The sequence below is a fragment of the Rissa tridactyla genome, chromosome 3 (assembly GCF_028500815.1).
Source record: "Rissa tridactyla isolate bRisTri1 chromosome 3, bRisTri1.patW.cur.20221130, whole genome shotgun sequence".
NCBI lineage: Eukaryota > Metazoa > Chordata > Aves > Charadriiformes > Laridae > Rissa > Rissa tridactyla.
In genome coordinates, this window is record NC_071468.1 from 17,820,551 (window position 1) to 17,964,729 (window position 144,179).

The 144,179-nt window shown below is 42.2% G+C and overlaps 4 protein-coding genes across 12 annotated transcripts; 1 reads left to right on the plus strand and 3 right to left on the minus strand.

The window, feature by feature from the left end:
* Nucleotides 1–18,801: 18,801 nt before the first annotated feature.
* LOC128907045 (mitochondrial amidoxime reducing component 2-like) lies at nt 18,802–30,440 on the minus strand. The gene is made up of 7 exons (XM_054195393.1): nt 30,151–30,440; nt 29,755–29,928; nt 26,133–26,295; nt 24,330–24,470; nt 23,250–23,311; nt 23,090–23,161; nt 18,802–22,570 (listed from the first exon to the last, which is right to left on the minus strand). Exons 1-7 carry the CDS (start codon nt 30,423–30,425, stop codon nt 22,435–22,437), a joined length of 1,023 nt encoding a protein of 340 aa, XP_054051368.1. The 5' UTR covers nt 30,426–30,440; the 3' UTR covers nt 18,802–22,434.
* On the plus strand, nt 30,382–31,647 carry LOC128907046 (profilin-3-like). Its single transcript, XM_054195394.1, has one exon. It carries the CDS (start codon nt 31,090–31,092, stop codon nt 31,582–31,584), a length of 495 nt encoding a protein of 164 aa, XP_054051369.1. The 5' UTR covers nt 30,382–31,089; the 3' UTR covers nt 31,585–31,647.
* A 7,689-nt stretch (nt 31,648–39,336) lies between these two features.
* C3H1orf115 (chromosome 3 C1orf115 homolog) lies at nt 39,337–43,743 on the minus strand. The gene is made up of 2 exons (XM_054195396.1): nt 43,381–43,743; nt 39,337–40,872 (listed from the first exon to the last, which is right to left on the minus strand). Exons 1-2 carry the CDS (start codon nt 43,654–43,656, stop codon nt 40,753–40,755), a joined length of 396 nt encoding a protein of 131 aa, XP_054051371.1. The 5' UTR covers nt 43,657–43,743; the 3' UTR covers nt 39,337–40,752.
* Nucleotides 43,744–48,061: 4,318 nt separating this feature from the next.
* MARK1 (microtubule affinity regulating kinase 1) lies at nt 48,062–108,341 on the minus strand. Of its 9 annotated transcripts, none has more exons than XM_054195824.1 (18): nt 107,930–108,337; nt 84,349–84,552; nt 83,593–83,646; nt 75,563–75,611; nt 74,340–74,405; nt 73,243–73,313; nt 72,213–72,269; nt 68,160–68,396; nt 67,948–68,067; nt 63,637–63,736; nt 62,924–63,036; nt 61,478–61,652; nt 60,236–60,429; nt 57,474–57,574; nt 55,096–55,254; nt 54,044–54,298; nt 51,136–51,180; nt 48,062–49,051 (listed from the first exon to the last, which is right to left on the minus strand). In XM_054195824.1, the coding sequence occupies exons 1-18, from the start codon at nt 107,978–107,980 to the stop codon at nt 48,697–48,699; spliced, it is 2,406 nt and encodes an 801-aa protein (XP_054051799.1). In that variant the 5' UTR covers nt 107,981–108,337; the 3' UTR covers nt 48,062–48,696. The 9 variants fall into 9 exon arrangements, 8 of the variants coding, with proteins under 8 accessions (XP_054051799.1, XP_054051800.1, XP_054051802.1 ...); XM_054195825.1 differs by having other exon boundaries at nt 54,044–54,295; nt 107,930–108,336; XM_054195827.1 differs by having other exon boundaries at nt 61,499–61,652; nt 107,930–108,335.
* Between the last annotated feature and the right edge of the window lie 35,838 nt (nt 108,342–144,179).

Here is a 144,179-nt window from a genome sequence, read left to right on the forward strand (position 1 = left end):
AACAAAACCGGTGTGGTGTTGCGCTGTCAGGACAGAGGCACCAGGTACGAGACGTGCACGCGTGGTCCCATGTGTCCCAGGCAGCCCCGCTGCGCTGGCACGGGGAGGGCAGGCACCAGGGAGCAGAGAGACGGCGGCACCAGCCGAGGCTGCGCCCACAGGCACCAGCAGCATCCCCGGCACAGCCGCAACCAGAGCCAGGAATGTATTTGTTTAAATTTGAGGTTTTGCGATAGGCAAAACCCAAGGCATTTCAGCATTGCAGCTCCTGCCTGGCCGCCCGAAAGTTCCTCTGCTGCCCAAGCACATCCAGATGCTCGCGAGCTGTGCTCTCACCAACCCTATAGGAAACACGGCAAAAACATCACTCTAATGAGAAAAAGCCCCTCAGCTGGGAGCACCTTCCTAATGAGATTTCCAACACCAGGTGGGAAGCAGCCAGCCGGGGCATTTGCAAGGCTGCTGTGGCAGGCGGCTCCATCCCTGTGCAGCTCCAGGGATGTGCTTTATGCTGCAGCCACTGCAAGGCGTGAAGCAGAAGAGCCCCCGGCTCTCTCCCCAGATGCAGCTCCATCTCACATTGCTTATGTTTTCAGCTGCGTTTTTAAGGCACATCCGATTTCCCCGTTGATACGCTGCCTGGTGACTGCGCAGTTCCTACTGGGAAGGTCTGGGGAGCCTGCAGAAGCTGGGTGAGATGACCCAGCACACACAGGAGCACTGGGACCAGACTGGGGACTGGCACAAGAAAGGTAATGACACTGGTCCCTGCTGGGCTTTTACAGTCCAAGGAGATGGATGAACAGCATCTGCTCAGCCTTGTCAGCAGACACTTGTCCCTGGTCGCCCAGCCCACCGTCCCACCTCATGACCAGCAGTGTGCCCATGAAATACTGAAACACTTGAAACAACAGCTACACCTTTAAGCAGTAAGCCAAGGGATGGAATTGACATTTTTTAAGTAGCCCTGATGTAAACAGGGCTGTTCACTTTTTGTTTCAGGCTGGCTGCAGACTCAGACTTGTGAAAACATGCTGATTTATACTGGGATCACCAGGTTCTTCCCCACCACAAGAGCCCGTCCACCTTTCCTCTTCTGTCTCCCTTTAAACAAGTGGAACAATAAAATCTCGAATTCTGCAATGCAGCTTCTGCAGCCATTTCACAAGGGACCCTTTCCAGCAATTCAGCCAGCTGCATCCTCCCCTCACGCAGAGGCTCTCAAATACCCGAGCAAGAAGATGACCTTGTGCCATGGGGGCTTGGCGTTCCCTGAGGAACAGCCCAGGCCTTCCCAGTTCTGGTGTTGGCCTCGGAGCACCAACCACCACCAGCTCTTGGCACCAGGTCTAGGGCTGCAGAGTCCCAGGGCAATGCCATAATCACAGCCCTTCTCCCAGTGAGCCAACAAGCGACTCCTGTCGAGGGATGCTGGGGCACAGAAGCCGCAGCTCCTCACCCATCCCTGGCTGCAGCAGAAGGAGCAGGGCTGGCCCTTCAGGGCTCACCGGGACACATCAGCTCACCCTTCCCCCTCCCTGGAACAAGAGGGGTCCAGCCTCGGCACCTCATCCAGGCTGACAACATTTACGCTTTCTAAAGGTCCTAAGCAGCCTTGAAGGGCTCAGAGCATAGCAGGCACCGAGCAAGTGTGGTGCAACCAGGCTGCTCAGGTACTTGTAAATGAGGAGAAAAAAAACCCCACAATTGTCTCAGGGCATTTGTCCCCTGAAGTGGAGACAAAGCTCCCTTTGCTGGAATGGGAGGCACGTGTCTTCTCTGAGAGAAGAGGATCTGCCTCCTTCCTCTGCTTCCAGCGACCCAGGTCCCACAGGGCAGGACGTGCCGCGGATGAGAAGAGCGCACATTCTGCTGGGCGCAGCACGCCGGGACCGTCCCCCACTGCAGCGGGGAAAACAATGCAAGGCAGCTCCATTTTACACTCAGGGAAGATACAAGTTTAAAGGAGGACAATTCTGCAACCGGTTGTTGCGTGTCCCTGCAGTTCCTGCTCCCAGTGCCAAGGAAAAGCGCCACGTACCATCAGCAATTTGCCCGACTCCAGAGGAATATCAGATTCTAGGTACAATGAGTCAATCTCCCTGTCTCTCCAATTAAGTGCAAGCTGATTTGGGGATGGGGGGGTGCTGTCTGCCCCCCATGCCCAGGGCAGGCAGGCCGGGGAAGCAGGCAGGAGGCTCAGCCCAGAGCAGGGCTCCCCGCACCGTCTGCTGTCTCCGACTGCCATCTACCCGGCAGTGCCGGACGTACAGCGTGCGGCTCCCAGAGACACCAGCCCCATCCCACCCCTCGGCAAAGCAATGCCGTCGATTAGGGGGAAAAAAAAAAAAACCAACAGAAAAACCCAAAGAAATGCACGCAGCCCATAGGCACATACCCTCTTCAGTTTCTCAAGACTCATGCCACAATGCCCCCAGCAAGGAAAATGTGCCACTGCAAATGTTTATAACATCTGATTTAATGTTACGCAGCTTCTCCCAGCCATAAACCAGAACAAATACTCCCAAGATTTATTACATCCTTTCCTCCAGGGCCTTAAGCAATTGTACTTGATTAATTCAGCAGTTAAACAGCACCAAGCAGAAGCATGATAATTTTGCATCCAGGATTCCTAAGACCCATACTGTTTTCCGCAAGGATTTAGGGTCTAAAACCAGAAAAATGAGTCTCTAAATATTCTCTTATCCATTTGCATGGGTGAACAACACGCACTGGAGGTTTTCTCCTTGCAGAGAGATGCTAAGCTAAGTTTCTTCTTGCTCCCTGACATTAAGAATTCCTCATCACTCTTTTGTAGCAGTAAATACCTTTTCCTCAGCTTACATTCTGGTTAGGACAAGTATTCTCACTGCAGCGTCATTTTAAGTGACAGAAATATTTTTTCAGTACCACTGTTAACAGGAGCGAGACCTTCTGGTGCATTTCTCCCGTAAACGTCTCTTTGGTCAGCTCAACACCTCCTGCCAGCAGAGTGAAGCAGCTTCTCTTTGCCCCAACCCCACGCACAAACACACAGATTTGCCTCGAATCTACCTCCTTGCAAATCCAGGAAAGAGTTTTGGAAGCTCGTTACTTCCTTTCTCTGCATGAACTCCTCACAGCAAAGCCTCCACAAGGAGAGACTCCATTGTGTTGTTAGCATGCTGGTGTTGGAGATGGGTACAGTGACAGGCAGTTCCCCCCCCGGAAGACACTGGAAAAAACAGAGACCAAAAGTTCCTTACACATTTCCTCAGGGCCTCTCAGAGCAGGTCCATCCACACGCCAAGGGCTCTGCAAACGCTAGCTAGAAAACACGAACGGGAGCTGGAAGAAAGCAGGTAGCCCTTTCCTTTCCATAGCTTCTTCCAGGGTGCCATGCTTCCCCCCGAGAGATCTGTGTGCCTGAGGAAGGGTGTAAGCCGAGGAAGAAAGCAAACCTGCCTTTTGCATATAGCTAATGAATTTATGGAAGCAGAAGCAGAAAGGAGCACTCGCGGACAGCTTATTGGCTTTGAAGAGCTAGAGCAAGCGAAAGCAGCGAGCCTCCTTTATATCATCACTGCAGTGAGCAGGGGGTACTGAATAGGGTGTACCTCACTTAACTACAATGCACATAATTTATTGCAAATTAAACTGTTTACTGTGCCAGGCAATTTGCAAGCACTGTCATGTTCACAAGGTTTTTTTTACTGTTGATTTTTCAAGTATTAAAAAAACCATTGAAATAATATTAATTGGATGCTCCCTGTGCCCTTCCACGTCCTCAAAGACATTTACACATCTTCAAGTAATTGAGAAAAACGACCTAGGTTGTTTGCATCCGACAGGTCATTACTGTTCTACAATACCCGCTGGAACACGCATGTTAACAGCGGTTTGACAATAATGTATTTGAAGCTACACAAAAAAATTGCGGACTGTATAGACTAGTGCTTCAATTGATTTGAAATATGGTGTAGCATTTGTCTTGGCTGCGTTAACAAGGTCTGCTTTACCAATACATTTGTATTTATGATGACTAAGGGCAGATTATAGTTGTTAAAATTTGTCCTCCTGACATGAAAACACTACTTTGTCATTAATACATTTTGTAGTATAAACTATGATGTCAGGTCAATGTAAAGGGTAAAAACTTTCCTAAAGTATGTACACATCATTTTTTTTTTTAAAGCTATTGAGCCTAATGGAATAACAAAGGTCATAATAACAAACCATTACAGCTTTGGTCTTGGCAACTATGTCCACAGAAGAATCCTCCAAGAAACAATCATCATTTCTCCAATGTTATGGCATTAGGACGACAGGAATGGTTCACAAATGAGTCATGTGAGCCCAGAAACGCAGTAGCTATGTGAAAGCTGAGCAATCAATTATTCATTTGTTTACTGAGAGCTTTCTCAGCTGACATTAACCAGAACTTTTTAAAAAGAAGAACTTTACAGCTGTCCTTGGCTGTCCCATGAGGCTGTGCTCAGAGGCTGAAAACGTTGCTTAATTTCTCAGTAAGTAATCTGGTATTTTTATTGAAATAAACAACAACATATGGACTAATTAACCGGATTCAACCGGCAGGTGTCAAAATATCAAAGACTCGGGGCTGGGGTGATGATGAGATGGGAGACTGGGGCAGAGAAAAGGTCGTTCAAGCAACTAAAAATCTAGCTCTTGCTCAAAATTCAGCCCGTGAAACCCCCAGTAAGCCTCCCTGTATATGGCGTATTGAGGATACAGATACACATTTTGGTCGCAATAATACACGTAAGTAATCTGCTCTGATTAAATTACATTTTTCTCATTTTGCAGTGGTCGTTTACCCTAGACCCTAACAAAGTTGTTACACTGAAAGCTTTTTCAACCACAAATGAGTAAAATTTAAAGCGGTTTAAATAGCACACCTCCAGCTCTCTTTAATCTATGCTCTTTTTGCCTTCTTTGGTTCGAAAGAAGCATCCAAACCACAGAAAACTGCCATACAAAAGGAACTGAGAAAATCTGGACATAAACCCAGTGTAATCAAGTGCAAAGCAAGCACATAAAAAGAGCTGCTCTGAGAAGAGTTAAGATTTTTTTATTATTATTATTTAAAGTGTTTCCTCTACATGATAAAGCTGATGAGGAACGCTAAAGCTTAGGATAAATGCAGACAGCAGAAAAATACTTTACTCGGGACTCCACCAAATTACATCTGAACTCAATTAATATTTCTAGATGAAATAAAACTGAGAAAAACCTGAAATAGTAAAGCCTTTTATGCTGACGTTCCTGTTGTGTTCAGGCTAGATTCTCATGATGCCATCTGCGATATCAAAAAGAAGTGATTATGGAGTTAGAGATTTTGATTTTTCAAAATTGCTAGCAAATCAAAAACCCCACCCTAACTTTTTGATATTTACTCGGATCAATCAGCCTCAGTTTATTTTTGTTTTCTTTTTCAGACTGAATGCAAAAAAAAAAAATGCCTGCATACTTTAGGAAATATTTCACCCTTTACACTGACTTGCATCTACTTCTAGAAATAAGGAGTAAAAATTACACTGTTTTAAGAGGGTAACTTTAAAAAGCTTGTTATATTTCTAGGTTTGTAGTAAGAATTCAGATTCTGACAAGAAGAGAGTCCAGCGGGATTGGAGCGGTGGTGTGGCACCGCTGTGAAATCCACTCACTGAAAAATGAAGAATCTCACTTTTTGTAGGCTTTTTAAGCACTTCTAAAGAGGCTTTACCTACCCACTCCGAGCATGTTTCTTGAACCCACTTGTGATTTCTCCATCGTTTATAAAAACAACCGAATAAAACCAGCAAACCTAGTTACTGGAAGAGCAGCTGGATTGCCGAAGTGCCTTGCAAACCAGGGAAAGGCTTGGAGGGAAAGATCCAGAGTCCTGCTTTTACTTCTTCCCCTGGGTATGCCTATCGATACTGGCACTTCGGACGGTTTATTACTAAGCACAGCTCCACCTCCCTACTTTGAAGAAAGCAAGTATCAATCCACCCATGTCAGAGATAAAATACAGGAGAGCTCAGAAAGGCTGCGCAGGGCCACTTTAGGCAGAGCTAGGAACAGAATCCCCGTCTAAACAAAAGCCTCATCCATTTCGCTCCACTGCTCTCCTCTAAATGACTACGCCAGTTCTATAAGCTATAGGCTGCCTATAGGTAAAATCCCACCTGTTTACTTTCACTAATAGAAAAACGAAGAGATAACCATTAAGAAAACAAAAAGTGAACAAGACTATCGGCTCTTCTGTGTAAGCCACTGCAAAGAGGAAATTCAGGAGAACAGGGAAATCCTGATTCCCATCATGAAGCTACAGCCAGGAAAGAGATGGATAAAATGTGCATCACCACCCTTCCAACACATTTATCTCCATTAGCATGAACTACTTCTCAAGATACTTAACCAGCTAATACAAAAGTCCGTGTAGAAGGAATCTAGTCAATGTTGCTTTGGATAGACATACCTCAAAAGGCAATCACCTCTTCTTTCAAGTGCGTGACTCACCTGAGAACTGTGGTTTGTTTTGGGCTGGGATTTTTTTTGTGGCTGCAGACTGAGTTTAGGGATGGAGGTGTGCAAAACATATACAACATAAAGGCCAGGAGCTGATCAAAATGAAAAACCATAACATGAAGTCATGTATATCTAGACTCCTTCGAAAAAAATAATATGTGAATTAAATGAACTTTTTAGCATTTCAATTGATTTGAGCGCTTATGCATGAAATGCACTGTAAATATACACACGGAAAATATCGCTCCTTTGCACAAGGACTGATCTGCTTATTCAAACCACAGAATGAAGCAGTCATGAGTAAAAAGTGAGAGCTATCACTCACAAAAGGTTGAGCCTTCTCCAGGTCACATATCCTCAAAAGAGTGTCCACCTTTTGAATATCTGAGTTACAGTCCCATCTGCAACAGAAAGTATACTATATTATGCAGATAGGTGGAAAAATTCATTCTATATATTCATTTTCAATAGTAATAATGACTGGACGATATTATTTCTAATATAATTCTAGTAAGTTAATGGAACCAAATAATCATATAATCATACAGTTGGAAGGGACCTCTGGAGATCATCTAGTCCAACCCCCCTGCCAGAGCAGGGTCACCCAGAGCAGGTTGCACAGGAACGCGTCCAGGCGGGTTTTGAATGTCTCCAGAGATGGTGACTCCACCACCTCTCTGGGCAGCCTGTGCCAGTGCTCTGCCACCCTCAAAGTAAAGAAGTTCCTCTTCATGTTTAGGTGGAACTTCCTATGCTCAAGTTTGTGCCCATTACCTCTTGTCCTGTCACTGGGCACCACTGAAAAGAGCCTGGCCCCATCCTCCTGACACCCACTACACTAACGCTACACTAATGTGGCTACACTAGCAAAAAGATTGAGGCCTTTGCTTTCTTTTCCTAAAAAGGCTGACTGGTACTGTCATGTACGTGACAGTAATGCACAGGAAATGTACATTATGTACATGGTAATGTACATGAAATCATCTTTTGATTTATTTCACCTTCCCATACCCCTTTTTGTCCCAGATGATTAAACCTCTCTGGTGCTCTGACCACGCTCTTTTCCAGCAGTCCGGTTTGAGAAAGGGCTGACTATACCCAGCACATCAGTGATACAGCAGTAGACAACTGCTGCCCCAACATATTCTTTATTGCTGGAAGCCGGCACTGATACCCACACCTGCTACCACGCTGTGTGCTCGTTCTCGCTTTGGGAGATCCTACGTCTCCAGCCTCAGCAGACTTTCTCTGAACAGTTTCCAGCCCCTCTTTTGATAAAAGCTGCTCCTGTAGCAGAATCACTAGATCTCAAAGGCTGATGTAGCATTTCTTGTTTAAATATCCTGTTGCCAGATCACGCTGCCTTTCCTCTCCTTTCTGCTGCACGCGGTTAGGCTCACAGACAGAGCCACGTTTGTTGCTTTAGGGTCTTACAAAGAGGCAGCGACGGGCCGGCTGCGGGAGGGCGCATCTCTGGTGGTTTTGTCAGCGTTAGGCTAATGGTTGTACTCAATGATCCTAAAGGTCCCTTCCAACCTAGACAACTCTATGATTGTACCTCCTCTCGGGGCTTGCACAGAGGCACTCCAAGCTCCAGCTCGCAAGGCCCTGCCCAAGTATCTGCTGGGCATCTCTGAGAGGGCAGCAGAGCCCGGTGCTGTGGCACTTGCTCTCTGCCACCGTAGCACCTGTGAGAGTATCTACTCCTTTAGGAAAAGCAGGTGAAAACAAGGTCTTGTGGAAGTCAGTGGGAATCCGAGCAAGAATTATCCACCACCAGGTACAGTAACTCGTGGGTGTTATTAGGAAAGAGAGCAAGGGCAAGGAACAACCATATGAGCACCAGTGGGTAAAGACGAAGTAAAACAACGACAGATTAGTGTAGGGAGAGCAGACAGGTGGTGAGGAAAGCAAATGAATAAATACAGATAGCGATGCTCATGACGAAATGACTCACCACAGCCTTCCTTCTGCTTGATGGTATTTTTTCAGGACATTGTCCAAGCTATAATGGCACAGAAAAGAAAGCAAAGCCATGTTCTAGTTGTGCTGATCTGCCAGAAAGGGTACAGTAAACAAGAACTGCCTTCCTTGTCATATTCCTTCCGCCTCATTACTCTGTTGATCACATAAAACATATGGTCTAAAATATTCTTGATATTCATTTCAGGACTGTTGTTCTACTAGGAGTAAGGTCATGTTGTAAAGAAAACCTGAAGATCGAACATCAATATATCACTTGGTGACACGACAGGAAAGAATAAATAAAGCATGGCAAGTCATAACACCTGTACAGGGATAATATTTTTCCAGAGGTCTATGCAAGGCAAAATCCAAACCAGAAGGGAACTGGGTAGTTATTTCAGGAAAAAGAATACTGTCAGATAGCTGAAAGTGTATTCCCTTGCTCAGTTTGTAAGTGGGAGCCTGAATTCCTCCCACCCAACACCACATACCAGACTACCTTTGCTTTCTTCGTAGTTAGGAGAAAGACAGAGGCATCTCTTGAGGGTGGTTTGGCCTCACTAACTCCCGACTCCTCTGCTGGACCCTGCAGCCAGGTGGGAAGTTTTCAAGAAGGCATCTCCAAGCAGCCGATGCTTTAAGATAAGACCAGTGAAACCGGCTTTTTAAGATGATTCAGAGAAAGATCATCTAAGTTGTGCCTCAAGTACCAGTAAAAGTCAAACTCACCACCAGAAAAGCAGAAACGCTGTTTCTAAAGCACAGTTTTTAGCTGGCACTTCTCTTCCCCCAGTCACAAAATAGAGCTAAATATATTGCAGTATAATGTGTTTGCAATGCCTGTTTGCGGACATGCAAAGCCCTGCTTTCTCTCCCAGCTCATCATTAGAAACCCCTCGTTCAGTACCAAAAGAGCTGGGCACTTTCTGGATTCGCAAGGAGCAGAGAGGTATATCCGGGAGAATTTGGAAGGCTACAGGTTGCCTAGTATGGCTGGCATCTTTCAGCAGTTTTATTATACATTTCTCCTAGGGTTCAGTGAGTGAACCGAAATGATGTAGAATAAGGAAAGCACATAAAAACTTCAACTGTTAAAGGCCTGATGCTCTTGCTGTTGAAAACAATGGCAAAACTTGCATTGATACCCAGGGCAGGCAATTCAACCTTAAAACAACCACAAGCAGCACATGGGAGAGGGAGATCTCTCCCAAGATCCCAGCCAAAAGAATTGCATTTCCAGTAATATCCAAACATCTAAATAATAAGGGGAGCAAAGCAAAGCTCCCTGAAACCTTCAGCCAAAGGTGATCTGAGCTCCAGTAACAGCAACAGAGCCCTGACAGGTGAGCAACAGCAACTCTATTCAAATGTGGCTTTAAAGTGTATTTATACTTTATCAGTGATTTAAGATCTTAACTTTTGTATTTATTTAAAAAGCAGCAGCACTGTCAAACAGCTGACAATAAGAGTAAAATGCAGCATTGCTTCTTGAACATCTGGAAAAGGATAGGGGTAGGAGAACAGTTTGCTGACAACCGTAGAGCTAGCACAGATTTAGGACCTAGGGCTGCCAAATGCAAAGCCTCTCCAGGCAAGAGTGAAGGATCCTCAGCTGGATCTGTCCTCCAGGATGCAGCAAAGGACATCAGTCCCTCAAATTAATGATTCCCTTTCCTGGAAACCTACGCTTTGTTATATTTATGGGAGCTTAAAGTTCACGCACAGTACTAAGACAGGCTAGAGAGCTCATGCTGAATTCTTTTATCTGCGAGAAGTTTATGAATTTTGTAAGATGGACGAAAGTGGCAGAGTTCAGTTTATTTGCACTGAAGTCCCTTATAGACAGAGCTCTCATTTACCCATGCAGATGTCCTGGTGAGCAGGTACACAGCAGCAGACAGCATAGGGATTTCTTGGATGGGGACTTCAGCTGGAACACGTCTCGCAGCAAAAGTGATACGTTTCCAGTGCTGCATTTTTTGTATATACATAACACGGTAACAAAACCAGGGGTGCTCCTGTGCGGAAAGTTTATCAGGGTAAACAGCTCACGCAAAAAAACCCAAAGCTCTGAAGAAGAAACAGCACAAATCCCTGCAATACTGTTCAACGAAAACATCTTGAAGAAAGGAGAAAAGCAAAGATCATCTATAGCACGCTGAGATCTCAAGTCATAGAATCATAGAATTGCCCAGGTTGGAAGGGACCTTCCAGATCATCTAATCCAACCAAACTCATACCCTACTCATCTTATGCAGGTGAAATGATTCTTCAGTTTCAGGTCTCGCTCTTGGAGATGGCGGATGTATGGCTTGTTAGGGCTTACAAACCCTTAACAGTTCAAAGAAGGTAACTAAAGGCTGCGTGTATTCAAATGAAGAGCTACTGAAATGTGGAACATGTCAGGAACCACAAAAAGAACACAAAGAAGGAATGAGTCACTCTAAAAGCAATTTCCAGTGGAAACTGAGGGTGAAAACGTCCCATATTGTGCTGTGAGTTTTGACAAGTATAAATGAAAACTGAAGTAAAACCACACAGGTTTGTTGTGCTCTCTGGACACGTGAAGCTAATTCAGCTTTTCATTGTATCCACAGATTACATATACCCGAGGTTGGGTTTTTGTTTATTTGTTTTGTTTTTTCCAGAAAGTGCAAGGAGAGTTCAATAACAAGCTAAATCACTTTTAGCCTGTTTATTCTTTGTACAGAGTTTTCTATCCAAAGTTATTTATTCCAGCATAGGCAGAAATTAGCATTTATTTTTAATGACTTAAAATTCCAGATCTATAATGTTAAGTGGCTGAACCCGTAAGCTATGACATTTTGAACAGCTTTCCAGGCCCTGCCCACTGTGCTATACCTACACATACCTTTTACTTACATCCCCTAAAGACCACTTCTATTTGGGAGAGCGCACCAGCACAGCCTCACATGTTTTTATTAGCAGGGAAAAGGGAGGTCATAACATGCCCATGCTGCCAACGCCCTTGAGAGAGGACATCACTACTGTAGGCACTGCACTTGCACACATAGAAAGAATTTACAGACTAAAGTAGCAATTCAAAAAAACAGAACAAGTGGGTGGAAAGGATTGTGGTAAATCATCCAGCTTAATCCCTGTCCTAAGGCAGAATCCACTACTGTGTTATTTCTGGTAAAGGTTTGTCAAACTTGCCGTAAAGATCTCCAATAGCAAAGCCTCTCCTGATGCCTGCACAATCCAGACCAGCTTCTCCCCCTCTTTGCCACTCAGAAAGGTTTTCCCAATGCCTAACCTGGACGAGCTCTGCCGCTCAGTTACCCACAAACTGAGGGCTGCTGTAGAAATGTGTCTGCTTAAATCCTGTCTCTTTATGAGGCCAGGCTGCTTGGGCTGCAATAAAGTTAGGAAGATAGGGTGCCTCGCAAAGAAGCCATTCCTATTCCTGTTCCAGCAGACAGCATTAAATCCTGGATGAGCCTTTTGCCCCCCTCCACGAAGGAACAAAATGCAATTTTCCCTCCATTGCAGAGAAGCTGTGGAACAGCCCTGGCTACCTGTGATGACAACACACCGTTATCGCCAACCTTTGCTTCAGAAAAGGCGACAACTACAACCCACACCTCAAAGGAAGTGGAGCTAAAGGCGTCTCTACCCCACAAAACCGAGCACAAGACAAAAATACTCCCTGGAGCACCAAAGAAGCTTCTACAGCTTGGTACCTAAGCGCAGCTAGGTACCAAGCAAAGATAGTCCTCAGCAGGATTCATGTGCTACCTCCATTCTGGACTCAACCTATCAAAGCCCTGGCCACCAGCCTTCACCCACTTCTGCCTTGGAGTCCCTTGGCCAGCACCACCACAGGGCTTCCAGACCCAGGAAACATGCAGTTTGCATGCTAGGGACTCCTGCCGCTCTCTGAGAAACCCCTGGCAGCTCTCCAGGAGCCACCGCTTTCTGGCTGCGAAATGCTGGCAGAAGCCAATCACCATTATCAGAGCATTTCACCTCTTGTGTTTCGATCCGCTCCTCTCCCAGGAAAAGAGGACGATTACCCATTCCTCTTGGGATCTGTAAGAAGCCCAAAGCCTGCCAGGTGCTGAATTAACATGCCCCAGGTGCTGCAAGCCCTTCACAGGGCGGCCACCGGAGTATTTTACAAGTGACTCCTGGCTCCAATTCAGAAGTGGTTTCCTGCTCTGCCAGTTGGCTGCAGACACAACACTCAACAAGGCTTTCACGAGCTTGTTTCCACTGAGATAAAAACCAAGAGAGACTGCAGATCCTCAGTGCCCTCCACCACCTCCATTGCAGGCAGCCAGCGCAGCACCGCCAGGCAGCAACATGAAGCAGGCTGGTGCCCGGCGCTGAGCCGCAGCATCCCAGTGCTCTTCCAAAATGTAGTGGAAGTGCACCTTTTTTCTTTCTGTAACACATGGAGAGTGCTTTTTTTCCATTTGTTCTCATCCATCAAAAGGATGTCAAAAGAATGATGTTAAAAATACTGAACCCCTGGCCAAAAGGAAGGCATATTGAGAAGGAAAACCATTTCCAAGAAGCTGTGTTCCGGAAAACAGTTGTCCCCTCTCCTCCCTCGCCAGTACTGCACACCCCAGGTACACCATCACCGCAGCACCCTCGCTCAGGGTGCGCTGCCCGTGTGTTCACAGATAGCTTCTTGGTTATTTCAATTATTCACGTGTCAATTCAGCAATTGCAAGTTATTACAGATAAATCTTGCCCTGGCTTTAGAAAAGACTCCCTGAAAGAACTGCTTTGTTGAACGAAGCACTGTTTCTGTGATGTCTCTTATGCCTGCCTTGAAAGAGGCTCCCAGAGATTTCCTTCCTAAGTGATTGTTTTCCCACTTACTCAGTCCCGGTTGCAGAATCTGCAAGGGTGTCACAAAACAGAGAAGCAGCCGCCAAGATTTTGCCTAACATAGTTATTCCTTCTCAGAGACTGACAGTGTGCACAGCATTCTCAAGAAGGTGACCTGTGCGACACCTTTGTGTGCTTATTGTAACTCTTGCGTTCCTGCCTGGCTTGGGCTCATCCCACCCAATTGATGGAAGGCTCCCTAAAGCACAGGCTGCTCTTCAGCCATGCCACCAGCAGGGACTGCTTCCAGTCACAGATGCAACCAAAACAAAAATAACCATGCACAAAACTTCACTTGGGACAGGTTAGAAGAGAGAATCCTGGTTACTTAGTTCTTGGCCCTGCTGATTGCCAAGACTTTAATTTCAATATGAGGTGAAGACTGAAAGCAGAGAAGCAGAACTCCCGACACCAGTGGGATTAGACATAAATACATTCACTCTAACCCAATAAGCCTGGGACATCCTATATACCAAATTGATTTTGCATCTTTCTTCCTCAGTATATCATCTTTAAGAGGTAGATATTTGGCACACATCTATGGAAAAGACGGGCAATACATTAATCAAAAGCTTCTGTGACAGTAGAGGCACAGTCAACACATAGGACAGCATATCACGCTGGGATTTAAAGTGCAGCAGGGAGCACTGAGGCTGGACATTTAGAGAAAGTTTCCTTTAAGGTCCCTTACACCAGGTTCATGTTCCAGTCACTAAAGATGGAGAAAGAAAGGAGAAAGACAGATAAACCAAGAAAAGCAAAGGCAAGAAGACAAGTTTTAAGGGTTCAAAAGCTAACCATCAAAACTTAATCCAGGGCTGGGACTCTACATACCATCTTGCTTTATTTCCCTGATGCCAGGAGCCTTTTAGTCCAGAGGGTGCACCAAAAAGTGATGCTTCCATTTTTTTGGTGGAAACCTGCCAGGGAAGAAAACAAAAAAATCCATGCAGAGATATATAATCTGTGGTGAGCACAACACAAGAACAGCAAGCCAGGGAATCTTCACATTTTGCAGGAACAGAGCTTCCATTCCCTTACACGAGTTAAATATGTCATTCAAAAGGATTTTCTCATGGGAAAAAGTAAGCAATCAGGAATGGAAATAAAGTGGTCAGAGCCGATTATCTTGCCAACTTGAGATGCCTTCAGACATTTGTTTGGGGCAGGGGAGCCTGACAAAAAGTATTTGATTATAAGTGCAAACCCTGCCATTTTGAAACAAAGGTTGATTTCTTGTACCTTCAAGGATAAATATGCATACATACATATATGTATACGTACACACACTCTATGAACAGCTGACTACAGTAAGGGTTTAAGAGGGAAGGAACCGCAATGTCTGTATTGCATTCCCCCCTAAAGAAAGCAAGAAAGGACAAGAACAACTCAGTTGCTTTTTCAAAACCACATTTGTGTTGTATGATTTTTGTGGAGAATGTCAGGATTTTGTAATTTTGGGGAGAACGTGCAGACTAAACATTGACACTCCACAAATAAGACCTAAACAAAATCAAAAGCATTATCTGAAGTCTGTTATAAGTAACGCACAATCAAATTTTATTGTTAAAAAAGAATAAGTGAGCTTGGTATGAGTGTGGTTGTACTCAGGCTCACCTGTGGGCGTGCTTTCCACCTCTTTTAAATTTACGGGTCTTGATGTCTTCAAATCCAGCTCCAAATCCACTTAGACAGCTCCATCGAGACGAATAGATAAAATACACCGACCTCTCCTACCTGAATTAAGAGAGGATATATTAAATAGCGTCTGTGGGAGTGCTCATCAGAACAGGCATGCCAGAGACACTCACTTTGTCCAAACCTACTTCATTTAAGAAGGGCAAACAATCCCAGGGGGACCAGGGAGGGCAGGAACTAGCTGCAATGCTAACTAACAGCTTTAAATATAGTCTATTCTCTTCAAATGTAGCTGGCATCAAATGTATTTATGTATGTAGAAAAGTCCTGTGGGGTAGGAACAGCTATTTTTGGGTTGCAGAAAGGTCAGAGGAACGCAAGGCAAGCATTGGCATTCCAAGGCTCTTGTAAGGATGCTAAACTTGATGGGGCTTTTTAGGAAAATGCATTTTTAGTAAAGAGATGCTGGTAGATGGCTCCATAATGATTACACGTATTAAATAAAGGACTGCACTTGTTGATCAGCAATACAGCTTTTCTGCTGCTTCGAGCCGAGGTGTTGGGAATCTTTTTCATAACAAACAAACAAAAAGCCAGGATATTTTTGTTTTAGTAGGTTTTTTTGTTTGTTTGGGCGTTTGTTTTTTTTTGGGGGGGGGGAGGTGTTTTGTGTGGTTTGTTTTTTGGTTTTTTTTTGGAAGTTAAATGAAATCCTATTTTAACACACCTACACAAATAAAGAAGTGATAATTATCTGTTGCCCTCTTGAAAAACAAATGAAAAAAAGCCTCCTGCCACTCTGGAGGAAACCTGCCGTACTCAAAGCATCCAAACCAAAGAAGCCGCAGCCAGGACTTGCCTTGCACCCACCCTGCCTGCAGCTCCCATAGCATTTGGATCTCGGATGCTCTCAGCCAGGGCCACGGGCACCGAGGCTCCAGAGCACTTCCAGCAGCACCCGAGCTGCAGGCACACTTCGGCAGCGCGGTGCTTCAGACGCGCTGCTACCTCTAACCTCACCAGGTGCAGGGGCACCTCCTCTGCTGCCCATGCAAGGAGAATATTTAGCCACACCATCCACGTTTGCAGTTTCTCTACAGCCGGTAAGCGCGGAATTAAGAGGGAGAAAGCACGCTAATCTTTTTATTTACTCTAGCGGCTTTCCCTTGTCCGCTGTACTGCCTGCCTTCCCTCAGGTCGTTGCACATTAAAAGAAATTGGATGGACTTTGGTTTTGTTGTTAAACGCAAGTACGTACGCTGCTTACCCCTTCATGATGCACAACGCTGACTCCAGCACTGCCACCACCGCTTCCAAAGACAGACTCTACAAGGCTGAGCTGAGTTCAGAAGATAAACCAAGACAAGTTCTCAGCAGCACCACAGAAGTCCTGGCAAGCTGCTCGAGTTGTATCTTCTCAGCATCCTCCAAGGGGCTGATAAGTCACAGTGGCTTCCTGCTGCTCCCAGACAGGTCCTCCCATAGGGCACAGCCAACACTGCCACCCTATTTACCAGATGAAGAGTCATGCAAAGAGATCCCAGCTGACTACTTATGTAGGCGTTTTGGTCACCCAACATGGTACAGTTCGCCCAGTTAGAGAGCAGTTACACATGGGGTTGGCACAGAAGTAAGGTTGAGCATGGACCTTCTGCTCCATCAGACATAGTGCCCAAGAGCTTTCAGCTTGGTGAATTGTTTGTTGAAGGATTCAAATTATGCCCTTGCATTTCAAGTAACCTCAGGCTACAACCACTTCTAGGGCTGAGCACTTTTTACGGAAGTCTAAAAGGATCAGGTATTTTTCCAGACTTCTTACAACTAAGTTCAGATTGATGGACCTATTTGGCTGCCTGGTGCCCTTCCAGGGTTAATTACATAGCAACCCTCACACCCCCAATTAGGATGTTTGTGACTCACACTTCTGAACACATGAATGTCAGCTGGAAGAGAGTTAGTTCTGCTAAAGGCCACACAGCCTGGGATGCAGTAAACTAGAAATCGTACAGCTTTAGCTCTGTTACACAGAAATTAAGGAATAAAGAAGAGGCGAGGGGAAAAAAAAAGGTCCCGTCATCTACCACTTGAGCTAATTGGAAAAAAGTTGATATTCCTTCATGTATCTTACATGAACCCAAGGAATGAAGAGTTAATATTGACCACTAAACCACGCAGCTGTAAATACAGTGGAAGATTTCCGTTTTGAGCAGCTCAGTCTTTACCTTTGGAAAGATCTAGGACATTGTTGGTACTCTAGAACTCTGCTGTGATCTTCTTGCAGTCCAACTATCACTGTGGCTTTTGATCTTTTACTAAAAATCTAAAGTTTCTGACGCATAACAGAAGTGCCCTGTGGCTCAGTTATGTGGAGACAGATGATGCAGGTATTCTACGAGTCTGAATTTAATGTGTATTGCTTTGTTTTCTGCAGTTAGACAAGACCGCACTCTGTGCCCCAGCTGGTTTCTTTCAGTCCTACACTTCTACAACTGAAATTTTGATAAAATGAAGAGACTTAGCCATCACCTTTTACTTACACAAAGGCAATATAGGTATGTTTGCCAAAAATAACTGCTCATGAGTCACTGCATATAATCACGCCTGCTATGACTGAAGAATCATCATCGTTCAGAATCTCTGGAAGACAAACCTCAATTAACAACGAATGCAGCTGTTTTTTGGAGTTCAATAGTGAAGAAGCTGTGAGGGTTAGCACATCAACGAAGCACAGTAATTGTTTCACTGTGCTTGTAATCTAGCCCCTAAAGAAAGCGAGAACAGTCCCCTGGTAAACAAGCAGTGATAAGCTCTCGGAGCAGTTTCGTGCAGTAGAGGAGATACAATTCTGCTCTGCAAGAGCCTGGAGGAAAGCAAGATTTCAGCCAGCTAGGTGCCTAGTGGATAATGGTCCAAGAGCAAAGGGGAGATGCTTTAGCCTTACAGAAAAATGAGAGAGGTTCCCACCCAAAATCTTCACAAAGACATACCACAGCCTACTCTGTGTCTGTGGTCTTTGCATGTAGAAGATAGTCCAGTTAGCTAAAGCCTCCACAGGCACTGCAGCCAGTCCATACTGACAGGGTGCAATATAAATTCCTCTCCAGTACTCAGCTTTCAGAGGGTATGAGGTCCTGTAGTCTCTGCCTGCTGTTTAGCTCAGGCTACGGTTACTCGTGTTTTGATTTCCTGAAGTCAACATGATGAGCTGTTGCCCACTGGGGAGTGCGGCATTCCTCAGGACAGGCTACAAGTGGCTGTGAAGAATATTAGAAGCTGACCTCACAACTAAGGCTCATTCTCACTCTGTCTGCACAGAAACACCTAGAGAATGTGCAACCACCCGGTTCCTTGCCTTGATTCACAGCCCCGTCTCTTGCAGCTCCAGCCCTGACACACACACCCTCTACATGCCTGAGCCTTGCTCACCTCCTTTCCTCTTCACACCATTCCTGATCCCTGGTCTGCCTAACCAAGCAAACTGACACTTGCCATGCTGACACCATCCTTCCCTTCGCTGCAGACAGACATCTCCTCAGGTCTCTTTGTTTCATGGCTTCACGCCAGTCTCAGCTGTGGCAGATGATATCCACCTTCACCACGAGTTCAGTCCAAGCTTCACTGCTAGGCTTGACTGCCCACACCCTGGTTGCAACAATCCCAAACAGGCATTTACCAGCTGAGGAACCAAGAGATATTAACCCCTGCTTCACCAGCACTGACCAGTACCACATGCTCCCATGCAACGCGATGCAGTTACATAGCAGCACCCAGCCCTCCCTGCTGGGGGCACCCTCTTCATCCCTGCCCAGAGAGCAGCCCAGCTGGTGGGCAGGCACGGCACTGTTTGACGATACTTGAAAAAAAACACCAATAAATAAAAGTGAAGAAAATTAGAAGTACATCTACAGGTGAAAGCCCTTATCCCACACCAGGAAAGTCAATACAAGTGAAGATTCTGGCTCCAGAACCCAAATACTGTCATGCTGAGTAAGCAGATTTGTTTCAGAAGAGGCCCAGTGTCTGAAACCCTTATTGACTTCACCAGTTTCTCCAGGTAAAATGCAAAAATAATTACTAGTGACATTCTCATTAAAGATTGTTAACATTAACACAAAGGCTATGTAGAATATGTAAAAATAGGAACCTTTAGAGGTATGAATGCTGCCTCTCTTCCAGCTGAAGACTGATACATGCTGTTTTGATGCCTGCATTATTTTTTAAGAACCTTCTGTCCAAAAGAAATAAAGACTTTGCAGGTGTAGTCCTCAGCCCTGCAGCACAGGGAATTTCTTACAGATCTCAGGTGAGAATAAGGCAATTCAAGATGCTAGAACAGACCATAAATGAACACCCTATGGCAGTCCTTTTTGAAACCTTTGCCATTTGTAGTGGCAAGGGCCAGGAACCTCTTTTCTTCTTATGGAGAAGCGGAGCAATGCCTTTGGAAGGCTTATTTTCTCTTTAAGATGCAGAAGCACAGATCCTTCTCTGTTGTTTTTTGGGGAGGGGGCAGGGGGGGCAGACTTGGCTGAAGATGTACCCACCTCAAATCTTAAGCAACCAGGAAATTTCTGCCTGCAAGGACTGTCCTCTCACAGAGTCTTCTGCAAGAATTATGTTGGTACAGTAAGCGCTGCAAAACAGATTTTGGCTTTATACTTAAAGACCTGAATAGGAAACATGCCCTTGCGCTGACTTGAGCGTACCAAACTTTCCTGCCCTCAAACCCATTTTCCCCTACTTTCATGCACCTGTGGAAAAAAGAAGATAGTCTGTAAACATCTTTTTTATCATCTAGATCATAAGGGTTGTAAAATTGAGTCTGAAGACTACTCAGATCTGACGGTTCTGCTCTCTTACACACATAGCTTCCTCTGGTTAACTGCATATTTTCCTGAACTTAGAGGTAAGATTAAAACAAAAAAATAATAATAATAAAAAAAAATCACTGCTAATTATATATGAGGTTCTAGAAAGAGCAACGGCAGTTAAATGACAAAACAACAAACAAAGAATAAAGAAGATTCACAAATTTTACACAAGAGTTTGGATTCAATAAAAGCTTATACTTTCGGTTTTTTCCTCTAGAGTTAAAAAAGCAATTAAAATTTTTAAGTACACAAATTAAAAAATAGTGCTTTACGATTAACAGATTAACATGTTCTCAGTCAATTCCCTGCATGACTTTAGCAAAATCAAATGCAATTCCTACAGGTACAGTAGTTCAACATTTATATGAAGATATTTATATTGTAATGTTCCTAAGTTACACTCTCCCCTTCCCAGAATGGCCCTCTTTCACAACATAATTGATTTAAGTGTCATTTGTGATATGTGCTGTACTCCGACGCACATCTATTTTAGGATTCTAGCCACATTCTTTTAAGGGGCTTTTACAGGGATCTGTCAGGGTTTTAGATCCATGGCGTTTTCTTAACAGGAACGCAGATGCAGTTTCTCCTTGGAAAAACAGCCTCATTTCGAAACTAGTTCAATTGATAACAGCCTAACGAGAGGCAAGATGATCTATACCACACAATCTGTGTTACACAAATCCTAATGTGGTGCTAAAACAACAGTGCTTCTTTCCTTCTGCTTCTTTGACTTAATAAAGTGACACACACTTAACTAACTGCTCTGGCAGGCCAGCAGGCTGTCTTTGCTTAATAATACCATTAGGAATATCACAAGGTTTCAGATTCTAATATTAATATTCAACATCCGCTTTTCAAAAGTGAACCTCAGGATTATCGTCCTTGTCAAAAGATGCTCTTTCTCTCACTTCCTCCCATTAGTTGCTGCATCAGGCAAAACAATACACAAATATGCAACGTGCAGTCTGAACTGGGCACTTGTATGTCACAGGAAAACTTAATACTTACAGAGCATTCTGCTAACGAAAGGATATACAGAGCAACCCTGAGCTTACAAATAACAGAAAACTACCTTCCACATATGTCTGCTTCAGGCTTGCCCCATACATCCGTCTGAATTTGCTCAAAGGCACGACGGCTCTTCATTTTACAGGTCTGAGTTATGAACATACAGCAGAATTCCATTTTCACATTTACAAAAGAAAACAAAAGAATCTAAACATCAAATTGAGTCATGATTTGTCCTTTTTCACAGTTAATTAGATTCCTCTTTTGGCTAGTTCAACACTCTTTCTAGATCTAGCAATCCGCAACAAAGCAACAGGCAGTCAAGCATTTGAAAGATGGCTTGGCGGGCTTTTGTCTTGGAGTCCACTTTTAAAAAAAAAAAAATTAAAAGATATTGTCATATTTAAAGAAAAGATACTATAGCTATTGTCCAACTACTTTTCCCCCCCCACCTGTTTTATGCAGTGTGAAATATAGCAGAAAATATAATTATACAAACAGATGACATTTGGTTTAGAGTAGAGGGGCAGCCAAAGATCTAAATGCTTAACCAGCAAGGATGTTAACATGTTCAGTCTAAAACCACAGCTTCCCAAACATCTGCTTAGCAGCCTAACTGTCTACAGTAACAGAGAGGAACTATGCATGAACACAGAGCTCTGCACATCAGCTTGAAAGGGGCAGGCTCGGAATCAGAAAGGGGCAGTTCCAACAGGTTTTCTTCCCCTCCAATGAGCTGTCTCTGATACAGTGAACACCTAATTCTTTTAGTCAAATTTAAAGTTCTACTGATACATTAGCAACTGCATCACTCCTGCTTCACAAGAGAAAAAAATTCATGGTTCGAACTCTATAAAGCAGAGGTCATAAACTAAATGAACCCCCGAGTCCTACACATCATTAGCCAGTGTTCCCACCTCTAGGATTAGAGTAGCATTTAGTCAACTCACAACCCTTCTCTTTTTGATATTGCTCCAGTCTCAAAAGACAGGAGCGATCTTCAGGAAATCACTGCAGGATAAGAAACACTGACAGACAGTACCTCCAGACATAGATAAGGTAACATGCTTAGGACCAAAGAAGGGTGGAATCCAAGACACAGCCGTGCCATCTGCACTCCCTCTTCACCTGTAAAGGCTGCTCCGTGACCAACATACTTACTTTACACTTGGCATGACTGTTTTTGTGGTTCTTTATAGGCACTCAATGTATCCAATACATGCTGCAAAGCCCTCGTACATAATTTTGGATCCTGTTATCAAGCTTGACTTAAGATTTTAGGAGGTGTGATACTCACAGTAGTGCTGTGAAGTCTGTCTTGGATTAGATTTTCTTCTATCACAGATCCCAGAAAAACTAAAGATGTGATTGCTACAGGCATGCTAGTAGATGACATAATCTGAAATGACTGGCACTTCATAGCCTGAAAGACAACGCCCCCTCACCTTACAAAGGAACATAGCACAAAAAATATTGCAAGAAATAAGAAAAAGTTATGCTGGTGACTGAGTTCGTGGGAAAACAATTTGCATATCAAAGTGAAAAGGCATCTTCTGATCAAAGTTCTCTCTCGTTACTGGACCACAGGGACCCACTTGTACACAGGGTCTCCAACTCGAATCGTTCCGGTTTTGTCAACGGCAAAGTATCTTCCAAAGAGAGGGCTGGATTTGTATATGTGTCGCTCAGATGGATCACATAAGCGGTAACTGCAGAGAGAGAGCACTTCTTTAGCAAATTTTAAACATCAAAATACCAGTGATAACAGAGAGGACATATGAATAGTGGTCTGGTCCCCACACTAGACTAAAAACTAAATAAATATTACAATTAAGAGAACCAAGCAGTTAAAATAGAGAAAAGGCACTTAATTGTATTCACACATCCTTGTATAATACACATACGAAAGACTTTATAAAAAGAAATACCAAAGTTGCAAAGCTAGACCTTTAAACGCTTTAAATACCTGTTACCCCAGGCATTCGCCCTAGCAGAGATGAAAGGGACAGGGAATGTAAAGTTTGCAAGAACCAAGAGAGAACTTCCTGAATTTTCTTACCATAAAGAATTGCAGAAAGTAGAATGGAAGCCAATACACACAGACCTTTACACTACATTATTATGTCCCGTGCATACTTCAAACCACTTTTAAAACACTAGTCTAACATCTATTGGGACCTAGCCTAAATCCATTCACACAGCCTAAGAAGCACTGGTATTTTTACAACCTTTTCAGTGTTTCCAGGGGCTCCTTCCTGTCCATGACTCCAGTGTCTGGGTTAACAGTTGTTAAAATACACCTGCAATGACAGACAGCGTCAAATCAATAACGGCTTCTTATTATAGATCTCTACACATCTATTTAAAATAACGCTCTCAAACGTTTACCTGGCACAACACACTGTCCCTTTCATCTTCACATTGCCAATAACAATCTCCTCCCAAGTGTCCTGAGGGAAGGTAAACATTATGCACAGATTAGGTGTATCCACAGACAACCATTTTTCCAGGAGCGGCACAGTCACTCCCAGAAGAAGCAGTACCATTTCTGATGATCACCTTTACTTCAACTTCAAAACAAGTAAATATTAGGGTACTTTTTTAGCGAAAACCCTACAGTCACTGCAGTCATCCAACTGAGGACCCACTAGTAGTTATATACGGAAAGAAAGATACATGAGTAATAAATCCTGTTCTGCTGCATGCACTTGTCTGAACCTAAAGTAAGCTTATTCTTACTGTATGTGTGTTAATCTGATCTGTGACCTCTGGCAAGCCACCGTTTTTGCAGAAAGGAAATTTTTAGTGGAAGTAAGTTCTCGCTTCTCGTCTACACAAGCTTCCTATTGCAATCCTTCTTGGAAGGCAAAAACCCAGTCTCATTTTAGGAACTTGTTACATTTGGGAAATTATCAGATGTATCCAGAGCAAATTCTTTGGAAAAATGGCAACATGACATAAACACACCTAAAAGCCACCATCGCCAGTTCACTTCATCACCAGGCACCTTCCCAGATAGTGTTTTTTGAACTACCAGAATATCGTGAGAGATGCAGTGATAGACTATAATATCGCAATGGTCAGTTTTACTCTTGTGCCAAAGGCTATAAAACACCACACTGTCAATTTACAAACTGTTCATTTGTATCAATTGATCGATTATAGCATGCACAGCTTTCCCTACTTTACACTTAAAGATGAACTTTCAGTGGCAGCCTGTCGTTTAAATACACTTATTTTATCCTTTGCTAAGCTAAATAGGCATTTGTAGACCTGTCTCCTCCCTCAAGGTTTCACATACATGGAGGTACGCAGAAACTGTATCTCTCTAGAATCCAGTTGTAAAAAAAATAAAAACCACAGAATAGCAGCTTTCCTCATCCTTGTAGGGACCATCACACAAGGAAATTGAGTTATAAAAGAAACATAACCAAGCCTTCAAAAAAACATTTAAGAAAGCTATTTTACCTCCTCAAAAGCACTACAATCTGTCACAAGAATATTTGGTCTGAAGTTCTCTATCTTAACTTTCTTCTCCAGCCTGGTATTTAGATCATCCAGTGAAGCTTCTGAGATGATCAAGACTGGGCTACAGTCAGGATAGGCAACCTACATAAAAAAAACAAAAACAACAAACACACAAACAAATCGTAAGGCTGCTGTAAGAGCATGGGAGCGAAGTTACTGAATGGCAGAAGGACCATATGTTGGATATGCTGGAACCAGTGGCCCGACTGTTAGGCTGCTGCATTCAGGTTTTAATTTTCCTGGAAGTAGGTTAACAAGTAAAACAACATGCCCCTTCCTATTTCAGTAACCACAGCAAGTTTCATTTGCTCATATTGCAAAATTAAACTTCTACTTATAGAATTAAACCAAAGTTATATAAGCTACCATAGCTTCTTACAAAGTAATATTGCATGAATGTCCCACACATTTATTCTAGGTGTTGCAGATGGAACTAAGTAAATCAGTAAAAAAATTAAGTTATGAAAGGTACTGAAGATGCTTATGAACCTGCTGAACTTCTCTTGTTGACTATAATCAACTAAGTGGATTTTTCTATATAATGAATCTACCTTATCACAACATCAGAGGCAGTTTCCCATACAGAATAGCAATACTAAATTGCAACTATCCACTTGTCAGTCTAGGTTTGCTTGGAAGTGGAAGGGCTGCCATTTCAGCAAAGAAGGACAATGAACAGTATTCAAAGAAGACTCATGTGTTTGTTAGTTCTACATAAAAAAAAAGAATTTTTGGCAAGAATTTCAATGTATAGCCCTCCCCCATCTTTCTCTTATATTAGCCTTTCCCCTCCCCCTTGTACGTGCCTTTACAAACACAAGATGAGTGCTGAAATAACTAAACAAACAATTCTGTCCTCTTCTCATGCTAGGATTCCCAAATGTCACCCCTCCTAATGTGACATGCCTTCTCCTGAATCCTAGTCTTCTGTATTGGTCTCAGTGCCCTTACATAATAAATGCGTTAAGAGTCCCTAATGGAATATACCTTCTTCTCTTTGTGCAAGAACAAGCAAAACACTGATGCCCTATAGATAATAACATCACATCAGTAAGGCAAGGTACTCACAATTTGCATTTACTTAAAAAGCTTACGCTCATCAGGTACAGTTCAAACCATCTTCATGCGAGAGAGTTGTTTAGACAAAGAGAAGGGCATCAGTGGCTCCAATGATGAGGATGTCTGAGCACAACATGTCCTTTCCCCACCTGCATTAACTTTCTCTAGTATCACACCTTCAAGCCTCTTCCCACAGCAAGAGATGAAACCTCCATAACATTCCTTGGATTTTAATTCCTAGGCCCACAGCTATAGAGCCCCGGGTTAAGCGTCATTCCTTTAAACAAAATACAAGGTAACGCAACTCATATCAGTACACTCCTAGACCTAACAAGGGATAGGGAACGGAGGTTTCCTGTGTAACAGATTACACATCAAAACATCTTTAAAAACATAACCTTTTTCTATTCACTGAGGCACAAAAGGAATGCTATTCTGCAATGTAACAGTTCGTCTTCAAATATCAGTATCAGATTTTTTAGCCTACAATGGCCAATAGCTTAGGACAGATCTAAAGCAAAATTTAAGCCAGTCATCTCATCATAGAAAAGGAGATACTCATGTGGTTTAAGTACATGACTACACACCTTGCTCAACAGGGCTCCACTGCCAAAATGGGCAGGTTTTAGTGGGTGGGTAGCAAATATTTAAAACAAAGTACTAAGAAAGAGAACATTCATTTACCTCATCTGTGGTTCGGAAAAGGTTTATTATGTCTTTTGACTTTCTTGGCACCATGGAGGGCTCAAAGTGCACCAGTCGATATGGCTCTGAATTCAGGAAAGTGGTGATCCACTGAGCCACTTCATCTCCACAGTCCCTGCCTTGGATATCCATTCCAAACACCCTGAAGGATCACAAGACACGTCAGCAAGTTAGTTGGAAAGCTGAAGGCTTAAGTATGCTTATTATTCAAAGGCAAACAACTTGTTTTAAAGTAGCAGCAAGACACAGTAAACAAAATGCCTGAATTATAATGAGGTGGCAGCTGGTTTCTGAATTTGGCAAAAGGATCATTCCCTGTGCAGTCTCTTTATGGTCACCTTGTTTTGGAAGCTAAGTAACATGGACATGGCCGGATGATAGCAGCTGGTGAAAGAATGAGCCATGAAACAGCTTTAGGTGCCCAGAGCTAACTGTCACATTAATGACCAGTAACAAACCTAACTGTTTGCCATACTTCCAAGCAAAAAAAGTGTCTACTCTTGCATTTGCACATGACTGCAACACCAAAAGAATTCTACTCGGAAATCAACTGAAAGTTAATTAATTTCAGAAAGCGAACGATAGTTTCAAAGGATGTGGTTAGTTACTGTAACTGACATTTACAAATGTTATTAATTGTAAGTGTCCCTAATTGTAAGGGAAGCTTTCAGATTTTAGTGCCAGAGCTGTTCTATATGCTAAAAGAGGTTAAAGATTTATAATGGAAACAAAGTCCATGGGGCATAAAAAGCCACTGGCAGCAGAATACAAACAAGTTTACGCAAGGAACACTTTGCTGGCACAGAAAAGTAAATCTCAACTCAACCTTCCAATAAACTTCAACACCAATCATGAATTGTTTTACTACTCTCTTCAAAGTAGCGATTTTGACCCAAATGCACTACACTTTCTTCTACCTCTGCAATCAAACATTGGACAGCTTAAAGCACAGAGATGCCCAGGTAGTTCATTTAGCCTAAGCCCAGCTCCTAGGAGCCCTCCTCTACTCACCTCAGGGAGAGATGGATCATTAGGTTGCTGGCAGCAATATCCCTGCTCTGTTTGCCGGGATCCCTGTTATCAACTCCATGGCACAGGTTGGGACTAAATGCTGTTGCCCCAGACAGCATTCACCTGCCTTTCTCTTCCCGCCATTCTCTCAGTCCCTGTGTGCCTTCTGACCACAAAGGTGAGGGTCTTACAACTTCCAACACTACTGTTATCCACCCACGAAGCAGATCTATTCTGAGCACTCAGTGGCATAGGTATCCATGGGCACCGATCATGCAATTTCAGTATTGCAACACATACTGACAAAGAGCACAAACGAAGAACACTAGGCTTCTTAACCAGAGGGCTATAAGAACCCCTCCAATATTTGCACAAATAGAAACTGTGCCTAGACAATGGCTTCAACCCTACATTTAACTCCCCCAAACACAGGGGTTTTAAATATCCACCTAAAATCTGCAACTTAGACTGAACAAGATGAGCATCCGCACAGGCTTTTGCGGCCAGACGCACTATTGCATTGCCTTAGCCCCAAACTACCGGGCGCAAGCCAGCACCAACCTGAAGGCACCATTCTCGCTCAGTGGCGGAATAAATATAAGTCTGTGCAGAGGGCCTTGCCGGCACAGGGTACCGTGCAGTAACACAGCTACTCCCTCGCACAAGCCAGAAGGGAAGAATCTCAGAGCAAAAGCCAAATCTTCATTTGCCTGAATACAGTACTATTCCCAAACTTCATTCTTAAGAATGGCTGAATGGATGAGAAAGAATCAGCCTTGAGCTGACAAATGGCAAGTTGTTTAAGCACAGGAGAGCCATATAAAACCTCAGGATTCCCCCTGAAACGTACCAGGCAATGTTGAACTATGGGTATGGCTAATTTCACATCCTATGACACCACCTACAATACCAGACAACTTGGTAGTCTTTAAAGTCCGTTTACAGGCATCTAATTTTTACTTAACTGCATTCCCAAATTCTAGCAATTTTAAAGCCATAGAGTGCAATCTTTTATTAAGGCAAAGAAAGAAGAAAATTAAGAGAAAAACAAGTCGCTGAGATCTAAAATTGGAAAATCCAAGGTAGTTTTTCATTACTGAAATGCATGTAGTCTATTTAAATATTTTTTTTTCTAATGGCACAACAAATTTTAGAAAAATAACATTTTGAAAACTGCATGTTTTTGTAGTGTATGTGTCATTGGCTAACATAGATGCATTATAGACAGATTTTTAAAAGACTGTCCTATTTCTCCATGAGAAATGCTATAATTTCTAACTTGCACCTGCCTTGTATAAACAGAGATACTGAGCTACGCTTATCAAGAGTTTCCACAGCAACAGATTTATGCCAACAGCTAGTGAATGCAGTTCCTTTCCGGCACTCTTTCAGTTTTAACCATAGCAGCTGGTACACTAACTTTCTCTGCTACCCAAAGGAAAAAACACCAGTATCTTTGTAGGGGCTAACACTGTTTATGGTTACTAAACAGTCTTATATATTAATTGACATCTTAACAGGGAAAAGATTTTCTCCTTCCCCTTTTCAGTTTTCCAGCATGGATTTCAATACGCGGATAAAATAACTAGGCCTGCACACAGGTAAATGACTACATTTGTAACCTGTTCACCTGAAACCCGTTTCGAGATAGCGTCTACTTGCTCTCTGGGGATGCCCGTCTTTCCCCTGCGATGACAGAGTGAGCCTCGGGCAACTAAATTACTAATTTAGGCAACTCAATTAAATGCCTACAGACAGGGGTGAGAGAATGTAAACCCCGACATCTCAACAATTCCAACTGGCCAGTGTGTATGCAAAAACACTGATGCATACAGTAGTGGTGACCCAGAAATACCAATATGCACGACTGAGGCTCTGAGATGCAACTCATCAAGCAAAAATGAAAACACTAGAAGTAAACACAAATGAGTAAACATGACATTCTATGAAGAAGATCACAGTTCATTTGGCAGATGTATAATGTTATGGTTTTTGAATATTGCGCCATCTACTCCTGAGATTTGTTTTCATTAGTGTTTAGCAGATTAAAACTAGACCTTTTGTTATGACAGTCAATCCTGGCCTCCTGCATAACACATAGCAGTAGAATTTCACAGAATCACAGAACAGTTTAAATTGGAAAGGACCTTTAAATATCATGTAGTTCCAGCCCCCCTGCCATGGGCAGGGACACCTCCCACCAGACCAGGCTGCTCAAAGCCCCATCCAGCCTGGCCTGGAACACCTCCAGGGATGGGGCAGCCACAGCTTCTCTGGGCAACCTGGGCCAGCGTCTCACCACCCTCACAGTACGGAATTTCTTCCTCATATCTAATCTAAATCTCCTCTCTTTCAGTTTGAAACCGTTGCTCCTTGCCCTGTCAGCGCAGGCCCTGGTCTGAAGTCTCTCTCCATTACACAGATGGGGAGATTGAAAGAGAAAAGAAGCAGAGATACCCAACTTTCACCCTCCAATTAGTGCATAAGAAAATGGAAACAGTCATGCAGTCTTAAAAAGCAAAGCACGTATGTAAGTGAGAGACAGTTTGACAGAAGGGAGGAGAGAGAAAAAACCCCTCTTCTTCAGTACCTGCAGTTCCGCAAGGGGTTTTTCCGGGGTAGCTTTACAGGCACGCACAGCCTCTTCATCTCCGGGGCCTCCAAGGCCAGCTGCCCGTCCTCACAGCTGACAGAGATGAGGACCAGCCGCGGCTCCTGGCGAGCTGTAACCATGTGCCCATCTTCCTTAGTCACAAGCCAAAACCTGTAGCGTGACAAAAGGCGGGGAGGGGGGGGAACAGAAACGCGTTTCCAACCACGGCTGGAGACCGACGCCGTTCGCGGGGGTCCCCCCCGCAGCCCTGCCGGGCACGGCCAGACCGCCACAACACCCAACAAACGCCCGGAGGCGCGAACCGGAGCGGAGGCCCGGCCGCAGGGCCTTGCCCCAGCCTCGGCCCGGCAGCACCGTCCCGCCTCGCCGTACCTGTCCCGCAGCTCCCCGCTCCGCAGCCCCATCGCCGTCACCTGTGCCAGCCCCACCGGCACCCCCCGGCACGACTTCACCGGATACACGAAGAGCCTCAACACCGTCCCTATCCGCTGCAGGCGGCGGCGGCGCCCGGCCGCCCGCCAGCCGGCCCACCGCCAGGCCCCCAGCACGGCGCCCAGCGCCAGCAGCGCCGCCGCCGCACCCCGCCACAGCCAGCCCGGCCGCGCCACCCGCAGCACCAGGCCCAGCCCGCCCCGCTCCCCGCTCATGGCGACTGGGCCCCAGCGGCGGCGGCGCGGCGCCTGAAGGGGCCGGGGGCGGGACGAGAGTCGACGGCCGCCCCCCTGCGGCCCCGCCGCCCCTGGCGCGGAAGGGGCCTGGTTGCCCGGCGTTCTGCCGGCACCTGCCCCGCTGTCCCAGGCCTCTGCGGGGGCGAGACCCTCGGTGGAAGACAAGCGCAGACAATAAACGTTTGAGCGCAGGCTGTCGGTGTCCAGCGTGACAAAATACAGGCAGCAAATGCGTTTCTTCTAATACGTGGGGTTTTGTGAAAAGCAACGTGGCAGGAAAAGTATGAACGTGAGCGCGTGCAATTCAGCCGTTTGGGTGAAAAAGGTGGGAAACCGGTGGCTGGAGGCCAACAGCTGGTGTGGTGAGGGCGGCAAATGGCGGCACCTGAGGCTGGGGCGGGGGGTCCCGTGGCGTTTGGCCGCCTTGGGGCATCTGCCTGGTACCAAGACCCCCGTCTGAGAGCATCCCTCGGGTCACGGGGAAGTCACTTTGTGGGACACCCGGCCACTGTGTCATTGTAGAACAGGACGGAGTGGCAACCGCCATTGTCCTCACAGGCGAAGCAAGAGCAAGTTGATTTTCCCCCCAGCTCACCCCTTCTTCAGGCTCGCAGGGATCTGAAGGTCAAACTCACAAATTTAAATGTTTAGGATCGGTGTGCCAGGACCAAAGTCCCAGCAGGCAGGAGACAGGGAAGCTCAGTCTTGGGCATTTCTGAGAGATTCAGAGAGCCCAGCCATGGTGGGTTACTGGAAGTACTACCTTAATGGCATCCTGGAGGACAGGAACATTGAAGATGTGGCTATCCCTGACAATGATTGCATGTGGGAGGCCAAGCCAGGAGGTCTCCTCACAGCCATCTCACCCCAAGAAGTGGTCTTGATCACGGGCCAGGATCAGACAATGTTCCTGCTAACGGGAATCACCATAGCTGGCAAAAAGTGCAGTGTGATTCATGACAACCTGCTGGTGGATGAAGACAACGTGATGGATGTCAGAAGCAAAGGCAGTGACAGCAGATCCATCTGTATTGGCAAGACCCCCGAAGCCCTGATCTTCCTCACGGTCAAGAAGGGAGTCCATGGAGGAGCCCTCAACCAAAAGGTCCACAATATGATTGTGGGCATGAATGCGTGAAGCAAATAGTGCCAAAGAGGCATCTTCTCATGAGCATAGGGGCATGGTTGCTGATGGAGAAGAGAAGGGAAATAAACCTGATTTTGTTGCAAATGTCATTGTCTGCTTCTTTCAGGTGAGGGGGTTAACAGCCTACCTGACCAGCTGTGGTGCAGAAGGGAGTTATATCTACATTCCTCATCAAGATGCTCAGTATCACTCGAGTGGTCTCCCAGCCACCTTGGGAAGTTGCTCCCTGTTATTCTCATTTTACAGACTGATTTTGGGGTGAAGGACTCTGATAACATTAGCTTTGGGAAAGGACGGGAGGGAGGGCATCCCTTGTTTATGCCTTTGCTATTGAAATCACGCTGTAATGCCATTCATGGTTTTTGAGACCTAAGCAGGACTTACTGTTTATTTTTAATTTGCCCCTGGAACAAGCCCAGTTCATTCTGGAGATTAATGATTGATCAGCAGAGCCTTGTGCTGCTGTTGGACTGTGTGGGAGGCACATACAGAGATGGTCTGCCACCTGCCCACCTTCTGTATCATTTGAAACCCCTTCTTAACGCTACTTTACTGAGCAAATTGGGTTTTTTACAAGAAAAGTGACCTGTTCTGCGTCTGTGGCAGAACCTTCTGAAGGTTGTTTCCTTTCCATCCTGCTCAGGCATACTGTCTGGCCTCAAGATCACAGGTCCACGTGAGCCCCCCAGGACACCTGGGAGGACATGGAGTTGTGCCGAGGGCTGCAGATTTCCTCCTCCATTCACCAGTACAGCCTCACCTCCTGCTCCTGCTTGTAACCCTAAATGGCCGGTCTGAAACGGAGCAGAACTGGTGCGCTTGAGATGGGACCGGTGCAGCGAAGACTTGAGAGGTATCTCCGGCAGAGCCGATCTCCTCACACACTGGCTTTCGTTCCTCCATTGCTCCTGGCAGCTGTGGCTGAATCCAATTCATACAAGGCTGAATCCACCCCACGCCATCGCGCTGCAGCACAGGCGGGCTGTGACCACTCACCCACGGCAAGACACCCCATCCTCCATACCCCTGAGACCCCCCCCCCCCATTGCAACAGGTAAGTCACAGCTGCTAAACTGCTTGGTCTGGTTTGACGAGACCTCCCACCGCCACCTTCAAATTGTTGACCCACTGAGTCAAAAATAATTACTCCTGATGACTTTTATGACTCTGCCACAGACACGAGAGGAGAGCCAGCCCTGCTGAGCAGACTGAGAGCCCCTTGCGCGCTCTTTGATAACCATCAATCTTCTCATTTAGTATGGAGTCAATATATTGTAATTCAACTGAATTCACACCGAGATCTTTAATCTGCAACTGCACCCACAGGAGCAGAAAAAACGCTACAAGGGGAACCAGGCATCTAATGTATTGGCAAACGTTCAACAAAACTGCAACAACTGTCTAATTAGTAAGCACTGTCTGATAAGCAGTGTTTACAAGCATGAATCAAACCAAATTAACGGAAGTACTAAAGGTAAAAACACAAAAACACAAAGTGGTTTTAGAATCTAAGAATAAAAGCAATGCATCAAACGCAATAAATAGAAAAAAATATTAATATTCATGCTGGCCACAAGTTTTTAAAAAAGCCTGGGCATTCCCACCAAACACTGATGCTTATTTTCACAATCTTAAGGCAAAAATGAGTAACTATCTCCTGTGATTTCTCAAGCACTGGTAGTATTCTCCACTGTGCAAATCACAAAGTGCAGAAAGCTTTTGCGCTCTGAATTTTGGTCTACAAGGCATCAAAATGACAGGGTTTGGAATAAGAGGAAAAAATTTGGTGTAATTTACTGCTTGATCCCTTCTTCTGGGTGCCAGAGAAAAGAGGTCTGGAGTGTGTTTATACTTTACCAGCATGAGAATCCGGAGATGTATGAACCTATATAGTGTGTGGTATAACTCCTTAGTTATACATTATGGGCAGCACAATGGTGTACAAAACCAGATTCTTTCAGTTTGAAGGATTTGTTAACTAAATTCAGAAATAACTCACCTTTGCTAACAATTGCGTATTAATTTAGAGAAAACATTATTTCTAAATCCAAGAAGGACCTTAAAATTTTATTCCCTAAATCTACCAGCCTGGAGCCTAAGGAGATTTTGTTCAGACCATCCCCGAAAAGCAGCTGTTGCATTCAGCCTGGACTCTTCTTGGGAGACTACGGTGTGAAGGAGCTTAAAGAGGAAAAACAGAAGGCGGCAGCATCTGCATAATCTCTCCTCTCCCGCTGTGATACAAGGAACATAAAATTAGAAATAGCTGCAGAGAGCATGGTTGTGGCTTAACGTTTCAGGTCTAAGACTGCAGCCTTTGAGAAAAGCCCTCCTCACCCACACACCAGGCACCTCTCAAAAAGCCTCCGGTAAATAGCTTGACCCGCAGGTTTGTTTAATCCTCCATCCCAGGCACACCCTTGCTTACCTAGAAGCCACCAACTCCTTCTGCTAAAGCAATGGGAATAGAGCCATTCAGACAAAACACAGGTACTGCTTTTCTTACAGCCTCTTGTGCAACAGGATTGTATTTGCCGTAGCCAGAGAGGGCGCGGTAAACCTGCACTTAAAAGGAAACGACCGTGTTTTCAATTGCTTGTAACTTCACCAAACTTCAGGGCAGTTGTGCTGAAATTCTCTGCGCCAGATCCTTGCTTCAGGCTCCTTAAAATGTGTCCGATCCCGCAGCGCCGATCCCACGGCAAACTGGGGCCAGGCTCACTCGGTCGTGGAAGCAGGCGATTGCTGGCGTATCTTGGAAGAGCATGTTGTCAGCTCAGAAGCATCTGCATGACAAATTTGCTGGTGGAACAAATTTTCTGGAAAAAGTAATGACACATCTGCCTTCAGATGCTGTGGGCAATTGGAGATAATTCTAAAGGCAATCCCAGACTGTTGTAGCAATGGCTCAATCAGAGGTCAAAGAAAGGTGAATGATGAAGAAAGATTTAAAGAATTTTACTTGTTTCCACTAAAAAAAAAAAAGGCAAGTGACTGGGGAACTTGTAGGTTTTCAGTTATGCGCACAGTGCTGTAATTTGGAATCTAACAATATTGCATCAAATGAAATAAATGGACAAAAAAATAATATTTATGCTGGCCACAAGTTTGTTAAAAAGCATGGGCATAAAATACTGCACTGAGGGGGTGATTTGGATGGACATTACAAAAAAAAAAAAATCCCTGTAAGAAAGACAGCAAAACGCTGCCTGGATTAGGTGACAGGGTGTCAGGATAGAGCTCAATGTAGACTGGGCTTGTCTCGGTGAAGGAAGAGGGGTTAAACACCCACCCCAGGGCCAGGTATTTTTCCAGTGATTCTCTGGTAATTCAGCAAAAGCTGGGGATGAGGGGATGACACGGCCGAGCGTGCAGTCATCCTATGCTGATTTCAGCAAGCTATGATAAAAATTATATCCTTCTTCCAAGCTTAGAACAAACAATAAATTAAAAAAATTCCTTTATAGAGAGGCGGGGGGGATAAAAGCATTGCTGTTTCCTCTTATAATCTTCAAGGAAATCAGAGTTCAGTGAGTCATGCACTAGAAATGAGCTCAGAGAAATTCATGTAGGGAAAAATCTCAGGCGAATAATTTGCGATGATAGAATTAAAAATAGAGTCATTAATGATAAATGCCTTTTAATGGACTTGGAGCAATGAGATAAAGGGATCTTTTTTTGGGGAAGCTTTTCCTTCACAGAGAATCATAAATCCGGGGGAGGATGGGATTCACCAAGGACAGGAAAGTCCCCACCCTCATTCAGGCACAGCTGGAAAAGCAATCTGATGTTAGTTTAGTGTCCCAGGAAAGGAAGGAGTAAGGATTGCTTCACGGGCAGCAGGCATAGGGGAAAACAGAAAGCACCAGGAGGCAAATACAGATGGCGTGCAGGCGCTGGGGTCCAAGGCAGCTCCTGGGAGGGTCATTCCAGTCTGCCGTCCTCCGTTCCCCCCATGTTTGAAATTACACATGCTGTCCTGAGCAGCTGAGATCTCTCCAGCTGAGGATGAGATTCAGAAACAAGAAGTGGCTGCGGCTCATCCCCTTTCCTCCAGTGAAGCATCCTTAATGAACATTTTTAAGGCACGGCAAGAACCTCAGGGCAGTGTAATGAATTTTACGGTGCTGAAGGAAAAAAAACCAACACGAGAACAATATTCCTATGGCTTTACATCGGAAACCCTTGCAAACAGGAGGCTCGGGATTCAGCTGGGTCGAAAACACCGGTATGTAGAGACACACCTTACACTGCTGGTGCCCAACATCCTGAAGATGGGTCTGGACAAAGCACGGAGGCCAGCCTAGGGCAGGGCAGGGAAATCCCTGCAGGAGATGAGACAGAACATTGAGGCAGGCTGACAAGGCTGGAAATCTGATTTTTTCCCAGGAGATGGCACCAAAGGACAATTGCCTTTCAGCCGGCATCGTGCAATGCAGCGTAAACTTCGCTGGGGGACTCAGGCAGTTGCGCTGCGATCTTCACCAGCCGCTCCTTGTTATCAGAAGCAAAGCGTTATTCTTAGCATCTGTGCTTTTAGCAAGGGTGAGGATACCTGGCTTTTACATCTCCATACAGTAGGTAAATAGAAGCTTTCTGCTTATCATGGCAGGATCCCACTCATGGCCTCAGGGGGTCACCCAGGCTGGAAGAACCCCAGGAGGTCTCTCCTCCAGCCTCCTGCTCACAGAGCAGGGTCAACACTGAACCCACATCAAGTTGCTCTGCACTTTGTATGGTCATGCCTTGGAAGCCTCCAGAGACAGAGACCCCCCAGCCTCCTCAGGCAACCTCTTCTCATGCTTAATTATGATATTACTGATTTTTTCCCCCTTATATATGGCTGGAAACTCCCCAGTTTCAATTTATGACCATCACCCCTTGCCGCCCGGCTGTGGACCTCAGTAAAGAGCCTGACTCCATCTTGTTGGCAACCCCTTCTTAAGTATTGAAAAGCTGAAGAAGACCTCCTAGGTCGTCTTCCCTCCTCCAGCTAAACGAGTCCAGAGCCCTGAGCCTCTCCTCATAGATGACAGAGGATTCAGGAAGGAGCACCACCCTCTCTGAGCTCAGGATAGACTTCACCCCGAAACAGGCTTGGCAGCCTGACAGCTCTTTCCTACAAGGAGAAGGAAGGGGAGAATTTGCTTCCATTACTTTCTTTTAATTTAATTATCTCCATTAATCTACAAACTCTTTAGGCTCTCTACTGCTCCTTGAAGAAAACAAGATTTCCAAAGAAGACTGCGTCCAGGCAACTGCAGCAGCTTGGTACAGATTTTAGGACCAGTTTTGTCTCAGAAGAGGCCAATGCCTAGCCAACAAAGGACTCAGGATACAGGAAAAAAAAAAAAAAAAAAAAAAAGATACAACTGGTTTTATAGCACCCCACCACAAAGCCTGTCCCCTTGCCAGTCTTACAGACAGGCAGAGGGCAGAAAGGTCATTCATCCCTGAAACAGACCTTGGCCTGGGACTGGCAAAGCCCCGGAAGCGCCGAAGTGCGGTGGTGTGGCGTGGTATGGCTCTCCTCGGTAACAGCACTTCAAAAACAAACTGTGCAAGAATGCTTCCTTGCTGCTAACGCTGCAGGACAAAGGACAATAGCTGTGAGTCCTCTGCCATTTCCTCAGAGCCTACGGTGAGCCAGAGTAGTAATTAAATGTTCTGGGAAAAACAGCAGAAATAAGTTTTATTCTGCTCCGTGACTCATTGAGCAGGCACTAGCAATAGCCAGGGATTTAATTTAAAAGTGACTTGCCAAGCTGTCAGGTTAGTGGAGTTCATTCCCGAGAGAAGCCTGGACAAGTTGACTACTTCTTGCCACTCCTGCATGCATTCAACTTCCCAAACTTCTTTATCCTGCCGTTTGTTATAAAACATGGTGAAAGGCAGGGAGAAACCTGAAGGGAACCAGATAGCACAGCAGCACACCATGGAAAACAAACCTGTGAGGTGGAACGATGGGTAAAGGTGCCAAGCAAGCGCCTGAAGACAGGAATGCATTTCAGCCATCCTACCTGTGTTAACAAGAGGGTCAAATGTCCACTGTATTCCTAAAAGGAACCTGGAAACAAGCCGCGGACAAGCCTTGTCTGCACCCGTGGGTTGAAAGCGCTCCCCGCTGAGGTGAATCCTCCAAGGCCAGCCTCGCCAAGAGCACATCAAGACCATGCAGAAGCCGAGAGTTCATCCTCGACTGCTCTCCTGGCTTGTCACGCCATCAGGGTCAGGGCTGTCCCGGAGAGCCCAGCCTCCTCACCATCACCAACGTCTGGCTCTCCTCCGAGCCACTTGCAGGCTTCCAGCACAACGCCTCGGCTTCGGATGGAGGTTGCCATTTCTTGTCGGACGAGCAGGATGACTTGCCACCCAATGCCGAGCGAGTCGGGGAATGTTTCCTCTTGTCTCTCAGGTCACCAAGACAACATTTAGCGACAAGGCTGCAGGATCTGCCCTGTCCCACCTCTTTGCATCCTAGACCTGGCACAGCAGGGATGCTGCCACGATTGACAGGAACTACAGTCCTCTGCCATCCACCTTGCTGAAAAATGAACCTCACACCCTTCCCCCCCCCGGCCCCGGATTCACATTTTCTAGACGCTGCTGTGCCAGATGGGCTGCTGAAGAGAGTAGCAAACCCTCAGGCCAAGGCCCAGCCTCACCAATTCGCTCCACCAGCCGAGGAATGAATTACTGCTCAAGGAGCACTGATAAGCAGCACTAATTGGTAGCCTCCCTGAGAACCATCAGTTCATCCTGAGGAAGGAAAACAGGCTGCCATGAATCACCGTCTGTTCTATAGCAACAGCATAGGTTACTTGCTTGCTTCTTCTTTCTCTTTCTTCCTTTGTTTTTGGTCTATTTTAGAAACACCGTCCAGCAGAAGCTGACTTGCCAATACGCATCGAGCTTTTCTTTTCTCAGGCTCACACGGAAGCAGCATTAACGCATCAGTCAGGTTCTGTATGAGTGGAAGCCAGGTTATTCCCTTAATGTCGCACCAGGTGAGCAGAGACCATAGGTCAGCAGGCAAAAGTCAGTGGCAACTGTCGTGCCGAAGGGTTCACAAACTGAAGTTCATGTTTACCTTCGTGGAAAGTCCCTGCACTGAATGGGTTGAACCCTGGGTGTTGCAATGAGGAAGCAGCCTCGCTATTCAGAGGACACACGGACAAACAGGTGGACTCTCATTTCACATAGAAAAATGAAGACACAAATCCCCCCTGCATTGCTTTAGTCATTTACCAAAAAAAAAAATCTCTAATGACTCACATTGTAAAACATCGAGTGGTGGAACAAAATTTGAAGTTAATCCCCAAATGTACAAGCTGGTGTGGTATGCGGGTGTTAGGACAGCCCCGTGCCTACTGCAGAAGACACAGCAGTTATCGATACCCTCTGGCATGCTGGTGGGGGCAGATCAGAGGGACAGGTCTGTCCCCACAAGAAAGCTCACGAGAAACAACTAAAGGCATGAAAACAATGAGCGAAATTCCTTTTTTGGCTATTCCTACCCCAGCTCCTACAGCCTTAGGTCCTCTGCAACCTCATCTCCACAACTTGCCTTTCCCAAGCACTGCCATGGAGTCTGGGCTACAACCACATCCTTCCAGAAGGGCGCCGAGGCCACGGGCGGAACGCCACGGGGAAGTTTACATCGCAGCTTCCCCTCGCTGTTTGGGCACCGCTGAGAAATGCCTCCTTTGCGCGTTACTTATGCGCGTAGGTAATCACAAGACATAGATCACAGTATTTTTATTTACAGTCCCGTTAGAAAAGAGCATTAAAAAAAAAAAAAATCCACCTTTGTTTCAGTTGCTACGTTTAAAAGAAATACAGCATGGTTTGCTAAGACACGCAAACCTCTTCACTCAAACAAGGCAAAGAAAACAAATGAACAGCATTTCTTTCCAGATAAGTCAACTCCTTGATTACAAAACCACTATCAAAACTAGAAAGATCTATAATACAGAGAAAGCACTAGCAGGGAAAACCTTTACTGCTACCGTGAAAGACTGATATAAAAAAAAAATTAAAATAAAAACATCAAAACCCACTGAATTTTGAAGGCCTGTAACCCTCCTTGTTCCTGTGTCATCCACACAAGATTTATATCCCTGGAGGTGTGACACGGAAGCTGCTCCATCCGCCCCATTGAGCTCAGCCATCTGATGTTGACATTCTCTAGCTACAACTTCCACCTACGGAAATGAAGATGGAGCTGGCAGGTTATTTGGCCCTTCTTATACGAAACAGTTGTACATTCTTATACCAAACGCTGAATGTAGTTTGGGTTTTTTTTCAGATGCAGCTGGTAATCCATTTTCTTTTCCGGTGACCACCACACAAGCTGTGTTCTTACAGCCCCAGCTTCCAGAATCAGGTATGTCAGATGTAAACTCTGTTCTCGGTAAGAGAAGTCTATGCAGGTTTCACAGCAGCAGAGGAAAAGTTTAAAATACTAATCACAGTGAACCTTTAATGCCCCAAAATCGGAAGACAAACACACCTCATTTTCCTTCTGGATTTTTACATCAGTCTTAAGATTTAAAGGCCTGTGATTTCCAGTGCTGGAGATGAACACCACCGATGCAGCAAAGTTCACCATGTCTCAGACCACAGCCCATTTATATCTGAGTATATTTTTAAGTACACTCGTAATCTTAACCCTCTCGGGGAGGGGGAAGGACATCAGAAAACCAAAGAGTACCTTCTCCTGATCCCTCATTATCTGTTTCCTCCACTGCTTTGACAATTCCTCCCACCAGCCAGACCCGCACCTCCACCTCCCCAGCTGCCCCCCCGTCCTCTACTTCCCTTTATATCTCTCTCCATCACCGACTTGCTTTTCCATCCATCCTTGGCTCCCTTCCACGCATAGCCCAAAGCTTCAGAAAACCACGTCTGAGAACAAACTTCAGCTCAATTAGTAAAAGATTACTTCCTCATCCTTGCATTTCTTCAACCCCATCCAATTTTATAAAGCCCTGGAAGTTTTCGCAGAGAAGAGCACTTGGTCCGGGGGAAGGGGCTTGGTCGAGGGGGTGGGGGCAGAGACAGATTGTCCAAGAGGTTTCTCAGGTGCGGGTCTCAGATTTAATCCTAGGAGAGCAGCAATGGCCTCGCGTCCTCCCCGGTGAGGCGTGTGGAGCTGCGCTAGCGGACGAAGGACGCCACCTGAGCTGCCACCCCAAAGGGCGCGGAATAAGCCGTTGCTAATCCTTGGAGGCCGACCACCAAGTAGCGGCATCCCTTCTGCAGGGCTTTGCCGACGTTCTGCAGAGAGAGAGGGGAGAAAGGGATAAAAAGGAAAAAAAAAAAAAAAGGAGAGGTGACAGAAAATAGCTTCACATAAAATCCTTCCGACAGCCAATGTCACCGACCCAGAAAATTAACTTCTCCCACAGCTAATGAGGGCTTGAGCATGGAACAACCATTTTTATCTAGAAACACACACCCACAGGGGAGAGTTAAACCCAACGGATGCAGCCTCCACAGGAAGCCAGGCTTTTATGCGGGCTTTTAGTCAAGAATAAAATTAGTTTAAATTCACACCTAATCTGTAGAGGTGTTTCCCACACATGCACGTTCAAAGTACGTTAGTAACTCTTAAAAGCACATAAGCTGTTTAAAACTGGAGCTGAGCAAGAGGGCAATAAATCACTGAGAATACTTTTATAGAAATTTCATTGCTTTTTGTCGAAACAATTTTTTTTTTTAGTCAAAATAAGTCTGTTTTGACCCACTTTCACATCTGTACACATTTAAGAACTTATCTATGTACTGCATTAGAGGTAAATTGCTACAGGTAATTCAAACTAAGAATCTTAATCAAAGTTTAATTTCACTCTTGCTAGTTTTTGCTGATATGGCTGGTCACGACTGGGGAGTTAATACAATGTGCTCAGTTTGGGAGGAATATCAGAATTAACTGCTAGTAACACTTCACGGTTGCTTTGGGACTAGATCAAAATTTCCCCTTGTAATATGGAAAACGCCGAAACAGAGGATATATATTTAAATATAATGAATTTGGTGAAATCCAGTCGATATCTATTATATTCCAAGGATTTCTTAAAGCTGGATTACAGCAGTACTGGCACATGAAAACCTTCAGCTGTCGTGATGCCACTGCATAGCTCAATTTTGCTGTATTTACTCCTATGGAAACTACGGAAGGGAGTTCAGATGGTAAAATAAAAAGGCAGCTTGATCCCGGCGGGTTGAGCCTGGGGACGGAGCAGGAGACACGGTGCATTCCCTTCCCTTATCTGCCCCTGTCCTACTATGTCGCCACTTCTTTCCTCCTTCCTACACCGTATACAACGTACCTGCCTGCACCTCACCAGCTTTCAGGACACGGTCTTTTACTGCTACAGCTAAACTGTCAAACCTGCCCCGCGGGGATGTCGTCTGGCCAATCCAGAAGGGAATATGCAGCGTTTTAAGAATCACCCTGTGCTGTTAAACGCTGTTCCAATCGCCCTTATACCAACAGCACATACAGCAATGGCGCATCAGCGGATCCACTGACTGCTGCGACATAACCACGCTCACGAAGCCGCTCTGTATAAATCAAGCCTACATGGGAAGCTCTTCGGACTTGAGACCGCTTCTTCCAGCGTGCGTTTACTGCGACTCGGAAATCACAGCCTTGGAAACTCAAAAGTATCAAACCCGGCATGAAAAGAATGAAATATTCATCTCTTTATGAGACCGTAGTATTTGTGAGACAGCTCATGACTACGCTGTCACCTGTAAACTCTGTGAATTTCAAAAGTAAGTAACTTCGCCAAGCTAGCTGGCATTTTCTGCATGTCAGACATAGCAAGCATATCTTTACCAAAATCATCGGGTTTTAAAGAATGCAGTAGAAAGTCCGGTCTCATACGGACATCTGTAATCTCTCTGGCAGGAAAAGATTCCAGGCTCCAGAAAGGTTTTTCCTGCCAAGACAGAACCTATTTTATTATTTTTTTTTGCAACCAAACATCCCTGAACTGTATTTAAGTGACATAAACAAGAAAAAAAATTATCAAATTCTTCCAAATAGCAATTTTGTAAGCAAAAGCACCACCCACCCTCTGGGGGGAAAAGAAATAAACCACCAGACTCCGGGACTTGTGACTTTCCACGCAGGAAAGCAAAAGAACGATTTTGAGCCAAAATAGCAGTTACACAATGAAGAACATGTTGCTTTTTTTTTTTTTTTTTCTTCTTCTTTTTCCTTTAACTAATACCAGTGATTTCCAGGGGGCACCTAGAAGGTGAACTGGCAAATGGGTGTACTGGGTGGTGGTGGTGGTGTTTATTACCCTTTCTTTCGATCACTTAAGTAGAATAATAATAAAATAATATAAAAAAAGCAGGCCAATTAACTGGAAGTTTTAAGGAACGGTGTCAAAACAATGACGCCGAGGGAAACGCCGAACAAAGAAAGGCAAAGTGCCCGTCACATGGATCAGCTTAGTGTCGTTTTCACTCCGAAACGGGCAGATTTTCTCCTCTTTGATCCAGGCGAGGGTGGGCGCCGAGCCTTCCTCCCGCCCCCCCCCATCCCAACCCCGCCGCACCGGCTCCTCCCCGGCCAGGGCAAGAGCAAGCCCGCGGGCTACCAGCCGCCCCGGAGCTGAGCCTGAAGGATCGTGGGGGGTGTGTGTGTGTGGGATTCCGAGAGCCCCTCGGAAAAGCCGGTGCCGAGCCCCCGGCGCCGCCGCCCGCCCCGCGGTCCCCGCTCGGGCTGCCCCGGGGCGGCCGGCGCCGGGCTGGCTCTGCCGTCCTCACCTTGCCGTACTTCTTCAGCCTCTTCCCGTAGGGCCGCTTAGCGGCGGCCCGCGGCGGCCGCAGCGGCTCGTAGGAGTCGGGCAGGAGGGCGAAGCGCACCTTCTTGCAGCCAGCGCCTTCCTCCCCCTCCTTCTCCTCCTCCTCCTCCTTCACCGCGCTGCCCCCGGCCGCCGCCTCCTCCTCGTCTCCGGGCAGGATGGAGACCTGGTCGTCGCCGGGCCGGCGGCGGGAGAACCTGCCCCTCGCCTTGGCGCCCAACCGCGCACCCACCGTCATGGTACCGCCGGGCGCCGACCCGTCTGGGCGGGCGGACGGGACCTCCCTGCGGCCGCTTCCTCCTCCCTCTCCTCCTCCTCCTCCTCCACCGCCGCCGCCGCACAGGTGTGGCCGGAGGCGGCCGCTGCCCCCTCCCCGGGGCGGGACGGCTGCGGGAAGCGGCTTCCCCGATCCCCGCTGCCGCGCGGGCCCTGCCCGCCGAAAGCGGCCCCGGGGCAGCGGCGCTCCCGGCCCCGCGGCGTCAGTTGGCGGGGGGAGCCCGGGAGAGAGGAAGCCCGGCCTGTGGCTGGCGGCGGGACGGGTGGTCGCGGCCCCAGCGCTGCTTCGGCCTCCGCGCTGCCAGCGCGGGTGAAAGGCTGAAACGGCACCTTCCCCGGCATCGCAGCGGATCACGCTCTTTTCCCCCCCGAAAGAAAAAGCCCTGGTAATCCCTCCACTATAGGTGTTCCCGCTACAGCCTCGGATGAAAAGCATCTCCGGCGTACAGGGCTCCCTTCTGCTACCCGGGGCCGAGGGGAAAGTCCCAAAGCCGTCACTAAAAGGCAAAGTTTCTGAGTGGTTTTGTGCCAGATGCAGGGGGAGGCCGACAGCCGCACGCCCCGGCAGCTGGCTGGACTGCGGGTTAACCACGGCACCTCCTGAGCACCCTTTGAGTAGCTGGGGTAGATCGAGAAAAGCAAAATTATACCGGGAGGATCATTTATTAAAACATTTGATACATATAGAAATACTTCGGGCAAGCAGATGCGGTAAGGGGACAGGCTGATCCCTTACTGTCGATTCTTCTCAGAGAGAAACTAAGCCTTGAAGTCGTGTTTCCCTGAGATGTGCCCTTAACGCTCAGCAAATCAGTCCTGCAGCTGGCGTAGCTCTCTGCCCCACGGATGGTGTTTCACCATCGCCCCAGCTCCAGCCAGAAAGCTGTGCATGGGCAGCATGGCCAGCCCTGAAGGGTGCAAGATGTGAGCCAAGTCTCCAGTCTGTCACTACGGCAAAAGCGCTCTGTCCCTTCCCCTGTTTTATATTAAAGGCATCACCACCTCCTAAAATCATCAGGTTTTTAATTTAAACCTCCAGAAAGCCAAGGTGCAGACCTAAACCCAGGCAGAGCACGGGTGGCCCTTGGAGCTCCTCCTTCCTCTGGGCTCCGGCTGCGCCCACGGGGGCCACCCAGTTCCCCCCCACCTCCCGCAGATTTGAATGTGCTACTTTCTTAGATAGTTTGAGGGATGAAGTGATTGCTTGACACTGATTAAGCAGCAGCATCGAGAAATAAAATATCAATAATCCACCAGCAGCTGCCGAATGGGATCTTTCACCTTGTTCGTCTCAAGCTACCTTGAAAAACTTCAAAGAAAAAAAAAATGCTTTAAGTATTTTTATGGGACTTACTTTGAAAATCGATTACATCGAGGTTTTCTATTTATAGATCATGGCGGAATTTAGACTTTGCCCCTAAATGAGAAGTGCAAAGATAGTGAAAGATAATCTGTCTTCTCAAGAGGGGCCGGCCTTTCCCCGGGGACAGGGTTTGTACCTCAGGGGTTTGTTTCATTTTCCACAGTTCAAGGATCAAAACCTCAGGGAACACTTCTCCCAGGGGGGATTTACCGTCTCCATTTGCATGGCGGCAGGGGAACCACAACGCCTTCTAAGAGGTCCAAGGTCCCTCTTCGGTGCACGACACTGGGTATCAGAAGTCTCGGGTCTAACAGCGCGTGGAATTTTAGCACCATCATTAACTATACAGCATTAATGACGCCACTTGGTTCTCAAGCAGTATTTTTCACCCGCAGGAGTGAACGTTTATTGTCCTTTCACTGACCTATACGCATCTTAATGTTTTAAACTGGACTGCGGGGAGAGGGATCTACTTAGTTTGGAAGTGTCTGTATACCTTAAGTAAAGAAATAAAGCAAAACAACCCCAACCTGCTGAACCACGCGTCAGTCTCACTGCTCACCCCCCGCCCACCCCAAACACCCCCTGGAAACGCTGCCAAGAAATTACAATGGAATATGCAAGCCCTCCGAAGAGCTGAGACATCCCCATCCCTTCCTGGAGCTGTGGAACACGCTGTGGCCATTTCATTGTCTTTCGGATTTCTCGAGTTGAGGCCGCGCTGACAAAAATGCCACGCTGATCCCCTCCCACGTGGAAGTCAAGCTGCATTTCAGATCCAAATGTTCTTTATCCCACTCTTACCCAAGCAGTAACTTATACGTAACAGGTATGTAACGAGGCAGCTATTGAGGGACCCAAAAACCAGATATTGATGACTCAGTATGCAATGTTTTACTGATTCCCATAGAAAGTACACTCTGCTTGCCAGTAAAACCAGCAGCTCTGAAAAAGTCTCTTTCTCAGGTCTTCCCATCTCATTCCTGCCAGGAAGAGGAGATTGGGAAAGGCAAATGAGGGGATGGGGTGCAGCTTACACCTTTTGCACTCAGATTGTGCCCTCACTGAAGCACTTGGGTGTATTTGCTACCGAGAGAGTAACACGGCTCCCAGCTCGTCTTCCAACAAAGCAAAAGAAGGAAGGAGATGGGCAGGGTTTGGGAATCGGAGCCATTTCACACTGCCGGCAGTTACTGGAAATAACACCCCTTGCAAACTGTCCACATATAGAAATAGACACATTAAATTGGCGCTTCAGGGTGCCACATTTCACGGGAGGGGTGAACTGAAGTTTGTAACCTGTGCCCCCCGGCAATGCTCTCTGTGCAACGCTGACCCAGCTCCGCTTACGCGAAGCGCTGGAAAACCAGCGCCTATCTAGGGCAAAGTCAGCCGTGCAAAAACGCAGCCTGGGAAGCGGGAAGCTGGCCTAAGAACTTAATCTACCCTCTCCCAGCATGACCTATATTTTTGCCACTGAACCTTCCAAAAAGGCAAAGGGTTTTGTTTCATGACCAAGTTCATACACGAGCTTGGATTAACGTCACAGTTACGTTCCAGTGGTGTGTTTCCAAGGATAATTGAACATTGATGGATATTCAGGGTTAAATTGAGCAGACACACAAACCCCTCCCGAGGCTGATTTTTGGCAAGTTTCTGGAAAAGCTGCTGGCCGTCTGTTTCTAAGAAGCGCTAAACCACCCATCCTTCCTGGGGAGCGCAGGACCACGGAACCGACGCACCGCTAACCCTGAATTCCCACGCCGTAGAAGGATGAAGGCTGTCCGCCTTCCGACTAGTTTGCTACCCTGCAGTAATGACTGCGCTTTCAGAAAGGGCAAACAACAAAGTATTTTAGTATGAGAACTGTTCAAGTAAGTTTTAATAGAGTGCACCAGTGAATCAAGATGACTTGCATCAGATTTTGTTTCAATGAACATCAGATAAAAAAAAAGAAAAAGAAAAAAAGGAAAAGGGGCTACAAGTTCTTTCTTTCCAAACACCACCCTTTTTCTAAGGCAACAATACACGTCCATTTCCGAACATAACTGTTACATAGGAAAAGCTACATCACAGTACAGCATGTAAAGTCCATCTCGGTCAAGAAGCCATTAGAGAATGGCACATTTACTACACTTACAGCCTTCTAAACTTAGGGTTACAGAGTTTACCACAGCTTTTTTTTTTAATTTTTATTTTTTTAAAGTGACAATTTCTTAATGAACTTTCTATTCTTCACAAGAGTGTGCAGATGGGGCCCATATGTTGATATTACAGTAATTACGACATTAAATAACATTGCACAACCAACCTCTATGGTTAATTCAGTACAAAATAACAAGTATTAAAATGTACCAGTACTAGTGGTTTTACATAGTTTATAGTCATTAATTATGAAGGGAAAAAAATGTGGGTTTTTTTTTTTTTCTTTTCTTTTCTGTAGGCAAGTGCCTAATTACAAAGCTGCACGTTACAGGCATAATGATGTGGAATAAATACAAGAAATCCGGTAAAATATTAAACACAAACAGGTTACATGGGAACAAACTGTACAACCACGAAAGCATAAATCAACAATTTATCATTATAAACAATGTATGTTTAGCTGTAAAATATTAGGTGGAATTGCATGTACTCTTTCAGGGGCACATGTTCCAAAAAGCCAAGCTAATTCCTGAGGTGGTATTATTAACTTACACAATTGGTCAACACTTCAGATTACCTTGTGCTATTCAACAGTCCCAATATTAACATATTTCCATAAAATGGAATTGGTAGTATTCTGAAGGCAGCAAACAAGTGATATTTTACACCACGATATTCAAATGAAATAATTACGGTTCTCCATTTCGGTGCTACATTTGTTAACGGGCCATGGGAGTAAGCACTGTAATTTGCAGACGGAGCATCACGTAACGCCTGGTTTCTGTTCCCCCCCCCACAGCTCTGAGCTGGCCCAAGGCAGAACAAAGTTTTTAAACTGTAAGTGCCAACACTGTAAACATGTTTGTATTTATTTTATTTTTCCTCCTCAACTAAACACTGTCCAACAACAAGGATAAGAGCCAAAGATAAGCAGGAACAGTCTCGTGTAGAACAAAAAGCCGATTATTCATCGACTTTTGGTTCAAATCATGAACAATCTTTAAATAATTAAAAATGGTCATGCTACAGTTATGAAAACTATTTTTTTGTGCATTTGACTCAGGACACAAGTTTTTTAAAAAACGCATGATAGAGGTAAGACTTATAAAAACCACCAAAAATGTAAATGGTAGGGAAGAACTTTTCCAACTCAAAGCCTCAAACATACATTTCTGTGCAGAAATCTAGACAACTATACAAGATCTGAATTTAAGCAGTCATCTTTTTATTATACAACTCTATGAACATAAAATGAACAGAATGCTCTATATACTTACCTGTACATGTGAACATAACTTCTTTAGCTACAGTTATTTAATATAGGTCATACTGGATTTAACTTTACAATTCTGAATAACTATGTATAACCTTATTGCAATAAGGGCAATTTCTACATGGGGAGTTTCACAGGCCAATCACATTAGGCATAACCAGTACATTCAAAGTGTAGATCATGTATGAATCTTCCCTGATCCCAAAAAATTTAGGTTCTCTTTACAGCTTAAGCTCGTTTGCTATCTTGGATGCAATGTTCTTAAAGGCGATAGAAGTCCCAGATATTCTTTTGAAGCGGACTCCGTTGAGCGACAATCGCGGCAGTTTGCAGACTTCCATCTCCCATTGAACGAGGCTATCTTGTCGCGCATCACCGTGAACACAGAAGAGCAAAAACCTCTCTTTTTGTTCATAATCACAGTTATTAGCATCTAACACTTTCCGAATCTCTCGCATCATATCATTCGGGTCCATAGAACTAGTGGTCTTCATACTCCACGTGAAGCGCAAGGAGCGTGGCTTCGAATCTTTGCTATCCTCCTTCTCTCTGTCTTTCGGCTCCCCAGAAGCACTCCTGGAAGAAGCGACACGCAGAACACAGTCAAAAAATAAAAGCAGTAGAGCCGAGAGACAGAAGAGAAATACAGTTCTCGAACAGGGGTTTCTAAACCGCGACCGACACACCGCTAGTCACAGGCAAAGCTAATTCAAAAGAGTGAGATGGATACTGCTGCAAGAGTTGTGCCCCATCTCCGGCACGCATCTGCGCTTCGGCACAGCACTGGGAGCTGCTACCAGCACTGGCGCAGCTCCCAGTAGCCGTTACAGAAGCAAAGCAAGTTTGGAAACCCCTGCTCTAAAACGTTCTGATGACGACATGTGCAATGGTAACTGCAGCAGACACACGTTACTCCATACTGCTCCAAAGAAAGTGGAATCTATGTAAAAGCATGACTGAAGTTCTGCTGATTTCATGGTCTGGAGCATGCCATACACCAACAAAACTGAAGTTGAGGGACACAGTCCTGAAGCATAAATCATACTGTAAAAGCAGCAGAGGAAGAAATCCCACCCTGCGATTCACAAGTCCTCGGTTAATTCCCTCCCCTCTTTTCCGCCTTTCCCCCCTTTGGAATTAATTATGTATTTTTGACCTCTCTCTGTAAAAAGACCTTCTGACGAAGCAGAATTTTGTGCTGTAATTTGGTTGTAAACAGCTCGTTTGCCAGTCGGTTCAGTACGCAGCCAGCAGCTTTTTCACAGAAGAAACAGCCACGTGTAGACACAAAGTATTTTAGTTCATACAATGACTTGGACAAAATTTCAAAGGGAGTGATTTCCAATGAATGTTCTTACTCTGACACTTCCTTACCGAATGAGCATTTTGAGAAACAGCACTAATTATTTTAAAGTAATTCCACTGCCAACTATTTCTGTTCTCGTCCCAGGTAGTTAAGATACCTGATGTCTCCCCATCCGCCGCTGGGGAAAGGTGCTGTTCTCCTTTTGATAGTCTATAAACTGTCGCTATTCAGAGAGGAGTCAAAACAAGCATTTTTAATTTAACTTTCAGTGCGATCCCCAGAGAACCACATCAATATTAAAGGATAGAGCATGGCAGGGATAAGATCTCAAAACAACTTTTAGCCCAAAACAGACACTGTAGGATGACAAAAAGTAGAGGAAGCTAGAGAATGAAAGCAAGAGCTGAAAGCAACTTCACACTTCGTTTCATTTGAACATTTGATTAATATCTTTTCCCTTTCCACATCAAGAATTCAACAGTGAATAGACTTTGAATTGAAAAGGGCTAACGCAGATAAAATGCATTGTGTATTATGCAATGTATCTTGTTAAGAATGTGCTTTTTTTTTAAATAAAGGCTTTCTGTTTTGAAAACTAAGTTGATAGCTTTCTGTAAGCGACCAGTTTAGAATGCAAACTACAATGCCTGTTCATTAGAGAGCATAAAAATAAAAAGTTACGCACTGTGCTAAGCACACCAAAAATGCAGAACCAAATGCTGAAAACACGGCAAAAGAGCAGATATACTGGAAAATAAGCATATGAAGGAATGCTTTCTTACTAACAAAGCATCTATAGATTTGCGTACAGCGGTTGCCGTACAAATTCAGTATTTAGCAGTCGCCACCCTTTTCGTCTGAATGTCACTTATTTTGTTTCTCAGTGCAAAGTGACATTCATTTCTCAGGGACCGTAAGGTGTTTACTTCTGGCAAACAGCAGCTCTAGTAATGAATACAGTGTAACTATAGTATAAATTTACTATATACATATATACACACAGACACACACGAAGTATACTACGTTTTCCACTGAAACCAAAAGTAAACACCATTAAATATTTATAAGCCAAAACATGATTTTAAGGGCCTAAGTGACTGGTTAACTCCTACAGGGGGCTTTATTATTCCAAGGAATACGCTTAAGTAAAGTTTTATATTAAATACTTCGCAAGAAAGCAAAAGTGAGGGATAAAGGACCTCATCAACCCCCCTCCCCCCAAATAAAAAACATTTCGGAAATGCAGATTACTTAAGCACTATTCTATTTCACATCCTGATTAAAAATCTTTAAGAAATGACTTAAACCTTGATGCGAAAGACCTAGGAGCGAAGTATTAATAGTGGCTCCTCACCTTGAGGTGTCAGTTCTGCCACTGGCTTCGCCTTCACTTGGATCCCTCAAAACAAAGTTAAGGTTGAGATTCAATGATAAAGGTGAAAAATAAAAGTTAAGAAAACCTACATCTAGAACAACGTTAAATAGCTACTGAACAAAAAATAAAACTAAATAAATCAGTATAATAATGTCAAACCTAATACTGTTTAATAGTATTTTTTCACAGCTGTAGTTTTAATTTCCCTTTATGATACCTTAACTTCTTTCAGCTCTGACCTGTAGTTGTTTAATGTTGTGGGTTTTTGGTTTTTTTTTTTTTTTTTTTTTTTTTTTTTTTTTTTAAACTGATGGTAAAATTAAGACGTTGTTCCCAACCTACTGCAGACAGAGCAATGGCCACACGTAATTCCAGCAAGCACAGAGGAGCAGTCGATCAAGGTGGTCCAGGGGGCCCCCGCTCTGCACCCTTCTGGGCCAGGCCGTCAGACCTCAGTCCTGAACACGCTTGGGCACATGCCCATGCTTAAGCACACTCAAGTCACTACAGATAAGACGTGCCCAAGAGTTTGTGAGACCAAATGTTTGGAGCCCAGTTCACAGAGGTGACTTCGACCTCTGCTTAACTTTAAGCAAATCAGGTGTCACATTGACTTTGGTAAGACTCTCAGTGAGCTTGAGGTTAACGTATCTTTTTTCATCTTGCTGAATTAGACCTGTACTTTACCGAGGAACTGGTTTTGTATAATGCCTTTTTAGTCTGAAACAACTTAAAAAAAGTATCCATAGATTGTACAAGCCACCTAGGTATGTTCTAGTGCTGCTGTACAAACATTTTAGCACCCAATTTAAATAAGCTAATTAATTTAATACCTTCAACACACAAATACTTTAGTAACTAACATCAGAGAAGTACCATTTGACATAAACCATTGATACAAAACACTTCAATGCCCTGATCATTAAGTATTCTCATTATACATTTATTTTACATACTTACCAGAACAGGCATTTACCTTTGCCAAAAAGACAGTACAAAGTCTTTCATGACACCTTCTAACCAAAGTATACTTTAAACCATTATTTCCTGAACAGTACAGAAGGTAAAAAGCATGCAGTTATGTGATTCACCTAAAAGAACAGCAACCCTCCCCGAACCTCTCTCCACATAATCCCAGCCACTAAAAGTTTCAAACAACCCAAAGTTTAAAAACCACACCAAAATACCAAACACCCCCCCCACCCCAGCAACAAAACAAAATCCCTACAAGGCCTTCCCTACAAGAAAATGTATTTTTAGCAGTCTAAAACATAATAGGAAATTGAATAAAAATGTTCTATAATGAAGATCATCTAAAAAGACATCAATTTACAAGATATTAATTCTAAATACATAGTTTACAGTATTATTTTAATATTGTGGTTTAACATAATGAAAATATTAATTCTTTGATCTGACTCTTCAAAAAAAATTCCAGATACCATTCCTTGCAAATAGCAATGAGCTATAAAGCCAAAAAAAAAAAAAAAAATAGCCTGTGCTCTTGAAATTGGTTAGTTACTTAACAGAAAATACCTTTCTTCCCATTTGGAAATCTACACTGACACCACAGTTGACTAACTTTGCTGTAACTTTTTTAATTTATTTTTTATTTTTAAAACCAGAGAATGAAGTCTGTATCCCCCAACTACGTAAGTGCTGGAGATACCAATAATGGAGGATCATAGTCCTGTATCTTCAGGTTTCTGAAGAAAGAAAATCATTCACATACTTTTTTTTCTTTCGGGTCATCATAGGAGGCATTACTTTCATACATACTGACAAACTATCAGCTCACCAGGTTAAATCAATTTTATGAGGAACGTCCCTGCATTTCTAGCTTTCTCTTCTTTTCCCTTGTAACACCACCTTATGCAATTCATAATATTTTACTCACAAACTTGCAACTGCTAGCATAACCTAGCTTTGAATTTATCTTTTGTTTGCTTTACACACAAATGATAGAATTCAGTACATAACAGCATGATTCTGTGAAGAAAATAGAGCTTTACAAGATATAATTCTGTTGTAAAACTAATAATGATGCAGTATGGACACATCCATAAGTAGGCTTAAAAATTATAGGTAAAAATCACTGTTAGAAAGAGGCAAACTGAAAATTAAGTCCCCTTTTGGGAAAGCTATTGTGACTGCTAAGTCAACAGTCACTTGATATTACACACTGTATTTGAAAATCTTTCCCAGTGCCTCTCCTCACAGTATTATTAGTGTTTTAGCGTCATCACAGGAATGAATGCAGGTCCAGGATGGGTGGGTTTTCTTTTTTCAGAATCCTGAATTTACATTTGAAGAAGCTGGTACATGATATGGGAGGCTGCACGATACCGAAAAGTTAGTATTTCCAGACATCCAGACTTCTGCTCACCTCAAAGCTTCTCATTTATTCACAGATTTTAGAATTCCCTGAAATAATTTGTTATTCCCTCTAAGCACAGCAATAAAATAATTGTAAATACAGCCCTTGCACCCGCATCTGGTTAAAAGAGTAAAATATTGTAACATTAAATAACAACTAATTTTTAAGGCACTGCTTTCAGTATTTAAGTTCATTTGATTTTAAATGAATTGTAGCATCTTTGCACTTCAGCTGGAAAGCATGAGCAAAACACCTCTTTTGAGTAGCGTTCTCTTGCTCCTTTAAGATAAAGCAGCAGAATAGCTGGTCAAACGTAACGGTTACAAATATACACAGAGAAGTAAAACAAGGCAGGTTCTGGTAGGAACACATAAAACAAGCATCATTCTAGCTAAATTTACATTTACTTCAGACTTAAACTGGCAATTCTCAATGACTTTGCAATTATGGCCCTAGTTATAGGCTAGGCTTCTTTTTGTTTGTTTTTCTCTTAAAAATCGAGGTACTAACCTGCGAACAAACTTGGAAGTTATCTTGCTTATTATACCAGTTGATGTCCCTCTTCTAGCATGTGCAAAAGCACCGGTTTCATGGGATGGTGAGGCGGGCGGTCCATTGTAAGTGGCATTACGCCGCTCCCTTAGCTGCTCACCATGGAAAGTGCTTCGACTTGAACTCCCCCGAGGAAAGCGGGTTCGGTCTGGAGTGGTAGTGCTAATACTATGAGCAGACGGGGAAGCAGCAGGCACTCTTTGAGTTGCACTGCTGGGAAAACAGAAGCATAAATAAAGAGAAAGACTCTGCTGGAATCCCTCCTACATGACAACCATTTCTCAAAGAGAGGAAAAAAACCCCAACCCCGCTCATGATTCTTTCTTTTTAAACCTGAATCTGCTACCGATTTGCTTTTATGATTCATACTTACAAATAATCAAGAGGTATTTTCATTGTAAAAATCAAATTATCTCAAGTATTAAGAGCAGTGAAAAAAGTACACACAGATAACAGAACAAAGGAAAAAGGCAGAAGAGTCTGTAGTAAGATCTGAAAGTGTTCCCAGCCCTCCTTTGGAAAAATACATTCATCCAAACCTTTTAACATGTAAGCACTCCAAAAATTTAACAGATATTTCTTAAGTAGTAATCATCTGGCACAACTAAATGTATAAAGCTATTTGGGCAATTAATAGTAAGAACTACTATACTATGGTGCTTTTAGATAGAAATGAGCCTAGCAATTTACACCAAACCAAGAGCTTAACATTTCAGTATTCATTTGGATTTATGGTGGCCTGTGTTGTATGCTCCTGTCTAAATTAGTTAAACTTTTAACTACTTAAGTTTTCCAGAAGCTTCCAGAGGGAGGCAGTCAAGGCACTTCTTTAACTGTATGCAAACATGACTGATGAACAAAATCAAGGCTTAAATCATCTGTAATACCCACGCTACTATTCGAAACAGAATGACAGTTCTGAATAGATGACAAACGTATTGAAGTATATCGTGAACTGAACGACATTTTTGAAGTGCACAGCATTACAGAAATAATAACCAACTTATTACCTTGGTCGGTAAGCTTCAGTGCCATCTTTGATGGTTGGCAGTGTAACTTTGATAGGATGACCAGAGGCGGACATAGACTTTTGATGTCGAGGCCGTGTCGATACAGAAGCTACTGCAGAGCCTGCAGAAGACGTGCTACTCGCAGACATTTCTGTCAGGCTTTCGCCATGGCAGCAAGGCAGGAGGGATGGACAAACGAAAAGGGAAAAGAAAGGTTAGTGTAAAACCCCAGAGAAAACAGGGAAAACAACAACTAATTTTTTCTGTTAGAACACAGCAAGTGCTGTTTAAATAACCAGAAGACTGAGTGGCCAGGCTACCTTAGTAGTCTTCTTAAAGTAAAGAAACCAGAATTCTGAGAAAATTATGTTCATCCATAAATCAAATCACCACATATGTTAAATTAGGCCTTTTCATTCCTCCCAAGATTAAGGCTTACACACACGTTATTCAAAGTAATGAAGGAAGACTACAAATAGTACATGGAAATAGTAAAAATTACTGAAAAAGAAATTTGCAAAAGACTTAAATAAATTGATTAAATAGACTCTGCTTTTGTGAAGTGAATACCCGTATTTTCACTCAAACATCTAAGACTTCGAACATCTATAAATGCTGTCACATTTGTGACATGCTATCACTTGGAAGTGGCTGTGTTTTTAAAGGACCATGTTGTACTTCTCCTCTGGACTATTCCACCCTTTCAAAATACAGTTCCTTCTACCAGTACTTTCATTTCTGCTTCGCCTAAGTGGCAAGGAAGAGATGAAAGTAGCAGCAAAACTATTGTGTCATTAATTATTAAAACAAAAGTCAAATGACTTAGGCCAAACTACAGCTTTGCCTCTACAAGCATAAACTAAATTGCATTAATAATGTATTAGCAACAGAAGTCCCAAAGCTAAATAATATCTGTAGCAAAGAGCTAAAGATTTCAGACAAATAATCCGATAGCACAAGATGTTCATCCACACCAAATCCAAATGCAACTGCAACATAATGTATTGTAGGAAAGGCAAATACACAACTCAAAAGAAAATTCTTCTCCTTAATTTTTCCGAAGATGCTCAAAGAGCTGAGCATATTCATTGCACTCATGAGAGGAACAGGGATTAAGAGTCATCCGTCTTTTCAATACTATGGAAAAAAATTAATTATAAAGAGTAAAATGAAAAACTTTGAAATAAAATCCTTCTCATTATAGTATTTTTGGTATTAAATATATTGAAACAAAAATGTTATCAAACTCTGTCAGAACAGAAAAATTGTATTAGTATATATTTTAACCTAAATCTAAAAAAATATGTTATTTTCTTTCCTTTTTAAAAAGAATTGTTACAAACTTCGTTCAAATATTTTAAACTACACACAATAATTTGGAAAGACACTTTTGAAAACATCCATGTAATAATTTGAAATTAATTAAATATTGAAAATTAGTTTTCTGCTTTTTAATGTACCTCCTTAAAGCCATTTAAATAGCTGTACTTTACATATTCCATAGCTAATCATTTTAATAGAGATCAACAGCTCTATACTTTTCCTATTTCCAAAATTAAATGCATTTAAAAAAAAAAAATCAAGCACTAAGACAGAAAACAACCCCAAACAAGTTTACTAGATATCCAAGTTTACTAGATACTTATTTAATGATAGGGACTTTTTGGTTCATTTTACCGTAACTGTTTTATTTAAGTAGCTTAAAAAAAAAAATCACAGTAGGATCTATTGCTTTAAACTAAAAAAATTCCAGTTTTTACTACTCTCCATTAAAGCTGATATTTTGTTTTTCAGTCAGGTACAGGGGTTAACTAACACCAAGGATGAACAAAGAACACAGTTTAAAAAAAGTAATTGTGGCAATCTTAAATGTGTGTTTCACAAAACATACCAAATTGAGTGTAATTATCATCCCACATACAGATACATATTGGTTACCATCTCTACTAAAATATTATTTAGGCCAAAAAAAAAAAAAAAAAAAGAATGATATCAGAAAGGATCAACAAGTCTTAACAATTTCAACTTTGAATGATTACTAGTAGAAATGAAAAAGGATTGGGCTACATTGTCAGGGCAATCCATCTGAAGGTCTCCACAGCAGAACTGCCTGCTTAGTTGTGAGTGTAGTTACTTTACTCTGCGTTGGAAGATAACCCCTAGTTAATAAATGTGATCCCATAAGGGGAGGCAAAGGCAGAGCTACACATCTAGTTATAAATTTCATCACAAACACAGAAACCACGGTGGAAAACGAGATGGAAACACAGTCTATGTATTTCACACCATGCTTCGTGACGGTATTAATGACATAACCTGCTTCTTCCATGCCTCAGTTCTTGTACCCAAATTAATAAGCAAGAAAACTTGAAGAATACCTGTTGTCCTTCCCATTCTGTATTGCAGAATAGCGATCTGAGGAACGTTCACAAACGTAAGTGTTCCTCCTTGTCATTCCACTGCCAGAAAATACATTATTCTAGAAGAAAGAAAAGACTAAAATTAAATTAAATACTTTCTTCTACTAAATATTATGTTGTACAGAAATGTAAGCATTGGAAGCAAATCAAAACAGTTTCAGCCATTTATACATGTTCTTGATGTCTTTAAATGTACTAGGTTAATCTGTTGACAAAAATAATTTATATCATCAGCTATTTTTTTCCCAATAGCTCATTCACCATCTCATTACTGTACCATTAAGAGTATGCTAAAAGAAAACATAGAGAAGTTTAATTTTGCCGACACTTGCTTTACCAAATATTATTATGTAGTTCCCACATACTGTATTAATAAATTATTTGTCCCTGGGATCAAAGGAACAAAGTGGAATCCCAGAGAAGACATCTATCTGGCTGGTTGAAAGGCTTCCCTGTGCAGATTAAGTTGCCAACTAGACCTCCAGCCTTACAGTTTGTTGCCCCCTGTCAAAACAGTTTTCAAGAGAAAACTGCAAATATTATCAATCTGCGTCAGTCAACCCAGAAATTACAGTGCAGATAACATGGCAAATAGGTTTTGTAGCAACAAACACTGATGGGACTTTCTGTTACTCATTTCAGTTTGCACACACTTTGTAAAATACTTACAAACATTCTCCTCCTCCCCCTGCCACGCAGAGATTAGCTGCTGAAGACTTGCTTTCAGTACAGGACGTACAATTCTCAGTTTGTAATATAGTACATCGCGAATTTGGGGTGGGAGAGGTTTGCAAAGTGCTAACATTACATACTGACACATGCTGGCAATAGATTTCAAATACACTTAACTTGGGTATCGTAGGACACCACGAACTCTGCAAGATTTACTGTGTGTTTAGGTCTCCCTCATCTCAGCTTTGCAGCATTAGTATCACCCCACAGAGACTACCGAATAAATGGTTTCAAAGGCAATTTGTAAGGAGAATTAAGAACTGCAGTAACTGATTTTGAAATTAAACTCTCTTAAGTTAAACTAGTATGACTGAAGGTGATAAATATGTTTTTAAGAAATCCTGCCCTCCCTAACATCATGTTACCCTCAAAGTTACAGAAAAGTATTTTAAGATTACCCACATTAAATTAGCTTTGTTCATTTTAAGTGTCTGAGATTTAAAAAACAAATTGACTTTTTTCCTGTGTAAACTGCTCAACCTTAACTGCTGTTGCAGTACCAGACACCGCTATTCCTTAATCATGTCCATCACAAAGCCTTTCACAAAGTCCCCAAAATAGTAACAGAGCTAAAAATGTACAAATACTGAAGTTGCCATTAGCAAGTAAATCAATTTCTCATTCTTCATAGCAAAGATACTCCATTTAATTAGTTCTCGCAAAGCAGAGAAATGCTTTTGACATATCAGCTTCTACCATACATGACCGTAATCAGCTTTGGGGCAATATAGTCTTGGGAAAGCTCAGATATGAAATCTAATCTTAGAAGACTCAAAGTTCCTGCATGCAATCCACACAGCCGTAATTTCAAAGACTCTTTGTGGGGGGGAAAAAGCCCCTATTTAAAATTTGAAAAAAATGTTTAAAGCATCTGTGGATGTACTGAAGACACAGCCTGCAGACTATTAAGAGTTAAACGAACTTCAGCATTTATTTTGTTTGAAGAGAATACTAATAGAAATGCATATCATCTTCCCAGAATATCCACGATGGGAGCCAGCACGTAGAATCCCAAAGGACAATGAGAATGCCTGCTGCTCATCTACTGTAGTAAAAGGTGGCCAGAATTTTTGTATTTAATACAGCGGGTCTCTTAAATAGCAAAAGTATAGTGAAATCTTAAATTATGATTCATGTGTATTTCGGGGTTCTGTTTTGGCCCCCGCTGCTCATATGAGCTCATGCTCCTAAGTAGCTGTTTAAACACCATGCACTACTTTTTCATTGCGTATCCTAAACACCGATATTACTGCACATGAACTTCCACAACGCAAAGTAGATGCTTTCGTAACAGGAGAGACAGCCTCTCCTATTTGGAACAAAGATGTCTGAGGCAGCAATACGATAGCGGCTTACTATACTACGAATGATATCATCACAGAAGAACTAGCCAATTAATCATTCTTAATACAAGAACCAGGTTGTAATGTATAACATCAGCAGACACACACACACACACACACACACCAGGGAACGAGTGGGTGGTTCCCCCTCACCTCATCCCATTTCTGAAGCACAAAATGAAGCAGTTTCAGAAAGCTGAACAGACAAATTTAGAGAAAATGTTCATGAGGTATATTATGCAGATTTATTCAGATGAAATCTCTGATTCAGGAAGTCCCCTGACTTCCTTGTAGATACACAAGCATTAGAAACCAGAAAAAGAGCGCTCCATATTGGCTCTGTCCTTACATTCTTTCCCGAAATGTCTCCTATTTGTCTTGACAGATCTTCAGTTTGCCCAAGTGCAGACATTCTTGTGCTTACTGTTATGTTAGTGTTAGAAAAAGTAAAGATGGAGGGGGGAGGGAAAGGTTTATTTTAAAAGACATCCACTGTAGCCTATTTCTGTCTGCCAGTAAAAGTTACCAGAAATAGACTCAGTGGCTTATTCAGTCACCATTATGTCTATAGTAACCTTATGCAGCAGATTTTGTTTAAACAGGGCAAAAAAATAAATATAAGAAGCCAGAAGCACACACACTCACACTGGCAACTGTAGTTGATTTCTTTCTTTCTGGACCGACAAGTGGACTTGCAGCCATCTCTCCTTTGGATCCCACTGTAGTGCTGCTAAGTTTGCGTGAGACATCCTTGTCCCAGTCTTCTTTCTGTTCACTTTCCACGCTATTTGCCTGAGCCCTTTTTGTGTATGACACAGCAGGAGGAATTGAGGGACCAACTGCCAAATAAAAACAGTTTTAATAAATACCTAAAAATAATCACCGCATTTTTCTTGGCCAAAATAGTCTAAATATAATTCCCCTAGTCCAAAAAAAGCATCTGAGCAACCATGACCGCAAACTCAGCGCATATACCAACCTATTAAACTGAGCTTTGCCAGCCCATGTTCTTTTTACCGACCCTCTCTTCATTACCAATTTGCAGTTCAGAATTAGTTCCCATTTCACATCAGTATGTAAAACCTAGAAGAATATTTCACTTCTCATTTTAAACCCATGCAATTTGTGCAATATTATGAAAAAAGGAATTAGAAGATACTTTTCAAGTTATCTTTTTTTAGTACTTTTTTGCCACATATCTTTTCCTCTAAATCCTATGAAAAATCATTTTCCCCTGAAAGCCCTAGAACTACTTTGTTTTAGAGCGTATTTATACTTGGAAATATTACAGTTCCTTCCCCTCATCATTCTTTAAAATGCTTTGGGGCAAATCCTTCATCAGTAGAATTTTACATTCCCTTGAAATAATCATCACATCAGCTGATGATCTTCACAATATCGGTTACTTCTTTGGAAAAAACACCACCACACTAACACACAGGGAGAATAGTAAAAAAAATAATGGGGAAAAAATTGGAAATAACACCTTTCATTCAATGTTTTAAATATGCAGTCCTTTTTGATGTAACCACTTTCACCTGACAATGTTTCCTGAGTCTCTTGGAAACAAACAATTTGGCCTCAACTCCAAATGTACTGATAAACATAATGGTTTGCTGCCTTTGAGTTTATCCAGGCCAGTATTTTGCCATTACTTCCTAAAACAGGAAACATCCTCAAGCTCTTATTCAGTGAGTCAACCAAGTAACACACCCAAAAAATTAAATCTGTAAATTACACTGACCCAGATTTACCATAGAAGCGCTCATACAAATAAAAGCATCACAGCGGAGCACGATGAGATACACAACAAATGCACAGAGTGGTGGACCTGCCAGGTTCACAAAACACTGCACATTTAGACTTAAATTGTGTATGTTACTTTACTTGTTGGAATGTCATCCCCACCATGATCACTGAACCGCCGTTGTTTCTGATTAGTTGATATACTCCGTTGGACCTTCAGGTGAGCGGGAGACTGCACAGAGCTGTTGTTGAGGTCGCTGCTAGGACGAGACCTTTGACCTAAGTTGCTGCTGGACAAGGACTCACCTCCTTCAAACTACAAGAAAGACAGTTTTTCAAAGCATAAGCAAAATTCAACATTACTGGTACTTTTATGGCATAATAAAGGCAAGAGTTCCAATCAAAGACTTTTTTTTTTAAATTTTAAATTGTATCCAGAGTTTAATTTTCTTCAAGATGAATTTTATCACTTCATCTGTGTTTAATGTGCTTTAAAAACACACAGCTAAAGATAATTAGTTAAGAATGCTCAAAATAAAATTTAAGAATCTTGACAGTAACAAAAACTGTGCTATTTTAAAACCTAAGTCAAAGAATGGCTCTCCTTGCCTTTTGTTTGTTTGTTTTGTTTTTGTTTTAAAGCTTCTAGAGCATTTATAGCTTCAGAACTATTTCAGAATGCATCAGATTGAGTCAGCAGGGCTAAAAAAGCAAGTACTACTGATTCTAGGATTCTTTATGGCCTTCAACCCATCTTTATAAGGTATGTAACTCAGCCACTGCTTTGTTGATATCTAAGAAGCGTAAGTCGTAAGTAAGCGCAGTGGAAAAGACAAATATCCTCTAAAAGTCATTTTAGAGAGAGTCCCTCCATGCTCTGCCACCACAAGGGAATTCTGGTTCAGAGATGTGGGAAACTGCAATCAAGGATGTCCATATCAGACCTACATTATCTTGGAAATGAAGGAAGGCCAAGGAAGCAGCAGGAAAATAAAATTTCTTCAAAAAGAAAGCCTTTTCTTCAAAAAGAAATCTCGGCTTGATTTCTTGAAAATCCCTGTCGAACTAAAAGATCTACAGATGCCTCCAGTTCCAAAACAGTCAAAAGGTTTTCTATCACAAATTTATTAATGACTATGATGCAGTTATTTATTAACTAATAGAATATACTATAATACGAGTGAGAAAGTACGAGTACATTTCTGAGACATAGAGGAAGCCACATCTTAGAAGAATAACTGCTCTAGTCAAATTAACTATTTCAGATTTTAACTGTAAACACACATGACAGGAAGAAGACTTAGCACTTCGAAGTCATGTCACTTCAGATTAACAGCTAGCTTTTTAAAAAAGCAATTCAACATTTTTACAAGCAAATGTGAAGACACTATATTCAGTCTATTTCTTCATATGGGAACTAACAAGATATCCAAGAAGATATGTAAAGGGACGGGCATTTATAAGTTATCAGTCACAATTTTTTTTAAAAGAGGTTACAAAATCGTTCATAAAAACATCAACAGCCAGAATATTCAACCTAGCCAGATATAAAGGCCAAACAGAAGATGTAAATTAGGTAGCACTTACTTCAGGTGGTTTTCTACCTAGAAGCAGATAAGTGGCCATGACTTCATCGTACTTTTGGTTTACTAAAGATTCATGGATTTCTTCTCTTGAAAAGCCCATTGTGACCATAATGTCTAGAAGTAAAAAGAGTTAGATACATTAGCAGAAGAAGTGCTTGGGTTTACTGACAACTTAAGAACAACGAAAACAGAAAAAAACGTTAAAGTTTTACGGGTACCTAGGATTCAACTCAACCAGCATCATCTTTGCTGTGCAAAGCCAAAAAAACCCCTACAACCACTCTTTCATTGTTATTTTCTTCTTGAAAACTCTCAACTATGTTATTCAACGTAGTTCAACATGAAATATTATTCAACAAACAAACAGAACACTGGCAAATAGGAACTATGAACAGCTACAGGACCAACACAGTATCTTTCTCTGGCCACAGTGGATAAGAACTGTTGCCCTTATAACAAAATCTGTTTCCTTCTGCCTGTTGAATTTTGTAATCTTATTTGCCTTTTGCTGTGCTTGTAGATTCATGTCAGCTCAGTGAAGTCACAACAGTAGTTATAAGGAGGGCATTGTAATGAAATTTTTCATTGTAATAAAAAGGAAACATTTTACTCGTACAATGAGATTGTATCTCAAATTTGATAAGAGAATTTAGTTTGTCTTACACAATAAAATTCTCTATGTACATCAGAACCAAAATCCTTGTAAAGTCTTACCTATTCTCTTGGTGTCATTAAAATCTGGTTCAGGCTCAGTGTATGGCTTTAGTTCTTCTTCTTCATGGCCAACATTCATCCACCGATCCTTCATAATTTGCTAAGAAAAGAAATAAGCTTTAGGTCAATATGCCATTTACCATATCCGATTAAATCTGTGCTAGCTGATCTGGGGAAAAACAACTTAAAATTCATAATAATCTGAATACTGCTTTTTTCCCTTACAACTTTCCCCCTCACATTTTAGTTTCTTCTTTTATCTGTCACATCCTTTTGTTTCCATTAGTTCATTCCTCTGGACTATTTACCTTTTACAACACAACACTCCCACCCAAAATATCAGAAAAAAAATACTGAGCAAACCCGCCCCCCTCCCCCCTCAGTCCCAACACACAAAAGTCTTTAATTTTGTACCCTTCAGTTCCACTGTCTCTTAATCTCGTCTTGCCAAGGGCCTGACACTCAATGTCCTAAACTTGGTTAGGATCCCTAGATGTTACTAAAATACCAACTCTATCACAATAAAAAAAAAAATATCTCTCAAATAGTAACAGAGGAAGTGTTTAGAAACTAAGCAATATTTCAGGAGCGTGCCAAAGCTTCCTACAGTCATTTATTTCAAGATTGTGATGCCAACTGGTCATTTTTTCCTATGGATCTTCTCACTGCGCTTGACCTAAATATGTTCACAGTTTGGCTGGAGGGAGAAATGCCTCTTAACTCTCTCTACGCTATGCAGATATTTGCTTTAAATATTTCTCTAGCATTCTTTGGAAATTTTCCTTCTGCTGTGGCCTGGATCTTTTATATTCCTGCAAGACTGATCAGCTGGAATCCCTAACCACCACCACGATTTCTCCTTAAGGACATACTCATCTTTTTTAAAACAGCTAAAAACATTTTCCCTCCTACAGCAACAGGCACATATGCCTCTTTAGGGACAGATGCTAATATTGCTCACTAGATTGACAGAAGAGTGAAACAAGTGCCAGCAAAGTCAAGTTTCCCACAAGCTCCAAATACGCCTCGCCAACACCGAATTAAGTTATTTCTCACAAAGAGCAAGAGACTCAGCTTTCCATTAATACAACCAAATTCTTTGTAGGTAATGCTGCTGCCAAATTACAGACCCAAATAGCTGTATCCTTATAAGAACAATACAGAACTTGGTACTTGGGCCAGTTAATGTTTTGCTGACAATAAAACTTAAAGATTTGTTCAAAGTTCTGTCACAGAATTGATGTTTTGGGTTTTTTGGGGGGGATAGAGGGAAAGGGATTGTGAACATGTATTGCCATACTGCACTTCTGGCCTACAGAGCATACGTCTATTTGACAATAGACTTTGGTTATGTATTTATAGTCTTCCAGTAACGTTATAGACTCCCCAAGAGTACTATGCAGTATCTGCAATTACAATTTTTTTAAAAATACTGTTAATTGCTTTTAAAGTTTAAGCACGATGAGGTGTTGTGATGACAGGAATCACACCACTCAAATCCTACCCCCCCCTTTCTTGATTCTTCTTGAATTAACAGGCAAATTCAACAATTCCCACTTACAGTTTTTCATGTCTCTTCCGTAGGTGGATCTATAGTTCAATGTAATCTGCTCTAGGTTTCCATCTGTTAAACATCTAAAATTTTGCTAGCTTCTGTCTTTAAAATACATGATCTCATAGGCGTACTGAGTTATTGCACAACTCTTAAAACAGGCTCTTACAATCAAGCATTTTGAAGTGACACAAATGATGCAATTCCAGGATCAATATTACATCTGCGTAAGTTCAGCTGGGCTTCCAGTCAGCTGATGGAAGAGCAGTCACCTTGGTCAGGGTATTTAAAGATCTGACCTAAACTGTATTTCAACCACCTGCATATTATTAATGAGGCTTCCCTCAATTTTCTGGCAAAATGTCTAATAAAAATCTGGCCTGGCTCAAGACCTGTCTATCTCAAAATTATTTATTTTATTACTCTCTGTAAGCACAAATCTGCTCTGTGGCAATTTCACATAGTGTTGCCTTGCAAAGAACTGAAGACTGGGGGGGGGAGGAGGAATTCATTGTAATTCTGATAGTTAAGAGATCCACACATTTTCTGACAATGCATTTTCCCCCATCTCTTCCTGAGAAGATTTACTGTTTTACAACAACATTCTCTTGCTTCTAAAATGTTTTCTCTGTGCTGCAACCATGAAAAAGTCTAGATGAGCCATTTTAATAAAAATTTGCCTTGTCCTTACCAGAGGAAGAGTGCTAAGCCTAACCGATATGGTGCTGATCCTGTGTCAGCCTCAGCTTTGATGCTAATGTCACTGACAAGCATCCGATTGGATGGTCTCGGAAAAAGATGCATGGGAACTGAGCGGGTGTATGGCTGTGACTGAGCAAATAATTAAAAGACAAAGCACAAACAAAAGTCCTCCCCACCTAAGATGATATTGCCTTTCCACTTTGAGAAACTTCTAATAAATATATACTTTCAATCTAAAGATGTATTTTTAGAAGTGCTCAGACAGAAGAAACAGTCATTTTGTTCCAACCCACGTACCATAGCTTTCTAATTCAACAAACATGTGTTTTCAGGAACATTCATTTTGAAAAAGTTTGTGATGTCTCTCTCCCTCAGGTGAGCATACTGATCAATGCCCGTTATCATTAGTATTTTGGTACTGGCACAAGACCTTCCCCGCCCGTGTCACACATAACATTTACTCGCTCTCTTTCATACAATCTGACAACTACGCTGTTCCAGCAAAGCTGCTATCCGACACCTCTTTCCAGGGACAGGAAGGAATTTTAGAAGAACCGGATAACACTACAGTATCTAGAAGGAAAGTGAAATTAGATCTGAGGAGAAACGACTGAAAATCCAGAGGAAAGTTCAATAAAAGGAAAAATCTATTTTCCTAAAACTTAAAATGCGGCAGAGGAAAAAAAGCGATCTTTCACCATCTCAGAGTGACTACGATCTTATCATTATGTCCTCTGGACAATAATAAACACAACATAATTAATAAGTATCCGTAAAGTAGAAGCCACCATTCACTATTCCCTTCAGCACAGATTTTATACAAGTTAAAAATATGTATAACACGTCACAAAGCAGCACCAGCTTGAAATAAGCTGCCTGCAGACAGAGCTCAGTAAATACATGCTGCTTTGCACAGGTAGCATCCATGCCAGGAAGCATAAGTCATGCCACTACAAATAAGAAGCTGCTTAAATGGGATCTATTCTCTGGAATACCATCCACTGCTGCACAAGTATGCACAGAAAGATGAAACAAAAGTCACTGACAATTAACTCATGCAAATACTATTTTAAAACCATTCTATTTATTTTCTGCTCTACTTCCATCTCTATGGTAAGTAGATGCTATTTTAAAAAGTCTCTCTTTGTTAAAGAATCCACAAAATAGAACAGAGCAGCATTGAGAATGAACTCTATACAAAGTATTTGTTAAATATCAGCTCCTGAGTTATCCAGCGAGTCCATGCCAATACAGCAATCTTGAACAAAACAGCCCCTTGAAAAGCACTGAACCTTTTTTCAGACACCTTATGAGTTACGCACAGATATTCTCTGCGCCCCCTGAAGAGAAGACCTAATTTAACCAACAAAAAATCCTCCATCATAACTCAGCAGAAATTCTCAAAACAGATTTTAGCTGAGGGACACAGCAGGTATTATTATACATGTTAATTTTCCAGCCATTCAGAAACAAAGCTACCAGAAGAGGGAAAAGAAAGGACCGAACAGAAATAACTAGCAATTCTTAGCTTATCATTCAAAAAGTTCTTAGTGTTTATCTGTATTATGGCACTAAAACAAACAAAAAACCCACATAGTTTTTAATCGCAGTTATTCTTCTCCTGTCTATCCTTTTTAAGAAGTCATGCTGGAAACAGTAAGTTAAATGAAAAATGCTTATGGTACTGCCTGCTGCTGGTTTTGTTTTTCTGAAAAACTCCAAGCAGAAGATATTTACGATCTTGTCCTGCTTTCCACACGTTTTCAACTAGCTCCATTATCTGACCGAAACAAGTGGGAGCAGTTTGCACTTTGAAATGCTCTTAAATGATAGTCTTTAGTCAGCTGCAACTAAGGTTAGACTTGAATTCATTAACACTTTCTGTTTTCAAGTTGCACTGTATCTGGGACATTTCCTCATTATTTTTAACAAGACTTTTGGGCCCTTAAAACAGGAAGACAGTACCTATTGTGAAAAATAAAGAAGTCTTAAGCAATTATTGTATTTTATTCTTTCTTAATCTGAAAACTCTTTTTTTCTAAGATAAAATTACTTACTTCCAAGTTGCCTCGTTTTATTGGATTCAGTACTAGTAGCTTCTTCAGCAGATTTTCACAGTCTGTGGACATATAGAACGGAATGCGGTACTTCCCCCTCAGTACTCGCTCCCTTAGTTCCTTTAAAACAAAGTTTTAAAAGGTAAGCCTGCCAATGACATAGAAGATTTTATAAAGAGAGTAAAAGCTAAGCTTTCATATTGTAACTGTACCTTTAGATTCTGACCATCAAATGGCAATGATCCGCTTACTAGTGTGTACAAAATCACCCCAAGGCTCCACACATCCACTTCAGGACCATCGTATTTCTTTCCTTGGAAAAGTTCAGGAGCGGCATAAGGCGGGCTTCCACAAAAGGTGTCCAGTTTATTACCGACTGTAAATTCATTACTAAAACCAAAGTCCGCAATTTTAATGTTCATGTCTGCATCAAGTAGAAGGTTTTCTGCCTAAGAGAAAAAGAAAAGGGGAAAAGGGCGATTTATGTATCAGAATCAGATCAATATATTACAGTGCATCATTTGTCAATAAATGCACAAATGTTTCTTTTTCTAAAGTGATGCACCATCTGTATCTTTCTTGCAGAACAAAAGAAACTGATCTCCCTGAACACATTGCAAAGATTGAAAATCGACTATGTTTACTCAGGAAAATATAACTGTTAAAAGCGTCTAAACAGACTTGAAAGTCAGCCAGGGAATCAACTATGAAGATTCTCTTTTCTGGAAGAAATAACTTAGTTCAGCGTTAGACTGAAGTATCTAGACATCTCAGAACAGCAGTTTCAGCTCTTGACAGGTTGACACCAACTTCTGACGCCAAGGAGCGTAAATCTAATCCCAGGCATCGTCTACCATTTTGGTGGGGTAAATGTTAGAAGGGATTTAAGACTTTAAAAGAAGATCTCTTCTGCTTACAAGATGAAACGCTTCAAGCTATGCACTGTATCTTAGCATTCTGTACCAAAAAATTCTCTCCCCTTTATTATTAGTGTTTGCTTTAGCAATAACACCACCAAGGTGTTTAACACTCAAGTATTACACTGTATACGAAAAAACGCATGTATTACACATCTAAGAATCTTAATGCCTGTGCAGCAATCATCATGTGAACGCAATGCGTCACATATACATCGACGCAAATACTCAGGAACCTGCAGAGCCAGTAAACAGTATTTTATACTTAGTACCACAGGTAGGTCAGAAGATTTAAAGAGCAAGGTTGGAGAAATACTAATATGTTACTGGAAAAAAATAAAGTGCATTTCTCAAAATGCAAGGATGCTGTGCAAGGAGTGTGGCAGAACTGGGCGATGTTTACTCGTCTAACTGGGTCCTGGCTCCCGATCTGTGTATCGGCAACACAGGAGCAGCACCGAGCAGTGCAGGAATCCTTCTTTTTCAACAGAAGGACAAACATTAGCCAGAGCAGAGGATTCGTCTAATTACCAAACATCAGTTTTATAGCAAACACAGCCATTTCTCATTGGATGCTGCGCTCAGAATTGAGCCCAGAAAATTAAAAAATGTCTTAGTTCAGGACCAGAGAAGCAGCAATCAAGTTGTTAGTTGCTTTGATTTAAAAAGTAAACATGATTTTGTTTGAGTTTGTTTGTTGGTTTTGTTCTATTTTTAATAATTTCACTTGCACTCAATGAATGTAACAGGAGACAATTAACTACCAGTATATCCCGCCAATAGATGTGCAACAGAATTTAGCCTTTATCAGGAGTAAAATGCAACACATTTTTTACAAACTAACTATACGGGAAAATATTTTGTTTTCCCCATTCATGACCTGCAATCTCAGCTGGTTCCAGAGACTTCCAGAGACAGACTCACAGAGATATTTTCCAGATTTGACAGCCTTCTACATTACTGCACAAAGACTTCATTTTCCTTGTGGTGAAAACATTACTGTCAGTGCAGCTGCTCTGTGATTACAATAGTCCTCCTAGTTCAACAGTACTCTGCTACCCAAGTACCCCATGCTTTTAGGTTTCTTACTTCAAACAAAGGCACCAAAAAAGCCTTTTTAATATGCCACACAGAAAGACTATGCTCTTGGTTACACATTCAAAGCAAAAAGTATTAACAGCCACTGAAGAGGTAAGTTAAGTTCTGTGCATCACAGGATGAGCAAAGTTGGGAGTTGGTTATATCCCTTTCTATGCAAGCTGTTTATAATCACAGAGAAATAAAAGGATACAGTTTAAGTACCCACAGGCCTTGCACTCCCTCCTCTTCTGACAGAGTAGGCTGGACAAATTTGCATATTTTCTTACACGTCTTCCTGGTTTAATCTGAAGTAACTTATATTTGATGGAGTTTACCCTTTCTGTTACTAAAGCCAACAAAGGCTTATCAAAAATCTTCAAAGTGGTGCTAGACCTCTGCCTTGTGGTGCTAACAAACGTCAGTTGGTCAGCACGCTGATACCATGCAGAGAGTCAACAGAAGCAGATGGGAATGCAGACACAACTTTAAAGTTGCTTCTTCCTTCCCTGCAGCTCCATAAGAGTGAGACAGAGATGGCACATAACGTTTGGAAAGAAGAGACGAAGTGAGAACACCTCCTCAAAGCCACATATTTAGCCCTTTTTTTCTTTGGGGAATGTATTTTTCATTGGCTAGGCTGACTGGCTCTCAATCATACCTTACACCGAACTTTTCAAATGAGTCTAGCATAATTCCACCCAAGAGAAGACAGAGAGAAAAGCAAAGAAAGCAAATTCTTTTGGAGCCTGCCAGCCTCTGTTGCGAATAGGAAGGAGATGAGTAGCAGAGTACTTGTGACAGATGGTAAAGGGGATCCCGCGCGAATGCTGCGAAGCAGTTTTGTATAGTCCTGTGAGCAATGCAGTGAGCTGTACGCGCGCTACAGAGCTAAGAAATGAATGAGGGGTGGAGGCTGTAATAGGCTTTGTGAGAAGGAGCGATGTGCAGGATGATGAATAACTGCAGGGGTTAATGCAGTAAGACTCAGTAATATAGCTGGGCTGAGCAAGCCAGTGCCAGATAAGCACGAGAAGATGGCTGGCTCCCTCCTCCCAGCCAAGTATAGGGCTGAGACAACCAGTGAAAGCAGCTGGTTCAGCCAAGCCAGTGGGTCCCTAGGTGCAGCCTTCTGGAAAGCTCAACAACAGCGGCTGCAGTAAGCTTCAGGGAGCTTGACAAAACATTCATGGGCTCCAAACCACTGTGCAAGGTGCGGAGGAATTTTTTTAAAATCACGATTTCAATAAGATCCAGCCCTTTCCTTCCTTGCATTCTGACTTCAGAGTGTTGGCCAGGCACCTCCAACATCAGATGACAATGGTCCTGGGGCAGGGAGGACTCAGCAGAAAAGGATGTATTTATCCAGCACCATATGCACACGCAGGAGCTGGCAGATCGACAGGTATTAGAGAACAGATTTGTAAGAAAGAGGTTGACAGCATGCTGCAGTGTATTATAAGAAAGTTAAGACAAAAGATACTGGTGAAAAGAACCCGTAGGAATTATTCAACCTCAGCTTTTCACAAGTATTTAGATACAGTAGTAAAAAAGAACCTACACCAGTGTTTTCTTTGTAAACATACAAAGCCACCAAAGCAAGAGCACAAGCCAGCTTTTAAGCAGGTGAAGATCTTGTGTCCAAGTCCCATGATATCTAAACTTGGCACAAAGACAACTTCAGACTGAAGGCTTAGGTTGTACCTGCAATTGATGAACTCTTTAACATGGTCTGGTATGTTTATACAGACAGATTGCTAGAAAGCATCAAAAAAAGGAAGTTTGAATAATTTCCGTTTACCTTCGATTTATTTTTCTGCCTGAATTAAACACTAGAGTATAAACCAGAAGTTCAAATGGATTAAAAACCTATCATATTTCTTATGAATCACTAAGAAAAGACCATTTTATATATCTTGCAAAATATTTTAACTGAAAATATTTTAATTAAGTAGTGCTGGCTGGTATCATTGAACTTCTGCAACTTCAGTGTGTAGATATTTGCATGGCAGCAGATATAATTCTTTGGAGAGCATCTCTTTCTTAAAGCCATAACTGGAATAAAGTAAGACATGTTCTATTCTTGTCTCTCCCCTCTTCCAACAGGCAAGATGCATTACTTTTGTGCTTCAGAAAATTGAGAATAAAATACATGTGATAGTACCCTCATTCACATGTTTGAGGCATTCAGAGAGCGGTAAGGACAAAAATATAGAATGAAATTAAGTCTTTACTGTCAACAAGCAAAATGAAAAATAAGTAACAGCCTACCTTAAGATCACGATGAACTATGCATTTCTGATGACAGTACTGCACAGCAGATACAATCTGAAACATCAAGATCATCAGTGAAATATTTTATTTCAATCTCAGTATAAGTTTTCGTATATCATTTAGTAATTTTGGCTCCTGGTATGATTCAGTAGAACATAAGAAATTAATAAATAAAGCTTTCATTCTAGAAAATATTCATGTAAGTTTCATTAAAGCTCAAATACTAAAACTAAAAAAATCCCTAAAAGCAGCTAATTTTCTTATTAAAAGAAGTTTAGTTTGTACTCCTCAAAGTAATAGGAGAAACCTCTATTTCAAATGCAGATCACCCAACAGCAATAACTATAAAAGGAAATTACCCCATCCCCCAACCCGATAGCCAGATGTACCATCTCAGATTTTATCTTCTGAAATATTTGCAGCATATCTCTGCAATTCATCCTTGATGGAATAGTTCATTCAATATTTTCATCTACATCTTTCACAGAAGTATAACAAAAAACAAGTCTGAAACAGCAAGTTAAACGCAGATTCTTTACTTGTTAAGTATATACCTTAATTCTGAAAAATACCAAATTTTGTTTAATTATCTAATTAAAGCTTTTCACAAAAGATTAGGATGAGAAAGTTTGTAGTAAGAATATAAAAGCCTGTTACAGAATACCCTTCGTACAAAACAGTGTGACATGACACAGCAATACACGTCATCATATCAACATCTCCAGACAGAACATCTGTTAAATTCTGAAATATTCAGAAAAGGTTTGAAACCTCAAATGAGTCACAATAAAAAACGTGTCTCTTTGGAACATCCACTAAAAAAGAATGTAAAACAGTCTTACTATTTTTAGATAGTACGTAGGAAGCAGATATTTTTCTCTTCAGGGATTTTTTTCCACTCCAGCTTTAATAAACATTATTACAACAATGAATATTTTTTTAAAGTAAAAGAAGTAGGCTCACACTCATGTCTATCTGAAAACACCATAAATAGAAACAAAAGAAAGAATGAATGTTAATTTCATACCTGCCTGAATTTTGCACGAGCCTCTTTCTCTTTCATTCTTCCATGTGCAACTAGGTAGTCAAACACTTCTCCTGATCACGACAAGAACAAAACATCAGTCCTATTGCCCAAGTTTTATTTTTGACTGTCATGCACAGTCAAATCATGCTTGAAAAAATCACTCCTCTCCCTTTTACACCCCCGCCTCCCCAGCTTCTTGAAGGGAAAGGAAATAGAAGCAACCAGGAAAAATTCCTTTCTACTGTTTGCGTTGGATTTAATCTTTCAGACATGTAATAGTCAACACATATAAAAATGGAATCCTTCATACTAAGGCTTCTTCAACTTTTAAAATAAATTTACTTAAACAGTGAAACAAACAAAAAATTTACTTTAATCATGCAAAACATTCATATTGCATGTAAGACATACTGGAAAACAGGCAACTTGTTAGTACCAGGTTTGTTTTGCATATCTCTATCAGCTTCACTTAGCAGTATCTATATTCTTTCTGTTTTTTTCCTTCTTGTTCTCTTTCTAATAAAGCTGCTCAAATGCTTTTCAGATCCTCATCTTTGCACTGTCTGACTGACAGGCAGCCTTTCCTAGCTGGTCACAAGCCCTGTGCGGGATTCCCTTCCCACATTCAAACATTTCCCATTCAGATGCTGAGCAGCTTCTCAAGCAGGCACCCACTAACTATCTCACTACGATACTGCTGCTCGCCTTTCCCATGTTCCTTATTCCCGCCCCCTGGACCTGCCTCTTCAAGTGCTTCGTCACACATTTTCAAGATAAAATGAGGCACTGGTGCTTGCCTAAATGTAGCAGATAAATACTGAGTCAGGTTTTTGCCAGAATCAGCACCAGATTATCTCCCAGTATTCCACTGGAAACCTCAGAACGGTAAGTCCCCTCCAGCACAAACCTAATAGGTTACCTTACAGAATGTGATGCAAGCAAGAAAGTCTGCCCTGGGAGATCTGCTAGGACTGTTGTGAAGGCCAGATTGGAACAACCCATTAACCATAACATTCTTAAATTGTTCCTAAGCACGCAAGCGGCGTGGCTTTCCGTATTTCAGTTTATCCTTTAAGCAGAATTAAGAATCCACTTACCCCCGCTGGCATATTCCATTACCAAATACAATGTCTTTTCAGTTTCAATAACTTCAAATAATTTTACTGCAAGAAAAATGAATGAGAGAGAGATTGCAGCAAGGAGCAAAAGCACCACAAAATAATAAAAAAGTTATACTCATGAAGTGAGTATAATTTATGACCAGTAATAACACTAATCCATACGAGAACTTTATATCCTTTAGGTTAGCATTCTTTTGAGGGGAAAAAGGCAAAATTAATTTCTAAATCACAGTTGATAATAAAAGCATATTAATTCACAATTTTCTCAGAAGTTTATGCACACTGTACAAACAAGTTCATGCTTAGCAATTAGTGTTTAATTTGACACAGACATCTTTAAGATCATACAAACCTTTGTGTTTCACTAGAAAACTGCTCCCAGTTAGAAACCTGAGATTCCGACCAACTAAAAACCGAGTGGCTATCAGAAACATTAAGTCTGAAAGACTTTCCTCAACTTGTAACAGTAACCACTTATTTAAAGCAAACACACCCCGACCACCACCCCCAAGAAAACAAAAAAACAGCAGAAGCTGAGAAGGCTGGAAAAGCAACAAACAATTCAAGGGATGAGAAGGGAGCGCCTTGCATGTAGTAACTTGTACACCTCATCCGTACCTTGTATGCAACAAGCCCTCTGGCCGATTCAGGACCATTAACTGTCTCTGGAACAAGACTGTCCAGCCCTCCTCAGCCAGAAGAATTGTCATCACAAAGTAGGGCCCTGAAGCTGTGGGGTAGGTGAAAGAACTAAAGCAGAAAGCGAAAATTACATACTTCGTAATTCTAATTTTCTGAAAATATCAGTCAGAGGGAGTCTTTCCTAGACTGAACTAATGGAGTTTTGCTACTTTCACCTAAGAAACTCATGGTTTTTGGCCTCAAGAGTAATTCCAATGGAAGAGCAACACATGGAGTTGGGGCCCTCAAAAGACCGGAGCACTCAGCATCTCCGACTTTGTGTTAAGGTCTTCCTGGACTTGGCAGTTTACCTCCTTAGAGCAAAATTCTTTTTTCAAGCAGAGTCAATAAAGGAGGTGAGACAATGAAGCACTTACCGAATGCTCACTGTCCTATTATCTCAAAAAAGTTTAAGGAACAAAAGAATAGCAGTAAAGTGCATTCAAATAAAGCCAAAGAGAGTAAAATGTAAACAGTATAATAAAAAAAAAAAGTTTGCAGAAATGCAGGGCTCCTACCAATATTGGGATGATTCAGTATCTTCATTATTCGTACTTCTCGAAACAACTGTCAAGGAAGCAAGACAATTTTCTTAGAGTGGGCTTATTAGGGAAAAATTACGCAAGATATACAATTTTAGATGGCAAAAAGGAGCAGCATAAGCCACAGAAAATAGCATTAGCATAAAATATAGATAAATATAGCGCAGTGAACTCCAGAAAACGTAAACTAACATAATCTAACATCATATAAAAATAACCACTACCACCTACGTACCAAAAACAGACTAATTTTTAAGCTTTATACAAACAGACACAGGGAAGTTTTATAGCCCTTTCTGGAGATCCACACTGACCAAACCCAATGGATTATTCACACAAGTTTTTGTTCTCTCTCTGCTCCAATGTCTTTGGTGACTGGCAAGCTCAGCTAACTACCCTGAATGCATACAGAACTGTGGGTGCAAATACAAGCTGTAGTATGACAGAAGAGTCAAACACACAGATGTTAAAATGGAATGAGATACCAGGAATGCTGACATCCCCCAGCGCTGCCGCTCCACAAAGGTGGAGTGGGCGAGCTCACTTTTCTCACAACTACCAAAATTTACACTGGGCACAAACAGCGATGTCCCCTCTCCTCTCAGCAAGGCCTGAAGGTTTATGATTGATGGAAGTCTGCTTTCTGATCCTGAACCACATAATTAAAAACAACTGGACAAACTTATAGCCTTAAGTGTATATACTTAAGACAATGGTGGACTTAACATTTATTTATTTTTTTTAACCCAGAAACAAGAGGTCTCCATTGTTAAATTTCTGGCATTCATGGGTTTATTGATTAAATAAGAGGTGAAGCAAGACTAACCTAGGGCCTCAAAGGGAAGAAGGCAAAGGAAAGGAATCCAAAATGACTACATAGCTCTGTTATTCTATACTTGAGGCTGTCAATACTGATAAGCTTGCGCTGCTTTCCCTCACGTGAACAGCATAAGCCCATCGTCAAATCTATTTACTGTGCTGCATGCTCTTTAGTCCCATATTGGGCTGAAGTAGGACGCCGAAACGAAGGAAGAGAAGTTCACTGGCTTCGGTCTAATGCTTAGACATTTTTGAAACCTCTTAGCACTACAGTCCTCCTTATGGAGAAACTTGGCTCAACGCAGAAGCGTGTTGTTGCTGTTTTGCACGCCTGATGTCTCAGAGGACATCTCTCCCTCCATTTTCAAATTTAGTCCCATTTGTTCAGATGCTACCTTGGCTAAAGGGTACAATTATGCAATCCAGAGACTGAACACCTCCTCAGAGAGTAGCACTTTAGTGCCTATTTTATGATGGCTGAGGCTACAAGTTAAGAGAAATTAAAGTTCTTTTGTTTAGACAACACTGATGGTTTTTTACTCCATTTGTGCAACTTAATGATAACATTTCTAAAATTCTGCATTTATTCTACAAGTTAAGACTACAAAGCAACAACTTTTTGAAATTCAGCTTTTGATCAAGTAATATTATTGCAGTTCTGTATTTACATTATTTAAGTATTTCATGCTAGTTACTATCCACTTGCCATATAATTGCCATGAAAACAATTTCAGATGGAAGCAAAGATTATAAAAGCATTTCTCTGAGGAAACATGAACAGTCTGATGCAGTTTGCTTGTGTTCAAAGTGTAACACATGGATATGTAATACTATGCACTAGAATTAACTTTAGCAAATCTTGTTTCCTCAAAGTCAGTTATTCCCATGAAAAAACGTCATATCAAGCTGTTCTTAGTGCATTTTTTCTGTTTTTTTCTGAGTATTTGAATTTGTTGCACAAGAAAACGTTTCTCAGCTAAATCAATCTCAATTAGTCAGAAGCTAATAAATCTAAACCAATAGATGGTACGGCTTCAGAAGAGCTTCTAAGCAAGTATGTGGAAAAATGAAATTCCTGCCAGAAGACTGGAAAGATATTTCCTAACTTAACAGTATTAAAGCTGGTATAAAAGTTACAGCAATGAAGGCATGTCTTCATAAGCAGGATTAAAATATTTGACTTCTATAAATAAAATAATTTAGTATCTAGAAAAAAAGACCATTAAGAAACAATCTGACATGTAAAGTGAAGCACATAATAATTGCCAAAAAAAAGTGCATTATTCTGTTCAATATTCTCACAGGATTTTGAAGTTTACCAATTGGTTTAAGATTCAAATTGATTTTACAGTGACACGAAATTTTGTTCCACATTGTATGTAGTTTTTTCTTCCATAAAGAAAAGGCCTATTAGAAAACAGACATAAAAGTCTATTTTCCTCAGGACAGAACGTTACTGACCTGATGCAGATGCCTTGTTATGCGAAAGAAACATTTACTCGCTCTGGTTCTGAATAGAAGACATCACTGAGACCCAAAGTATGGGTGGCTTAGGTTTATTCCATACAAACACCAATAAATTTTTTTTACAACATCTTGTATTATATATATCCTGCTGAATAGACATTTTTCAGAAAACTGAAGCACATGTTGTCACACAAAAGCAGGTACACAGTCCTGGTAGTCACCATTAGTATATCAAGAGGAAGTAACTAGTCTCAACCTTTTGAAAGAAAGCAGCTATTCTAAGACAAATTCTAAAGGAATTCAAAGTCACAAGGTGAATCTGGGTATTTTCTTGCTGGTTAGTAGCTCTGAAGTGGGCTGCTTGTTTGTTTGGGGATGTTGACTCAAAGGCTCTTTTAATGTTGGTTGAAACGCGTTTGCATGCTTCGAGCAAGAACTGGACAAGGCTGAAGCAGCTTATGTTAGGTGATGCTCATCCACACAAATCACATCAAGCACAAGCTGAACGGAAACTGGCTATTTTATTTTCCAGACAGGATGGTGTCAGCCTCCCTGCAAACGTATGACAGCAGGGAAAGAGAGAAATCAGCAGAGTAAAGACTGAAAGAATAGTTGAAATCTTGGAATCTACCTGCTGACTAAATGGCTTGCTCTGAGAAAAGACTAAAAAAACCTCTAAGCGTATTCGCTACAAGGCTCCTCTCCCAACTGCCTGCCCACTACTGGAACTGCAGCACACAAGTTTGCCTTCTTCATGGGGAGCGCCTCGTTCCTCAGAGCTTGTGTTTTACAGCTGTTATTGGCTTCTGAGAAGTTTCCGGCAGTTGTTTCCCTGGCAACCCACATTTTCAGACATTTTTCTGAAGTAACTCAGGTATAGGCATCTTGCAAATTAGGCAGATGTAACTTACGTATTCCATAATACTGCTATGTAAGTCAAGCAGCTTTGCTAAAGCTGCTTGGCATGACAGATACCTTCCAACTCAGGAAGAAAGAAATGGTTTGAAAGGCTGAAAGAACAGAAATAATGGAACAGCACTGCATAGAGACCACAAACACAGGCATATTACACTTTGTGTTGTTCCTGACCCATACGGTCCAAGGGGACGTGTAAGGGTCTCTCAAATGAGGAGTGAGGACAAAGAGCAGGGAACGTTATTTCAATATAGGTGTTCAAAACAGCAGAGAGGGAGCAAGATGGAAACAGGGCAAATGGACTGTTCTCTGGAGTCCTGAAGTATATTCAGGATTTTATTTGGTGCAGTATAAATGCACATTTATACAAATGAAGAAAATGCCAACACTCACTCCTTCAATTTTCTCTCACAAGAGATAAACAATCTAGAAAAATCTCTGAACAATGGATAACACTTGGATAAAAGCATTAACAGTATTCAAGTATTAGAGTACATTCTTTTACATTGCAACTCTGCATTACATGGAGCGCTACTTTGGAATAAGCTCCCCCCACACACACACACTTTCCCCTTGCAGAAACATGCTGGTCATAAACACTACTTATGTCAATAACTATGTATTTACAAATATATCTTTAAACAGTAGCTACTACACCCCTCAATAATACCCAGGATACCTCTATTTGCTAAGGAAGAGATGTATTAAAGCAACAAGACCATAGGTATTTCCTACAAAGCCAAGTCTGGTAATTTTATAGAAATCTGGACAGAACAGTGAGATTAGTTCTGCTTTTGTGATGAGGCGAGCTGCAGGGTTATATAATGATCTATTTTACTGATAAAAAATAGAGCTTTCAGAACTCACACAGGTGTGTCTCTTCTTGAGCAGCAGTGCACTACTCTCTCACAAGGTGTAAGTGCTCCCTGACTTCTGTCCCCCCACCCTGCCACACATTTATAGGACTACTCTTCATTCTTAAAGTGCTAGCATTCAAAAAAGCTCTTGAACAAGCATCTCCTTGTTGCAAACGGGTTGTAGCCTCAATAGCTTCACTTATAGTAGAGGACAGCCTGCACCGTACTCAGTTCACGGAACTTGTACCTATGGAAAAGGCACAAGGCTTGAAAATTGGATTCCTGCTTTTCCAGTTTCGTATTTCAGGGCACAGACTGCAGAAAGTACAAAGATCTTCTGTCACACCATTGCTAACACTGCTACTTGCTGTCAGGTTGACATCTAGGTTTAAGATTTACTATTTTAAGTCACTACAGTCGAACTAAAAACCTTCAGTTAACCAAGACTTTTTGGTGGGTTTTTTTGTTTGTTTTGGGAGGGTTTTTTTGGTGGTTTTTTTTTTTTGGTTGGTTGGTTTTTTGGTTTTTGTTTGCTTTGAAAGACGTGCTTGACTGCTTCTCTAGTTTCTAAATCATTACTGAGAAGGGATGTTGCAAAAACCTGTAACTTTCAACAGGTAACATATTGAAATTGTTCAAAATCTTCTACTACTTCTTTACTTCTGTTCTGCTTTTCTTAAAAACAGAAAGAATCTAAGTTCAAGGCTTTACATATGTTTAAAGAATAAAAAGAAGCCCACTAATGCCTAAAAAGGGAAAAACTGAAATGCCACTTGCTAATCTAACCTATTCAGAAAAAAAAGCACCTTCTGCTTCACTGCCATTTTGCAGAAAAGGAACAGAATGCTACTTCAGAAACACCCCTACTGAAGCCAGTATGAGATGACACTTTCAACGTAGCAGACATGCAGAAAATAGAACAGCTATTTTGATATAATTTCTAGTTATGATGAAACCCAAATACTTACATTTGGGAACAAATTACAATCATGACAGTGGAAAAAGCTAAGTCAGTACCATATGTTACTATCAAGACAGCAAGTTCACAAAGAAGCCAGCTCTGTCTTCTAAACAGGTTCCCACTGAATAAGATGGGAACCACATACTGAACAAATTGAAAACAAAATAAGAGGCAGTGCCCTTAATTCAACTTCTATTTAAAGAGGTAGAGGTCCTGAAGCAAGAAATATAATGTAATTTAAGACTATCACACTGCATACACAAGGATACAAAATTAAGAATTCACAAATACTCATGTCATCTCCTAACACTGGATGGTTTAAATAACTATGTCTCCAAAGTACCCTGTCCATACTATACGGCATAAATAACATTGGAGAGTGGCTAAGAACAAACTAAACACTTCCTTTGCTTTCATACCCTTGACTAACTACAGACCCAGCTTGCGTGACACTTTCAGCAACTGAAGTATGTGCTCAAGTATCTCTGTTTACAAAACAGAACAGTGCAGGAGAGGCTATGATGCCTCAACTCATTTTACTTAATTAGGTCACTAGCAAGTACTACGGCAAAACCTACTTGGACTTGGTATCCCTTATAATATAGTGAATGGAAAGGGGATGCTTTTGTGAATGACCCTGTGCCTAAGACCAGTACATATGTCTTCTTTGATTAATAACAATCAATAGCGATTGAAGGCCTAAAAATTTTGCTGACCTGCGTACAATTTACCAGCTTGGAAGTTCTAGAGATTGTCCTCTCAACCACACTAATTTGAATGAGTTCAAACTCAGGAGTGGTATTTCTGTGGCAGTAACGTACTCCACTATTCCTTTAGAAACATTCATTAGAAAAGTGTCTGCTCCTATTAAAACAGCGCTATCACCACTTCCCATTCCCAGCATTACCTCCTGAAGAAAAAACTGACTACTTAACAGTCCTAGGTACAGTGTAAGTCTGATGACAAAATTATAAAAATTCACATTACAGTGATACTATATAGTACATAAAGAATCACAAACTTTATGTAATAGTTCACTGCAGAAATAAAAATAAAGATGACTGATTTCATAGAACAGAACAAAAACATTTTATTTACAATACATAAATGACTTATCAAGATACTAACAGAAGAAGTAATTCTAAGTGTGCTGATGAACCACCCTCCTACCGTTATGTGCTTTAAAAAACTACAGTTGCTTGAGTGACTGTGCAAAATCTGTGCTTAAGCTTACTTAAAAGCTTTCAGGGAATCAATATCCAGTTTCACTCAAAATTCTCAGGAAACCGTAGACATTTAGAGCTTCAAAACACAAGATCACTTTTTCTGAAAATTACAATCAGGATGTTACAAAGCAATATTTTATACCAACAAATTATCACACTTTTCAGTGTGATGAGTAGAAGATGCATGGGTTAAATATTTCCAGAAGTTATTGAAAAATAATAGAATTGTGTTTAAATCACTACATTTAACTTCTGTCCTTAGTTCTGTTATAAGCTGCTTCTAACTGTACCTAAAAATGTTTCTCTTGTTATCAGCTTCCCACTCAAAAAACAAAGAGCAACGCACTATTACACAAGTATTTTGCTTATTACTTGTGCAGTGTGACAGCATCTTTTGTAGGCTATGACAGTTTCATTTATACTTGGAATGATTTATTGAATTATTGAATATTTTTGTGTGAGATACAGCTTATTTCTCATTAAAGCAATTATCCCAGAAGTAAGGTTTTTATGCTTAGTTTTCCAGAAAGTTAATATTTTTTTACCCTCTCATTGCTCAACAGTGAGACAAACTCCTGCAACTCCCCAAGAGTAAACACCAAGCTAGGTAGGAAATGAGCTATGTGAACAGCACAGGATTTCCCCAATATGCTCTATCACGTGCTGCCTCTGTGGGTCCCTCTTCACTAGCTCAAATATTACCAGGGAGATCTGCTTAATATAGGATACAGGACTTAAGGATAGCAAAGCTTTTGCATGGACTCTGCACAGCAGGTTGAATTAAAAAACAAAACAAACCAATCTGAAGAAAAAACACTACAGAAGAGAAATCAAAGCAAAGCAATCAAAGAATGAAATTAAATCAAAGAAAAAAGAAATTAAAGCAAAGTTGTTTGTAACTCCCTATAACCAAAGTTACACAATAAAATACATGTAACAGCAGCCGGAGACAAAAAAAACCCCACAGCAATAAGCCCTAGCCTCTTTCTCTCATCCTACAGCTACAGACAACAGCGGTCTAGTATTTGTAAACAGAAGATATCCCGAATTTTTATAATGGGCAACCTCCAGTAGGACATTACATTTCTGTGCTTCAGCCAAAACCAAACATATGCATAGTTAAATAGTAAAAAACCCCAAACCAAACAAAGAACCCAGGGTTTTGTTAAAACACTTCTCACAATGGTTATGAAGGACTTCTGAATTTCTATCTATAGGCACAAACAAACAAGAATGTTCTGATTACACTCAGACATTTTGTCAATTCTATAAACAAAAAGTAATTTTCACAGGTCCCTGGAGTTTAACAAATATTGTATTAAATTTGAAAGAACATAAAAACAAAGGTAAAAAAACAACATTAAACCCATAAAAACTGGCACTCTCGTAAGTCCACAAAACCCAATTACTACATTAAAGAAAAATACTATCCTGTACAGCATTATGTCTTGATTTAGTATGTAGACAAACTGCTTGTGTACCTAATTAGATACAAATGCTCTTGTCAACAACGAGGAAAGCTGGAGGAAGAAGGAAGAGCAAAGAAGCAATGCTGATACAGGAACCACATGAAGTAACTGCCCTCAGACAAATTGCACATGCACATTATAGCAAAAGCAGTAAAATATCACTGTCTTCCAAGGTCGTACATACACAAAGAAGTTTTTGATCAAGATAAAGGCACTCCATATTTTTGTTAAGTAAATAAAAGATCACAGTTCAACTGTTTATAGAATTTTAGATATTATGGTGTATTCTTACCTTTTGCAGACTAGTAGGATTTAGCTGGGTTTTATCTATTATTTTCACAGCAACCTTGGGAAAAAACAATCAACCATGGATTATTAAACTCAGAAAAACATTTGAAGAAAAATGTATCGCATCTCTGTGAGCAAAAGCACAGATATGCCTAAAAGACATGCATATACGTCTGCTTTTATGCATTTCACCAAGCAAAATTTCTGCCCTATTAGGATCTACCAGCAGGAGCTCAGAAATTTGCCACCAGACGGTACCACCAAGGAATCAGTTTTGTACTTCTGTCAGTGTTTGGACAGAACAATGTTATCCTGTCCACTCCAAAACCAGGCCCTTCAAACATAAGATCTATCTATCAATAGATTTTAATATCAAGGATCTATCTGTCTAACAACAGATTATCATTACCAATGAAATCTATCTGTCAATAGATTTCTCTTCAGTTTTGCAAATGCTTGGGGAGGAATTGACCCTGTCCCAGGGCCCAGAGATGCAACAAAGTTTTGATCTCTTCACCAAGAAGTTACATTTTATAAAAGGGGGTGAGTGGTTAGAAGGACAAAGCTTGGGCCCCTCCTCAGGTAACTTTTCTTATATCCTGAAGCAGCCTCTCTGCGTTTTCCTTTACGATGTCAAAAAAATGTGTTTTTTCTATTCAGAAGAGAAAGGTAAAATAATAGCAGAAATACTTATTATAAAGAGAATATAAAACACTGTTGGCCTTTTTTTTTTTTTTCTCTTCTTTCTTTAAAGGCTTACCTCTCTTCCAGTAAGCACATGTCTTGCCAGTTTCACTTTGGCAAAATTTCCTTTTCCTATTGTTTTCAGTAAGCGATAATTTCCAATGTGAGGGTGCTCTTCATTGGTAGACGTAATGGAGTTTCTACATCGGGGGATGTTTTGTCTGCTACTTGACTTGATAGGCTGGACATGTGGTTCAGTGTATCCATCCACAGAGGTATGCTGGAAGACAGATAAAATAGTTGGGAATTTAGCTACTTGGGTTTTAGACAGTTGCAGCAAAACAGACTAAAAGCTCAAAAAGGTGTAGAGGGGAGTAATTTATTTACTTTTACAAGCATAACTGATAATTTTGGATGGTAGCTTAAGCAGAACACGCGGTCTTTGGGCAGAGTTTGACGCACGCCTCAAGAAAAACGTCTGCAGAAACATTTTACCAGCTCCAAAAGTAAAACTAGAGACACCTAGGCAGTAATCAACAAACCATTATAGACTTTTTTTGCCAGACTACACACTATACTACTATGTTTCAAATAAACTTGTCTAATCATAAACAAATTTAGTCTTTTAAAAATACCCAGTACAAAAAATGTTTGTATTTTGGCATATTTGGAAACAAGGTTTCACTCAATTATTCATCTCAAATAACACTATGAGAGAAATATTTTACCATGTAAGTTTTGTTCCCCAAACCTGTTTGCAATTTTTTGTAAGTCACAGAAGTTCTCATTCAAGTAATGAACAATCTATATCATGACTTCAAAATAATCTATTCTTAAAAAGAAAACCCTATGCTATCTCATAAATATATTTTAAAATTCAAAAATTCTGAAGAACTAAAAGGATGTTATTTTTAATGCATGCCAACACATCATCCCACATGAAATGTTAGTCACTGAAATCTGCAGTGCTTCTGTCCTCTTCAGCTTCCCAGTATATAAGGGGCAAGATACAGATGGGGCTTGGAAGCGTTCCAAGGAGAAAACAAAATATCAGAAGATGTCAAAGGGGTGTTAAATGTTTCAGTATTTCAAATGCTTTCTAACATTAGTGGCAGATAGGTACAAATGTTGCTAAGCATAAAGCGGCAACCAAACTCAAGACACCTTAGTATTTTCCCCTGATTCACTGTTTCAATCAAAAAGTGGATCTCTGTATCTTTGCACAGAGCACTAACGGAGCCTGCTTCTTTACAGACCAAAGGTTTCTAGATCTTTGACCTTAAGCTGAAAGCTGAGCGAGAAGGCAGAGAGAGGTTTCACTGTTTCTCCCAATACCCAACCGAAGTTGGTCTATACTGATCTCACCTGTCATTCCTTATACACGTAATTATTTTCTTATACAAAATGGAATTTAAAGCAGTGCTTCCAACTTCATTGTGCATTATTATAGACTGAAGTCAATCCCCTCCTGTAAACACCCAGGCTTTACAGACAGTCCCACTGAGACAAGCAGAGTTATTTTGGGACATAAGCACTAGTAGAATTGGGAAAACTAGCAAACAGCTGCAACAGAACCGGAAAAAAACAAGGAGTATACCACAACCAGAACGTTCTTCCCAAATGTAGCACAACTCTGCTTACATCACCTCCAGCATTATTAATTATTCACTATGGCCAGGAGAACGGTCCTAAATATAATTTTCTGTTTGTCTTTTCATTACCCAAGTCTCTCTGCAAAATACTACTTTACCCCCACTGCTAAACCTTTTTCCAAATTACTGCAGAACCAAGCAAGCCAGGCACGTTTAGATTCTGTATATCGGACAAACTTATTCAACCATGAAATAACACGCTAGCAATAGTATTTATCCTTTAGAAGCAGATAATTAAAATACTTTCTGTGGACTTGGAAAGAGAGGATCAGAAGGACAGCTCCAGGCAAAGAGGCTTTGAAACATTCCTTCAACATTGGACACTAGTCCTACATGTGATAAACCAGAGCCCAAATAAAAGTCTTGCCCAAGAGAACACCCTGACAGGATCAGCATTTATATGGTGGTAATAATAAATATTATAGCTGTACCTAGAACCCTAACCAGAGCTACAGCACTATGCTACACAAGCAAGGTTTAAAAGTCTTGGAGCCTATATATACACACACAATTAGATCTTCACTGCTTGAAATACAATGCCTACCAGAAGCATTAGCAACCCTAATATCAATTGCCAATTTCGTATGCTTCATAGGATTAGCCTACTTCCAGTAGATACCGGAAGGGATCTTTTAGATAAACAGCTGGATAGACAAGCAAAATCAATGCCATAGGCAAAGTGAAAGATGGCTTCACAGCATAGATCATTTTAATGCAGATTTAACAGGGAAAGCAGTTATTTAATTGTAATGACAATATAACACAGAAGCAAATCTGAAAAGGGAAAAAAAAAAGTAGCAAGGTGCATGGTAATGACAATTCTGTATTTTGGTCTTTTTGTGACAGGAAAAACTAAGCCTCTCTGGATAGCTTCTTAATTTCTTAATTACTCCCTCTTAGAGAGACTACCTTCAGAGTCAACTATTCTCCCCAGCTATGCCCAAGGATGACAGGAAACATGCACAAAGAAGGTCAAGTTTCTTAGTTTGTGAGCCATATATATATATATATACACACACACATACATACATACATAAAAATAACTTCTGAATTTGAACAGCACTGAATGAAATTCGAATTAGTCTTCTTAAGTCTTGCAATAGGCCTATCTTTTGCACATGAACAGCTTGCCATTGTTGGAAAGTAGAGAGGAATTTAAACTAGAAACTCATCAACTTCTAGAAATCAGCATTCATTGAAACTGAAACATAACAAGGTTAAAACGTTGGGAAAAAAATTATCAAGTTAGGTCAAATAATGGTATTCCAGAGATTATTTCCAAACAATGCTAAAGCTGAATTCCACAGAAGCATGCAATATCCACACTGTCTAGAAAGACAGGCTACGTAGTTTAAGATCTTTCTGGTCCATTACAATACATTCATTCATTATGCATCAGCTACTATGTGGCTATTTAAAAATGCCATTTCAGAAGAACAATCTCTAAATTCTGAGAAATTTTTCAGGGTGCTGGAAACAAGCGGGCTGTAAAAACCACCACCCTCCTTGAAGTTCACTGCCATCTAAAAACAATTCCAGCTAACCACCTGCATTTCTTACACTAGATTTTAATTAGGGATTCTGATATTTCTCTTAAAAATTATAGTATAATAATATTATATATAGTTATATTATTTTAATATACATATAATTTAGTGGGAAACACTACCTTACTACTACTTCATAAACATGACCCCCTGTATGTTCAGTTTACGTCAGTGTTAAAATGTCTAGAAAGCAATACAAAATTAGATGTTTCTGAAAATAAAATGAGATTTTAAACAAAAAGGTGCAGCAGCAACAAAAGTTTAGAGCTGAAACAGTACATTAGAGCAGCCATTTAAGTATTTTGCACATTAGTCAAGTATTTAAAAAACAAACAAGAAAAACCCCATACAAAACAAAATTCACCACCTTTTCAGAAATCTCAAAAAAGTAATTCTAGCACTCAATTTTATATTGTGACTGAAGAGAGCTCAGTTAACACTTATTACTCCTAGATGGGTTTGTTTCTGACATGTTTCATGAGAGTTATTACAGCAAGTCAATGGCACTGAAAATCACAAGAGAGTTAACCTGACCCATTGCTTCCCCAAGACTCAAAGCTATCATTTTCTGTGTTTACCCAAGGCAACTTTGCAAAAACAACATGACATGATGCCCAGACACATTATCTTTGAGAAAGTGCAGAAGAACTAACCCCACCAAGTAGACACAAAGCGTGTGCTCCACTATTTCGCTTATTCAGCGTCCTTTAGCCACTTGGGGTAGTATTCTCACAGACTGTACACTGTAATTAAACTTACATCATTACATATATGTATGCTCTTACAGCTTAGTCTTAAAAAATGCCCAGAACTACTCTGGCCACCAAACCACAGTCTTTCTCAAACAACACTGAAGGCCTCTATAGTCCCTCTGAGTAAAGGGGTAACTTCGACACATCGATCTGCCTACAGATACACCTTGCTTGATTAAACAAACATCTTAGTCCTGAATTTCCCCCTTCTTAAATTACTGGCAAGGCAAATTCCTTGGTACATGGAAGCAAAGTATGCACATGCGGTGCTAGAAAAGGCACATCATCACACTTCCTCTCTCAATATTATCTCCTGTTGCGAACTTAAGTTTCTTGCAGCCAGTTTTAATATTCATAACTGCAAACATTTTCAAGCATGTGCCATACACATGAGCATTTGTAACAGCTGTCATATTTTGCAAAGTAATCAAAATAGCTGGCCCAGACAGAGGGCGTCTGAAGGGTTTAGAAGACCATCTTCTAAATGGCTCTGATCTGCAACAGCTTTGATTCACAATACAGGGGAAGGAAAGGGGAGAAAGATGAGAAATAGTGTCCTAGCTGCTTCCACGTTTTAACTGCTTGCTGCCTGTAACTATTCCTTTAGGAGCTTCTAGCAGACCACTCAAGCAAGTTCTTTTCTTTTGCTGAAGTAACAGTCAAACTAAACTAGAAGAGTCCAATTTTTTGAAAGATCTTGGTAAACCTCGAGGTAGAAACCAAGAGAGATGTTCAGATCAGCTTGTTCTGCATCACATATCAAGAGTGCCCAGAGGTCCAGGTTTACAGGTATGAAGCGTGGTGCAACTCTGAACCGCATATGATAGTACCTGATCCACCAGGTAGTGCCAAAGAGGATTCACTCCTCTTCCATGTAAACCTCACATCTGCACAAAACCGCAGCTTACTCTTGCCACACATACCCGTCACATCATACTAAAATTAGTAAAGCACCTCTGATCTCAATCCAAACGTTAAGAGAGCGCTATCTACTCTAGCCTTCCTTACCTCTCAGACATGTACGAAAGTGCTGTCGGGGGGCAATTAAAAAAACTGAATGTGTGTACATGATTCTTTTAATGATTTCTTATCTGCAATTAAACACATACCAGATTGTGCATGCATGACAGAAATTTTATTACAAAAAATCCAAATATTTAAGGTGATCAACCTACTCTACTAGAATGGAATAGTATGCAGGACTCTGCTCAAAAAAACCTCCCAAAACCCAAACAAACAAAAACCCCAGTGAGGGAAATGGAAAATGTATACACAGATTTCAAATTGGATACCAAGATCAATGCATGGCAGAGGCAGAAGAGAATCAGACAAAATTGTGAAAAGTTTGTCTTTAACTTGTACCCAACCCTGAGCCTGCTCACACAGGCTTTCCAGATGTGCACAAAGAAAATAATCAAAAACAGTCATGTGCATCTTTCTGTTTATATCAGATTTACATAATACATAGAATTCCAAGCATGAACTTTCGAAAGAGCGCAAAGCTCTCAGCAAGAAGAAACAATACTTTTGAATAAAGCTGGCCTCAGTCAAGCATATGGAAACATTTTCATTAACTGATGCTGTAACTCCAAAAAGCACTATATATATTTTTAAAAAAAATAAAAAATATCCAAGCTATAAGCATGGAGCTCAATATATACTATCAAGTGAAATACTAAACAAAATTACTTCCCCTTACTCTTTTTTGTATCTCTTTCCTTTTCTCCCCAATCATAATATTCTGCATTTAAAAAAAAAAAAAACCACCAAACTTCAAAGCTAATGGTAAAATATTTCTATTGCAAGATGAAGTACAATCCCTTAATGTTAATACATAGTAAAGATGCCTTTCTAAAAGCATACAAATATGCTGGCGGTAGGTAAACTTATGTGTAGCATTGAGTAAATCTTACCCCCTGCTTGTTACTATGGTGTCTAAGCCCCTTAGAAGTTTTGGTGGGTTTTTTTGTTTTGTTTGTGGTTTTTGTTTGTTTGTTTCTGTTTTACATGCCCAACATAGCTTTGTGAGACATAGCAGAAACATGTTTGCCAACTTCAAGACAGAATTGTTTTTCTAATCACAAACTACACAGGATGCAATGTTTACAGCTCCCTACTTAAAGCAATCTAGGATAGACAAGAGAGCACCATTTACCAGTGCAGCACCATCCACAGCTAACCGATGGCTTTCAAGCTTCATACACCAAGTACTTGTAATTTTCATACGGTGACACTAACCTGTCACAAATCCTGTCCGTGTTATAGTAACCTTGCTCCCATTTTTTAATTTTGTTTGTTTTAAACACAACATTTATGCCATATGGAAGGGTGAAGCTCACTAACACATTGAATCACAGATACGTTTTATTTAAATGATAAAAAAAAAATACCACGCGCTGGTCCTCCCCTGAAAAGTCAGTCAAAACATTTCAGAAAAACAAATACCATCATAGCATTAAATCAGGTCTTGTAACCCGAACTCAGCTAATATGCTTCCTCCTCTCCCTGGGCCTGAAGCCCTCAGCCCAGCCAGGCAGGCAGGTGCAGCAGAACAGGACCTTCCTGCCTTTGTTCCATTTCACTCAGAATTGGCACAGCTATTTCAACCTGGCATTTTCCTTCCTGACTCATCCCAAACACACAAACAAGATTTTCCAGGGCTAATTCAGTACAGTCGGCCCATATCATCTCCACTAATTGCTACAACAAAACTGAAGCCTCCCTGTAGCCTCAGTGAAAACTGAGACAAGTCAGCTAAAAGCTGCTGCAGTAAGCCACAGGTGGAACCGAGGGGAAGAAAAAGAAAAAAAAGGAAAAAAGGGAGTTTTTCCTAAAATCCTATTATGTTTACTCATTTTTATTTTGTCATTTGGTATAGTACTAGAAGCTACAGTCATCCCTAGCAAGCAGAAGAGTAAAACATTTCCTGTCTTGTCAAAATAAAATGGTTTAACGTCCCTCACCCATGAAACCTAACAAAATCCTGCGTTTTTGAAGAAAAGCACTTGTGGGGGAGGAAGGAGAAAAGCTGCAGCCTCCTGGACACATGTAAACACTGCCGCTCACACAGAGAGAGTTCTTTCAACATTTCTTGCTAGCCATTGCTCTTCCCTCAGGAGGTGATCAGTTTAACCGCGCCAGCCTTTTTTGACTTATTTCATGAGATCTTCAAACCTGTCAGCACAGAGGTCCCAGCAAGCATTCCCAGCTCACCCAGGAGATCCTGCTAGCACCCGGAGACACAGGCAGCTATGGGGCACCACTGCTGAATGCCACAGCACTCACAGTTTGCTCAAAAACCCTCAGTAAAACAAAAAGAAAACGAAATGCTAATGTTGATCGTTAATTGAACCAACCAAACAAGAACAGGAACACACCGAACACACCCAGAAAGCGAAACTTCTGGCAAAGGAAACTGGCAGGAGTTTTTATTGCACTTATAAATGATGCAGCCAGGTCATTTTTCAACTGGCCTGATGAAAGGCAGGAGAAGAGAGACATGAAACAACTTACGGTTCAGAATCATGTCAAGCACATGGAGCTTCTCAAACATTTGCAGGAGTACAAGAAGTGGAAAATGCTTTAATATCAAACTTCAAAACTTAAGGGAAAGAGCTGTTTCTACAATCTGGAAACCCAAGGCCTGCCTCCAGACAAGGAAAACAGCAGCAAGAGGCAAGGTTTACTCACAAAAGAGAGACCAGATTACAGCGCTAAGCGTCTCTGATACTCACGATCAAACAACCAGTCTTCTGGGCCAGATGAGGTTTCTTCTACAGAAGAAAAGCATACATGCAGCTAATTGGGACCAGGCTCTGAATCTCAACTCATTCTTTCTGTCAAAGTTTATGAAATGGGATTTTTTTCCTTGCCCACTGCATACTTAAAACAACTCTGGAAGAGTCCACATGTGGCATGACGGCTGCTGAAGCCAACCCAATGCTGCTGACATGCTCACACCCACTTACAGCCACACCACCACTGGGACAGGCAGCCAAGCCAGACAAAACCCAGCAACTCTTCTGCCAGGGTAACCTCCAGCTCCTTGAGTATGCAGACCTCCAGACAGTTTCCCAAGCATCAGCGCAGGCCCGAGGAGGACAGGGAAAGCCCAGTAGCACAAAGATGGGGCCACATCAGCTCTATGTTAAGCTTTCATGGAACCACACTGTCAGGACAGGAACAACATGGAAAAGAAAATTGAGCACACCGCTTTTCTTGGTAATCCAGAGGCAAATCGACACCAGTAGTGAAACTTAAACTAGGAGATACTTATTCCCATTCCACAACAAGGTAAAAAAACAGAAGGACTGGGAAAAAAAAAAAAAAAACAAAACCAAAAAAACCAACAACCAACCAACCAAAAAAAAACCCCAACAAAAAAAACCCAACCAACTCAAACCAAAGAAATCCCACAAACAAGTAAGTAGACTTGCTTATTTGTGTTGTTTACCTGCACAGGTGTGTGAAACAGAAGAGCACACAAATGCGACCTTAAGAAGCTACCCTTTAGGAGTGACATGCATGGGGAAAGCACTCTTAACATTTCTGTTACATAAAAGAGAAAATTAAGTTACTCCTTTAGCAAGCCGGACAGCATTTCTAAAGTCTTTACATCCCCATTACTGGATCCATCCAATGGATCCAATGATGAATCCATCAAGAAAGATCACCATCTTATTTTGAAGACTATTTTACCCCAAGGTCTTATTAACTTTCTGAAGTAAAAGCCTGCTTCTAAAAAGTGATGAGATGACCAATTAAAATATCCAACCTGATAGCAATACACACTAATTGATGCACACATGTCCTAGAAAAGAAACCGTAGGGCAGTGCAGGACTCTGATGTTTGAGGATCATGTCAAGTTATGTTTCAAATGAAGTTATGCAATATTCAGAAGGATTTTCCAATATTCCTTTGACATATAGCTTTTATGGACCTTTACAGATCTAAAGGGTATGCAGCCTCATCTTAATATTTCCCTTCGTACAATACAGTACATAGAACACAAATGTATCTAAAAGTAGTTGAACAACCAGTTAATTTTGAGAATTAGAATAGGAAAAAAATGCATGGCCCTACAGCAGATTAACAGGCCGTATCTCATGCCCTTCCACAGGAGCTGCAGCCCTGGAAGGGGGCAGGGAATTCTTCCTGACTTGTAAAGCACATTCATGGCCTCTTACACTAGAGCATACTGGCTTAGTTTCTTCAACTTGAAGGCTTAATAATATTTTCTGGTCCACCTCTCTGCAGCAAGGGCCTTCTGATGTCATTAACAAGTCTTGCCTCAGAAGACTGAAGTGCAGAGTGTCTACTGGACCCCATCTGCCAAGGAGATGCAGTTTTAGTATTTAAACCAGGATATAATCAGACTCAGCATTCTGCAGACATATTTTTTTCATAAGCATTGATACAAAATTTGACTTTTAGAAGTAACACATATTTTGGCACAGGAAAACCAACCACCTTCCTAAGAGAAGGAAGCACCTTAAGACGGTGTAGGATACTGCTACCAACGAGCCTGCACACAAGCAGCATTCAGTTACAATGATTTTGTCTACCAAGAACAGCCTAGCAGAGTCTGATCTGATGGTAGGAGCTGCAGATAAAGTTTTAAGGACCCCACCAAAATTAGTCGAGCTTCTGAAAGCATAAACCATATTTTACATACAGAGCAAGATTATGATGATGTATCCAAGCCAGCCGGTACAGTGGAATATGGTGAACTCAAAGCAAAAAAAACCAAAGCAAAATGAAGACAGTCTTCTGCTGAGTGTTCTCTGCCCTGTTTTTCATGTTAAGTGTTAATTAACAGATCAAATAAAACGTCCTCAGCTGGGCTGTAGCAACTATTTACCTTTACGTGGATAATGCTACACCAGATTTCAACTTCGCAAATATATTCCCAACGTTGCACAGATTTATGCTTAACTTCAAGCTGTCCAAACACTGTATGCCCCTTGGACCAGCTCATATCTTATGATCAAAGAGTGCGCTCTACGCAGAGCTCAGACTACAATCTCCTCGGAGCCCCTTGTTTCTAAACTCATGCAACCATCTATTTTAACCTTTGGGCTTCAATTATTTATGATCACAAACTACCATAACTTAGCACTTCAGAAATATATGCTACTAGGAAACAAAACTGAAAAAAGGCCGGGGGGGGGGGGGGGGTGCGTGGAAGCAAACAGCAGCAATATTCCTCAAATATTTTGCGAAGTATGTAATAGAGCTAGAAAAAAATAGTTCTTTATATGCTTTAAACTGGTAGATGCAGTAATACAGTAGATAATGAATACTGACAATCACACGCACGCAGATACCTGTCAATGTACTGAATTCAAACCATAAACAGAAATCATGTGTGAGTATAGCTGAGATGTAAAAGCCGAGCACAAGAAAAAGAATGAACATAACAAATGAAACGGTCCACGTTACATAAGTGAGCAAAGGAAGTGAAAGAAAAATATCACAGGATGTAAAGGAAATATTAAAAACAATAGATGCTGGGTTTACCCAGCCCATTAAAATAAAAAGGTAAGAAAGTATGGAAGAAATAATGTGCCTCTATATATATGGATAAAGCTTAATACAAGCCAAAGAATCTACAATTAAAGGGCTGAACAAAAACTACTATGTATTCAAAGTGAATACAGTCATTAAAACAGGCAGCCAATCCAACAGAAAGAAGAAAAGGTACAAAAAAAAAAAAACGTATGACTTTCTCTATTGAGCCCTTGACAGTCAGTGGCTGAGGAATCCCAGATCCCCAGCTATGGTCTTCAGACAGTACCCCAGCCTGCAAGCTGTCAGCGTCAGGCATTTCCAGACTGCTTTATTTAGATGGTGAGATACAGCAAATAACCAGTAGCGGCAATGGCGGTCTCCAGCCCACCATTAGTAGTGGTGACTCTTGGTTCTGTCCTGAGCTGGACATTGAAACAGTTTGGATAATGCTAGAGTAACACGTCTTACAGTCTGGAAATCCCCAATTGAGGTGGCTTACCTAATCAGATGCTGTCTCATATTAAAACAGGAATTAATTTGATTCAGTTTTACAGAAGGGAAAGTCAGGAAAGCAGAGAAGTCATGGGAACCCGAGGACAATGTCAGCAAGTGACAGGGACTATCAATCTCCCTACCAGCAAATGGGAATCCATCCTCAAAACCTTACAGGGGAGTCATCCTTATGCAGATTTCAAACGGACATCACTGAATTATTCCAAATCTTAGGATGGGTCAGACAGCATAGTTATGTTCTGTCTTCTACCAACAGCCTGGCAAGGGTCCCTCTCCCACCCACAGTCCTAAGATGCTCCTTACCTCTTAAGAGATGAAGAGAGCCACAGCACTGTAGGAGAGATGATGACGTACCACATGCTCATAGAACGGTTTGGGTTGGAAGGGACCTTGAAGATCATCTAGTTCCAACCCCTCTGCCCTGGGCAGGGACACCTCCCACCAGACCAGGCTGCTCAAATCCCCATCCAGCCTGGCCTTGAACACCTCCAGGGATGGGGCAGCCACAGCTTCTCTGGGCAACCTGGGCCAGTGTCTCACCACCCTCAGAGCAAACAATTTCTTCCTAATATCTAATCTAAATCTCCCCTCTTTCAGTTTAAAACTGTTACCCCTCGTAGTTACTCACTACACTCCCTGACAAGTAGTCTCTCCCTATCTTTCCTGTAGGCCCCCTTTAAGTACTGAAAGGCTGCTACAAGGTCTCCCCAGAGCCTTCTTTTCTCCAAGCTGAATAACCCCAACTCTCTCAGCCTGTCCTCACAGCAGAGGTGCTCCAGCCCTTGGGTCATCTTCGCGGCCCTCCTCTGGACTCGCTCCAACAGGTCCATGTCCTTCTTATGTTGGTGGCTCCAGAGCTGGATGCAGCACTCCAGGTGGGGTCTCCCCAGAGCAGAGCAGAGGGGCAGAATCCCCTCCCTCGCCCTGCTGGCCACACTGCTGGGGATGCAGCCCAGGATGCAGTTGGCTTTCTGGGCTACAAGCACACATATCCCTTTATGCAATGTTGTGATCCCTAAATTATCAGAGGCTCTCTGGGAACTCCATCTGTAATTTTTTTTTTTTTCCTTAATTTACCAAACTAACTGGAACCCTTACAATCCCAGGGGATGAGCGCTATTGTGTTAAATATCTTTTTCATCTCACCAAGCAGCTAACAAAGAACCTATTCATTTTCTACCACCCAATAGCTGACTTGAAATCAGGCACAGCTTTCCACCCTCTCTCAAAAATTATCTGGAGGTAAACTTTGAATATACGATAACTGTACTACCTGCCAATATACCTGACAGTCTCACGGTATGCTCTCTTTTTTTTTCCTGTTTATCACCCATTGAGCTAGTCTTAGAAATATCTTCACTTAAATCAAGACAATATTAGGAAAATGGCTCACGCACCATTAATATTTCACTTTGTCATAGTAACTTTAGTCTAATTGTCAAGTGCTATATTTAATTCAGCTTCTTCAGGTTAGTAATTATTATGCAAAGGGAATGAAAACAAACAGATGGATACAGGAGTCCAGTTTGAGCCTTCTATGCTACTCCAGAAGGCCTGACACCACTCATTTTGAAAATAATTCTATTTAAACAAAGTATAATACACCACTAGGAAATGGATTTAACAAGTAAAAGTGAAAAAGCTTGTACACTACCAAAATACAGTTTTACAAAAGGTCACACAAAAAATAACAACAGCAATCAATATTTTATCTTGTAGTATTTAGAAAACATTGAATTTGATTTTGATATCAGCACTATACTTCTGTAATCACTGGTTAAGCAAGAATAGCTTTCTTAAAAAGGACCTTTAAATGCAGTTTTTATTTTATCAGTCCACTTTGCCTTGCACAGGTTGAGGGATTAGATTTCCCTTAGCCTGTCTATGAAGACTGCTGTAGGCATACGTTCTCTGGTAATAATTATGTCTTCTCTTGACTAATTCCGGCATCTATATCAGATCGACCCTCATTGCTCATACCAACTTTCTGTAGATAAGATTTCTCTAGACTATGCAGTAGATGGAGCAAGAGTTTCATTGTGAAGTGCTTTCATAAATTTTCTTTGTTCATGTTCATCTTCTGTTCCTCCATCACTGGAAGAATGAAGCCTAAAAAGCAGCCAGACTTGTTCATTTAATATCAAATTAGGAAAAGCAAATTTGAAAAGCTATTATACACAGGTATGCCTGGTAAAGACTACTCAGAGACAGTATTATTTTTTTCTGTATACAACTCATGGTATTGAACGATTACAATTGTTATTCCTTCTAGAGTGTGATCTTAAGCAGAAAATACTATTTTAGTCCTTTACCAAGAAATTACATTTTCCTGATTCTTTTTAACCACTGGTAGACAGTCCTTACTGTAATAATTGCAGCGGGAAGAAAATCTGATTACTGTTGGAAAAAAATTGCTAAATAAAAACTCAAATACTTTAAAGAATTCTATTACCTTCAATCGATAATACTATCTGGGATAGAGATATGAGTAAATACATTACACACGTAATCCATTTGTGGAAAACAACCATATCCTCTGTAAGAGCTCAACGTAGCATTTAACGGGCTAAGGTAATTTCCACAGCAAAAATCAGACTCCTCTTAACACACGAGATTCTCTGAATTTTTGAGCTATGCCTCTGCTTATTTTAAGTAATGACAGAAATATCTAAGAATTAGAAAGATACTTATATATAACTGAAGCCAAGCATGCACTCTCAAAAGGAATTTCAGATATTTACTGTTTAAGCACAAGTAATTTACATTGCTGCTACACGTACCGCAGCTTGCCCTACAATTTGCTTCCCTAACTCTGCAACTCTCACACATTAAATTCCTGACGTATCTACTGAGTTCATGAAGAAAATCTCTCTCTACAAAGAACATTATAAAATTGTGATGTCCTAAGTCATCATTATAAAGCTTTGGTTACTCTCTGCTGTTATCCGAGAGAAGAAAGCATGGTAACTTTAGTAGGGGGGAGGGAAGGAAATGTAGAGTGAGGAAATACAGCCTAACCGACAAGTATGTAAAGTTGTAACAATCCTTTTTGCTAATAATTTCAAGAAGAGCCCCAAAACAACTCCTCCCAGCCACCCACAGCAAAGAATTTCTTCACTCCTTTTCACTTTACTATTCAGATTATTCCCATACTAAAATAATCCTTGGGATTCATACAAAAAGATATTACTTGAAGGATAAACAGGAGCTACAGTTACGTAGCTTTAGCAAAGCTCTGTATTGGTTTTGCTTATGTCATTAAATGAGCAAAACTGGAAAAGGTCCCAGAAACAGTGAGAAGCATAAGGAAGTTGGCAACCAGTAGGCAAGCTCAAGCACAAAAGCACATTAGTAAGCAAAACGTGGGGGAAAACAAGGTGGGGGGGCAAGAATGTGGTAAGATAGGAATTAATAGGTATTAAGTGACCAGCAACTTATTGATGGGTAAATGGAATCTCAGGAAGACAGATATTGGGAAGTACATAAGGATAAAGCTGCTGTGATGCCAGGTTATAAACTATCACCAGGTCTAAAATGAAATTGGTCAAATACGTGAGGGACAAAATAAGAAGTGGCCTACGTGACAACCTTTAAGATTACAAATAAATAGCCTTTTCCCCTCTAAAAAAGCAGGCTGCTTGGAGACAAGTAAAAAAAGGTGTTTTATTTTATTTTTCTTCTATTTTCTTCATAAGTATTGGGTTAAGATGCAAAAGATAAGAACCAGCAGTGGGAAAAGAGGAAGCCAAGAGGAAAGCTTCCAAGAGAGCCGAAAATAGCGCTCTATCCCAGTGACTAAGGCTGTGCCTTCACTTACAAGAAGGTGCGTGTTTTACTGCATCATGAGTAAAGCATGGGTCCTTCTAGAGAGGCACAGTGGAGCAGAGGCACTACAGGTTTTACCGCGAGCTTAGCCTCAGGCAGCAGCCTTTACACCAAGCCCTGCTAGAGCCTAATCTATCCAAATCTAAACTATTTTCTCCAGTCACCTTTGTCTAATGAAAGATACTGCTTCTCTCTAACAACCTTGCCTAATTTTGTCTCTGCCTGAGATTTTAAAAGTTATCATGCAGTATTATTACTTTATAACACAAAAACAATTAGACTTTGTCACCAGTAATATTATCATTATCTGCTCTTGCAAAAGACTGCCATAGGCTATCCAGTAACTCTGTATGTTCAGCTATGTGAACATTGATGTACTACTACACAGGTGCTTTCCTCAGAGGTGAAATAAAGTTCTGTCTTTTTATTCAGGCTCTCCATATCACAACTATGTATGTTTAAAATACAGTTCTGCAATACAACTGGACAAAGCTCCTAATGTTGACTTATTAAAATATATCATAAGTCTGGATATAATTCTCTGCTCCTATTAACATTTTTCTATCTAGTGAATTATACAGGCCACATGTTTAAACGTAAAACAGGATTATTATTCTACGGGCTGCTAACGCACCACTAGGGTGACGGTGAGCAAGGCAAACACTGACCTGAGGTCACAAACGTATTTCATTCTCTCCTCAGTGTAACTCAACTATGTTTATCAATCCTTGCCCAAGAAATCATTAGGACTAGGAACAGACATATCAGGGTATTATACTTACTGGGTATTCAAAATGACTGAACAATTTAAAGAATGTTTTACTGCTTTTTGGTTTTTTGCAATTGCTTCTTTAGATTTGGTATACAGCTTAGAAATTAAAACAGTGGAACTGGATTAAGCTTACAGTAACCAAGATTCCTCTTTCTCATATATTGCCACTCTTTTGAAGAATGCAAGTGTGAAGAAAAAAATAATCCTTTTCTTTCAAAACGTGTTGTATTACTGTATTATGAATACAGGTTTCTATAACACATCTTACATTTTTATAAAACATTGTAAACTTGAACTAGCTTGCACACAAAGGGCCAGGAGTCATTGGTACCGAGCACTTAAATCTCCAACAGCTCCGCAGGAGTCTTCACAAAAGGCACCTTGATCATAAGCTCACCAAACAACTGGAGTGCAGACCACTTCCCATTGTGACACCCACAGCCTACACCTAAGGTGTCTCACAAGCAGAGCAACAGCAAGATAAAACAAGGAAAATTACATTTTCCTGAATCCACATACAACAAACAACAGAATACGAGAACTTGAACATAGGCAGACAACACATTCATTCCAGCAGAAAAGAGCCTGCTTTCCACGATGATTTAAGTGATGTAAAGTGACTGTCAATAAGCTGTCCTGATAAGACTGAGAATTTTAGAATAACATAATGATCTTCCATTCTACAGAAATGCCCAGAAAACCTGCGCTTTTGGGTTTTACATAAATACACTCTATTGATCAATCATTACAGCCTAAGCCATGGCACTGCTTCATGAGCACGTCCGGTTCATTGCTGTAAAGGTTAATTGTAGCCCAGCTGAATTTAACTGTGCAGCCATCTTACTACAACTGTGAACATATGTCTTTCAGCATAAGTTGGTGTTTTCTTTGAAAGCATACGTAAAGAAACTCCTGACAAAACACTCATCTGAAAAAAAACAAACAAACAAACAAAAAAAACCAACCAAAAGCAAAAAGCAAACAACCAAACTTTTTTTCCAACTGCCATCTCCATTCAAAAAGAAGCAGGATTACGATAAGCACAGAGAATACTTTCCAGTACTTCTGCCCTAAACTATTTCACCATTATAGCTATAGCATGCTTGGTCGCTACTCTAGAAAAAAATGAGATGAAACAAGCACAGGGAAACTAGCGTTAAGAACAAGGACAATCTTATCCTCTTGGAATTTTTAACCTTAGGTTCGCTAGGATGCTCAGCAAAACTGTCTAAACTGCATCATAACATACAGCTATGAAGTCTTAAAACTGACATTGAGATCTCAGCAATCCTTCGATTTTACTATTTTACAAAGTTATTCACAGAAAAGCAAAAAAAAAAAAAAGGAGAAATTTTCTTTCTTAGATGAAATACAACTGGCCTAATTTAAAGCTCAGTTTAGCACTGAGCAGACAGAACACAAAAAAATGTTAATTCAGAATGTGAGAAAAGTAGAAAAATGTTAACAATTAAACAGGCTTGGTAGTTGATGTGGAGACAGAGCTTATTATTAAAATTCAGATTCAGTTGCATTATATTCATTATATACTCATTATATTCATTACACTGAACAATGTGAATGTTTCGATGGAACTTTCCTGCTTTCATAATTGTTTTCAGAAACATTCAACTGTGGAGAACATTTCTTCTTAATTTACCACTACCTAGAGGTGAGTAAACATTTGAGAATGAAGACACAGAAAAATTGTAAAGTAATAAAAAAGAATAAAAATATTTTTGGTGATTCTGAAATTCCAGAAAGATTAAAAAAAAAAAAAAGAGCAAACCACAAAAAGCAAGCATTGTGTTTCCAACAACAAAAAAAAAATATTAATAGATTGTGTCATGACCACAAAACAAATAAGCTAAGTTTGAAACATGTCACTGTCTGCAGCAACTTACAAGTAGTATATTTAACCTGGAGGGCAGCAGAGAGCCTAATCGTATGTTATTTTAAAAAAAGGGGGAAAAAAAAAAAAAAGGTTGAAGCTACTAAAAGATAATATCTAAACAGAAGCAATAAAACGCTTTCTCTCCGATATCACAACAGTTGAAAAGTTTGCCCAAACTCTCAAGTTGTTAGTAGGCCAATTTGTAAGAAATCTGTCTTAGGGCATTAATTGCACCACAGATTTCTAGCTCTGCATTAACAATAAAATCGTCTCTCCTTTTTACAGGATAGTTTCTCAATGAGCCTGCTCTACTGGAAAACGGTGTTTAAAGTTCTCTGTCAAACATCAGTAAGATATTAAGGCTAGTCTATACTGAATTCTAAGAACAAGAAGAAAACCTCTGCAAATGAAAATACAAATCACTGAGAAAGTAATTTAATTTTTCTTTTAAGTGTAGATACAGTGATTTACGTAAAATTACAACTTTTTCTGTGTTTAAACTATTGATATCAATTAAAGTTGGCAGGAGCTGCCTCTGCTGAACAGCAGCAATGTGATGGTAGAAACTTACCACATTTATAGTAGAAACATTAATTTCTAAATATAATTGGATGTCATGAGGAAGAAAAAATCCTGCCTTTACTGATGATTAAAACATTAATTGCAGAGTTATAAAACTAAAAAAAAATTAATATAAACAGTAAATCCGTGTGATCAGAAAAATATGATGGTAGAGACCCCGCTGATAAGAAGGCTCCATGAAACATAATCTCCTTGTTCTAATTGAGTGTTTAACTCCACTGACCGTGTAAGTACAGTTTTCAGAACACCAACCACAAACAATCTAACTTTATGTTTACCTATGAACCTCAAAAACCCCATGAAGTATGAAATAAAACAAGTAGTACAATCAAACTGCCTTAACTCTTTCTGAACTTTAACACTATACACTCTTTTACGATGCCTAGAAAGAACACTGAAGAGTGAAGCTACCTTTTCATTTGTTTGTTCCAAAATATTTCTCTTTACAGAAGGAAAATCAAACTAAACATCTGTATCATCTGTCCCATGGCTCCCTATGATTCACACGGAGGGTTAATTTCAAAATGGATAACATACTTCATAACAAAATGAACCTTGCTCCCTCCATGCATAATGCTCTAGCTAAACGTAGTGTTTTTCCCCACAACATAGGAGCTTGCTCAAGACCTGAACAAAAACAAACAAACAAAAAAAAGTCTGCATAGAAAAAACACAAACCCTCAAAATAAGATCAGGAGAACATGCCCTGTTCTTACCAGCCAAAGAAACATACGACCTAATGGTATATTTATGATCAAGAGAAATAATCTTGCAAGGAAAAAACACAGGCATTCTCCACTTCGCTAAAGCCCATCTCCTGTGGATAAGAAAGATACAGCTGTACTCTTGAACCCATAAGGGTTGGAAACTAGGCCATTCCTCTGCTTAAGGCACTGAACGAAAGAATTCTTGTCAGATACTTTCTCCCACGCCCCCTCCATCCAAATCAAAACCATGTGTTCTTATTGTGCAAAAGCAAATCCAGAAGGAAACAAAAAAACCTAACAAAAACCAGAAAGAAATTAAACACGGTATAATTACTACTACCCCAACCTGACTACTCCATTCCATCCTCTTATCTCTTGCCCTGATCAATTTTTTTTCTCTTTAAAACGAAGCTCTCTAGTAGCCTCCACTATTGGAAAGTCATCCTTAACCACACCTACTTTAGCTGGCATCACCCTTCCCTCACTAGACTGCAAATGGGTGGGTGTATGTCTGTCAAAATTATAATTATTTGTATGATAATGAAGCAAATCACATGATCATACGTCACTGGATTATCCTTCCTTTAAAACTCCCTCCACCATGACATCTCTTAATCATTCTGCTACGGCACTGGCTAGGTAAGACAAACCACAATTCCCACATTCCTCCTCAACTCTGGCCAGTGTTATCATCCAGCACTCCTGCCTTGTTTGTTCCTTCTTCCGCTGTAAACATGCAAGATCTCTGCAGCAGAATACACCAAATTTTATGTGTCTGAAAAGTACAAAGCAAAATAATACCTTAAAACTTAGCTAGATGGGTGGTACCACAACACAAGTAAATAGCAATACATTCACAAATAACAGTAATACCTTCAAAAGATTAAATTACGCTTACTATACAAAAAAATAATGTATTCTTATGCCAGACCAAGAGGTCCTTATGTCAGAAAAAACAAACTACAGCATTCTCATTTTTATTAATTTTACTAATGCAAGTGCTGAATCTCTACGAGTCTTCTTATACAGAGCTTCCGAAAAATATGTAAGAGAACATATTAGTGTTGTATTCAGGAAAACCATTCCCCAATTTAATTGCATGATACAATACAATATGAAGGGGAAAACATAAAAGCCTCCCTTTCCTCAATTAATACCAACTCAGTGAAAACAAAAGAGCTACTCTAGCTCAGAGCTTTCGATTCCTGTCCCTCTCCTCCTCCAGCCTCAGCAGAGATGGGAAAATCAGTTCACCCAAACTAACCCCAACTGCAAGCGTTTGAATACACTGAAACATTACCTACTGCAGCCCACGTAAAATGCATCAAGAGGAAGCTGTAAATAGTTACACGTACAAAATCAAAACACAGGCAGATTATTATTTTGAATACTACTCTTAGCCATCACTTGAAAGAAATAAATCTGATAATAGGCATGAAAATAATCTTTACTGTACTGCCTCCACCCATTAATTTCCCCAAGTTTCCCAATAAGCCATTCAATAGGAATAACTGTTTGACAATCATATTCTATTTTGTTTCCTTAAACATAGCTTTCATGAAAGAGAAATAACATTTCCAGTGAAAAATATTTATGGACACACACTAGAAAAGTTAAACATAGCACTGGGAGACAAAGAATAGCAAAAAAGGAAAAGAAAAAAAAAAAAAAAAAGGGTGCGAATTTCTATAAAGCAGACCTATCAGTTATACACACACTGTTTCACAACCACCATTTCCCTCCACCTGTTGTTTGTCCGTTGTCGGCAGTCCCTGTACCTTTCACTCCAGCTTCCTGATAAGACCTTATCAAGTAATCTGCTGCATGGTCTTATCCCTTCTAGACTATTTTCAAAGGGCGCTGTGAGATAAAAGACACAAAGAATTACGGAAATATGCACATTTTTCACCCATCCCACCAGGAACACCTATAATTCCTCAAGGAATGTATATTCTTGTGATAGGTGCTATATCCGATTATTATAATCATTTTTTTTTTTCCAAATGACAGAACACGTGCACGCATACTTACTGAGATGAGCACACATTGAAATTTTATTAATATTTCCTGTTTTAAAGAGCACTGAAAACAGCTACCCAGAGACGGGGTGGGGGGGGGGAGGTGGTAGGGTAGCTCCCCATGATTTCATGCAACGACCTCACACCACGTGCAAAGCACAGCTGGACGCATACGTAGGTTTGTACTCAGCACCATCAATCAGCTCTCTCCGGCATACAGAGCTACAGTCTGTCCCTTGGGAGTCACACAATGGAGCAACATCGCCGAGATGGCCATGCGGATGAGATGGAAGAAAAGAGTGCTCTCCTGAAGACCACCATTAGCTGCAGAGCTTGGGAGAGCTTCGCTAATATACGTACTCGGGAACTGGAAATACGCACTACAAAGATGGATTTATTTACCAAGCCAAAACCACTTATACTTACATTGCTCTCTAACTCCTCACTCTTTCCAACAACTTCTCATCACCTCAGTTACCCAGAGCTTACTAGCTAAACTTTGCGCATCGAGACCCATCAACATAAACACATCCCCAGTCCATTAGTGTTTATTAGCAGGAGGATGCACATTAAAAGTAAATTAAGAGTCTCACCTCACCCTGACAGAGTCCATTTTAAATCAAGGAATGCTGCTCTTCGGGAAGTCAGCAACCGACCACCTCCTCCTTCATCCCACATTTGCCACTTTAGCAGAAGGTCTTAGGTAGGTGAGACCACAGGTACCAGAGAGGGCTTCCCAAGGCTCCCCAGAGGGCAGAAGCAACAACCTCCTTGAGATCTCTGCTCCAAAACCCAGCAGATGCCATACTAATGACACTAGAATTACTTTGTACAGATTTGGGAACTTACTGCTGCACGGCTCTTTACTCTTTATCTGACTGGAGGAGTATACTCATTAGTATTAAGTTACAGACTTGTACCAAGCTTTTCAGGAGCAAGTGTATGATTTTGAGTATTTCAATATCCTGTACAAACCTTTTTTTTTTTTTAGATACTCAATGTACTCTCTGAAATAATAATAATAATTATAAATAATCCTTGCTTATCTCTAGGTGTCAAAATAGAGCATCCAAAATTAACATAATATTTTCTAAATTAACTACTAACACTTTAATTGAAGTTTTCATTCTATAGCATTTGATGACGTTTAAGAATATTTCCATTTGCCCCACGTAAATGTACTCTCTAAGTCTTAAGCACTATATTACTGGGTATATGCGTAAATATTTCTTATCCCTTCCTGTCATCTCTCATCTACATTCCTACACACATTTGAAATGGAGATTCATGAGTAACCTGGATCACTCAAACCTGGACTTCATCATTTAATTAAATCTAACTAAACTTTCATTTTCATCTCAAGGATTTGCTTTCGTTCTGACAGTAATACAGAATCATCAGTCCACGATGAGTAAGGAGACACCAAATGCATCTACTCACTTTAAGCTTTATCTAGTAACCAGGCTGATATTGTTGTCAGTTAAACTTCCACTGAGCAACTGATACTAAAAGCTCATTATAATAAGATACAAAGCGAGGGTTTTGCTTCTTTAACTATATTATCTCATTTCTGTTGCCTTTGTCTTCCAAATCCTCTTCTCATATGCACTTTTCATTTCATATAATTCAGCAATCTATTCAGCAGACACTGCTGCTTTAGCTTGTACAGTAACAACATAAAGAGCTCCTAGCGTTGCCCAGAACCTCTATGGATTGATGCATTACAAACAAGTATCTTCTTCAACCCATTTCAACCCACCAGGCCATCTTCCCTCACTTCCTGCTGATCACTTTCCACGCAACTAGAAGTTGGGTGTGATGACTGCATGTGTTAAATTTCCTGACTCCTTTTTCCCCTCCTACGCCTTCTGCCACCTTTCCAAAGGCAACTAATGATATCTAACACACATACCAAACATACCTCTTTTAACATTGGTCCCCTCACCTAAGAAGAAAATTTCACACCTCCCAAACTACCGCCTATTTAAATAATCACCACCAATGGACAGGACCAGCCACGGTCCTTGATTTTAAGATTTCTCAGGTCCACCATCTGTGGTAACCAAGACTGGCTATTTTCTGCAGGAAGACGACCACAACGGAGAATAACGCTACACTTCTACTCCATCAAGTCCGGGCGGAGCAGAGGAAGAGCTCAAAGATATTTAAACAGAGCACAAAGGAAGATACAAACAATCAACTCGGGAGGCACCAAGGACACGATGAGACGACAGCCTCTCCCAGACGCAACACAAAGCAAAACAGAGGGAGGAATACAAGCAGCAGCAACGCCGGGGACCACCTTCGAGGTGCAAACCAAACAAAGAGCAAGTACGGCTGTATCCCAAAAGGCGAGACAGGGCCGAGCGCCCGGCAGTTCGAAACCCCACGAGTGGGTGCCCCGACCCAGGGATGGGGGGTGCCCACTGTGGGAGACGCCTGAAGGCGGGGCAGCCCGGCCTGCAGACCGCCGGGGGCCGGAGGCCTCTCCCCGGCGGGGAACCGAAGCCAACCGCCCGTCCGCGCCGACAGCCGCCGGCTCCAGCCAAGTACATATAAGGGCAGCCCAGCCCGGCCCGGCCCGGCCCAACAACGCGTGGAAGGGATTGTCCGGCCGCCCTGCGGGCGGCAGACGCCCGCCGATCCTGCGGGGAGGCCCGGGGCCGACGACGGGCTGGGGCGACGTGGAGCCCATCGCGCCGGACCCGCCCCGGCAGCGCCGCATGGAAGAGGCTGGGGCGAGGGCAGGCGGCGGGCCGGGGGACGGCCGCGGCCCGCCCGCCCACCCCTCGGGCACCTGGCCTGGGCGGCAGGACAGGCCGGGCCGCCGCCAGGTGCCGGGGAGAGCCGGCGGCGGGCAGGGGAAGGAGCCCGGCGCGGCACTCACGTTCTCCGTGTCCCGCTCGTTGACGGTGGGCAGCGGCGTCCGAGTGGACATCTTGTGGGCCGCGGCGGCGCCGCCGCGCCCGGCACGCTGAGGGGAAGGCCGCCTGCTCTCCTAGGCCGCGGCAGAGGCCGCCGGCTCGGCCCTCCCGCCGCCAGCCGGGCGCACACGGCGGGACGCGGGCCTCCTGCCGCGCTGCCGGCCCCGCTAAGCGCCCGGCGCCATGGCGCAGCCCGCCCGGCCGACCCTCCGCCCGCCTCGCCGCCGCCGGGCTCCGCGCAGCTCGGCCGCCGGCTCCTGCTCCTCCTCCTCCTCCTCCCCGCTCAGGTGAGCGGCCGGCAGCGCAGGGGGGCCGCGGCGCGTCCTCGCAGCATCCGGCGGCAGCACCGACTCCTCCTCCCACTGCCCCGCCGCTCCCTTGCCCGTCTCTCCCCTCCTCCTCCTCCCCGCCCCCGCCCGGCCTCCACCGCCCCGCGCCGCAGGAAGCGCTGGGCGGTGCGGGCGGGCGCGGCAAACGCGAGCGGGCGGGCGAGCTCCGCCGGCGCCACCGTCCCGCCCCGCCGTGGCAGCCGTCACGGGTGGCGCCGGGCCCGGCCCGGGGTGAAGTGGGCCGGGGCAGGTGTGGTGATTCGTGAGGGGAGGGGGGCGTCGCGCTGGGTCAGGGCCCGCCGGCGCGGCCGGGCGCATCCTTCATCCCGCCGGGATGCAGAGGGAGCCCAAGGAGGAGGGCCAACGGGGCTCGGGGAGTCAATCGCCCCGGTAGTCCCCAGCCCCCGCGCTGTGCGTGAGGGACGAGGACTGCTGCGGCCTGGCGAGTGGGTTGCCATGACCCACTCGCCCTGTCCACGGGTAAGTCCCGGTGGCAACCCTGCCCGCCTCCCGCGCAGCTCCAAGCCCACAAGGCGTGGACTTTCTGGAGGCTCGGAAAACCCTGTGTCAGCATCTTGTGTAAATCAAGCCATTTATTTGGGCGCCTGAGCCAGCCGGCCTCATTCACCCACTTGAAGCTGAAATCGGATCAAGAAGACTCCGTGCGACCCATCCATCCGCTTGTGTCCGACCGGCACGCGGTCCTCCAACACTTAACCGATGACCTCATGTACTTAAAATTAGAACCATACACGCATTTTTGTGTTTGAGAAGTTACTAGTGTTTACATGACAGCAGCTATAAAACCAGCCAAACCCTTCACTGAACTCCAAAAATAATCAGTAAAAATAAAATAATAAAAAAAATAACCTCCCCTGCACCAAAACCAAAAGAAAAACAATGTGCCTGAATTTCCATTGCAATATTTCGACAGATTTTTATAGCTGAGGCTGTAGACATCTTCATAAATGCCGTAAACAAAAGCCTGGTTCTGAAAGACCTTCCTTATGAAAAATACTTTGGAAGGCACTTGATGGGTTGCATGTCTATCTCCAGGAAGCCCTTATGTGCTTGTGGAAGAACATGGATTGCTATTTATTACCTATATATTTATAGGTTATATATATATGCACCTATATCTATAGGTAAACACACTAAATAGAGTATATTTAGTTCTGGCTATGTTAATTCTGGTGTGATTCAAGAGGTGCCCCCACCTCTGGTCAGCCGAGTGGAGTTTTCCAGATGTTTGTGAAAACAACTCTTCCTCTGTAGTGACGCAGGCGCGGGCAGAGAACATCCCACGACGTACGAGCAGAGAGACTGGCCTCGCTCTCTGCACATTCAGCATCACGTCGCTCTAAGCGTGCATGATTTGTCTGTCTGCAATGACAGAAGTTCCCAGCTAGTCCTCAGCCCAACGCTTCCCAAATCCTTGCAAGGGCCTCTGTGAGCTCCTGGCTCTCTCCTCACATAGCTGGCACTGCCGACTGCAAGGGAAATTTCAGGATCCTTCATTTTTCCAGGAACAAAATAATCCAAGATTGGGTTTACTCGGGGTGAACATCCATGGTCTAGCCAGCATGCCAAAACACGTTTGTTGACAAACTGGATATTAACCCAGTTTGGTTGCTTAGCTCATCAAAATGCATTCACTTTTATCCCAAATAAGAACAAGGCTGTGTCTAGGGCTCTGCGTGGGGCCTGACTCTGCAACCCTTACTTGGTCCCACTGATGCAAGCCTCTCATGGTATGGATTTGCGTGCGCGCTTGTGGTCGGAGCAGAAAGGACTGTAGACTCAAACATGTTCTAAATGTGTTTAATGGCACCACTGACTAAGGGAAAGCTTAGAAAGACTTCCTGCCTTAGAATTTGAATCTGTTTCAGTCAGTAGTTCGTAGGAAAATGTTGTTTCATCAGAAATTAAAAGTGTAATAATGTAATAATTCTTACTATCTGAAGATCTGCTTTGCAGTTGTTTTGGACATGGTTGTTACTGTTATCATCTTTCACGTAAATAAGGTCACTGGTTCATTTAATAGCTCGGTTTAATTCTGATTGATTATCACTACAGGCCTCTCATCTCCCCCAGGTGCAAAAATGCAAGGACAACAACTGAGCAGCTGCGTGGAGGAGAAGGTGACCACAGAGATGGTCCCATCGTTCCCCAGCTGCTCTCCAAAGAGACAAAACAGAGGATGGGCAATGGGCTGAGCACAAAAATGGCCTGGAAGACATGTGCTCTAAACTTCCTGAGACCTGCACTAAAATATGCAGAAAGTTATTGCTGCTCCATGTGGCATTAGTCCCGCTTGGTGCCCAGCGTGAGTCACGGACAAGCTGGGCTTGGATGGTGGCAGCAGCATAGCCTCTGCAGCTTCGGAGGGGTGCAAACAGCAGGCAGCCAGGGGAAAGCTGTCATTTTGGGAAGTCAGGAGCCTGCTGGAACGTTTTGCTTGGGATTCACGTTTTGAGGGGCAGGAGGAAGCCTTGGCTCCTCACATCAGAATTGAAAAGGACCGACTTGTGTCAACAGAAAGCTCTGGGTAGTGGTTGTGATCTTTTACCCGGGGCTCTGAGACACCTGCCCAGGCCCCTGCCCAAGTACCCGGTTGTTTTGTTCCTGGCTGGTTGTTCAGCCAAAGAGAGAGGATGCAGAGCGCAAGACTTAATCACTGACACCATTGTTATTCTGAAATGCACTCATTCTCCACATTTTTTTTTGCCAGAAATTACATGTTTATTTATGACTAGACACCTTTGTTTAGCGAGGAAACTAAGGTGTCAGTCGGCTTTGTAGGCACTCGTCCCTCCCAAGGGGAGCTCCAGCAGTGAGTCAGCTGCAGCTTCCCAGCACGCAGGCACATCGGACTCGTTCCTTTGTGCCTCGTGGAAGCCAAGCCCACGTGCCGCCTCCTCCACGAAGCCAGCTGGCTGGTGCTCAGGCCCGCTTTTCTTTTTGCTTGCAGGGATGTGCCGGATGGGAGCAGCAGAGCCAGGCGAGCACAGAAACGCCCAGTCCCTCCAGCCCGGCTTCCCAGCTCCAGCACTCCCTCCAGACCCACCTCGGATGGCCTGTGATTTGTTTAGTGTCTGGTTTGAACTTCAGTTGCTGGAAGGGTGGATGTTCCACCACCTTAACAGCACCTGAATCCCACCCACCGCTGTAGTAGCGATTTCAAACGCTAACTTGAATGAAACCTTTTCCCACAATTTTCACATCTAATTCTCAACAGCGAAAGGGTGAGAGGTGCAGAAATAACACAGGAACAAGTGACCACTGAGATGTGAATAAAATAGAGCAAAATCTTGGTCTTTATCGCCTCTCATCGCACCAGGACATCCACTACAGTGTGGAAAGCAAAGTGTAAGACCTGGCAAAAATGTGAGAGTAATATACCTCCAGCTGTATGTAATAAGACTGCAATAGCATTAAGGAGTCCTGAGGTCATCACAAGCAACAGATACAGGGATCCATGGATTACTTACTTTCACAAGGGACACCGGACAAAATTATATGTAGTCTGAATATATCTACACTTTGTAAATGTATCAGTCACAGTCAGGATTCCAATTTTGCCATAAGAATCATTAGGAAGTACAATTTTGGTGAAAAGTTAAATAACGTGTAATTTGCCCTAAATACTTTACGCATCCAAACAAATTAACATTTTTTTCCCCATTTTAATAGGAGCACATACCTCTTGAGAATACTCTTATCATGTATGTGCAAAGGTTTAAATACATTTAACAGGCCAGAATTTGTCTCGGGGTCAGTTGTACTGTATTTTGTCCCTAAATGCAGTTAAGTTTGTGTCTTCATGTTTTCTGGGTAACTGAAGATTAGTTTTGATGCCATTATGAGGAACTGCCATAAGAACTTCATATGAAAACAGTAAATAAAAGCAGCATTTGTCCCTGATCAGCCTGGATCTCTGAGAGGAGTAGAATAAAGCCATAGTACAACTTCGTGGTTACAGAGCTTTCTTGCACATCCCCAAGGCCTCTAAAACAGTATCAGCAGATCTATTTCACAGAAGAAAGACCACTTCTAAAACATGTGGGTTGCCAATGGTCTGAAGAAGATCGTGAGGACGTTTGCTCTGTCCCTGGGCATGCCTCTGATGTCCCCAAAAAACCAGAAGGGCGTTATAAATTGGTCCTACATTGCTAAAGATCTCTCTACTGGCTCTTCGTAATCATCGCTAAAAATAACTGGTTTCAATTGTTTCCTTCAGCTTTGATATCTCATCTTTCTTTTGACGCCCCCAGTCTCTGCAGCCACAGCCAACTTCTTCCCACATCTGAAGAGTTTCAAAAAGGAAACTAGCAAGCCGCTGTAGCACCGAGGTAGAACCACAATGAAACCTGGGGCAATGGCAACTGCGTGAATTTCAGCCCTTGTTTTCGTTTTGCTGCAGTTCTTTTTGTGACTGTTGTGGCTTTCAGTAGTGGTTTCAAACTTGCGTTTTGAAAATCTCATTTTCTTTCTTTCCTTTTTGTAGCTTGAGTTTAGATTTAAGTATATTGGCAGAGGAGGTAAGGCTTGCATCATTTTCATGCCTCGGCACTGTCACTATCTTTTCCGATATTCATTTTTTTGGGAAATATTAACATTCTTAGAAAACACTATGTATCAGAGAGTATCAGTGTTGGAAATGTCTGTAACATAATGCAATATCTTGGTATCCCTTTTACCTGAAAATATGTATTTGTTATGAAAGCATGTTAAAGGGTAAAATAACTATTTAAAGCAGGTACTTACACGTTTCCTATCACAGCTGTTTCTGAACTATCACATAGGACACAACGCACCACTGCATTAGACCTGTGAAGCTTCCCCAGCTGTTGCTCAGCTGTAGATCTGGGGAACGGAGGGCCTAAATGGTCTGCCCAGGAACAGGGAGGAAGCCAGGGACAAAGGCGACAGCAGACTCTCTATAAGTAGTCCTTTGGGAACTTCTGGGTACAGATTTAAAACCAGCTTTAGATAACCCCCGGAGATGGGGCAGGATGGCAGAAAGCCTGCAACAAGATGCCGGGTGATCTGCCATTGATCTTCAGAGGGCCATCAGAGACCAGAAGTGGGGGAAGAGTTGGGAAATGCAATTAACCTAAGTGGTCGCAGATGTTCTCACTCTACATCTGCCCTCTGCAGACTTCAGTGGTGTGGTTTCTGTGGAAACAGAAACTCTCTGCTAAATGGAGCTGCTGTCCCTGGCAGGATATGATTTTTCCCAAAGACATGTCCTACAGTAGCGCAACAAGAGCTTGTTGATGCAGAAAGGTGCAAAGCTATCCTGCAGCAGCAGTGCGAATTCCGATCCAAACTAGAACATGATCCAGGGATGATTTCAAGTTTTGATATGAGCTAATCCAATAAATGATTCTGTAGCAGCGAAGTCTCTAACTGTTGCAAAGACCCTACGTAGCCCTCAGTGAGTGCGGGGTCAGTTCCAGTAGTCTTTCCTCTCCCCCATTTTAAGGTGACCAAGGAAAGAAAGATTTGAGCTAAACTACTGACTGCAGGATTTAAGTATGTGTGTGTGTGTGTCTGTGTGAGAGAATATTTTTTTACTTATTCAGGACAACTTTTATTTCATATTTTTATAATATCTTTTTTCAGTTAAGATACCTTGTTGAGTGGGCTGGGTTTCATTTTTTTACTGAGTCATTCTACCACTTTAGAGGCTTAGAATGGCTTCGGATGTTGGGAACTTTTTTTCTTCCCCATCTCCGCCCCCCCACCAAAAAAAAAAAAAAAAAGGGCAGAAAAAAGCAGTCTCCCTGTTTTGTTTTCTGCTGACTGCACTGAACTGGCAGAATAGCCTTAAAGATAATTGACAAAATGACAGGATAGAATAAAATGTTGGAAGGGAAGAACTGACACAGGCATTCCTGGACTTTTTAGCAGTTAAACCACAACGGCCTGTTCAAATGAACGCGTTACTCCCACAAGAGAAAGTAAATTTTATCCCTCCCAGAATTTGTACGCGGAACAAAATGGCAAACAACCGCTTGCTGCTGCGAGTCGTACTGACAGCGTCTCGCAGCGAACCAAAGACTAAGCTGAAATCCATCCTGCCTTCTCCAAGGTTATCAGGAGCAAAGAAAGGCCATCTGGACCTCCTGTAACAGCCCCTGAGCCGGAGCTGGTAATAACCTTGGCTGCAATAGCTTCAGCAGTGGATTTAAAAGAGGCCGGGCTCTGCTTTAAAGAGTCCTAAGAGGGTGTAAAATGACCAGGTGAGAATGACAGGCAGCAGGGTTCGCTTGACTAAAATGACTGCGCAGAAACAACGCCCCGAAGTCAGGTGCAGGCAGAGGAAAGAGGACCTTACTCTGGGTTACCTGGTCGCCCCCGAGATGCGATAACTGACTGTACGGGGCCGTAGCCTACCACCAGCACCATCTTGCAAAACCGCATCATCTTGCTTTCCCAGCCTGTGGAGGGAGGGTGCCTGTAAACAGAGGGGAGAACACGGCAAACAAGAAAAGACGCACTCTGTCGGATTTTACTTTTTCAGCTAGCCAGAGAAGTAAGAAACAATGTCAACCCGATTTCCAGAATGAGCTAAAAATAAACCAAAGTGTTTATTTTTAGATGTACCAAGCTATCCAATAACAGCTCAGCTTTACGGCATGTAGGAATAGGATCCAGATTCTGATTTTGGTTATGTTGCTGGAAGTTTTCCATTGGCTTCAAAGACAATTAATAGTTTCACCAAAGTAATTTGATCAGAATTTGGCAATAGATCTATTGTTCCTTGATGTGATGCACTTACACATAAGTTTTAGGGGAAAAATAATTATTAAAAAAAAAAATAGAAGCAACGTACTGTTCTACCTCACAGCTTTTTTGAGGTTTAAACGATTTTAAGTGTTTTGAGAATGAACGGTGCTATGCGTATGCTAAGCATTATTATGCGTTATATAAATGCATAATATCAGGCATGCTATTTTCATCTTTGCCCACAGCACGATGATGACGTACCTGCAGCGGGATGAAGTGCAACACTATATTTAATAAAGGTTATGGACTATGTTTGTATTTCATGTTGTTAGGTGATCTGCTGCTTCTGATATCTAGGTCACTGTTCAAATCTGTCAGGGGTTAACCATGGCCAGTCGTTCCTACCTGGTATTCTTCTGCTGCTACAGGAAAAGTTGTTCCTCTCTGTAACTCATCAACTTAGTTTCAAGCCAGTGAAAACACTCTGTGATGATGCGAGCGCTTACAGCGCTGGAAGAAAATGCCAGTCTTTATTCTGGGATAACCTATTCAAAAGTCAGCGACACCGTGCCGGTGATAGTGATATAAAATGAATTAAGGACATACAGCTAAAATAGTGTAAAGCCCAGCACCTTTTAGTAGCACTAAAAAGCTAACTAAAATATCTGAAAAGAAGTTTAGTAAGCTAATGGTTTACTTAAGATAATAGTTCCTTTTTTTTTACAGCGATCTGATATGGTTGCAATGAAGTACGGGACAGAAGATCTCACTGGAGTACCAAAACATTTTCCAGTATGGTTTGCAAGTCCATCTTTGAGAACGCTGAAGTTTATTTCAGTTGCAAAACTGAAATATGTATATAAATTTTTCAGGTTAGGTTTGTGTCTCAAGCCTAACTTTTGGCACTTCTCCTGCATTGCCAATATTTGCCCCGCAGAAGTACATTGAAAATCCACGGAAGCAAACCTTAAGGCCTTCTGGACAGTTTTTATGGAGGTCTTCCTAGAAACGGAACTCACAGTAGTTCAAATCCTGATGGATAAAAAGCAGCTGAGCAGGCACCCTTCCCTCTGATTTCCATAGCAGTGGTTGCTGAGTAAGGACTGGATGGATGCCTCTCCTGCTCCTGCGTCAGGGCTGCTGGCATGAGCAAGTGGGAGGAAGATCAAGCTCCAGCGAGGACGGACTTCAGGAGCTGGTCCGTTCTTCTTTCACACGGATGGGAGTGTCACAGCACGCTTTCCTGCCTGATCAGTCTCAACACGGCCTTGCACAACTCAGCCTGTTTTAAGCTTTTAACCAGGGTGTAGGAGTTCAGAAAAGAAAACCTCCCTTCCCCCAAGAAAAATGTAATTGCAAGGATTTGTTTTGATGTAGCATGTACAGTAAATTTGAATCACTGAAAGGGAACCGCATATTTGTGCGAGTATTTTTTTTCTTTCCCTAATTTTCATTCCTAGTTAGCTATTCATGTTATTTACCTCCTAGAGAAAACATGCTGGAGACTGGCTCCAGCTCCCAGTGAGGCTCACCGTGGAGCTCCCAAGGCCATAATCCCCAGGGCTGTAAGCCAGCTCCTCTCTGTTGACCCCACTGGGGCTATCCCAGTATATACTAGCAGACAATCTGGTCCCCATCATCGTTAATGCAGACAGTCCTCCGGGTGACTTATCTTATGGGCCAAAGCAAATATTAATGCATGGTAATACTATAAAAATAGTGCATGGCAATAGTTTCCACTCTCGTTCTAATTGCATTACTAATTACAAGTGCTACTTATTCTTTTTAACACTCATTTGTTTTCGTACTCCAAGAGAAATCAGGAGCCTAGTGTATTTAAGGCTTCATAGAAACAAAAGCCGTGGTGTTACAACAAGATCTGCGCTAAAAGCCATGCATATACATGACTTCAGTGTCAAGATCAACATCCTTGCAAGCTCTCTAGACTTCTGCTGAAGCCAACCCAGAAGCCTGAAGTTTATTTGTCTGTTAACAGGCTCAGAATATGGATCTTGGTTGTTATTATCATTACCAGTACATAGCATGCCAAGAGGTGGAGAACAAATGGAAGAGCAGTCTGAAATCCAAGTGGTGCAATAAACGGGCACAAGTAATTAGCGGGACAAGAATGGAATACCGAGGGACAAAGCCAAGGAAATCATTGTTCGGTTTAGGGAAGACTGTCCAAAAAACTTGAGTAATAGTTAACAATCACATACTCACTGTACAGTTGTTTATTCTGACCAGCAATAAGAAAAACACTCATGAATGGCTAGAGAAATGTACTGACTGGGCCCCTTAATATAGATTCAAAACAATGCCATCAGTGAACATAGGGATTCCTTAACACGGTGAAAGGGGATATAATCCTATCTCTGGTACTTATACAGCCTCTTTTACCATGTCACCTGAGCATCTTTTTTATAATTGTCCTCATATCCCATGCAATTGGGAAGCTTTAGAGCAGGCCCACAGCAGTAGGCATTCCTGGGAGGGGGCAGGCTGCCAGGGATGGGTTGTCCTAGCCTAATCCCTGCCTCCTACTAGCACAGCTACTGGTGCCATCACCTAGTAGCAGCTTTTCAAGCCTTCCCCATCCCATCCCACCTTGTCTCACCCCATTCCACCCTGTCTCATGCCATGCCATGCCATGCCATGCCATCCTTCTCTTCATCTTTGCTCTTGGTTTCCCTGCAGCAGGACTACACCACGATCTCGATCTTCTTTCCCTCTATTCACACCAGCAAGGGAGATACAGAAGAGAAGGTTGGGACTGCTGCTTCTCAGGAGAAAGGAGAGAGCAGTTGCTTTTTGTAGAGGGAAAGAAAGTAAACTCTTACTCTTCCTATCCCCATCTGCATTTCACTGATCTTACCAGTCCTCCTTCCTTCAGACCTGCTCAATGCAACTACAAAATTCACTTTTACCCATCTATTTTGGGATTCTTGGGAAATCTTATGCCCTTCATACTAATGGGAACCGAAACATGGAAAGAACAAACGAGGCTATCCAGAAAGTCTACGATAGAAAGACACCCAAAAAATGAACCTTCTCACATGCAGGCTCTTACCCTAGCAAGCGAGACTTTCTTTTTGTGGAGCCCTATTTTCTACATGTTAATCCAGGCTTCTGTTTTCTTTTTCTCATATTTTTGTGTCTTGAGTTCAGTAAGAATGTGGGTTTGCTCCCTCTGAAAATGTTGTTCAACAGAATTTCACTTGCAAGCATACCTAGGTAGGAAGAAAAGTTTTGCAAATATTTGTGCAAATGTTCATCGGTTCACAAACTGCGTGATTTGACCATCTTGAAACCTTCCTATGGTTTGGAGAGTCGTGCAGACAGGGATTAGAAACAGTGCCATCTGACAAATCAGGCCAAACTATAGGCAGCTGGTATTCTAAGCAGTCGTCCTAATGCATAGTTCATGAGCCAGGCATTGGCTGCAATGTATTTATGTTAGTCATTTATCAAACAATAACGAGCACCGAAGGCTAGATCCTGTGAATGGATGAATAGGGCCAATTCCTCCACCTTGGTATGAGGAATGTGTCTCGAGGCCCATGTTTACGGAGCTACAAATTTGTTCTTTGATCTCTTCCCAATAATAAGACTAAAGGAATGCAATTTTTGTTGTTAATATTTTGCTTAACGTTAGTCTAGGGAAAGGTTGTTAGTATTCTATAGCTATCTCCTCAGTCTCAAGGGGCACATCATATACATTAAAGGGCACAAATCAATAATTAACATAAAACCTTCCCAATCCTAAAGTCAAATATTAACATCCTCCCTTCTTTTGTTTCTTTTTTTCTTCTTCTTTTTTTTTGACTTCTGGCAAATTCCCAAAGAACCCAAGGCCGAGAGTGGTAGAATATTGCCCAGACGATAATAATGAGACAGCCCTGTACCTGCCTGTCTGTGACAGATTTCAAGCATGTAAGTCCACAGTAAACTCAAAAGTTAAGTATGGAGGCAGGTGCTTTACCGTGTGTCGGAATCCTGCAGGAAGCTCTAATCAAGAGAAGGTTCAATACCCAGTACCTGTAAAACAAGAATTTTTTAGGACAAAAGGTATTCTCTGGAATAAAGATGCTTCTTTCTAAAAGTCTGTAAAAAAATAATAGTAGTTGTCATTCATAGAAACATTTCAATTGATATAACCCTTAAAATATGCTTATTTAGTTATTTTCAAAATTAAATATTGCTAAATGTTTCCAAACCTGAGTCATGAACCTGTACGTAAGTCCTCGTAGCAAAAGTTCTGTTTTCATCTCACAGCAGTAACATTTAGAGCATTTTGCAAGTTGCAATAGTGCCACATGTTCAAATCAATTCCAAATTCCAATTAAAGGGAAACATCATGTTAAAGAGTTATAAAGTTAAATATATGTGCATAGTTTATTAGCTAGAGGCATATTTCTTTTCAAATGTCTATGCACATCTGAAAATGGTACTTGTCACTGCGTATTTATACCTGTATGCATAATAAACTGCACACCCGCAGATACACTAGGTACAGGCATGTAGATAGCTCAGCTACATTCTCAAGGCATCTTCAATTACTAATATTTTTGTCAGTGGGAAGGAATGTGATCTTTCATAACAATGAAGTAATTGTTTATTGTTTTCTTGCCATTTTGTTGCAGGAATTAGACATTTTGGTTTACTTATTACCATAAGATAATTCCTGCCAGTCGGCTGAAGGCACAAGCAAGGCAAAGTGTTTCCTAATTCCCAGAAGGCATGTGTTATCTCATGGTAACACACACACGCATTGCAGTGTGACATTTCTTCTTGATACAGGTAAATGGACCATACTGTATCCAGGAGACAGCTTTGCGCTTCCATTAAAATCTCACTTGTATTTCCCTGCTTGCAAAATACTTTGTCAAGCTGTCTAGTACAGAATAAAAATTTCACGGAGCGCTTGTATCACTGCGATTTTAATAAAATCCAGAAAAAGACTAAACAGAAACATACAGCTGCTGAAAAGCTAAAGGGCTGACATTTCGGTGAAAGTTGCTGTCTTTAGTCTGGTTGTGGGGGGAAAGGATATTGATAATGTCATGCTGCTGATGGGCAAAAGTGTGTGGACAGCAGTCTTAAAACATATTTTGAATACAATGGAAACATATTATTGCTAAATGTTTTCATGATGTTGCTGTCAGGGCCTGACTACAACAAGGTTTCCTAACTTTGGTCAGGAAATCGGGTGGAGAGCCTTCTGCAAGTCTCCTTCTCCCTGGCTGTTTGTGTTTCTCCATAATCTCAGTGAGGAACGCATCCAGGATGCATCCCAACTTTCCGATGGCTCCTTGCAGTTAGTCACATAGAAAGACAGACAAGTCTGTGGGGTGGGCAGCCCTCTTGCGCCACATCAACCGTGCCCCGGGCCAGCTCTGGCTTATTTTTCCACACATTGGTTTACTCTGAGGCAGAGATTCTCCATGATGCTAATGTCCGCTCAAGGGAGATGTAAAATCTCCCTTGTAGGAGACGTAGGAGAAGGAAATAGGGGAAGGCAAGCCCCCAAATCCATTATTAATTTCTGATTGCAGTGTATTTTTCTGTCCTCAGTAGTAGAGTCTCATTCCACGGCTCTCAGCTCTTCATTTGAGTCCAAAGCCCACTGAGATCAACGTACAATGAGAATGTGGACATACGAGGACAGATTAATGATGGAATAGAGATTGGACAGTGAAACCAGCCTACTAATTATTGCACTTGGGGATTTCCTCCAGAAACTTCCAGATTCTCTCTAGAAAGGAATTTGCAACCACTGAGCACGTACTCCTTATATCGAAAATTTATTATAAACTGCCAATGAGGCGATACAGCCCTGTCTTTCTGTACAGCTAGGTGTCACACTTGCAAGTAAAGTCACATATATCATATTATAAATGTGATCTTTAAACCCCAAGTTCTCCTGTGTTACAGAATCATTAACAGAGTAATCTCTTTCTTCTATTAAAGGGGACTTGGATATGGGAAAATTCTCCACGGGGAACTCCCATATACCATAAAAATGATCATGAACCCAGTTATCTTCTAAATATGGTCATAAATCACCTTTTCCTTTTTGTTAGTAAAAATCCCCCTGATTAGTTTGGGACATTAACAGGCAAATTTTTGGCAATAGCTTTTGGTGCCTCAAAATACTTTCCTTCAAGAAAACGGGGTAAAAGACATTTGGATTGGAAGGAACTGGAGAGGCGTGCCGACTCCGACACAGTTAGCTGCAGTAGCAAGACCAACATGAAAAACAGATTTCTTGCTTGTGGTTTTCTTTTTCCCCAAAGTTGTCTGTGGGACAAGCTCCCCTACGGATGTATTTCTCCAGATGACAGCCCCTGCCTTGCGTCTGTTCCATACAAAGCTGAACATGAGCTCTGAAGTTTGAAACTGGATTTCCAGTCAGTCAAGAGTTCAAGAAGGACTTGAGTTTTTGGCTTCGTTTCATAGCTAATTACATGGGGCAATATCCCAGCTGTCTTGAAGTCAGTGGCACAAATCCCACTGGTTTCAGTGGGGCAAGAATGTCACCCTTTGCAGTTTAGAGGTTAACTACAAAAAAAAAAAAAACAACTGTGGTTCTGACCATACAGTAATTATATCATCTTTATTCATGCCCATGCTTGTCATGCTTTTAGTCTATCGGATCTATCCATTTCCCTTACTATATAATTACAAAGGTTTCCCTGCCTGCCTCTTTCTCGAGCTCCTGTGATCTGTTGAAGAGGTGTGATCTTCAAATCCAAGGGACAGAGAGACCACTAGGAAGTGCATAAGCTTGCGATAAAATGCTGATAGCATTCTGGCACTTAAATTCCAAATCCCAATGGAGTCACAAGACAGATTCCATTTATTTTAATTGTATCTACAACGGTTCTTTTTAGTGCATGAGGAGGAGTACTGGACACCATCAGATGAGATGTGCCAAAAGTGTTCGTCAGAACAAATTGGCAAAACTCTTCTGTGTAGCTCAAATCTTTATTATTTTGTTTCTATCAGCAAGTCTTCCTCAGATATTCCTAACCATATATGGTATGAACTTTTTGCCTTTATTCAGGAATTTCCTTTTCAATTTCTCTTTTTCTTAAGGCAGGCTGTACTAGGACAATATGAAAAAATTCTGGAGTGTGATCCAGTCCCTTGCATTCATATCTGATAAACAGATGGTTCTGTGAGCCTCCAGCAGTGGAGGAATATCATCGCATTTATAGAGTTTTAGTGATAACTCAGATAGTTACTCCAAAACATCATATGTTGCACCAATAGTTTGCACCTACTGAGTAATGTGGAGTGTTCTGCCAAGGCTCCTTGGTGTGCTTTTTCACAGCTGTGATGCTGTCAGCCCAAAGACAATGCTTCCAGTGAGGAGCCCGGCGCTCCCACAGGCGCTCAGCTGTCCCCAGGCTGGTTCTCAGCCAAAAGGGCTTCTGAAACATTTTCCATGGGCTACATCTTCATGAATATTGCCTCTGCATTCATACAGTTCTTTCTAATGGGAGGATGATTTGCAGGAGAGCTGCTGGGCTGGCTTGTAATCCTCTCCCGAAGTGCATAAAGCAGAGGTCCCCTCTGTAGAACTAACGTTGCATTATTTCCTATGATAACTACGAGTTTACACATAGATATTGTGTTGCGTTACTTTGTTTGCTCAAACCTCATTAAACTACGTGGAGTTTAAACATTCCCAAGCCACAATGCTGGTTTATAACATCCTCCTTTGTCGCCCTCTGTGTTGACTTTGCTATGACCTTGTTTCACCAAATGGCATGGCGTTCTGTGAAGACAGCCCCCAGTATGATGTTATGCCCCTTGGTTCTGTACCCGGTGGTTTCTCTGGGGGTTCACCATGAGATGGACACCACAAAGTATAGGGGCTGGGGGCTTGGAAATAGATGTCTCTGCTTCTTCTCTAGGTGTTGGTTACAACGAACCCCAGCAAGTGGTTCAGCAGATCATTTAGCCGCAACAGCTCTGTGGGCGCAGTGGTGGGTGAATCAGGGTACAGATGCCATCCTGGGGTACCCAATGAGAGGGACTATTCCACAGGGGAGAGAAAAGCCCCACTCATACCCACATCAGCAACAGGCACACACACAGAGCTCCTCTCCAGTTGCCACTCCGGACTGCTAATGACTGTAGCAAGCCAGTTTTTCAATGATGGGTCAGCCGTGGAGGTTGTCATGATACAGGCATTTGTGATTTTGTGAGAAGGTTGTTGCTGTAGCACTTCATAAGACACAGCGATGTGTAGGAACTTATTAGTTGCACTGCATTTTGAACAGTTTAGAAAAAGTCTTTGCTGACAGACAAGTGGGCTTTATCAAATACCTTTAGCAGGTGACACATTAATCCTTTGATTACTAACAATAACGTAAAAATAAGATGACCACACAAACTCAATTAACGGACCCCAAGTCACAAAGTTCTTTCTTTGGTGAACAGGTTATTTACGCAAACCTAGATTCCTTTCGCACCTTTCATGCAAAGACATCATCAGTGAGAATGGTTATTTCTTAGTGGATTTTGACAGATGTCAGTTCAGTGCCCTGTATCATTATAGAAAAGATACTTCGCCATATGCTTCTCCGCTTTCTAAAACTTTTTACCTGTTGGTCGTACAGGAGAAAACAGGGGCCTAATTCTAAACTACGTGTTTGCGGAGCACCGTGAATATGCGCTGAAATAGCTGAAGTTGGTGGCAACGCCTGTGTAAAAGCTGATGTTTCTCAGCGTTGTGAGAATGTGCCTGGTGGTTTTTGCGCACCTGTAAGTGTAAGAGAAAAGATGCTGAAGGACCGTGGGGAGCAGGAGGTGAGGATCCGCTGGACATGCGTAAGCCAAAGAGGGTCTGTTGGCAAGCTGCCCGCTGTGGTCAGGGAAACAGGATCGGGCAGGCATTATGCTCTCATTCAGAGACCAGAAAATAGTTAGAGGGAAGGAATGTCATGTAACCAAGAATGTGTGTTTGCATTTACTCATACTTGGGAGTTAACGGCAAGAAAGGCTATTACGCTATTTATAGGTGGTACTGCAATGAAATTTTGCAATGGAGTGGTATCAGAATAAGTTTATTTTGTGTTAAATAATGACAGAAAATAAATGTAGAAATACAGGTAGCGCATTCTTTCTTGTTTCAACAAGCCCCTGGTAAACTGGCCTGTTGGTAATTAGGTGGGTAAGTAATAAAGCAAGCAGACGGGGTAAGCTAATTGAATACAAATCAGGACCTCCACTGGAAAAGAAAAGTGCTAGAGGTCTGCAAACCACAGACCACAGGTTAGGAATGACCAATGTAGGTAATGCATTTGTTCTCGTCCATCTTCTGGGAGGTGGCACATGGCGTGCTCCAATTATCCCTGAATGGTGTATCTTCTCCAGAGTGCAGTACTCCAGCATGCAGTCATTAGCACCGATCACAAAAGCTGTTAATCCATGACATTCCTCCCCTGCAATGCCTGTGTCAGGGCTCTTTCCAGGGCAATGAGCTCCATTTCAGTCCTCTGAGGATTCTCTGGGAAATGCTTTAGGGCCTTCTCTTGGGTTAGGTCCAGTAGTTCCTGGAACAGATCCCTCTCTCACTCCTTTTTCTTTTTGAGCGACATGTTGGCCAATCCATCTGTGTGCACTATTTACTGCTTCGAGGGAGCCGTGGCATCAAAAAACCTAAGGCAGATTTTTAAAAAAAGAGGAAGGGTTTTAAAATTATACTTTCTTAATGTCAGTCCTCAAGCTAAATGCAGCAAAACTGTCCCCTTTAACACTACCCCATCTTCAGTTCACACTCTGGAGCCCAGACGAGGCAGTAAAGTGTAATCCAAATTGGTTTTGTTCGCTTTAGGTCTTCATGTAGGACAGATGAAATGTTCGGGAATATGGCAACACAGGGGGCAATTAGATGGGGCGGGGGGGGCTGTGGTGGCTCATGTAAATAGAGGATATCAGTCAGCAGGCTAGCCATTCCGTTGTAGCCCCGGTTCTCTTTGTACAGAAAGATATTACAGCCTCAGGAACCAGAGAGAGCCTTGCAGGGGTCTTGTGCAAGAGAAAGGACTTTGTCACGACAGTGGCCCACTGGCTTCAGTATTCCTCTCTCTGCCGGGCTCTTGTGCAATTTTCAGCCCCGCTGGTTTGTGCAGCGCTGGCTGCTCTCACAAATCTCCGGAGTGAATCCCAATGCATACGCAAGATCAAAGGAGCTCACAGTGGGTTTTATGTCATTTGTTTGGCTGTCCCCAGTGCCTGGGCTGCAGCCTTGGGTGCTTTGCAAATAGATAACCACCACGTAACGTTCAGAGCCTCGGCCTGCAATGCTTGCAAAAAGGTGGTCCAGCTTGTCCATGGGTAATTCACCTGGAGCTCTCTAGCTTTGCCTTGGTAGAGCAGCCAGCGCAGGGTACTCGCGATTCCCTCTCTGTCTTGAAAGTGTTCTCTAAAGGTGTCTGCATTCTGGTGGGTCTTCTGAGACAGACCACAAAGGTCTGTATGAGTGCCAGGAAAACTTTCTCAGAAAAGACGTGCTACGCATGGTTGCTACAGTGCTGGTAGTTACTTCTCTTAAAAATATCAAATAGTAGCAAATTCACACATAATATTCCAACCTGGGGTCTTTATAGACCCCAAAGCTAGCCCCATATGAAGTGCTGACCCCAGATCCTCTAGTTCTTAATCTAAACCTAGCCTGGGAAACTTGGCGAGTCCCAGCCCTAACCGGAGCTTGCCAACGCTTAAGTACCGCGGAGCTGCGTGGTGCGAGGTGGCAGTGACCGTGGCCCACGTTTGAGCCCATGAGCTGCAGCAACAGTTGTAGGAAGTAGAGGTATGGAGGATGTGGTTCTGAATATAGAGATGCTGCAAGACCGTTAAGATTTGCCTTCTTTTGCTAAGTTGCTCCTGACGGTAACTTTCTTATAAACCTTGCACGACGCTTCTGCGTGCTGCTCTGCTAGTTTTCATTTTACCTCTGAAAATTGATTTCAAGCTCTAAGACATCAGGAGACAATCCAGCTTTGCTCCTTAGCGCCCTTGCAGCACTGCAATCTATCATTTCCTATTGCTACTTGTGGCAGTCGCTGGCCGTACACTGCAATTTTGTAGTCCACACTTTTCTGTTAAAAGAGCGGCTGGTTCTGATTTCTTCAGGCTGAATATTTGCATGTTTATAGCAGCCTGCTCCCTCCCTCTCTGTGACGAAATACAGGTCCTGTAATCTTCCATACAGCTATACACATGCTGAGTGTTGTCCGGAGTCTTGAAGCTATGGGATCAACGCAAGCATCTCCTATTCCAATCCAAAAGGCAGAACTTTGCTGGTTTTTTTAAAATCACAAGTGACCTGTACACACTATGCTTTCCTTTAAAACCACTCATGCAGCTCTACTGCGCCAGCTATACGGAGATTGGTGGGGGCTGGTAATGAGGTTTCTACCACCGCATCATCCACCCTTGCCTGCAACAGTGGCCTATTTTGCATTCTCGAGCTGGAAGCGATAGTATACCAGTATATAGGAACACCAAATTTCATTTTAGCACCCGTAAAGGGGACATTTCGATCTTTTCTGCAAAAATGAACGCTGATTATCATTTGATGAAGGAATTTGATGAACATGCAGAGTTATAGGAACAAAAATCTTTTGCCAGATGACTAACACAGTGGAAAAGGGTTAATTAGGAAGCTGAAAAAATCATCACGGGAATGATTTAGAATCATTCTTAATTTTTAGAATTTAGAATTCACCATAGGAATATATTAGAAACATCATTTACAAGTGCTGTTGATCTCTTCCAACCACATCATGTAGACAATTTTAACAGAAGTTAAGACAAATATAGGCAATTACTGCTAGAGGTAAGCAACGTATCAGTCTCTTAAAAATACCGCTGACTAACTTCACATTCCAGAGACTCCACATAGATCATTCCCTGGATGGTGTTATGAATCACTTGCCCATCCCAAGGTTTTGTTCAAACAACAACTCTCCTAGTCGTCTGATTTGTCAGACAACAGGATGATGTCAAATTTCTCCTCTGGGTCTCACTTCATGCCCTCAGGCTGAGAAAATGGATTGATTTTAAAATGGGACTTATTGTGCCAAATTTCCCGAGCACTTCAAATGAATACTCTCGCTCGGTCATGACTAATGCCTTCTCAGATTCTGAGAACATGTCCATGGCTTGCGTGCTCTCCTTTTGGTTGAATAACAAAGAACTTCCATTCATAAAGAGATCTTTCAAGAAACTCCTTGTAAATCAATCACTGACAACTGCATAGGCAGTCGTCTTGGTCTTGTCAGGTTTTAATTAAAAAGTTACGCCAATAAGCGATGACAGACAGGAGCAGCACAGCCTTCTTCAAAACGTCCAAATAAGTCTGAAGGCGAGCATGCAGGACAAGCGACAGTGCCACCAGAGAACACCAGCTGAAAATGACCTGCCATGTGGTAAACATCGAAAGACAGATATTAATTTTTTTTAGTTCTTTGTGATTTGTGAATACCTGAAATGTGCTCTCTAACTTGCTGCCCTAATCCAGCCCCAGCATAAACAAGGCGGCTGCACTTGATCTTGCGTCACTCGACCGCGTGACATCAGCATTCACTTGGTGGTGGGAGCTTACAAGGAGCGACGCCGGCTCTGTGTTTCCATCCATACGCTCTCCTAAAAAGCACTGTACTGTTTGGATTTTAAATGAATTATCGTGTTGGAGGAAGGAAGCCTCTGCTACTGAGCCATCCAGCACTGAGCATATCTTTCCCTTCGCATCACCTCCTCCTGGCCATTTTAACTGACGCGGGAGAAGTAGCGACACGCATCCTTACAGGATGCCAGCAGATGTTCGTGCAAAACTAGTGAAGACCCAGAATTGACAATCCAGACGATATGAGGTAAAAGGAAAGCAAGGTAACATGATTTAGAGCTTAAATCTTTTCAGGCTGCCTTTCAACTTCATAAAGAGGGAAAGGGAGAGAGAAAGGACAACTCAGTTTAAAATTTTGCCTAAATCTGCCTACTTTTGAGACAGACAACCTTAAAAATAGAGAGAAGAAACCTACTGATTTGAGGCTTGTGAAATCTTCTTCTTCTGTCCCTAGGCTCATAACCCATGTAGTTTTCTGCTTGGTCAGGAAGCAGAGATTAAGGAAATTGGACCAGATTCACAAGAAAACTTGAGGGTTATTTGGAGACTTTTTTTCATCTTTGACCCTCAATGTGAAAGTTTACATTTTTATTGTTCAGTTAGTCAACTCAGGATTACCTAAGACGTAAGGATTTACTGAGGATTTGTAGAAGACTTTTCAAAGGGCTTTTGTTTCTACATCATCAAGTAGTTCAGACTGGCAATCTCAGAATTCCCCACTGGCTTGGCTTTTGTTTTGTTTATGTCAAGAGGTGCTTCATACAGCTTAGTATCAATGTTATTATTTTGCTGTTCCATAAATAATTCGACGTCTTAAGAAAATGCCATGATTTTGTCTATTTTTATCCTTCCATTCTTTGTAGCAATGTCTGAGAGTAAAGTAACCGGAAGAGACTGGAACAAAAAAAAGATCAAAAAAGATGGTCTCACATTTGTTTTATCCCGGCAAGCCGCATGGCTTTTACTTTCTGGCTTTTTATGGTGTTTCACCTGCATTGCCAGTTAGAGCTCAGTTCTATACATGGATCCAGCACTATTGACTACTGCAGTTACATGGTATTTTACTCTCTGAACCCTGTTTTCCTTGTATTCTGGCCACACATGGCAGATCGTGGCCTTAAAATTTAACTTTCTGCCTACTCTTTCATTACAAGAAGCTCCTTTTAGACTGTGCAAGTTTCCAGCAGCGCTTGATGCTCGGTGCACCAAATGTATGCAGTGAATATAGGTGAGGTACATTACTGGCACGGCCCAGCATGTGTTATAGCTTATAGTATTTGAGAAATATATTTCACTGTAGGAAAAGCAGAACACAATGTTAAGCAGACAGGCAGAATTGCTGGGAAAGCAAGAGAAAATACTAGCAAGAAAAAAAGAGGAGAGAAAAGGTAAAAGACCAAATCAATGCTATGTAGTTAACAACTCCATAACAATCAATAAAACCCTGCACTTCTCAGAGACAGCCAGGGCAACCACAAGAACATTTACAGAAAAAATTCAATAATTACAGATCAAGAAATAACATGCTTATTCATAACTTGGTCATTACAAACAAGCGATACATTTGTAGGAAGAAGCCAAACACATTCCCTTCCTCCCAATAAATTATTTTGACCCTATTTAAATGGCCGGCAGCTTCCCAGCCTGACAAGTACCTGTCCATATCTACCATGCATTCTTTTCCTGAGGTTTGCATTATTGCTTGAAGAAACCATATGAAACACTTTGGCTTGACCCAAAACTTCTAGACTTTTCTGTAACTTCTCTCATTCAGAGGGAAGAATAGTATTGTGGTTAAGGTACGGCATTTGGGCTCAAAATGTAGGGGGCAATTCCCTACAGGTTATCCCAGGCCTCCTTTGGCAGACAGCTGTAGGGCTTATTTTCAAAAACTTCTGATTTTTTTGTGTGTTTGGTTTTCTTTGCCCAGTTGGAATCCCGGCCTTAATGCCTCCAACTCCATCTGAAGTCTGTGGGACCTGCTGTTTTTACCATGTGCAAATCAAGCTCAAGATGCTCACGGAACAACCAGAAATGGCATATCCCCAAATTAGAACCCATGCTTGAAAGTCGAGTTTTTATTCTCTGTGCGATAATTTAGGCGGTGGGGGACTCAACTGACTCTATAAGGAGCATAAGGCTCCTATGTGCCAAGCCAGAAGCTTAAAGGTTGTCTGTGTGAATATGTAATCCCCTGTAAAATGGGATACCATCCCATCGCACAAGGCCATCATGAGGTTGAACCCCTGCATGCTTTTGAAGTGCTCAGACACTATCAGGTGTACGCCAAAGACAATATATAGAAAAAGTAGAATAGGGCACTGATGAGCCTTCGGTTATGCCAACTGCAGGCACAGAGCAGTACGCTACCAGTTTCCACCCAGAAAAATCCCTTGAGTGGGCCCTCGTTTAACTACATCCAGAAATCACACCAGCATCAATGTCTCTCTGGCAGGGAGAAGGAACGGTGGTGGGCAGCCAAGCAGAATGTTAATATATAAATATTAGGGGCCTGATAACTCATCCTTCTTATACTCGTTCAAACCAAGAGCTTCTCTCCTGAAGCTGATGGACTTGCCTCTGTGAAATGCCTTCAGTGGAAATGAAAAACAGGCTCTGGCTGACAGAGACTCCTCTCCTCGGTTTCAGATGCAGTTATGTAGGCAATAGATATTGACAGCAAGAAACAGCTTAAGTTCGGTTTAATCCTCTTAATGACTTATTATATGTTCTAGTGAGCTTGATGTCATTTTGGGATATCATCCAAGACTAATAATAATTACGATACTATCGCATGAAAATTGGCTTTTACCCTTACCAGAGCCCAGCACAGCAGCAAGGAGAAGAGAGAAGAGAGAGGAAGGTTGAGACTGGATATTAGGAAAAATTTGTACACTGAAAGGGTTATCAAGCATTGGAGCAGGCTGCCCAGGGAAGTGGTTGAGGCACCATCCCTGGAGGTATTTAAAAGACAGGTAGACATAGTGCTTAGAGATGTAGTTTCGATCAGTGATGGTTTTTGTCAGAGTTAGGTTGATGGTTGAACTCGATGATCTGAAAGGTCCCTTCCAATCTAGGCTATTCCATGATTCACAGCCTTTCCCCAGCCATGCTGCTCACAGGCATTCAGGGAAAACTCACTCTGTCTTCGGCAACACAAACATGCTTTGGATGAGGGTCAAAGAAAGAATAATGGCACCGCCAGCAACTATAACTCTGCCAAATCCCTTCCTGATGTGGGATTTACAAAGGTTATCATGGACTGTGCAATAATTTCAAATGACTTCTTTATTGCCATGGCCTGGGGTCAGGGGAATAAACCTTCTGGAGCAGAGGAGGATTCCCTTTACCTTAGGCTATTCGTTCTAGCTGTGAACGCAGAGCAGAGTTTGACCTAGCAGTCCCTCCCCTCCAGAGGAGCCCCAAAGTCTCTTCTTGCAGTACCTAAAGAAAATCAGCTGCTTTTGGAGATGAAAAGACCAGAGCTGAATCTGCCACTACCCAAAGCGCATCGTGTAACACCATAGAGGGAAAAGGCTGGGCCAACATCAGGGGAAATACGTGCTTCTATAAAAGCAGCACCAGGAGACAGAAGCCAGGAACTTCCAAAGCTCCATGTGAAACTCTGAGACAACACTACAGAGATCTATGTTTAAAAACTTAACAGATAAACCGAACACTTAAAATGTTTGTTTGTTTTTTTTTAATTCTTGGGAGTCCACAGTCTGAGGCAAACACCTCATCAGCCCTTTTGAAAGTCGCAGCCTTTATTTTTTAAAATGACTTCTTAGCAGATGGTTATTACTCTCTCTAAGTCAGACATCATCCAAAGCTCAGGTGGGACAGTTAAATACCAAACTTTCCTCTTCCTAAAATCAAGGTTTAGTACTTCAGAATAGGCACAATTATACTGAGGCAACAAATGGGAAACTCCCGGAGATGGTGTCCAGTGCTGGAAGACCACCCTTTCCAGCAGGAACGTCCTCAAGCGCTCCGGCCTCATCACAGCATTTCTATTTTTTTTTTCCCCCAGTCCATTGTTTTATTGAACTCTGGAGACCGCCGGATCACCATGGCCGGTAGAACCCCGTATATGCATTTTTTTTGCTTTCCAATGGAGATGTTGTAAGCTCGTATAATCTCTGCGTCCTAGGCAGTTTGACATAGTTGTGTTTTGCAAATGAAAGAAGGCTGGAAACTTTCTTTTGATGTTTGTCAAAAGGCAATGGCTCAGTCACTCTGTTTTGATTGTGCCCTACCTTATAATGTGGCAGAGGTGCCCAGAGACTGATTTCTGGTTTACTGTGGAAGATACTGAAGCCCTAATTTTCTCCCATATCCTTTATTCACTTTTCCGGTCTCTTTTTACTATGACAATCACAACTTCCATCGCTCGGCTTAAAAAATACCCCATCCAGTCAGGAAACAGACTGAAATCCTGGGAGTGGCCATATGCTGCTGTCAGTTTTAATGCACATCCTTTTCATTAGCACTAAAGCTGGAGATCACATGGAGCCAATCATCACAGACCGAGGGCAGGCTGCGTGTGTGCGATCACAGGACTTATCCCTCAATCAGCGGGAACACAAAGCCCATCCCCAGGCCATTCCTCATTCGGAGTCCTGCCTTTTTGATTGGTTAATTAAGACCTACACTTGGATGATGCTAAGCACACCAAAACTCCAAGTGACTTCAATGGGAGTTGAAGACCAAACTTTCCGAGCTCGGAGCACAAAAGAATAACAAGGAAACCTGCCCCTGACCAGGTTTCTCTGCTTTGTTGGTTCCCTGCTCAGAACGGAGCTTGTTACATGGCCTCAGAGCAGATCGTCGTCCTGTCCTACACGGTGAGACTGATGCAGGAGAGGGTTTCTGCTGCAGATTCCAGCCTCGGCAGCTCCTTCTTGGAACTGCTTCTGAAAATGAATTTACAGCTTCAAGACTACACCTGCACAGGAGATGCCTGTGGCAGTCAGTAGGGAATGTGGCTAATTAAATAGGAACAGATTTTCAAAGATTACTTCATCCAAGAAGCAAAAGCTAATAATTATATGGAACAAGATGATTACCTGGAACAAGATGATAAAACTGCTAATGCTCCTGTTTATAATATGACTGTGAAGCTTCTCTGTTAAAGCTGGGCTGCAATGCATTGCTGTTCATTGTCTAATAAAACAAGAAATAATGCTGCTGGTATTCTGTCAGAATCGTGCTTTTCTTCCAAATAAAATTCCACCTGGAACTAACCCATACAAGTAACTCCCACGGTTTTCTGTGGTTTATCCTCACCTGGGAGGAAGGAAGGCTTAAGAAGGGAGAACTCTGGTTTTGCCTCATATATCAAATATATCCAGGAACTTCGGTAGATGTTGAAGGATAGGCCCCTTCTTTACAGGAGGAAAAAAACCAAACCAACAATCACATTTCTATGAGGCAGCAAGTTGTAGTCAGAGTGGGGTAGATCCTGTGTCTCCCCTTTTGTGTGACAAAAATGTGCTGATGCAATGGCCACGGCTACCCCTCTCTCCTGGATTTTGCTTTAAAAGGAGGGCTCCGCCACTGGGCGCCCGCGGCCGAAAGCTACCAGAGATCTTTTGTTGCCTGTCAGCCAGGGCTGTGATTGCAGGGTGTGCCCGGTCCGTGCATCCAGCCACGACACAAGCAAATGTAGCAGTTAAAATGTTGATAATTCATCTGTCCTTGCTGAGTTAACTCCTCTTGACCTCTCTGTGGCAGAGCCCCAGGTTCTATGCAGGCTCCGCTCTGCTCTCCACCCAGCCTCTATGCCTTTTTATTTATAGACATATTTTTGCTACCTTCCTATATTTCTTTTAAAGAAACCTGATTTTCTGGAGAATGAAATAGCGGCTTACGAGAGGTGCCAATGTGTCATACCACGGGTGTAGCTCAGCACAAGCGCTGTCTAGACTCAGCCACAGAACTCTCTATATTTTACCCATGGCCCTCTGCAGAACATTAAATCGCTGCTTGTCTCAAAACCAACTCTTCCTCCTGCTCTCTCTCCCACATCTTCCCTGAAGCCATTTATAACGACCTCTGCAGGCTGGCTTAAAAAATTTGAAAGCATCTTGGCATCTGCCATCCCAAGTGGCCTTGATGCTGTAGCTCCACAGCCACGTGAAACCTCCCCTGAAGAGAATCTTGACAGAGGCATCGAGCGTCACTGGGGTTTCAATGCACCACTCAGGCCTTTGGACATTTTTTAATTCTTTCCGTTTCTGTGAGACGGCTCACATCTTGAGAGCTAAGAGTCACTTGGAAAGGCTCGTCGGACCAGGACTTAAGGCTTTACCTGAGACAGTATCATAGAAACATAGAATCATAGAATGTGTTGGGTTGGAAGGGACCTTTAAAGGTCATCTAGTCCAAGCCCCCTGCAGTAAGCAGGGACATCTTCAACTAGATCAGGTTGCTCAGAGCCTCATCAAGCCTGGCCTTGAATGTCTCCAGGGATGGGGCCTCCACCACCTCTCTGGGCAACCTGTGCCAGTGTCTCACCACCCTCATTGTAAAGAACTTCTTCCTAATGTCTAATCTAAACCTGCCCTGCTCTAGTTTAAAACCACTGAAGTGGATCTTGACAGCAGCATCGAGCGTCACTGGGGTTTCAATGCACCACTCAGGCCTTTGGACATTTTTTAATTCTTTCCGTTTCTGCGAGACGGCTCACGTCTTGAGAGCTGAGTGTCACTTGAAAAGGCTCGTCGGAGCAGGACTTAAGGCTTTCCTGAGACAGTATCTCAGGATTGGGACCTGCATTTCTATATGGCCTTTTGCGTACCGGCGTAAAATCTCCTGCAGGCAGGGATCCCGGAGTCTCTGCATTTGTAGGGCTGAGCAGACTATTTCAGGTTAAAATAACTTTGGTAAATAATGGCCTTGTTTCAGTTGCTGTTTGTTTTTAACCATTTGTGCAATACCTCAAGCCAATCATCAGGATTAATAGGTTAACAATACTATATTAATTAATATCATAAAATTGCTTTGAAGGAGGGAAGAGCTAATTAACTATGAAGCATTAATACTCCAACTGAGAGAGAACCCAAGGGAAAAAGTCTACAGTGTAATTAAGACGGAATACATTTTTCTTCATGCCCTACTGTCTCCCCATTGTCACAATCACTAATGACTTTGGCTTGGCTTTCTGAAAGGTTTTCTGATATCCCTCAATCTATGCCACGCATGAAAATACCCAGAGGTATTTTGTATTATTTTTTCCTTCTTGACCTTTTTCTTTTTTTTTTTGCTGGCAATACCCTCGGTGCAAGCTAAGAACTTCCCTCTTCCCTTTCCTACTGTGAAATACTCCTTGAAGCAGCTTCTTTCTGAGACGGGAGCAGCCGTGCTGGGTAAGATCCAACCTCCCAGTAACGCAGGCACGGCAGGAGAATGGGGCATGCCGCAGCAACCCTTCCCATGCTATACTTTCCCTTCCTATGGTACATCCCACATTTTTCCTGTGAATGTCAGATGACTCACTGATTTATTACAGACTTTTTTTTTTTTTTTTATCTCGCTGGCAGTCAATCTGCTCCAAACCACACTGCATTTTATTCATTTGCCGTTCTCTAGTAACAATCCTCAAGAAGCAAACAAAATGACAAATTATAGACAATTAAGGCAGGAAAAAAGTTAAAAAAATATGTGCTCGCTTCTATAAAATTCCAGCTGTCCTGAGACAGGGTTTGGAAGGAAAGGTTCCTGCCCTGCTTTTGGTGTTTGGACTTCAACCACCTGCACAGAAAACGCTTGTGAAGGTACCCCGAGAAGCTGGGGAAGGGCACAGGGAGAATTGTCAAACTAAACATCGCATAAAGTGAAAATAGCTACTTTCTTGCTATAAAAATATCTCCGTAACAGAGTTTGGGCTGAGTTGACTGCTGGCATCTAGGAAACAAAAGTTTGTAAACATCTAAACCGGAATTTACAAACATGCAATAGCAGCTTCAGTGAACTAGCCATCAAAAATGAAAACCTTTGTCCAGATAAAAATTCTCTAACTACATCAGTGTAATTGAAAGAGTAGAACAAACAAACTAATAAACAACAACTGTAACACTGAAGCACTTTCACAACATATAGCTTGTTGCCTCTTAAGAAGTATTTTCATGCATCTGCAGCAGTGATTATGCCTAATTGTTCAGTTTAAGAAAAAAAAATCATAATAATCAACTGAATTTATTTTAAAATTCCAACCTCCAGGATTCCAACCTACGCAGTCCTTGGAAGTTATTATGCATCCTCCAGTTCTGCTTTCTTAGTGGAAAGCACTCAGTGCAACCCATACGCCTGAGTCTGTGTCCACCATGGGAAGTACAGCTGCGCGGTGTCGCGGCAGGAGAGTGCTGTGTCACTAAAGAGCCTGTCCTTCAACGGAGAGGTTAAATCAAGCTCCCTAATCTCTGGATGAATAATCTCATTATTTTCCTGAGAAAACATTTCACCCAGCAACCGTAGTCGACTCTTGCCTGGGCATGTTTTCTATAGGTGGGAATTGATAATACGTGGATGAGGGCGTGGAATGGCCCTTCTTGGTGAAGTCTCTCCACATTAATCATTACATGGCTCATACACGACAAAAAGTGTTGATGGAATAGGTTTAGACATACTTGTGGGTTAGAACAAAACCCATGTCACACCAGCTCAGCTAACATTAGTTTTCATGTTGGTGGTTGTCTGGTATGATGCAATTGGAAAATTGCTAATAAAGTTCTGATGCGCTGTCAGCTCCCGTGAACTTTCTCCGCAGGCAGGAGTGTGTCACGGAAACAGAGCAGCTTCCCAGGTCTTGCCACAGGCACCTTCCTGGGACAGGAGGAGGGGAAGACTAAGATCACCATGGTGAGAGATGACTTTTCTCACAAAAGGGGTTTTGACTTTGAGGGCTTTGCGTCTTTACTTTATTTGCCTGGGGTTGAATTTCCTTTGGCACCTTCTATTAGTCTGTTTAATCCACATGGGCCAAAATCAGCTGTCGGCTCTTTAGAGATTGGCAATGCACCGTGGTCCCTGTTGCTGGGCTAACACTTCACGCAGTGAAAAGGCTCCTGCCACCTCTCCTGAGAAGCTCCAACACCTTTATTATTTGTCTCACGCTTTGAAATCTGGCAGGAGGGAAGCAATCGGCACAGAAAAGAACCTCGTTTTTCTTCTGTGAATTTCTCTTCAGGTATTGCCGCAACAGGAACAATTGAAAACTCACTATTTCCTCACTCCTGGACGAACTGCTGAAAGAAAAAATATTGGCAGCACATCAAAATCGTAGCTGATTACGAATACTCTGAAGAGAGGGATTTGTGCACCACCAACGCAGCTGCGAGAAATGGTACGGCACTGGGAGTGCCTGGAAACTGCCGGAGCAGATGGAGCGGCAGGTCTGGGAAAGAAGAGCGAGTCCAAGCTTCTCCAGCTATCACCTGGTGGTGTTCCCTGCCTGAAAGGCACGCAGGATCCTCCAAGCTATTTCCTCCCCCATCCCCTCCCCACATTATTCCCTACCGTGTCCCACAGGTGACCTGGAATAGAGTTCTCCTGGTATACCGGACAGGCTCCAGGCTCTCCTGCCTGGTACTAGGTTTTATCCCTTTTTAGGGAATCTTGCCTATTCTATGGGTCAAAAAAAACCCTCAAACCACCTCCAGTCCAGCCCCAAGCATCTCACACTCTTTATTCTGCGTTCGCTGGTTGTTGCCTGAGGAGGGACTGTTGCAGTCTGGCACTTACCACTTATCCTGGCTGTCAGCCCAAGTGGCAGGTCATCCATGGCAGCCTTGCGAGAGAGCAGGAATTGGTTTGGGACCAGCTTTCCTCAGTAGGGTTAGGGAGGTAGGAGTAGCCTTCTTTGTTGAAGTTACTGAAGGTGGAGCTGAGGGTCGCCCGCACTGGGCTGAACAAGTGTCCATGCAAGATAAGGAGGATCCACGTCTCACTGGGATGTGGGCACCTCCCATCTCGACCTGCCTTGACACACAGCTCACAAGGTATCGCTCTGCTCTCTGGCAGGAGGAAGGTAGCTCTTGGAAGTACCTTTGCAAATGTAAATCTTCAGGGCAGCAGGTTAAAAACCCAAACCTTTGACAAATCCTTTTGTGATATTTCCTTACAATGCTGCTGTTATCACAAACCGTTGCCAGAAAATTCATTTCCTGCAGTCCTTGCAAAGTGGAAATACCCATTCAAAGCAAAGCAAACCAGTGGGGTAGCAGAATTCGCCCGGACCTTTGGTGGTGGAAATGAAGCAGAGCCCGCATTCAGCCACAAGTAGTACAAAAACCATCCTTCACCTTTTCTTCACAGCCCACCTCCCGGGCTTCTCCAGCTGGTCAAGTTTGGTGCAGTTGCATGCCTAACAGCTATGCCTGAAGCACGTTCATTTAAACATCCCAGCCAGGAAATATTTATGCAAAAACTTCTTGCAATATTCACCCGACTATAGGGCTCATTTTCTGTATTTATTGCAAGGGAGGAAAAACAGGTAGAAAAACATATGCTGTATGTATGGTTCCATATAGTTTTTAAAATGCGGGGTTTGAGCCTAAGGAAGCAAGTGACGTTTTCTCCTTCTCTTACATTTCTGCAGGATCTGCATGATTCAAATTCGAGTGTATGGCCAAAAAATAACGCAGACTTGTGGGCCAAAGGTAATATCCCTGACTTACTGGCACAAAGCACCTTTTCCCTGCAGATAATCTACGCTGTTTCATCATTTGGCTCTTTGTTTCTAGCAGCTTCCAAAACTGATAAAATGTATATTGTTACGAACATTTTGGATGTACGTTTTCAAGGCCTTATGACCATGAAGTCATGCCTGTGCGTGTCATTCTTTCCATTAGCGATGAGCCCGAGGTGCTGAGTTTATTTCTCAATCCAGATGGGTATTTGGAGCCTGATTTTTCATCTGGGCATGTGATCAGATGCATTTCCTGGCTATATAGTCAGCTTTACGTTACTACTGAATGAGACAATCAGTATTTCTTTCCATGCAGAGGATAAAATAAGGTGCAACTGTAATAAGTGAACATAAAAAGTGGAATCCCCCTAATCTTCTGAAAATTTTGGTCTGTTACGCATCTGTCTGGGTTCAGCATCTTTTCACTCTTCCTTATTTTTACCTCGAGAAAGAAAGAGAAAACATTGCCTAGACTGCAATCCTTAGAGCCAATTTAACTGTTCAGGGGGAAACACACAGCAGACACAAACACAAGGATTCGGAGGGGACCCTTTTTATGTATTTGCACACTGCGTCCCGCAGGATAATTCATTCCTTTGGGAACGCACGTGGTACAGACTGCTAGGTTGTGCTACAAAGTCATACTGAAGTTAGTGTGTAGGTCTGTTGAGGCTGCCCAGGCTCTGCAGCAAGAGGACGCAGTTGGGTCTGGTCCTCGAATCAAAAGTTGCTGTTCCTGAAAGCTGGGAAAATGAATGCATGTGGTATTTTCTCTCTGTGCTGTATGCATTCCAGCTAAGCTCCCTTTGCCCTCTGCTTCAAGATGTATTGCTTGCTGCAAGAGCGCTAGCTTCAGCTGCTCTCCAGACCAGCGTTTTATCTGGCCAAGAGCTAGCTGGAGACCCAGGATGGATACGGGGGTTTTTACAGACACCACCAGCAGGCAGCACACCACCCTTCCAGGGAGCATGGCAACACACATGTGTAAAACTGGCATAATAATCCTTGCTCTTCTCCGGTATGGAAAGCTTACATAGCTTTTTTAGATCATCTTGGGATCCTCAGAGGGATGGCGCATATGCTAAGAGAGTGAGTAATTTGGCACAAATGTGTTATCGCACCTACCACTTTATTACCGTGCAGATACGCTAGGGCAAATAGAGCAGCATGTGTCCCAAATGCTGTGGAGACAAATAGCTCTGGAATTGCCCAAAGGCCTCTAGCAGAAGAGAGGGATACACCTACTGTGCACAGGCTTTATTATAGCACATACTGATGTATCAGCAGCCCACAACTTTTCAGCCCTGTAGACAAAGGCATCCACAACCACAGGCTCTCTGGCAGCAGAGAGATACACCTACAGTCCAAAACCTTTCGGGAACCCTCAGGGATATAGTCACAACCACAACTTACTGGCAATGCGCAAAAGATATGTCTATAGTGTGCAGACTTTCTGGCAACACAGCTGCATCCCCAGAGCCTGGTTTCCTACAAGCAGCGATATACCAATCATACTGCATCCCTTAAGGCAGAGAGAGATACCTCACCTTGCAAAGGCAGATGCCTTGGAAAAAGAAAAATAATTTCTTTTTTTTTTCCCCAAGTACACTGGATAAAAGGGGCTCTAATTGTTACTTAAGTGCCAACAACGTCAAAAGCTATCTGTGCGCAAAGTGAACGCTCAACGTTAATAAAATACAGCCAAGCTGAACGGTCTGTTCGTTCTGCTGAGCTGTACAAACCACGAGAGCTCTCTGCTCTCGTGGTTTATGTTTCCACCAACAACCTGTAATAATGAAAGCACTGACCTAGCAATCAGCATTTTGAGTGCAGGCCCTGAGATTGCTCAGCGGGGTATAGTTTCTTTCTCTAGAAGAGAGCGTGCAATGCAATTAATCCAGCTAGCGGTACGCTGCGTGTTAGGGGGTGGCCGCTCCCCTGTATGAACAAAACAGCTGGCGTTTGAGTATTTCTTTATTCCCGAGTACTTGGTGGTCAAAGCTTATGATGTTCTTCAGCACAGGGAAGACAAAAAGTAAAGGAAGAGTTATTTAATATTATACAGCAGATCCAGATTTGTTGTTATTTAGGATTATAGCTAGAATAAAATACTCTGGGATTTACTTTAATCTCCACAAGGAGCTAGGTCTCATGAAATGTCGGTGTTTGTACTGTAGCTGATCTACTGGGGATCACTTAGACCGAGAGATTTTCTCATGGTGATTGTCCTCACGTTACACTCAAGAACTATCTAAAACAGGGTCCAATTTCCAGGTGTTTTGCTGGCTGCAGCTGAGCGATGTGGTGGGAATGTAAAGGAATTTTCTGCTACCTTGTGGCTTCTGCCCTGAGCCGGGAGGGCAGCCAGGAGGGCTGGAGGCAAGTGGCTGCCAGATTGCTGGTTGTCGTCACGCTCGGTCCAGAGCAGGCACGCCGCTCCCCCAGCACCACATCCTTCAGGGACTCCAGGAATGAAGAGAGCAGAACATCTCTGCCACTTTCACACCACCAAAGGAGGAGGAGAGTGGAGCCAGTACTCTCTGTACAGAATACAAAATTATCAGAATCCGTCATTAATGGCTTGCCAAGTAGTAAATAAAAATCACTTAAATTTTGTCTGTCATGCAGCAATAAAAGATGCCCATCATCCTGTAGGATGTGACTACACAAGGGCTCTGGAGAAACCCAAACCCAGAAGGCTTTGGAGTGTCTTACTCCGGCTTGTCGAGACATAACTCACCAGGAGTGGTTCTGCCTTCTCTCCAGCTCATTGCTATAGCCCAGCGGTCGACTTGCTGCATTGCACACGTTAGTGAGAAGACACTTCGACTGGAACGTGCCTCCAGGTGTGAGACTGTGTGCAAGGGGTGGTAGGCACTTACTGTAGATGCAGATTCTTCTGCAGCTGATGCTCATTCACCCTCTTCCCTGGAACGGAAGGCGGGAAAAAGGCCCCATCCATAGGCGCTGGGGAGCCTTAGTGGCAGAAGGATTGCCCCACGCGGCCTCCAACGTTGGAGACGGAGAATTGGGAAGATCTGTGTGGTTATGAGTGAAGGGTGCTGCTTCCCTCAAAAGCCAGCATAGACATATCACCTCTAGAACCAGGAGATAAGCCCTTTCCGAGTATATTTGACAGATCTGGAAAAATGAGAGTCAGCACAGCTGCTTGCAGCGCTGTGGCTCGTATGAGAGGTTCTACGCAAAGATGAAAATGGAGGTGGATCAAAGGAGCCTGCTAAGTGCACTGACGCATTTGCACCCCAACACCTTCTCTCGGGCCTTTATTGAACTCTCTGTTTGCTGCCTGGCAGTTTTCTGGGGGCACAGACAGCATTTGTCATGTGCTAGTAGAGCTGGTAAACTGCACTGGTCTGCTGTATGGTAAAATGCTGTAGGCAGTGTTTACAAAAAGAAAATGTTGTCCCTATCTTTACGAAAAGCTCGTAAAATAAGTTGCCAGCACAGCTTGCACTTAATGGCAGTGAGAACCAAAATCTATAATAATAATAATAATAATAAAAAAGTAAGTCTTAAGGCTGGTATCTTGGACAGGAAATTGAAAATGAAATATTTCCAGTTTGTTGGGTTATGCCTAAGTACAGTATGTCTTGCTAGGCTATGTCAGGCTCCATTCCTACTTCAAAGTTTACTTTGATCTTCTTTTATTTACATTAGCCTTTGCCACAGTATTCACAAAGAGTTTTCCATGACGGCTCCAAGTCATGTATTACATTCTGCTAGGCCAAATTCTAAGACAGTATTGTGATGGTGCGTATTATCTGGAATAATGATAACAACCCCAGCAGTACGAAGTATTACCCTTGCTCCTTTAACGCACACATGTCAGAATTTATACAACCTCAGTGCTGGCTCCAGATAATCAGGGACAGTTTCTAACCGAAACTCCCCGAAGTTCTGTGAAAGTTGCCTTATAGACCCAAACCTTGTACTCAATATGCTTTTTCACAGAACGTGCTCCCTCAGAATGGTACATAATGGTACATAATGACCAAACTCATAGATTGCTTTTCCCAAGGGAGGTACATAAACAACTGCACTAAGACAACCAGCCAAGTAAGGATCAAGCCAGGCACCACGTACGCTGGCAGAAAGTGACTCTATATTCCTCCTACATGCGTCAGGGAAGCACAAAATGAGCAGGGTTTTTACCTTTTTTTTTGCTTAGATGTAAGCAACCCACATGTTTGCAGGCAACAGAACATCAAGCCCTAAACACAGTCTCTTTTGCATCTCGTGGCCCTCCCTTGCCTGATGCCGCCGGCCAGGGCAGGCAGAGTGGGGCTGGCTTGGTCGTTCCCATGGAAATCACAAGACTACGTGGCTTCTCCGTATCTCTAAACATCCCGAGGACGAAGCAGGAAGTTTCACAGTGTTAGCTCTTCATTATTTCATGACTTATAGCCAGGTCTATTCAGGAAGTATCGTAATAATAACATTGTAACAAGTGTCACGATAAATTAGGCAGTATTTTGCAATGCAAAATCCTAGATATTTTTTTCCCTCCCATTGACTTTGGGTAGGGAGTTGAAAGGGTGACGTAATGGAGAGATTAGTGAGATGATCAAAGCGTTAGGCCATGAGTTTCATTTTCATTAAGGCGTTCATTAGACTCCTGTAGAGCAAGGGTAAACCAAGCAGGTACACCAGCAGTGACAGACAGCGTGAGAGGACTATGAATGGCTTTGAATGCAGATTTTATTCTGTAATTTACGCTTGTCAGAAGGCTACAATAACTATATCACTCACGTAGGGTGTGGAGTATGAATATTCCACCACATTTTCCAGAAACCAGACAGTTGGTACAGAAGACATTATGTAAACACCAAGCTTCTCGCTCCCATTAAGAATCTGTTGCAATCCAAGTAATGTTCCAAACTTGAATGTGCTTAGGAAAACCCAGAATTCCTCAGAGTAAAAATTTTAGTTTTACTTACGTAGCAATTTACCATTGTTTTCATCATCACTTAGAATAACAATAGGATACTGAATAATGCGTTCTGCTAGCCACACTGAAGGGTGAAGGGAAGAAAGCCGACCTCACGCCCTGCAATACATCCACAGAAGAATGCCTAGGACCTAGGAAAATACACTATTTTCTATAATGCCATTTTAAGAACAAATATATTCTTATTAGTATCTGTTGTTGCAATAAGTCTAAGTGATACTGCATTTACATAATAGACTTTTTTTAGAACAAAAAAAAAATTGTCACATTAATTACTACTAAACGACCAAGTAGTAATAAATCAATAATGAGAAGCTATGGCAAAATATTTGTATGGTTGTATCTAAAAATGCAACCTGAAATCACTCCTCTGTGAGCTGCTGATTTTTCAGTTGAATGCGTTGTTTAAAATGGAGTGTTAAATGTGAAGTGACTCTTTTTTGATGTAACGTAGTGTGTGCAAATTGTGAACAGAATAGGCAGACAATTAGAAATCCAGGAATTTAGATGTGACATTGGACTCAGTTCATTTTTCTATAATTCTCTTCAACTCTCTGTGTGTGTCCTAATTTCTCTGTCTTTCAGTCTGATAAAATGACGCATTCTTATTTTAATAAAACACTGTGAGATCACCATATAAAATTTTATTCGTACGAACCACTCTAATTTTACATGTACAAAATATGCCAGTATTTTCAGTGAATACTGACAAGTGGATTTTAACCTTTCCTCTTTTAACAGCACGGCTAGCGCGGGCCTGGGAGCGATGCCGACTATAAAGGAAAGTCACACCCTCTCTGCTTTCATCGTAAGCCCAAGTGGGTGGCGTGCGCTTTGGGGAAAAGAT

What these genes read in the sequence shown, in the direction of transcription:
- LOC128907046 (XM_054195394.1), top strand. Translation starts at nt 31,090, where the DNA reads ATGTTTAGGATCGGTGTGCCAGGACCAAAGTCCCAGCAGGCAGGAGAC.
- C3H1orf115 (XM_054195396.1), bottom strand. Translation starts at nt 43,656, where the DNA reads ATGACGGTGGGTGCGCGGTTGGGCGCCAAGGCGAGGGGCAGGTTCTCC. An exon ending in GGCTGAAGAAGTACGGCAAG is followed by an intron (nt 40,873 to 43,380) that starts GTGAGGACGGCA and finishes CTCTCTCTGCAG; the next exon opens with AACGTCGGCAAAGCCCTGCA.
- MARK1 (XM_054195832.1), bottom strand. Translation starts at nt 93,500, where the DNA reads ATGACATCAGAAGGCCCTTGCTGCAGAGAGGTGGACCAGAAAATATTA. An exon ending in ATCCTACTAGTCTGCAAAAG is followed by an intron (nt 75,612 to 83,592) that starts GTAAGAATACAC and finishes CTTCCTTGACAG; the next exon opens with TTGTTTCGAGAAGTACGAAT. An exon ending in AATCAACTACAGTTGCCAGT is followed by an intron (nt 57,575 to 60,235) that starts GTGAGTGTGTGT and finishes TCTTTCTTCTAG; the next exon opens with AATAATGTATTTTCTGGCAG.
- LOC128907045 (XM_054195393.1), bottom strand. Translation starts at nt 30,425, where the DNA reads ATGAGCGGGGAGCGGGGCGGGCTGGGCCTGGTGCTGCGGGTGGCGCGG. An exon ending in ATTGTAGTGCTTTTGAGGAG is followed by an intron (nt 23,312 to 24,329) that starts GTAAAATAGCTT and finishes ACCTTCCCTCAG; the next exon opens with GACACTTGGGAGGAGATTGT. An exon ending in GGGACAGTGTGTTGTGCCAG is followed by an intron (nt 23,162 to 23,249) that starts GTAAACGTTTGA and finishes CTGTCATTGCAG; the next exon opens with GTGTATTTTAACAACTGTTA.